Source organism: Miniopterus natalensis, chromosome 2 (genome assembly GCF_054644295.1).
Source record: "Miniopterus natalensis isolate mMinNat1 chromosome 2, mMinNat1.hap1, whole genome shotgun sequence".
Taxonomy (NCBI): domain Eukaryota; kingdom Metazoa; phylum Chordata; class Mammalia; order Chiroptera; family Miniopteridae; genus Miniopterus; species Miniopterus natalensis.
Genome location: NC_142082.1, coordinates 172,877,943 through 173,020,311, shown reverse-complemented (window position 1 = coordinate 173,020,311; position 142,369 = coordinate 172,877,943). Strand labels below are relative to the sequence as shown.

General features: G+C 39.8%; 3 protein-coding genes and 1 long non-coding RNA gene across 5 annotated transcripts; 1 reads left to right on the top strand and 3 right to left on the bottom strand.

The window, feature by feature from the left end:
- Positions 1-5,246: 5,246 nt before the first annotated feature.
- On the bottom strand, positions 5,247-15,349 carry SPIC (Spi-C transcription factor). The gene is made up of 5 exons (XM_087813798.1): positions 15,260-15,349; positions 11,990-12,083; positions 10,955-11,067; positions 8,685-8,796; positions 5,247-5,674 (listed from the first exon to the last, which is right to left on the bottom strand). The coding sequence occupies exons 1-5, from the start codon at positions 15,347-15,349 to the stop codon at positions 5,247-5,249; spliced, it is 837 nt and encodes a 278-aa protein (XP_087669924.1).
- A 17,149-nt stretch (positions 15,350-32,498) lies between these two features.
- Positions 32,499-43,904, bottom strand: LOC107545126 (uncharacterized). Its single transcript, XR_015714080.1, has 2 exons — positions 43,233-43,904; positions 32,499-32,806 (listed from the first exon to the last, which is right to left on the bottom strand). It is a non-coding gene; the product is annotated as an uncharacterized LOC107545126 (long non-coding RNA).
- Positions 43,844-55,232, top strand: ARL1 (ARF like GTPase 1). Its single transcript, XM_016223174.2, has 6 exons — positions 43,844-43,976; positions 46,288-46,425; positions 49,005-49,086; positions 50,439-50,550; positions 53,313-53,491; positions 54,193-55,232. The coding sequence occupies exons 1-6, from the start codon at positions 43,973-43,975 to the stop codon at positions 54,221-54,223; spliced, it is 546 nt and encodes a 181-aa protein (XP_016078660.1). The 5' UTR covers positions 43,844-43,972; the 3' UTR covers positions 54,224-55,232.
- Positions 55,233-57,300: 2,068 nt separating this feature from the next.
- On the bottom strand, positions 57,301-136,941 carry UTP20 (UTP20 small subunit processome component). 2 transcript variants are annotated; one of them, XM_016223172.2, is made up of 62 exons: positions 136,821-136,941; positions 135,811-135,891; positions 132,463-132,529; positions 132,214-132,346; positions 131,570-131,758; positions 128,440-128,521; positions 127,728-127,865; positions 127,123-127,278; positions 126,153-126,299; positions 125,935-126,069; positions 124,704-124,781; positions 122,826-123,004; positions 117,315-117,470; positions 117,127-117,215; positions 115,543-115,648; positions 113,055-113,205; positions 112,137-112,199; positions 111,239-111,397; positions 110,114-110,190; positions 109,345-109,424; positions 108,867-109,107; positions 104,305-104,490; positions 101,193-101,283; positions 99,789-99,874; positions 98,877-99,002; positions 96,706-96,872; positions 94,888-95,096; positions 89,915-90,058; positions 89,127-89,206; positions 87,385-87,602; positions 86,718-86,862; positions 85,432-85,519; positions 84,442-84,585; positions 84,275-84,325; positions 84,015-84,167; positions 82,587-82,742; positions 81,905-82,045; positions 81,327-81,464; positions 80,927-81,066; positions 80,596-80,678; positions 78,147-78,433; positions 77,097-77,236; positions 76,725-76,881; positions 74,221-74,319; positions 73,132-73,299; positions 71,800-71,966; positions 71,012-71,153; positions 70,033-70,149; positions 68,635-68,805; positions 68,270-68,401; positions 67,850-67,960; positions 65,964-66,043; positions 65,477-65,546; positions 65,165-65,347; positions 64,300-64,431; positions 63,717-63,849; positions 61,989-62,176; positions 61,200-61,271; positions 60,158-60,433; positions 59,828-59,954; positions 58,499-58,644; positions 57,301-58,218 (listed from the first exon to the last, which is right to left on the bottom strand). In XM_016223172.2, exons 1-62 carry the CDS (start codon positions 136,863-136,865, stop codon positions 58,063-58,065), a joined length of 8,352 nt encoding a protein of 2,783 aa, XP_016078658.2. In that variant the 5' UTR covers positions 136,866-136,941; the 3' UTR covers positions 57,301-58,062. The 2 variants fall into 2 exon arrangements, with proteins under 2 accessions (XP_016078658.2, XP_016078659.2); XM_016223173.2 differs by having other exon boundaries at positions 113,055-113,151.
- Between the last annotated feature and the right edge of the window lie 5,428 nt (positions 136,942-142,369).

Here is a 142,369-nt window from a genome sequence, read left to right as displayed (position 1 = left end):
TACATAGAGGTACTGGGAAGTCAAAGGGGTGAGCTCTAACAAACATTGGTTATCTTCATCCTTTCAGGTAAAACATCAGTTTTATTCAGGTATTCATCCCTGACTCCTGTCACTCAAGGGATCAGAACCCTTTCTCTCCTCCAGGAATAAATGTTATTTGTTCTGAGCCAGGCACAGCTGTCCCTTTCCCATTTCCAGTAACTGGACTTAGGGCTGAGCATGGAACCCAGTTCCGGTCAATATGAGGAGAGATGTTTTGGGAGTTCTGGGAAGTTTCCTTGTGACTACAATGGAAAGACACTGGAAGAAATGGCCCTTTCTGCCGTTGACCATTGCTGTGTCAAGATGTAGCCTAAAACTGCAGAGGTCCTCTTACTCCCTTCCAATGGTAAGAAAGGGAAACAAGAGTCATCAGGAAATGAAGCGAGAGCAATAATGCATCATGGTTGTAACCCACTCTTCTTCTGGACTTCTCGATCTGTGAAATAGTAAAGTTTCTTATTGGTTAAAGAAGTTTGAGTGAGGGGTTTTTTGTTTGTCTTTTACCTGAAGCCCAGAACAGCCCAACTGATCTCCCTGCTTTTACTAAGAGTTAATGAAAAAACAACAACAAAGTGTTCCAAAAAATATTAGTTTGACTCTAAAACTTGTAAATGGAATATTTCATCACATGGCTTGTTATAATGTAATTGCTTATGTAAAACATGCTTACTATGTAAAATTTTATTTGTTCACCTGCATCTCAAGATGTTTATTATAGGAAAGTCAGTTTGTTCACTTAAGCTGTACATGAACTCACTGGCTTTTGTTGATTAATTCAACACTACAAATCCTGGATGGGCTTGCTTATCAAAGAGAGTCTTGACCAGCTCCTAATCTGTACAGAATAAATCAACCTCTCATAGCAGATCTAAATATCCTTCCAAGATTTGTTCTTGCACAGTTTGCAAATGTATCATATTTGAACCACATCTTCTTCTTTGGCACCAATTACTGACTCAGCAGATCACCATAAAAACAACCATGTGCTTCCATATTCGGATTTCTGGTCACATGGCCACTACTGAAAAAACCTCGATGCTTTAATTTCTTCTACTTTCAGCTCTTTATTAAACTAGTTCAGGGCCTGGATCAGTCAGGGCAGCTCCTAAAAGACAATTCTTGAGGTTGTCTATCTCACACATTCATGGGATGCCTCACCGTCCTTTCTTTCTAATATACACCCAGTGCCCTTAAAATCCATCCTGGCCTAAATTAGAGAAGCAGCCATCCATCAGATGCAAAGTAATTTCTCACCATATTGCAAGGGTAAACAAAGGGTATCTTCAGCTCCAAGTTGAGGGCAGGAAACTTGAAGAAATATGGTTCACTTTAGTCATTAAAAATCTTTCCATTCACTTTCATCAGTCCATAAAAAAAAGAGTAAATTGCTTTAACCTCATTTTTACATTAATATCTTTATTATAAGAATCCACACCATCAAGATACAAAGTCAGATCTCACCTGGATTATATGAGTTGGAGAAAATTATATTAACCAAAGTATCTAAATATAAATTGTGGTTACATGAATGTACAAGAGTCATTCCAGCTCTTTGGGGAACATGTTTTGAACCAGAAAGTGACATTATCCATGTAAGCATGGGAATATTCAGGGTCCATTTTGTACTTTCAACTCTGGAGATTAAAGGTGAAATTCCAGGGCTATGAAAGAATTGGCACTGTCCTTTAAAAATCAATTTGAAAAGTAATAAAAAGAATAAGCTCCTGGTATATCCAGCAACATTGATTAAATTCATAAATGCTATATTGGGAAAGTAAGAGCCAATGCAAAAGAGGACATGCTGTATGATTCCCTTTCTATCATATTCAGGAAGGTGGACATAGGTTGGGAAGGAGAGTGAGAGGACCCTACAGGGACTGGAAGTGTCTCTATTTTAATCTGGGTGATGGCCATTCAGGTGCATACCTCAGTCTGAACAGTCAGGATTAGATGTAATTAATGCTCCACCTTAATGCACTGTATTCACTTTACTGTATATGAGTCCCAAATCAGACAAGAAACTGCTCATCAGTAAGCCACTAAGTAAAGTTGGGTTAACTATTAATAGAATTTGTAAATCTATGATTAAAGTTGATAGAATTGAAGCTTCATGATTGAAGGAGCAATGCCTTCTCCACCTAGCGCTGGACACCCAGGGCATGACATATTCTACCTGGCACAGGGCAGCAGAAAGGCTAGAGAAAGAAAATTCTATTAGCTATTTTTTTAGTTTATGGATTATAATTAATGCTTCCATCCACTTCCTGCAGTTGTTTTTTGCCCTTAGTTTAGTAAAGGTCATGCATTTGAACAGGGTTGCCCGTAGAGTATTTCTTACACAGCGTGGCTGGGAGGAGGAAAGGGAAATATTCTCAACACTTTCTTATGCCTCATGAATGGGAAGAGCTGAGGGAGAAAGGCTCTGGGGCCAGCGAGCAGGGAAGGAGCCTGCGCTTTGGAGGCAGTGCCAACAGGAGGTTCCTGGGAGGAAAGATGAATGCTTCATGCCCGGGCCCAGAGACCCGGTGGGGGGGGCTGCCCATCAGGTGCACTGCAGTGGGATGGAGCTTGCTTCTCAGAGCTCTCACTCCCTGGAGGAGGGTCTGAGCCATTCAGCCAAAGGAAAGTGACAAGAATGGAGGATGGGATACCAGAACTAGGGCACGAGGGGCCATGAGTCAAGGCTAAGAGGCCTCTCTCCCTTGACCTTGGGTGGTGGCCAGGAGCAACACTCTGTTTGAAATAGGGGATCATTTCCCATAATATACAAAGAGGGTTTTAGTCTTTGAACAGCATGAGATGTCTTTATAAGGAAGGACCTGATTGTGAAAATGGGCTTTGGTGGGTGTTTTTAAGTAAAAGGCAGAGCCAAGGTTTCTGCCCAAGAGCAAGCAACTCTGTATAACAGTAAGAAAGAGCTGGAACTGACTGGGGACCTTTGGGAGAATTGTCCAGATGAGCCCCTCAGGCTGGTGTTGGATATAAGAGGGACTATGGGGAGAAAATGTTGATGGAATTTTATTAAGTCATTGACTGAATGATTTGTGATGTAAACCCTCTTCAATTCCTCTTTGCCATCCTGGGTAAAAATTTATGTTCTTTATTCATGTTTTTTAGTGGGAGAGTGAGAGTAATTGTTGAGTCCTGCTTCCATGTTAGCACTAACTGAAACTGTCTTAGTTTATTCAGGTTGCTCTAACAGGATACCACAAACTGCGTGGCTTATAAACAACAGAAATTTAGTCCTCACAGTTCAGGAGGCTGAGAAATCCAAGATCAAGGTGCCAGAGCACTCAGTGTCTGGTGAGGACCCACCTCCTATATCTTCACATGGTGGAAGGGAAAGGAAAGCTCTCGGGGGATCGTTTTTGTTTGTTTGTTTTTTAAATATATCTTTATTGATTTCAGAGAGGCAGGGAGAGGGAGAGAGATAGAAACATCAATAATGAGTCACTGATCGGCTACCTCCTGCACACCCCCTACTGGGGATCAACCCCGAAACCCGAGCACGTGCCCTGACTGGGAATCGAATCGTGATCTCCTGGATCCTAGATCGATGCAATACTGCTGAGCCATGCCCAGCCGGGCTGGGGATCTCTTTTATAAGGACACTAAACCCATTCATGAGGGATCCACTCTCATTACAAAATCACCCCCCAAAGACCCCACCTTCAAATACCATCACACCTGGGGTAAGTTTCAACATGGATTTGGGGGGGGGGGGTACCCATTCAGTCCATAACAGAATCCCAGGTTACATGTGGAGATGGCCAATATCAAGTCAGCCTCCGTTCAGTCACTCTAGATATGCTGTGGGTTTTTTAAATTTCTAAGTTTATTGGAGTAACATTGGTTAATCACATTATATAAATTTCAGCTGGACAACATTGTAATATACCTGTATTCTCAATTGTGTGCTCACCACTCAGGGCCTAGTTTCCTTCAGATACCACATATTTGACCCCCTCTACCCTTTGTCCCGCATCGGATCCCTTCCTAGCTGAGTTTGCTCTGTTCGTTGCCTTTTGTGCGGTAACCCACACCCGGTCTTTCTTAAGCGTCCCCGGGGAAGGGAGGGCACCAGGGGGACACGCAGGCAGAGGAGCGGGAATGCTGCGAACCGGATCGGGCGGCCCGGGCTCTCGGCCTGGGTGAAGTGGCCCGCGTGGCCTGGGAGCTCGCGTGGTTACACGGTGGCACAGGCATGAACCTGCCAAGCAGGTGGCAAGAAGCCAAGTGTTTCTTCCCAGGGCTCCTTATGGAATGTGGGGATTAAACCATAGCTTTCAAGCCAGACTGACTGAATTCTGGTTTCTCTCTAGGATTAGCATTTGCTAGTTTCTATCATTTATTAAAGTCTTTTTCTTTTTCCTTTCAGCTATTCCAGTTTGGTCTCCACTGGGCTAGTTCAAGGGAAAAAGGAGATTGGGTTCCAAGGTTGGGCCAGAGAGATTATGGGACAAGAGCCCCTCCCTGTGGCTGGGTGACAGGAGAGCAAGAAACATTAGCTTTTGGATCTCCCCTATGGAAGGGGGAAATGCAAGGAAATAATTTGTGGGAAGTATTAGCTTTCCTTAAGCTAGGTGGCGCTTTCCTTAGACCACCGTTTCTTTGGCACAGGGTTACAGACCATGAGGTCTGAAGTACAGAGTAAATGTTAAGGTCAGGCTAGCCGCTGAAGGTGGTAAAGCCATTAAATGTATTTTTAGCATGAAATAAACACTATCATCGCACTCAGTTTTGGTTTGGTTGCTAACGCCATCAGATATTAGTGATTTCTTTTGTTTAGTATGGCAGGGAAGTGTTTAAATAAATATATAAATCAAGTAATCTCTACTGGCATTATTAATCTAGAAGTATCGCATCGGCAGATAGTAAGAGCAAGGGCATTTAGTCTATGCTTCAAATGGGATGTGATCATTTTATCATTCACTGGCAGAATATCTCACCAAGTTGCTATAGTTTATATGCTAGTTAATAAAAAATAACAATGAAGTTCTTTTTCCCCTTCAGCAATTGTGATAAGAGAAAAATCCTGAAATTTGTAGGGATTTCTATTTTATTTTATTGAATTTATTGGGGTGACATTGGTTAATAAAATTAGATAGGTTTCAAGTGTACAATTCTATAATACATCATCTGTATATTGCACTGTGGGTTCAGGGATTTCTGATGTTAGGAAATCATAATATGTAAGACTCTATTTAGCAATCAGGGTAGCTGAGCTCATGGTAATTGGCATATGTATAATTACAATTTGCATTCCAGTTACTTAAACTTAGATATCCTTGATCAGGTTGAACATACTGTGAGTAGATGATCTCTTTTTCCAAGAAATAAGACGGAGAGAGTCTTTGGAGAATGGCCTCATTGAATTGGTAAGTGAGTTTCCTCCGGATTTTGGTGATTTCCCCAGTTCTTCCGTAATTCCTCAGTGCCCTGGCCATTTTCTGGTAGGTCATGGTCTTCCGGTTGCCTTTTCTTTTGCCCCAAAGTTGGGCAAGTTTTTCTTTGTTTTTTGATACAAACTGAAAGATGCCTTTGGTTTTATCTACCCACTGAATACAGGACGCCATCTCGGGGTTGCACAGGGATTCATGAAGGTATTCGAACAGTCGGAGCTTCTTCCGGCCTAAAATGGGGGGAAACAATGTCAGACTCCACTGATGGCTGGCACAGCCTTGGGAAGGGTTTGTTGAGTGACTACAGTGTGAAAAGCTGGCTTGGGACCTGTTTTCTTCCTACACACCCCCTTAGGCGTGCATTTAGGACATTACTTGATGGGACTTGAAAGTCAAGATCTGTTTGACTTATTGGAAGTTTCACTGGACCTTTCTTTGTTGGAGAAGTTGTCAGAAATTCTGTACCATCCTTGAATGAAAAAGGGAAGCCTGGAGCCTCTTTACTTGAGTCTCCCATTTGTCATGTGGCCTTTTTCTATAGTTAAAATCTTAGCTAGTATTCTTACGTCAAATGTTAAACTTTCTACAGACCAACAAATCCTGAGCAGAATAGATGGCAAGGTTATTGGTTTTAAAGCGAAGCACCAAAAGCCATTTTCAGAAAGCAAGTCATGTGAAGATCTTTATTCAAATGAGTTGTCAAATGAGGTAAAAAGTATGAATCCATTTTGTAAAATGGGAAAACACCATGCAGAGTGAAATCAATTAACAGAGACTTAGGTAAAAATGTGAACTCTGGATCTGCATAATTTCTTGAAAAATAAAGTATAGAAAATGAAGTGGAAAATGTGAGAATGTCTTCATGACATTTCGGTATTATTTATGAACAATGATAATGGGGTATTTTTCATTGCTGTTACATAAAATGGTACTGCCAGAGCTTATATCTCTTTAGGAGCATAGCCCTTTAGATTTCAGAATTACTAGGCAGGAAACTTTGGGAAGATTTGTTGTGGTTTTTGTTTGTTTGGTTGATTAGATTTCTGTAGACAAACAGAGCAAAAGTGACAGCCCATTTTGTGACTTCTGAATTGGCCTCTAAATGCCATCCCTCACCCGATCTGTCAGGAGCTAAAAAAAAATCCATGGCCAAATTCCATTTCCCCCTTGAGAGAGTAGAATAGTGAATTCCAAAACTGCATTAATCAGCCTCTGGGGAGTAACAGTCTTGCATCAGTCATCATTCATCCAGAAACCTCAAAGGTTTTTACAAAGATTATCTTTTGTGTTGTATTATCTTGAGTTTATGAATTGAGAAATGAAAGGGACTTACCAAAAACAAATCATGAATCAAAGTCACAACCTTAAACAAACTCTCTGCCTCTCATCCAGTGGTCAAGTCAATTATAATGGATCTTCATCTTTTTTAAAAACATGTTTATATTTTTATTTTTTAAAAATAAAAGTATCATATCCTCATGGTGAATGATTAAAACAGAAGCATAAAATGAAAGTAAAAGTTCTAGTCTATCCTGCATATTTCTAGAAAGTGCTTTTCTTTATCATACTATTTTGCACTTTTTTTAGTAAGTGATGTATCATAAATTAAATCATAGAACAATACAGAGATTAGCTATAGGTAGAGGAAATGCCAAACTATTATCAATGTTACTTCTGGGGCATAGCATGGGGGAAGGAGGAACATTTCCATTTATTCTTTACATACTTCTGAATCATTTGAATGTTTAAAAAGTGAGTATTATTACTTTTGAACTATGGAATTAAAAAAGATTAAAACAGAAAAGTAAACGGATTTTAGAGTTTTTTCTGTATCAATATAGAAGGTATGCGTTTATGCCTTTTAATAGCTATGTATGTTCTACTTTATGCCAGCACTTTTTCTCCCAATAATGAATTCCCAGGTTATTATTTCATTCAGTTTCAAATATGTCACTATTTCGGGTCAAAGATGAAGCTCTAAACAGAAAACAGTAAATGACATGCCCCCTAATGGCAAAGATCCACAACAGAAAACATCACTGAAAAGATAAAGGCTTCATACCTTGGACTGAGTTAGTAGTTAGTTATTTATATTAAAAAAAAGGGGGGGTGACAAGCTAAACAGAGGTAGAAGTGTTACTCTCCTTATATTAAATTACTGCCAGAGTCACAAATTTATTTTCTGCATGATTTTTTTATACATTATTCCTCATTGAATTAGAATTATTACTGCACATTTAGAATTTTATAGTTGTAAGATACAGCATACCATTTTTTTAAGTAACAAAGCTAATTTTCCCCCAAAATATTTACTTAAAATAATTTTAAGTAACTATGATCAAATATCATTTTAAAAAATGGCATTGTAAAACTGAGGTGCATCTTATATATCTGTGTACCTTATACACCAAATATGGTAGGTGGGTTCCCATCTTCTTACTCTCACAAACAACATTGCGAGGAACATCCTAATAGATATATATGTATATATGCACACACACAATCTATGGTATTTTGAGAAATTATCCACAGTGCCAGACTATAGCATAATGCTTTACATGGGTTTTCTCATTTAATTTTTACAGCAATCTTACAATGTCTGTACAATTATTATAATTTGTTTTTTGAATAAAGAATGTCTGGTACAGAAGGTTAAGTGATTTGCCCAAGCTCACACAATTAACCCAGAACTCAGACTCAACCACTGTGTTACACAGTCCCTAAGAGTCAAACTTTGCGGCAATTTACACTCCCTTCAATAGTGTGCACGAACGTGTGTGGCTTACCTCTTAGCCATCAGAGCAGAGCCTACTTTTGCCCATCTGCTAGGTGATATTATCATCATCTTAATTTATAAAATCAGGATTTCAAATTTATAAAATATCCAATTATTATGGAACTTTTTTTGCAGAAAACTTAAGATGATTTCTATCCCAAGGACTTCACAACTGGAACAAGATTCTTAAAATAACTTGTGAAAAAGTTCCCCTTCTATACCTAAAATATAATATATACACATTATTTATTTGTTTGAGCCAAGTGGACACTTCACAGCTTCGTAATATCTCTATGAAACTCTGGGAAGGCTTGGAGTGGTTCAGCCTGAGTTAAATTATGCTCAGTCGTGATTAGAGAGTATTTTGCAAACACAGTTCCAAACTGGGGTATGGAACCCCCTTAAAGCTGCTTTGAGGGATACCTGGTTCTCTTACCTACACAGCGAGGGCTGGACCCACGTACCTTTGCCTCCCTTTTGCTGGAGAACAGGAGCTTGCACCAGCAGCTGGTTGTCAGGGGTGTTCTGCAGAGATGGGTGAAAGTTGCCTTCAAAACAGAGGTCCGCGGCACTGCTCTACACAAACAATGCAGCAGGATGTTAAGTGGGACTTTCCGTGTGGCCCCAGTTGGTGGCTAAAGTCAAAAGCTGGGGGCAAAAAGAGTGTTAAACGTCTCCCACATTCTAAACGGCACTGCCCTCGGCTGCAGCCAGATGTGCCCCAGGGCAGAGCAGGGGTCTCTGGGCTTCTGAGGGGTTCCGCGGTCGCCTCCCCCTGAGAAAGCACCTCCCGCCGCGAGAGGTGGTGCACTGGGTGTGCCCCGGTGTGGGAACAGAGTGCAAGCAGGGCAGCCAGAGGTGGCAAGTAGAAATGCTGGGCATCCTGTATTTTACCTGCCCACCCTAAGTGGAAGCAGAAGAGCATTAGCTGGAAGCAACCCCCCCCCTTCAAAGAAATGTCTCGTGGAAAGGCCGAGACTGAACAATTTACAGGGTCAGAAAGGGGCTTTTTACACAGCACGGTTGCAGGTAATGACTGAGAAAAAAGAAAAGTCATTTCCCAGTTCCCCCCCACCACGTTCAGACCGCTTTAATAAGACGGAGACATTAGCACAACGCAAAGAACACATGAAAGGAAAGACAGATGGTGGGGATGCTTCCTTTTGCAGGAGGCTGCTAAAATATAAATTAATTGCTCCCGTACGTGTGGTTAGCTCTGAGCTTGGTGGGGAGGAATAGAGCAGGTTAATACAAAACTGTAGGTGAAGCCAGTGCAGGGGATGTTTGGGCCGCTGCCCTGGGGCTTTTAGCGGCCTAGCATAACTTTTATGCAATTTTCCAGATGGACGAAAGAGAAGCAGCGATGTCAGAACCTTAAAAATGCCTCCTCTTTATAGAAGTCATTCACACCAGTCTGCAGCTAGGTGAGGAGCAATGACACAGGGCAGTTTCCTTCTTTTTATTTATTATTATTATTATTATTATTATTATTTTACAGATGTCTATTTTATTTAAAAAGTTACAAGCAGGTGGACTGCAGGGTGGTCTTACAAAATGACAAGAATGAAACTTATTGGAAAAATTTTACTTTTGCAAATCTTTATAGGTCATTGTTCAATATTTGTCCTTGATATTTGAGATTTTTACCTTTCGTTGATAAAGTTACAGTACATTAGATCCATGAAAATAGGCTACATGATTTTATTTGCAGAGCCCTACTGCAGTGATTTGAACAACTCCTAAACAGGTGCCATAGTAAAGACAAGACATATATTGCATTTAATATTAATTTATTTTCCTAATAAGCAACTTGACATGCAGTCAACCAAAGAAGCTAAAATAACTTTTGGTCTCTTCTTAAAATGTACTGGAGAAACCACCTTTAAATCACTTTCCCCTGATTCCTGTGATCCTACGTGAATTCAAGTGAAATTTGTTGCTGAGGTTAGTGACAGAGAGAGAGGGAGGGAGGGAGGGAGGGAGGGAGGGAGGGAGGAAGGCAGAGGGAGAGAGAGAGGAAATGAGGGTAAAAACTACCCATAGGAAAGAAACACTGTATAAAAAATCCATCTGCAGAAAATTTAAATCCTCATGAATTATTTAATTTCTTTAGATTTCACACAGCTAATAAAGATGAGCCACAATCACTTGGCCTACTTTGAACTGAAGCAGTTTCCTTCCTGACAGCGTTGCTAATCATCACCCTCTTTGACTTTCAAATTCACACCCTGATGGTGGCCAGAGCAAGCATTTTCAGGCAGTGCTGTCTCTTTTTTTCTCCTTTATCTTTATTGTTGAAAGAATTACAGGCGTCCCCCTTTTTCCCCATTAGCTCCTTCTACCCTGCACCCAGCCCCCACCCCAGGCCTTCACCACACTATTGTCTGTGTCCATGGGTTGTGCATATATGCATATAAATTCTTTGGTTAATCTCTCCCCTCCCCACCACACACACCTCCCATTCTCTCTGAAATCAGTCAGTCTTCTCCATGCTTCTATGTCACTGGATCTATTTTGTTCATCAGTTTATTTTGTTCTTTAGATTCCATATATAAGTGAGATCACGTGATGCTTGTCTTTCTCTGCCTGGCTTATTTCGCTTAGCATGGTATTCTCCAGGTCCATCCCTGTAAGCTGGGTTTCAGCTAGCCTAGGCCAAGTGCCAAGGGGCAGGCCGGTGCGAATAGGAAATGCGCCTGTTACTGAGGGGCGGTCTCCTGGTACGTGTACTCACTATTACGGTTCTCCAGTTATAGACAGGTTCCTCTGAAGGCACCAGGCCATAGCAGCTGGGGCTTCCTCTGACATGAGAATAGTGGTTGATGAAAGTCAGGTAGTTTTTGTAATCTAATTTAAAAACAGAAAGAAATTGAAAAAGTTAAAGTGTACATTTGTGTGTGTGTAGGATATGCTTCTATAGGCAATTGCTCCTTTATCACTTTGCATTTCCCTGTGGTGTTTACTGCATTATGCTGATGTTACAGATAATCTTTTACAGATTCCATTTCTCCTACTAGAGTGCATGCTCCTTGCAGGTCGAGATCCCATGATTTCTCTTATCTTGGAACTTCCCTCAGTACCCTGTGTAAACTCAGTTGTTAAAATGCCTGCCTCTCATCTAAACTATACGTCTGCAGTCTATAGGCTAATGGGTAAGAAAAAATAGCACACTTATTTTTCCAAGTAGAATATATTTTGGGTGTGTGGAAGGTCTTTAAGATAAATTAAAGCCCAGCCAGCATGGCTCAGTGGCTGAGGATTGACCTGTGATCCAGGAGATCGCAGATGGATTCCCAATCAGGGCACATGCGGGGGTTTCAGGCTCGATCCCCAGCAGGGGGCGTGCAGGAGGCAGCCGATCAATGACTCTCATCATTGATGTTTCTCTCACTCCCTCTCCCTTCCTTTGTCTGAAATCAATAAAATGTATTTTTTTAAAAAAAGATAAATTAGAATAATCGAAAAGCCCTTTCTAAACAGTAAAAATTACCTGTCTATTAAGTAAATAAAATGTCAACAAGATAAGAGTAATAAATACTTCCATGCCTTAGTATTCCTGTGTGGAATGCCGTTCTCTATTTTCTCTGCATTTTATACGTGAGATTTTAGATTTATTCAGGCTAGGTCGCCCTGGATGCATTTTGCCCTTGTTAGAATTCATTGTAACCGCGCCGGGGACAGATCGTCTCCTCTGTTCTGAGCGCCACTCTTGCGCGTGTGTGTTCCCGACAAGCCGTGCGCTGTGCGGCAGAAAGGGAGGGACTCTTACCTGGGGCGTACTGAAGGTCTCCAGATGAATGTTGCCTCAGCACCTCAAAAGCATCTTCGAACGCTTGACCCAGCTTATCTTGTTCAACACAAGCCTGTGAGAACAACGGCAGAACTCTACAGAGTTGGGAAATTACCAGTTGGACTTAATTTTTCTGACAGGGAGGGGGTTTCTCAACCATGGCACTGCTGACATTTTAGGGTGACTGAGTCCCTGTTGTGGGGGGCTGTCCTGGGCATGGCAGGATGTTTCGCAGCATCCCTGGCCTCCAACCGCTCCGAGGTGCCTGCAGCGCTCCAGAGGCTGTGACAACCAAAAATGTCTCAAAGATATTCAAATATACCCTGAAGGATAAAACCAACCCTGCACGCCCAGCCGGTGTGGCTCAGCGGTTGAGCCTCGACCTGGGATCCAGGCGATCGGGGTTCGATTCCCGGTCAGGGCACAGGCCCGGGTTGCGGGCTCGATTCCTGGTCAGGGGCGTGCAGGAGGCAGCCGATTAATGACTCTCATCATTGATGTTTCTCTCTCTCCCTCCCCCTTCCTCTCTCTGAAATCAATAGACATACTAAAAAAAAAAAAAAAAAAAAAAATCCTGCTTTAGTATTATTTAGAAAGCAGTATTCATTCTGTAGTATAGTATTTAACATTCTTGTAAAATTTTAGCAAGGAATTGTATCTCTGGAGACTGATTTGGAAAAAGGGATCGAGAAATAATCTTGAATCAAACAGAATCGGAATCATTACTTTAAAATGAAATACTCAATTTCAAAAGCATGTCTCTAAACTTAAAGTAGAACCGCTGCGCAAACATTTCATACTCTCATCACTCTGATCCATATATTTTATTTTCAAAATGAAGGATGAATAAAGAGGATTTTTAAATGACAACTTACCATACTTCATTAATAAATTGACAATTCTGAAAAAGATTGAGATTTAAAAAATGAAATTAAATAGTGACTCTACTTAATTTACCTCTGAATTAAAAGATCTTACTCCAAGTATTTCTAAAAATGTGTTATATAAGCCAAAATTACCATCTAAATCTTATTTGATAAGTGAAAGTTTTCCTTCTACAAAATTTTCTACAAACATATTTTTGCTTTACTATCATTACAAAACTTCTTAAATTTAAAAAACTAAGTAGAGTTAATTACCTAAACAGCTTAACTTATAAAAGAATATGGAAATAACTCAGGAATATATTTAAGTATCTCGAAAATTTTTTAAGTATTTCAAAATTCTGAAAATCAAAATCAGTTTTACCTTAGCACAGCTATTGTTTATAGCAGTGATTTTTTAAATTTATTTAACATTTCTGATGTTATATAGCCTTTGGAGAATCTGGTGAAAGATGTGTTTTCTCTTATGAAATGTAGAATTACATTACAAATAAAATATACCTTTTGAGACCCATCCATGGATTTTCTAAAATCCTGAGTTAAGAACGCTGGTCTATAATTTTATATTACTTGCTTTTTTTAACCCTGTAAGTAATTTATATTTTGTTTTAAATAAACAATTATCACACAGATCCACATTAAATGTTTTTTAACTCTATGTTCTATGAAACTACACACACAGAGAAAAATCCACATAATAATAAAGAGCATGTGGTGGATCCAACATTATTTATCATTTCGTTTAGCACACCCAACAACTATTTATACAGGTTCTTAACATTTGTTCTGCAAACACAATGAACTTACTCTAATATTTAACACCGCATAATACAATGAGATGACAGAACCTAATGCTATTATTAGGCATATCCATAACATCAATCTGTCAAACATCTGAATTCTATCCAGCTCTTTGAAATCACTGTATCATGTCAGTTAAGAGAATATGAAAAAAAGGCCATTCTAAAAGGTAACTATGGGAGGTGCTGGACTAACCTTGTTGTGGTCACCATTATCTAATATTTGCTTATGTCAAATTATTATGTTGTATACCTTAAACTTACACAATATCATATGTCAATTATACCTCCATAAAGCTGGGGAAAAACGTATTTTTCAAAAGCCACGTTAATGACTTTCAATTAAATAAACCTCGACTCATAAGTGCCAAAGCAAATACATGAGTTTGTACTTTGAATTAAATGCTTAAATGAAACTACTCTTTTCGACTACAGTACCCCACAAGACTATCACAACTCTCAAAAGTAGCAAAGTCAAAGGGAAGAAGGAAGCTTGAAAACGTATTGATCACTCAACTGCTTAGTATTTCTTGTATCAGAGCAGACAGTCAATAAAAAACACGCATTAGGCCAAAGGAGAGCACTAATAACAGTGTTCACAAGGTATTTTGAAAAGCATACGCTGGACACTTACCAGGAAGACACTGCAACCCTTTACAAAGATGTTCAACTCTTTACAGACTCACTGGCAGAGTTGCATTAAATAGCTGTTTTTAAGGAAGTGCTACAAAAGGGGATTTTTTTTAAAAGATACAGTGTCTTCATAATTTGAATGTCATGATATGGCCAGTAGACACCAGGGGCTATTATTTTGAAGAGGCGTAGACTAGTTTGTATCCTATGGGCCAAAAGCACTAGAACCAAGCCCACGAAACCCCCACCCGGCCTAGGTTGCCGCCCGCAGGCCCTCAGAGCCGCGGGAGGCCGCTGACCTGTGCAGTGCTCGCCCATCCCCTTTCATTCCTATTGCTTCTCCCCGACCCTGTACCTTACATTCCCTTTCATTCCTATTGCTTCTCCCCGACCCTGTACCTTACATTCCCTTTCATTCCTATTGCTTCTCCCCGACCCTGTACCTTACATTCCCTTTCATTCCTATTGCTTCTCCCCGACCCTGTACCTTACATTCCCTTTCATTCCTATTGCTTCTCCCCGATCCTGTACCTTACATTCCCTTTCATTCCTATTGCTTCTCCCCGATCCTGTACCTTACATCCCCTTTCATTCCTATTGCTTCTCCCCGATCCTGTACCTTACATTCCCCTTCATTCCTATTGCTTCTCCCCGACCCTGTACCTTACATTCCCTTTCATTCCTATTGCTTCTCCCCGACCCTGTACCTTACATTCCCTTTCATTCCTATTGCTTCTCCCCGATCCTGTACCTTACATTCCCTTTCATTCCTATTGCTTCTCCCCGACCCTGTACCTTACATTGCCTTTCATTCCTATTGCTTCTCCCCGATCCTGTACCTTACATTGCCTTTCATTCGTATTGCTTCTCCCCGATCCTGTACCTTACATTCCCTTTCATTCCTATTGCTTCTCCCCGATCCTGTACCTTACATTGCCTTTCTGGCTCGGACTGTTAGCAGCATCACTCTGATCTCCCGAACCCGGCTCTTTCTCCTCAAACTTCTTTACTCTTGCTGCCATTCACTGATGGCCTTACTCAGGGATCTTAAAGGCCTAGGCCCTTGCCCTGGCATTCGAGGCTCCTCATTCCAGCCTTAGTTTTCTTGACTATTGTTCATTTAAGAGGAGGAAATGGGATCCATGCGATGGCTCTCCCTCCACACTTAGATGCACTAGGGGCTCCGAAACGGATGGGTGGCGACCTAGTTCTCTTATTTAGCTTGAAGGTTTCTTTGAGATGGCTTTTGGCGGCTCTGATGAAAACTGTGGGGTGCTCCCTCCACCTATAAGGCTTCGTCCCATTCCCAGCCCACCCCTCTGCCCACCTACCCCTTCCATCTTACCCGTTCATCAGAGTCCAATCTAGCGTCCACGTGCGCAGGTGGAAATAACCTTTCCCTCCGAAACGCCAGCCTGCAGCACCCTTAACTAACCGTAACTTTCTGCCACTTTAATAGACATCACATTTAGCCAGGGGGAAAATCACCTAAGAATTTTTTGTAAATCTTGTGGGTGGGAGAGATTTTCTGGTCATTGTTGCAATCTGAAGTCGCCGTTGATATGGGACTATTGTTCTAGGCCAATTACTTTATTGACCTGATCTGTTATGCAAATATAAACCCATCCCCTGTCTGAAATGTAGATGTTGTGTATAATCGCCATTGTTGATGAGATTTTAATCTATACTATGGCCAATATACACCCTTTTCAGGCCATTTTTTTTTTTTTTTTTAATTGAGGATAACTCCTCTTGGGTTTTTAATGTTTTTATTGATTTTTAGAGAGAGAGGAAGGAAGAGGAAGAGAGAGAGAGACAGAAATATCCATAATGAGAGAGTCATTGATCCGCTGCCTCTTGCACACCCCTCACTGGGGATCAAGCCCTCAACCCAGACATGGGCCCTGACCGGGAATCGGATTGGGAATCAAACCACTATCTCCTGGATCATAGGTTGATGCTCAACCGCTGAGCCACACTGGCTGGGCACAACTAAGTACATTTTAACCAGCTTTTTCCCCCTTTCCCTTCCCTTCCCTTCCCTTCCCTTCCCTTCCCTTCCCTTCCCTTCCCTTCCCTTCCCTTCCCTTCCCTTCCCTTCCCTTCCCTTCCCTTCCCTTCCCTTCCCTTCCCTTCCCCTCCCCTCCTCTCCCCCTCTCTCCCCCTTTCTATTATTATCTATCTATCTATCTATCTATCTATCTATCTATCTATCTATCTATCTATCTATCATCTATCTACCTACCATCTATCTTTCTATGTTTGGTGTGTGTTGGAGAAATCAGGGAGATGATCTGGAAAGTAACAAACAATTTATTTAAAACTTTCAGTTTTTTTCACTCTCCCTCTCAGAGGCACACCCGTGCCTTTCCCTTGGACCAGGAGGTGGGTTCATGGGTCTTCATTTTATTAAAATGAAAGCAACCATATGCTTTTATGTGCTTCAATTATCTTACTAAAATAATAAACAACCACAGACAAAGAGAACAGGGATATATAAGAAGGTGATCTAGTAAAGCAGGTAAGGTTCCAAAAAAGGAAGTTTTAAGGAAACAATTTTGCCTTGAACAGTGAAAACACTCATCAATGTTATAAAATAACATTTTTTATTCTATTAAAACTCTAGTATAATTGGAGAAGGGGAGTCCTTGGTTCTTGTCTTCTTGAAGGAAGGATTCCAGTGAAGAGACAAAGTATAGCAAAGTAAGTAAGAATTTATTGGCGGAAGCAAAAATATACTTGGGACAGTGAAGCAGAGAAGGGCACAGAAGTAACAGGAGAGCCTAAGCTGGGCCGCTTTGGCTCACCGAGGGGTCAGAGAGAGAGAAGGCCTCGGAGACGGGTTTAGGCGGTAAGCCCTGGACGAGCTGCCGCTGCCCACTGCTCCCCTGGTTGCAAGTCTTGTGGGGTCCCCTCAGAGGGGAGAAGGAGATGGTGCTGACGCGCTCCTCTGTGGGGGCCGGAGGAGCACACATTGGGAGGTTCATTTTCAGGGGGTTTAAAGGCTGGGCGTTTTGGGGATGTCTTAAGGCCAGATCAACAGAATATTCATCAGCTTTATGCTGATGTACCAAAATGAGGTTTATTCTTAATTTGTCTGTCCTTGGATGAGGTTGGCAAATGGCACTAATTGGATTTTTGTTATCTGTCTCCATGAATAGAGTGATTTAAGCTATCGACCCTCTGGATGGGGAGGAGAAATGCAAACCATTTACTCTTCAGTGGCCTTGGTTTAGGGTAAATAGGATTTACTAGGTGGCTGCAAACTGCTGTTGAACTGTCTGTTTCTCTGTTCCACTTGTCCTGGAATTTTGCTAGCTTCTTACTGTGCTATGACAGTATCTTGGTTTCTTTTAATATATTTTTGTTCTTAACAAAATATATTAAATAGTGTCACCATTAAGTTAAAAATTAAGAACAAGCCCTAGCCAGTCTGGCTCAGTGGTTAGAGTGTCAGCCCAAGGACTGAAGGATCCCGGGTTCTATACCTCGGTGGCAGGCTCAATCCCTGGTCCTGGCAGGTGCCCAAGCAGGGGGCAGCCAATCTCTCTCTCTCTCTCTCTCTCTCTTTCTCTCTCTCTCTCTCTCCCTCCCTTCCACTCTCTTTGTAAAGCAATGGGAAAAATATCTTATGGTGAGGATTACAAAAAAAAAATTTAAGAACAAAAACAGAACTCAGCAAACTTTTTTTTGTAAAGGACCAAGTAACAAATATATGGCTTCTTTTGCATATTCTTTAATGGAATGTTATGTAACCATTACAATGAGGCATTATTTTTAAATCAATGTGGAACTCTAGGACATTATAAAATATAAATGTAATATGCTAGTGTATATTGGATAATTTGATTTATATTTAAAGGAATATATTAAATATTATATGTGCTTATATATGCATGAAATAGCCTGGAAGGATACATAAGAAATTGCTAAAAATGAGTGTCTCCAGGGAAAACTAAAGACTGAGTACCAGAGATGTGAGATTCACTTTCATCATATACTGTTTTACTTCTTGAATTTTTTTAAAAAGAGTTTATTAGTAAAGGAGTGGGACAGAGAGAAGGCTACTCCATAGGCAGAGCGGCCTCCTTGAATTTTTTTTTACTTTTTAAAAAAAGTATGTCTTTATTGATTCCAGAGAGAGGAAGAGAGAGAAGGAGGGAGAGAGAAACATCAACGATGAGAGAGTCATTGATCGGCTGCCTCCTGCACACCCCCTACTGGGGATCGAGCCCAAAACATGGGCATGTGCCCTGACCAGGAATTGAACCAGGATCTCCTGGATCACACATAGATACTCAACTACTGAGCCATGCCAGCCAGGCAGCTTCTTTGAATTTTTAAAAAATCACATATATTACATATTTTAAAAACTATTAAACCTTTTAAAAAATTATGGGCTGACATTTTAACATAAAACATATATTTAAATATACTTTCCTCCTTTGCCTGAAAGAAATTTTTCACAATCAGGTACAAAAGGTACTGTAAGTCTCAACAGAATAAAGAAAGCCTTTTATATTTTCACAAAACTAAAGAAAAACAAAAACCTTCAGTCTGCATTTAAAAACTGGCTGAATGTGAGCTTTGAAAGTTACTTTTTTTTTAAATCTTCACCCAAGGATAAGTTCTTATTCACTTTTAGAGAGAGAGAAATTTGGGTAATGGTTTACCCATTGGTTTGTTTTCTCATCTGTGCTCTACTTAATATTGTATTGGAGGTCTTAACTACTGTAATAAGGCAAGAAAAAGAAATAAAAAGCTTATAGACTGGAAAGGAAGAAGTAAAATTGTCTTTATTTGAAAATGATATGCTTGGCCAGGCATCGCTCAGTGGTTTTGTTGACCTAGGATCCAGGAGGTCACGGTTCGATTCCTGGTCAGGGCACATACCTGGTTTGGAAAGCCAATCTCCGGCCTCCCCGCCCTGCCCCCTCCCCATCAGGGTACAAGTGGGAGGCAACCAATCAATGTGTCTCTGTCACACTAATGTTTTTCTCTCTCTCTTTTCTCTCTTTCTCTTTCCCCCTCCCCCCTCCTTCCCCCCTCTCTAAAATCAATAGGAAAAATATCCTCACTCCTTGGGTGAGGATTTAAAATAATAATAATAACTGCAAATGATTCAAAAATGTAAAGTAAAAAGGTAAAACATATTATTGAAAGCAGAAGTGAAAATGTATATGCCCTGTGTTGGGCAAAGATTTCTAAGACAGAACACAAAACCTAAAAGAACAGGAACTGATAAACTGAACTTCATGAAAATTCAAACCTTGGCTCTTCAAAAGATCCTGTGAAGAAAATTAAAAGCCAAGCCATAAGTCGGAGAATATACATGCAAAACTTATTTCTGATTAAAAAAATTTGTATCTGAAATGTTAAAGAAAACAAAACTCTGGGATTCAATAAAATGATTAAAACACAAGTTTATTGTTAAAAATTCTTTTATTCATTATTTATTTAGTTTTAAGTTTTAAAATATTTTTCAATTACTGTTGACACTTAATATTATAGTAGTTTCAGGTGTACAGCATAGAGGTTAGACATTTATATAACCATAAGGGTGTACCCACCTGGCACCATCCATAGTTATTACAATATTATTGACTAGATTCTCTATGCTGTACTTTACATCTTGTGACTATTTCGTAACTTCACATTTGTATTTCTTAATCCCTTCACCCTTTTCATCCATTCCCCTAACCCCTTTCCCATCTAGCAACCATTAGTTTGTTCTTTGTATCAATGAGCTTGTTTCTGTAAAACAAGTTTAAGACGGGGACCAAATATTTAAACCCCTTATTAAAGAAAATATATAAATGATACACACATGAAAAGATGTTTAACATCATTTGTCACTGGGGAAATACAAATTGAAAAACCACAATGAGCTATATCCACACACTTACTTGAATGGCTATAATTTTTTTTTAAATGGTAATTACCAAGAGCTGGCAAGAATCTGATGCATTTCGAACTCTCATGCATTGCTGGTGGGGATGTAAAACGCAATAACCATTTGGAAAATAGTTTGTTAGTTTCTTATAAAGTTGAACATGTGCCTCCTCTGTGACTCAGCCATTCTGGTCCTAGATATTTGCCCAAGAGATATGAAAACATGTCCACATGAAGACTTACATGAAAATGATCATAGCAGCTTTGTTCATAATAGCTTCGAGTTGGGAGTAACCCAAGTTTCTGTCAACTTGTGAATGAGTAAGCAGATTGCTGTGTAGCCAGCAATCAGGAGACAAAGGAACAAACTACTGATACATACCCTTCAACCTGGATGCATCTGAAAAGCTTTATGCTAAAAAAAAGAATCCAGACACAAGAGACTATGTACCTTATGATTCAATTTATTTGAAATTATAGAACAGGCAAAATTATAGTGTGGGAGACCAGATCACTAGTTGTCTAGGGCTGGGGGCCGGTGAAGAGACTGGCTGCAAAGGAACAACAAGGAAACTTGTTGTTTCTTGATGGAAATGTTCTATTTCGTAATTGTGGTGATGATTACAGCACTGTAGACATTTGTCAAAACTCATCGTGCACTTAAAATTGGTGAATTTAAAAAAAAAAATGTCTTTATTGATTTCAGAAAGAGGAAGGGAGAGGGAGAGAGAGATAGAAACATCAATGATGAGAGAGTCATTGATCGGCTGCCTCCTGCACATTCCTGACTGGGGATCGAGCCCCCAACCCGGGCATGTGCCCTGACTGGGAAATGAACTGCGATCTCCTGAGATCCTAGGTCGATATTCAACCGCTGATCCACGCTGGTTGGACAAAATTGGTGAATTTTACTGTATGTAAATTAACTTCAATAGAGATGATTTTTAAAACCAATAATAATATTGAACAACTTTACGTCCAAAATTAAAATTTTAGATGAAATGGGCAAATACTTTGAAAATGACAACTTACTGAGATGACACACATAGGAAGGCTTCTCCAAACAAGTACACTTGTGAAAAAGAAGCTGAAACTGACCAAGTGTGTTCTACAGCCCAGAAGAGTGTAGATGATGCAATTAGGAACTTGGTATTTCATTGCTGTTTTGTTGTGTGTGTGTTTTAATGTGTTGAAACCATTTTTAACTCCCTGTTTTCTCAGAAATTTTATCAGCGAGTACTTTGTTGTTCTCAGTAAAAGATTCAACTTTATTTGTTCACTTGCAAACACATGTTGTTCAAATTAATTATAAAAGCACCAAAAGGAAAACAATATTAAAAACATACATAACTCAATGTGAAAATAAGCATATACCCAGGATACTGAAAAATTAAGATAGAAAGAACAGTCTCAAAGAATATTTTCTTTCTTTTGTTCTGTCCTTGCCATTCTCAATTTGATTTTGTTAGAAAATCAAATCTTAATATATTTTTACGAACATTTGATAGTGGGTAGGAGAGGAAGGCAAGTGTCTAGATTGAATTTTTGCTTCCCTTCAACAGAAAACTATTAAAGAAATTATACCTCCGCTCATTTTTCTTACACTTAAAAAAGGTGAAGATTTTTAGAAGATGAAGGCAGTAGGATCTAGAGCTAAAATGAATCTGTAGGTTATTGACCTTGCTTTTGTGTACCTGTACTCATCCTTTGAGGCAAACTCATTTACATATTATATTTCTACCTTGATTTCCTCTCAATATCTTTGTTCTTTCTTGTTCTCAATTTAAGAAATCAAGAAAAATGGTCAAGAGTTCAGATTTTTAAGGCCGGAAACAGAATCCTTGGGTTAAAATCCCAGCTCCTCCATTTTCCGAATGCAATTTTTCCCCAGGCCTAATATCAATATCAACACAATGACATCAATGACATTATTATATGACACAGAGGGGTTAAGAACCTTGCCCAAGGTAACAGCATTATCTACTTGGGGAAAAGCCTCACCTTTATGGAAATACTATGCAAAGGCAAATTAATCCTGACACTCCCATCAAAAGCGGGAAAGCAAAATTCAGTTCAACCCACAAGCACTGATTGATGAGCACGTGAAAAATCAGGGCGAGACTTCTGCGCTTTGGGCCTGAGGGTAGCTGTGTATGAGAAACAGACATGAGAAAAGAGTTTTGGGAGCTTAGTTATGCTTAGATGTGGGGTGAGGGTTGGAATGAATCAGGAAAAGCCACAGAGAGCAGGGACACTGGAAGGGCAGCTTTGAAACATGCTCTTCAGAATCGTCTCAAACCAACGCATTCGGCTAACATAGAACATGCTTTTTGCAGTAGTCTTTCTAAAGTGATTTGGCAAAACTATCCTGATGTACCTGCGGTGACCAAAGAGGTTCCCCAGATGTGGGACTTCCAGTTTGAAAACTGAAAAGTTAAACCCGTCCTGGGCATATGGAAGGAACTGGTGGCCACAGAAGTAACAGCTGTAACAGCCCTAGCTAGCATTTGCTGATTACAGCAGCCCCCATCCATATGGGAGGCCTTCCAGGACCCCCAGGGGATTCCCAAAACCATGGGTAGTACTGAACCTTATAGTCATGCTCCATTTAATCAGAGGATACGTTCTGAGAAATGCATCATTAGGCAATTTTGTCTACCGTGTCACTAGGCGATGGAGATTTTCCAGCTCCATTATAATCTTATGAGATCACTGTCATATACGTGGTCCGCCACTGACTGAAAGGTTGTATGAGGCCATGAGTGTGTACATTATGTTTTTGCCTATACACACTTATGATAAAGTAATTTATAAATTAAGCACAGTAAGAGATTAACAACTGGCAATAAAGTAGAATAATTATAATAATATGCTGTAAGAAAAGTTATGTGAATGTGGCCTCGCTGTACTCGCATTTTCCCTTAAAGGAAGCACTTTCCTGCTTCCCTTCGGCGTATCTGAATTGCCTGCATCGCTATTCCTGCGCTTTGGGGCCATTATTAAGTAAAACACGGGTTACTTGAACACAAGCACTAGGTCGATGGGATAACCTAGTCCTAGACAGCTACTAAGTGACCGAGGACGGGGGGATAGCGCGTCCAGTGTAAAAACACTGGATAAAGTGGACAGAGGGCTGGTTCACATCTTGGAAGGGACCAGGTGAGACAGCTTGAGATTTCACCACACGACTCAGAATGACCCGCAACTTAAAACTTACGAATGGTGCCTGGCCGGCGTGGCTCGGTGGCTGAGCGTCTGCCCCTGGACCAAGGAGTCACGCACAGCTCGATTCCCGGTCGGGGCACGTGTCGGGCCGCGGGCTCGATCCCCAGGAGCGGGTGTGCGGGCGGCCGCAGATCAATGGCTCTCCCTCGCCCTTCTTCTTTCTGAAAAACAAACAAACAACCATGAATGGTTTCTTTCTGGGAGTTTCCATTTAGTAGTTTTGAACCACGGTTGCCCGAGGGTAGCTGATACTGGCGAAGGTGAAACCACAGATAAGGGTGACAACTGTGCTTACAATGTGCTGGATGGATGCTGCTCTAAATACTTTCCATTTGTGAGCTCATTTAGCCCACCCAACAACCCCACCCCAGTTTAATACTATCATTAGTTCCATTCTGCAGCAAAGGGAACCTAGACGCCCAGGTTGTCAAGGTCACCATCCAGGAAAGGGTGGGGCCGAACCCAGATGTCGTCCTTGTGGCGCTGGCGTTCTCTGTCATTGCTCTATCCTGCGCAAAAATCAAAAGCGCTGGCTGTTTCGTCAGGTGTCTGAGGATCTTGGGCCCCTAGAAACATTGGAAGGGTCCGACTTGAGAAACAAAGCATCCAAATGTCTCTAGTTAGGTTGATTTGAACACAGAACTGCCGGACTCCCTAGTCTGTGCCTCACCAGGGCAAAATCTCTCTCACTTTGGATAAAGCTCTAGATCTCTTGGACGCTTTGCGCTGGGTCCTTATTTGTTCCCAGGCAACTATAGTTTGAGTGGGAGTCAATCTCAACTCTGCTCAGCTAATATTTTTATTATTTTACAAAATAAGCCATCATTGCCCAGCCGGGCATGGCTCAGTGGTTGAACATTGACCCAGGATCCAGGTGATTGGGGTTCGATTCCCGGTCAGGGCACATGCCCGGGTTGCGGGCTCCATCCCCAGTCTGGGGCGTGCAGGAGGCAGCCGATCAATGACTCTCATCATTGATGTTTCTCTCTCTATCCCTCTCCTTTCCTCTCTCTGAAATCAATAAAGACGTATTTAAAGAAAAAAAGCCATCATTAATTGAGAATGTATGATGTGCCTCGCGTTGACGAGCACCTTGCCCGTATTAAATAATTTCTTCTGCATTTTCTCTGTCAGCCAGAAGCATGCCAATAGAAGAGGAGGCACGTAGTGTCAGCTTTCATTCTCTTTCCAAACGACGGTGGCTGGCTGGATAAAGCAAATCCGGGGGAGGCGAGACGCGGTTCCGCTTCAGCTAGTGCTTCTCCCGGCACACAAGCGATGTTGTCTTCTCGCCGCTGATCCTGCTTTTTGCAGGGTTCTGACCCCTAACCCAGTGTGCCTTTTTATTTTTATATTTAATCCTCTCCTGAGGATATGCTTTAGGTGATTTTTTTTAGAGAGAGAGAAAAACATGATGTGAGGGAGAAACATCTGTCGGTTGCCCCCCCTCTCGTGCGCACCCCAACCTGGGATGTGCCCTGAAGGGGGACAGGGCTGCTGCTGTGGGCACGCGGGGTGATGCCACAACCAACTCAGCCACCCAGCCAGGCCTCTTGTGTCTTTGTTTTTAAATGTCACTCTAACCAACTGAGCTACTCAGCCAGCGCCTAAATGCTTCTTTCGAAAAAAGTTCTATTTTTAAATAGTTTCACACTTCAAAGAGTTGCGAGGACAGTACAGATTCAGCAATTATTATGGATTTGCTTCTCTCTCTCCTGTTAAAATTTATGGCAGAGACTTTAACATAGCCAGGAATTGGGAGGGCCTCACGCTCCATGTCATCACAAGAGCTCTCCAGGAAGAAAGAGCTCCAGGGTTGCAGCAGAGCTCATGGTTGTAAGGGCCCCTCTCTTTACCTCTTTCCCCCTCTCGGAATACTTCCTCCGTCTTTGTGCTGGCAAGACGTGCACATGGCTCATCACATCTGCATGTTGCAGGTTGTAATACATTCTTTTCCAAAAAAAATCCTTTTTGGTGACAGAATACCTGGCAGACTTCTGTTTTGCAAACCATTTGAAAGCAAGTTTCAGACATCATGCTCCTTTTTGTCTAAGTAGCTCAGTGAATATGTCCTAAAAATAAAGATAACAGAAAATATATATTGGTTTCCACTCCCAGTTCCTGACACCAATTTCCTGGAACCCTTGTGGATTCCTAAGTAATAAGAGCACTAGGAGCACCTTTTGCTGTAACAAGGTGACTCTGGGTGGGCTCCTGGATGGAGGCTGGTCACCAGAAGGGCCAAGCCAGGACTCAAGGGGAGAGGGGTTATAAATAGAATTCGTATTTGCTCATGGCTACATGAGGAAGCCTCCATAAAATCCCAAGAGTATGGGGTTCTGTGAGCTCCCAGGCTGGTGAACACATCCACACTGGGAGGGGGATGTACCCCAACTCCAAGGGGACAGAAGCTCCTGCACTCACCGCCCCCAGACCTTACCCTATGTTCCTCCTTATCTGGCTGTTCATCTGTCTCCTTTATCATATCCTTTAATAAACTAATAAATGTGTTGCCCTCAAAAATTAATTGAGCCCGAGGAAGGAGTCACTGAAACTGCCAAGCTATGGCTGTTTGATCAGAAGCACAGGTGATAACCTGAGCTTACAGCTGGTGTCTGAGTGGGTCCATGGTTCTGGAGGGGACAGTCTTGTGGGATTGAGCCCTTAACCTGTGAGATTTGATGATATCTCCAGGTAGATATTGTTGGAATTGAGTTAAAAGGTAGGACACTGAACTGGTATGATTAATTAAGCAGCATGTCCACATAATAATGTGTGAATGATGGCTTGACAATTATGCAAAAGACTAAATATACTATTGATTCTATGTTTACTGATAGTTGACTGTATGCTTACTGATACTCATTCAACAAATATTGACCATGAACTACATGCCTGACTGTTCTGTCAAGTGGCAAACAAAACCAGGTAGAGTACCTGCAGTCATGGAGGTAATGGCCTGGTGGGGAGACTGCCGTTAATCAAATGTACAGAAGCATGAGTGGTGTTATGCTAAGAAGAAGGGAGGGGCCATTGATACTGTTACCAGCCTGGTTATTTATTTATTTTTAAATATATCTTTATTGATTTCAGAGAGAGGAAGGGAGAGAGATAGAAACATCAATGATGAGAGAGAGTCATTGATCAGCTGCCTCCCCCGTGCCCAAGACTAGGGATTGAGCCGGCAACCTGGGCATGTGCCCTGACTGGGAATCGAACCCCGATCAACTGGATCCTAGGTCGATGCTCAACCTCAGAGCCACACCGGCTAGACAACACCCTGGTTATTATTAACAGGAAAGGAGTAAGGGAAAACTAGGTAATATAGGCGTGCCATTTATACAGCTCTGCCAGAAAGCTGCAGTTAACATTCTCCAAGCCTGTTCCCTGCAGATCTCTGGGGGAAGGGACAGGGCAGTAGACACATGCCCAGTAAGGTCTGGGTGACGTGGTGTGATGCTTAACTGTTCGTCACACCTGGGAGCCAGTCAGTGGCCAGAATAGTCGTGGCCACTGCAAGGGCACGAAATCTGAGATACTTAACTCCTGAAAAAAAGGAGTTCGTTCTCTCTCTCTCTCTCTCTCTCTCTCTCTCTCTCTTGCTGCTCACACCGGACTCCTGGTTTGCGGGGCCTCCTGCTCTGTACTCACCCACCTGGCCCACGGCCATGTGGACTCGGCACAAGGGACTAACGGACTTTAGCTAGCCTGATGCTACCTTGGACGCAGCTCCGCCATGGAATGGGAACTCTGGACACTGGCCCTGCTTTTGGCTCTGCTAAAGCCCCAGCTACATATTTTCCAGGATTGGTTTAAGGGACACGGGACTTTGCAATGCGGGACGTAACTCCATAAAAATGAAGTCTTTTACCACAGTTCACCCTCCCGTGGAGGCCTCTGGAAGTTCTTATCCCAGCAGCACCCCAAGCACCCCACTCCCACTAGGAACGGAGGAATTCTGCCCACCCAATTGTCTGGCAACACCATGAGAGGCTGGAACTGAGAAATGAGGGTTGCCGCTAGCTGGGTGATCTCGAGTAACCTGGCTTCTTAGCCTTAGTTTCTTTGTAAAATGAGTGCATCAGCTTAGCTGATCCTGAAGGTCCTTCCAGTTCTAACAGTCTATATTTCTTTGTGAATTCCTCTTTTCCCCTTGCTTGTACGAGCACTTTTAAAAATAAAATTAAAACAACAACAACAAAGAACAAATTCAGTAGAAACCTTGGCTAACAGATAAGGCAATGTGACTTTGCTTCACATAGCTAACTGAAATCAAATTGTGTTAGGCAGCCTCCCTCAGTGTTTTTGCTGAAACATTGGAATAATGCTTACTAATCGTCTTCGGGGGAACTTGGTAAACTATGAGTCAGCAAGTCTCATTGAGTAAGAAAGGCAGGAGGCTTACATGCATTTAGCAAAGACGACCCTCTCTGGGGTAGAATTTGAAAAGCACCTGAAGAAAGCCGAGTGTGGGAGAAATCTCTCCCCTTCCAGCTGCCTGAAATCCCATATCCACACTCATCAGAGAACCTTTGAATGGCAGTGGAAGTGTTTCCTTGGGTACAATACCATTCTTTTTTCCCTAATACCTGAGTGTGGATGTCTCAGGGAAGCTGGAAGTCACTGAAGGATAAGCAAGGGAAAGAGCTCAGAAAGATCTGGAGCTTGAGGGACTTGGCGAGAGAACGCAGACTCGGCCCAGATGCAGAGGGAAGCACACAGTAGGAAGGCCCTGGCTGCCAGCTGGAAGAGGCCACCCAAAACGAAAGATCGGGGACAGTAAGTCTGCTTCACACTGTGGCCACGGGCCAACAATGGTACCTGGCGCGTTTATTACCGAGTAAGTTCACTGCCTCATGCCAAGAACCATAACAACACCGAATCGTAGTTTTACATAATCTAAAAAAAAAGAAACCGTTCAAGCACTTTAAGCAAGAGAAGAAAGGGGTATGATTTCTCCCATCCTCACAATGACTGCAAGAGGTCTTTGCTAGAGTTTCATAATAGCCGTATACCCTAAATAGGTGTCAAAGGACAGAAAAAAATGAGCGCAAATCAATTCATGTGACTTTGATTCCCACGTTGATGCCAGCGAAAAAACCAATACATAGCTGCAAAATAACTTTAAAAAAAAAAAATGACATGACTAAGCAAAACTGTTATTAACAAGTCAGTTCTTCTTTTTGGAAAGGACTCGAAACTTGCTAACATAATAGCAGCACTTTTCTCATGCCCATAGCACCGTTTTCACATCCCACATCTTGCCAGTTTGGTATTTCCTTCCCTATTGCTTAAAAGATTGTCAGATATTTTGAAAGGGGAAAAGAATTCAATTAAAATGCATGTAGACTGTTCTTTAAAAATTCTGCTAGGACAAGGAGAATTTAAAATATCAGAAATAATTAAATATGAGGTTATTTTGAGAGGGCAAAGAACTTAGGTTAATGTTTTATATTTGGGGGAAGGGATGTTCCATTTTTATTAAAAGTAAATTTTGTCATTCAATCAAAGTAATTCATGTTATTTCATATTATTCTTGAGTCATCTCAAACATTATATCTACATATAGCTTGTAAGGAGTTCTAAGAAAAAAGAAAAAAATTTCTCATAATAATGCACATATCTGTTATTACAGAAGCAACTTTCGGGACCCAATGATTTTCAAATCTTTTTCTTTTTTCATTAGTGGAACTAGTTTCTATAATTGGCTCTCACGTGAAATGTCAACATATAAAACTTACAAAAGCTGCCTTGTTGGGAGAGGGGGCTGAGGACCCCAAAGCAATCCCAATTTAACGTTCATTTCAAATAAACCTTTTTGCTTCGCTACTTATTATCAGAGCCAGCAGAGGACCTGGCCCATAGCAGGGACTTGATAAATATTTGTTGAAGGACTGTATCACGCTGCCTCAGTCAATACCAAATAGAGATCATCCCTTATAATATGTATTAGAAAATTTATAAAAAGAATTAAATAATGTAAAAATAGAAACTATTTTTAGTGTTTTATTTTTAATAATAGTAATTGGCCAGGTAATAGTTGGCCTTAAAATACGTTTTAGCCCTGGCGTCTCAGTTGGTTGGAGAGTTGTCCCATACACCAAAAGGTTGCGGGTTCACTTCCAGTCGGGGTACATACCCAGGTTTCGAGTTTAATCCCCGGTCAAGGTAAGTAGGGGAGGCAACCGATGGATGTTTCTCTCACATCAGTGTTTCTCTCTTTCTCTCTCTCCCTCACCCCTCTCTCTCTCCCCCTTCCTCTCTCTCTAAAATCAGTGACCATATCCTTGGGTGAGGATTATATATATATATGTTTTAATACTTGGCAAAGCAATTTGAATTCATTTTCATTTGAGAAGTATGTATATATTTTTTCATTTATTTTTAATTTTTAAAATGTGTTCAATTACAGCTTACATTCAATATTATTTTGTATTAGTTTCAGGTGTACAGCATACAGTTTAGTGGTTAGACAATCATATACTTTACAAATTGTCCCCCCCAATATTTCCAGTACCCACCTGGCACCACACATTGTTATTAAATATTAGACTATATCCCCTATGCTGTACTTTACATCCCAAGGCTGTTTTGTAACTAGCAATCTGTGTGAGAAGTATATTTTGGGTTGAACAGTGTGCATGCCAAAGTGAACTGAGAAGATCAAGTAGCTGCTCTCGACTTTGCCCGGACACCTTCCCCCATCTTCCCATGACTGGCTCCTTCTCAGCTTTCACCCTTTAAGCTTCAGCTAAAATGTCACCTTCTTCCAGGCCTCCCCTGATCCTTCCATCTAAAATAGCCCCTTCTCCCTAGTTGGTTAGCATATTTCCCTACCCCTTTCCTCCATAGGCTTGATTGCACTCTACAGGTATCTTGTCTATGTATATTTCGCCTGTTGAAGGTGACATGTTCTGCCTCCTTTGGGGCAAGGCCCCAGGGCCAAGCACAGCATCTGTCCTATGTTCAGGGCTCAATGAATATTTTTCAGTGAATGGACGGATAAGTAATCAAATGTGTCTCGTGCCCAGCAACTGTATATAGCTGCCTGTGTTGCTTAGAATATAATAGGAGTTTGAATACAGCTGTGCTTGGAATGGCTGCGGGTTCCCCAGCCCTGGGGAGGCAGTCAGGACTTCAGTCAGTTACTACTAGTCCCTTGCTTAACGCCCCAGAACCACTTTCCATCTATGGTACTTCTGTTCATTTTTCTCAGCTCTAAATGACAGCACTAACATTAATTTGATGTCCATTAAGTCCCTTTTCTCCACAAGAAGGGCTCACAGGAGACAAGGGGACTCTTTAGAAGTGCCTCTTTGCGTGTGTTTAGGGAATGAGAGGTAGGGGGTGGGGCAATTCATCTTGAGCCACTGAATATAGTTTCATTAAATGGATTAAGACCCAACTGAGGATATGTAAACTTTAGTTGGAAAGGGTCCACAGGAGGTCTATGTGCATGCAAGGCTCAGAAGCTTCCTAGGAATACTTATTTCAAGGGAATTACTTAGTTACTGGAGAAATAAAGCCAATTTTGAATGTTGCATTGCTGTTTATCACTCAGATTTGAAGAGCTTGCGCCTCATGTCAAAAGCAAGAGCCGGAGAAGTTGTTCTGACAGAAAAGTTTTAATGGGACGCGGTGGGGAAAGGGATGCCCAGCCGTCCTATGCAGTGTGGAGATGGCATGGTGTGACCCTCCCTGTGTGATGACACCACAGGGTCCACCTGCAACTTTCCCCATTACTTGGAAGCTGAGAAGATCTATCTGTGGGATTTGCAAGGGGGCTTAGGGATCTTCCAGTCTCATGTAGAACACAGAGCCTAGGAGACACTGTTTACTACTGTTAATAAATTTCTACCCTCTTACTGTATTTTCTTTTCCCATACTTCCCCAATAAAATATTTTGCTACTGTTAAAAAGAATGAGGTTACATTAAAAAAAAAATTAAAAAAAAAAAAAAAAAGCCCAGCTGGGCGTGGCTCAGCAGTTGAGCATCAACCTAGGATCCAGGAGACCTTGGTTCGATTCCCAGTCAGGGCACATACCCGGGTTGCGGGTTCGATCCCCAGTAGGGGGCGTGCAGGAGGCAGCTGATCAATGACTCTCATCACTGATGTTTCTATCTCTCCCTCTCCTTCCCTCTCTCTGAAATCAATAGATATATTTAAAAAAAAAAATTTTAAAGAATGAGGTAAATATACATGTATTGATATAGAATATTTGCCAAAATATATTGTTGTTAAGTATAAAAAGATGCAGAACAGTGTAAAGATTATACTATTATCTATATTAAAGGAAACTTACATATATATGCATATACATAGAATACATTTAGAAGAATACACAGGGCCATTTATATTGATTAATTCTAAGGTGACTTGGTGCGGAAGTCAGTGTGGGTGAGAGACTTCATTCTTTGCCCTTTTGTATTGTTTGAATTTCTTCTCTATACATATATATTACATGTATATATATAAAATAGATACTTATAATTATGAGCATATTATTTATTATATAAAACTTAAAAAAAAACACGCATTACAAAACATAAAACTGAAATTGAAAATGACTGGTAAGTTAGTCTGAACTTTCTCATATTGAGTCTGAACTATCTATCCCAAATAAGAGGAAAAGAACACATCATTTAGAATATGATGTAGATATTTTCAGTTTTCCTTTATACCTATGCCTTTTTAAATAAGGAATTTCCTTATTATCGGTAGCCTAGTTTCTTTCTCGGATGCAGAGCGCAGCAGCAATCGTGCTTAGGGGGTCTGGTTCTGATGTCAAACAGCTTGGGGGCCAATCTTAGCTCTGCCCTTGGCTAGCTATGCACTTTGGTAAATTACTTAACCCACGTAAGCTTCCATTTCTTTGTCTTTAAAGTGTGGGAGAGTAATAGTATCTACTTTTTAGGGTTGCTTATAAAAATCAAAGGAAGGAAGGCAGTTGAAGTGATTAGCCCCCTGACCGACCGACCCAAAGTAAGCGCTTGATAAATGTTATCGTTAGAAAGTGCACAGGATGAAAATGAAGAGCACACAACAGTGGCGGTTCATGGAATAAAAGTCAGCGTTTGTTTTCCTTTTCAAACAATGCGGACACCCAGTGACAGACAATAAAACACACTTAGAGAAGTTCCATTTGTGTAGGTGCCAATCTCGTGGTTTCTAGTTGCTGGCTGAAGTTGAGGCCTCCCAAGGATGGCAGCCCCCGAGAGCTGAGTGGGTGGGGATTGAATGGCAGGGCTTCCGCCTGTCCGAAAGGGACTCTGCTCCCTGCTCCCTCTGCTTGTCTTTCTCGACGCTCTTGCTAGTTTTCCCAGATGTCACGTCACGTATCAAGGTGGAAAGAACCATGGCCTGAAGGGAGAGAGTAGTTTAAGCTTAACTCTAATGAGCTGGGTGACCTCAGGGCCACAGTGTCCCCACGAGTAAAACAAGTAACCTGGCCCAGATGATTGCCCAGGTTCTTCCAGGTCTAACAATCTATAAAATGCCACGTCTGCTTAGTCCTTTTGGTCGCTACCAGTTCTACATTCTGCATTGCTCCATTCTGATGAACTCTGATTAGGAGGTGACAGAGAGCTTTGCAGAACCTGAACTATTAAAAATAACCTCCCCCGACAATGACTTTATCAGGGGCTAGGGAACTAAAGATTAATAAAAAATTGGTGTTAATGTCTGTTTTCTGAGAATTTTCACTTTATTTTTTTTACTTTATGAGGAGAAGTTTCCGTCAGAGGTGGGAAAACTAAGAATGGAAATCTTTTGGAGTTTAAATAAAACAAGATGACTTAAATTACTAATACCTACTAAGAAAAAGATTCACTGTTTTCATATCTCCTCTTCAAATGGCACAGTACATTTACTTGGTGCACTCATTTAACTTATATTTTTCAGCATTTTGCAGAAATGTTATACCTTATGCATGATAATGATGAAAATACCTTATATTTGTGGAGCTGGCGCTTCACAGTTTACCAAAAGATCTTACCGTTTAACAACTTAAAAACACCTATCAAGAATTTGGTAATATACAATGCAGCTCTTTTCTCTTGTCAAAAATGATACATTGATATTTAGGTTAAAGTTTACTTTATAAAACAAATACTGCAAGTTGGTAAAAAAATTATTTAATGCAAAATAGGTGGTGGTATGTTCTGAAATGCTTCTAACTTTTTTCCCACAATAGTGAATTAGGCAATATTCAAAGCACTTCCTTATTTTAACTTTAAAACTTAAAATAACTTCTCTATATGAATAATAAAGACTCTTTGTTTTTCACCAGGCAGGGAGTTCACTTCATTATTTGATATGCAACATGGTATTTGGTGTAAAGCAAGTTGTTTAACCAGGCTATTGAAATCATGATATAATACCAGGACATATTCTATAGGATTAGTCTTTTATTGGATACTCTGTCAGGTTCTCAGGCATAATAAAATATGAATGTTTCATTTTGGAAAGTGGGACAGAAACAGCAGTAGCAAATTTCATTGTTTCAGAAACTGAAGAGAAAAATTTGAATTTTAATATAAACTCATTTTAGATATTTTAATATCATTAGTTTTTAATAGATCAAATTGTTTAAATTGGACTGCCTCATTTGAGTAGACTGGGGAAATTCCATTTGGCACTCTCCTCCATGTTCTGGAATATGATGACACAGAACAGTAAAACATTTGATTTCTGTATGGAGTAGAAATGCTGAAGTGAATCACTCATTCATTCATTCAACAACAATTTGTTGAGTACTTACTCTATGTGGGATATTATGCTAAGCCTCACAGGAAAGAAAAAGAAGTTTATAACCGGGCACTTGCATACACGCAACGATAACCAATACCTGCTTGTGGGCGATGGGTCAAACTCCAAGCACCAACAATGGAAACTTCAAAGGAAGGAAAAAAGACCAATGAGTAGGACTCTAGATTACTCAGGAAAGGCTTTGCCCAAGAGAAAGAGGCTGAAAAAATGGGTTGATTCATACAGGGGGAAATAAATGGAAAAAGCACCCCAGGGAGGAGAAGCAATATACACAACATTATCACGTAAGACATGTAGAAGTCAAGTCCAGAAGACAATAAATAGATCGTAGAGCACAGAACTTTATAATTATTCAAAGGGTGGTCTTTGGGCCAGTACATTAGCATCCTGGGGGAGCTTGTAGAAATGCAGACTCTAAATCTGACTCCACGTGTTCAAGGTCTTTGGGAGCTTTGTACATACATTAGAATCTGAGGAGCTTTAATCTCAGCCAATCCTTCATTTTCCAGAGGAATCTGAAGCAGGGTGTGGCTGGATGGCTTCCCTGATGATAATGCAAACCTCATTTTACAGACAGTCCTGGAAACAGTGAGTTTTCTCTCCAATTTCACAACGTTTGCCCAAACAGGAGAGAGGCAGTAAGTTGGATCTGATGGTGGAAGTATTTGAATGCCAAGTTAAGCAGCTCAGTCCTCATCCATTCATGAATGGAACAAACATTTACTGAATTCCAATGTGGTAGCATTGGGTGATACAGAAAATGATAAGTTAGGCTCTGCCCTTAAGGAGCTCAGTCTTCTGGGAAAGTAAGGGACTAACAATTATAAATATCTTTGTAGTGAGTTTTAAAGGTTTATAATAGAGAAATTAACATGATTTATTCAGTTAACATTTATTGAATACCTAGTACATGCAAAATGGAGATGTTCTGGGTATCTGGGGGTGGAAAGAAACAGAGAGATGGATCAGTTAAGGGCTACTGTCCAAGACTAAGACATAAAGGTAAAGGAATAGGCTTTGGTCACTCACTGTGAGGTTGATGGAGGACCAAAGAAGCAAGTATGCATTAACCCAGAGGTTACGGTAAGGCAAGGTAGGACTCATATCCTTGAGTGGAGAAATGGGGAAATTCGGAGAGTGAACCAGATTACTGGGGTTTTGTTTGCTTTACTTTTTAGTTACAGGGAGAGAGATATTTGGTTTTAGACATGTAGCTCTTGAGTGAATATCCATAAAGAACTCTCTAGGAAGGAGTTGGAGATTCAGAACTGGAGCTTAAGAGAAAAGCAGGGCTGAAGAAATCATTGATTGGATGTTTTGTCTTCCCAATAACCCATTTCAATCACTGGGAAGTCAACAGGATTGGTTGTGCTGTTCCAAGTCATCTGCTGTTTCAAGTCACTCAGTTTGGAGTAGCGTTACACAGTAGTAAATAATTGAAATATTCCACCCCTTCTAGAATGAGATTTAGAAGGAAATAAAGTAATGAGAGAGAAGCTCTCACTTTGGGTATAATAACTCTGATAGACAGACAAGCCAGTCTTGCCCTTGGGGAAAGGAAGGAGGTGGGGGCAAGGGGTTAGGTTGGTAAAGAGGGCATTCTCTATGAAAGATTGGAGACCATAGCCCATGGGTGACTGTGGCTTATGAAGTTCTCCCTATTGAATGAGGATCTGAGATATAGTCCTGCTTTTCCAGCTCTCAGAACAATGAGGACCATAACAGGAGGAGTCATTAAGACTGTCATTAATGCCAGCCACGTCCACTCTAAGGGTACAAATAATGGTATTAGAAAATATCTATAGTGAGTTGCCCCAACCACAGTGAATTAGCCCAAGTGTTGGCATCTGATTCCAAAGAATTTAGTGTGTGAGTGTGGGGAGAGTGGATGCAAATGGTAGGCATAATTATGAAACAAGAGTGGCTATGAACAATGGCCATAAGCTGATGACTATTGCAGATGGGTGTTACGCACATGGAGGTTCACTGAAACTGGCCTCAATAAAGTATTTTGAAAGTGTGCATTATACTTAGTGTGTTTAGAGTTTTTCATAATGAAAAGTTTTTAAAAAATCTAAATTGTTAATTTTTATTTTATGCAATCCCATACTAATTTTTCAAGATTAAATTTTAAAAATAAACAAATATCATCCATAGGTGGCAGGACCATCCTCAGAGGAAATTAAAACCCTGTTTAAAAATTTAACACCTGAAAACATCCTCCATCTTTAGTATAAGGGAAAGAAAAACCCCCTACACATATCATTTAGAATAAAAGCACTTAATACAGTGTAAAGGAATAATTCTTAAACTTTTTGGGTCACAAACAAATCCTTTGAGAATCTGATGGAAGTTCTGGACTGTTTTTCTGAGGGGGGGATCCACATAAATACAGGTATAAGATTCTGAAAACAATTTCAGTAGGTTTGCAGGCTCCCAGATGTCGATGGGTTTGTATGACGTCAGGTTAAGAACCTTTAGTCTCAAAAAGGACAAAATACTCAGGAATAAGTTTAACCAAAGTGCAAGATCTGTACACCGAATACTATAAAACTTTGTTGAAAAAAATCAAATACGACCTTAATAAATAGAAAGACATCCCCTGCTCATGGATTGAAAGACTTAATATTGTTAAGATGACAACATTCCTCAAATTAATCTACAGAGTCAATGCAATCCGTATCAAAATTCCAACTGCCTCCTTTTTTTCCCCTCTAGAAATGAACAAGCTGATCCTAAAATTCATATGGAAATGCAAGGGACCCAGGATAGACAAAGCAATCTCGAAAAAGAAGAATTAAGTTGGAGAGCTCATGCTTTCTGATTTCAAAACCTACTACAAAGCTACAGGACAGTGTGGTACTAGCATAAGGATAGACACATACATCGTGGATTACAAATGAGGGCCCAGAAATAAATCTGTACATTTATGGTCAACTGATTTTTCACAATGGTGCCAAAACATTTAATAGAGAAAGAATACTTTCAGCAAATAGTGCTGGAACATGCAAAATAATGCATTTGTATTCCTACCTCATACCAGGTACAAAAACCAACTAAAAATGTAAGGGCAAAATCCATGAGACTTGTGAAAGAAAATATAGGTGTGCATCTTCATGAGCTTAAATAGCAATCGCTTCATAGATATGATACCAAAATTACAAGCTACAAAAGAAAAAAATAGATACATTGGACTTCATCAAAATTAAAAACTTTTGTGCATCAAAGGACACTATCAACAAAGTGAAAAGACAACTCACAGAACAGGAAAGAGTATTTGTAAATCATGTATCTGATAAGGGTCTAGTATCCAGAATATATAAAGAGCTTTAAGAATTCAACAATAAAAAGACAAGTAACAATAAAAAATGGGCACAGAATTTGAATAGCCATTTCATCAAAGGAGATATACAAATAGCCAATAAGCACATGAAAAGATGTTCAACATCATTTGGCATCAGGAAAATTCAAATCAAAACCACTCCACACCACAGTGGCTATAATTTAAAAAGTGAATAATGAATGTTGGTAAGGATGTGGAGAAATAAAAACCCTCAAACAATGCCAGTGCAAATGTAAAATTCTGGGAAGCAGTTCCACCAAACAATACAGACACTGTGGAAAACAGTTTGGTAGTTCCTCAAATAGTTAGAGTTACCGTATGACCCAGCAATTCCAATCCTAGGCATATACAAGAGAGAATTGAAAACATATATTCCCACAAGAACTGCTACACAAATGTTCATAGCATCGTTATTCTAATAGCCCCAAAGTGGGCACAACCCAAATGTCCATCAAGTGATGAATGACTTAAAAAATTATATATCCACACATTAGAATATTATTCAGCCATAAAAAAGAATGAAGTTCTGACACATGCTATGTCGGTGAAAATTAAAAACATTATGCTATATAAAATAAACCAAACACAAAGGGGTAAATATTGTGTGATTCCGCTTATATGAAATATCTAGAATAAGCAAATTTATAGTGATGGAAAGTACATTAGAGGTTACCAGAGGCTAGGGGAGGGGAGAGTGGGGTGTTATTGCTTAATGGGCACAGAGTTTCTGTTTGGGGTGATGAGAACGTTTTGGAATTAGATGGTAATGACAGTCACAAACCTTGTGAATATACTGAAAATCACTGAATTGTACACTTAAAAACTGAATTTTCCTATATGTGAATTATATCTCAATTAAAAATCAAACATGGGGGGTGGGGGAGTGGGCGGGGAGAGATTAATCAAAGACCTTATATGTTTATAAGCATAACCCATGGACAAGACATTATTAGTATGGGGAAGGCCTGGGGTGAGGTGGATGCGGGGTGGAGGGGATCAATGGGGAGGAAAAGGGACATCTGTAATACTTTCAACAATAAAGATAAAAAAACAAAACAGAAAAACCTTAGTCTAAAGAGAAATTCTGCTCAGTTGGCAAAGTACATGTTATTGAAAGGAAACGTTTGAAATACAATACTATATATTTTGATTTGTGAAAGTCACACACACCTTGTTATAATTTAAAAATGCTCCTTAGTTTAAAATACAATTATTCACAGTAAGACAAGCCTTTTGAAGCTTATTTTATTACACTTATATATTTATACTTATGTTTAATAGGTTTCTGCTTCATGGAATAAAAATTGAGCAAAAGAATGTAACTTCCACAAGGCAATGGATCACACAGAAATTTTACATTTCTGACTTTGGAAACTGCGGCTAATGCTTTTTTTAAAAATTAAATTAAACTTTAATTTTTCCCATCACCATTTATCCCCTCTATGCTGCAGCTAATTCTTGAGGCATGGGCATGTGTCTGAAAATCAATTTACCAAAAGTATAGGTCATTTGGTAAATGGCTCAATTACAGAAGGCATTATAATCTAGTTACTCCAGACCTTGAAACCAAATGACCAGGGTTGCTGTTCTAGCTCTCTCACTTAGTCAGTTTCTACTTCTTTATCTGCAGTTGAGGTGGTTGGAATGGAGGTTCCGTCTAGCTTTAAAATTCTGAACTTATTTGATCTTATTGTGACTTTGTAGTCAGAGGTGTTTTGCAATTGTTTTACTTGCTTGGACTGCATTCAAACATTCACATTTTAAAATTCAGTAAATTATTATTGAACCATAAAATTTGAAAAGCATCAAATTTTCCACTCAACTTTTAATAAATTGGACCAATTGATCTCATTCTACTAAGTCTGAAGCAATACCACCACCTGGTGGCTCCTTTTCTAATATGACAACTTTTTTTTTTTTTTTAATTAAATAATGTTTTCTTGTTTCTTTGTCCTGTTCTATGTTTTAAAATATTTTATCTTTATTGTTGAAAGTATTATAGATGTCCCCTTTTCCCCCTATTGATCCCCTCCACCCCGTATCCCCCCCTCCTCCCGCCTTCCTCACACTATTGTCTGTGTCCATGGGTTATGCATATATGCATATAAATTTTTAGGTTAATCTCCCCCTTACCTCTGAGATCCCTCAGTCTGTTCCATGCTTCTATGTCTCTGGACCTATTTTGTTCATCAGTTTATTTTGTTCATTACATTCCACATATGAGTAAGATCACATGATACTTGTTTTTCTCTCCTGGCTTATTTCACTTAGCATAATAGTCTCCAGGTCCCACCATGCTGTCTCAAAGGGTAAGGAATCCTTCTTTTATTTTTTCCCCATTGCTTTTCAGAGAGAGTGGGGGAAAGAGGCAGAGAGAAACATTGATGTGAGAGAGAACATTGATTGGTTGCCTCCTGCAACCAATTGGTTACCTGGGACCAAGCCTGCAACCCAGGTAACGTGCCCTTGGCTGGAATCAAATCCGGACCCTTCAGTATGAGGACTGACACTCTAACCACTGAGCCAAAACAGCCAGGACAGGCATCCTTTTTTACAGCTGCATAGTATTCCATGGTGTAAGTGTCCAAGAAGATGTTTGATATGATTTCAATCTTCTTGAATTTGTAGACACTAGTTTTGTGTCCTAACATGTGGTCTATCTTTGGGAATGTCCCATGTGCACTTGAGAAGAATGTATATCCTGCAGCTTTGGGGTAAAATGTTCTGTAATGTCAATGAAATCCATCTGATGTAGTGTGTCATTTAAAGTCACTGCTCTCTTGTTGTTCTTTTGTCTGGAAAACTTATCCAGTAAAGTCAGTAGGGTGTTAATATCCCCTACTATGACTGTATTGCTGTCAATCTCTCCTTTAAAGTACTCCAAAAGTTTTTCTTTTTTCCAACCTGTGTGAGTCTTTTGTTCTGAGGTGGGTCTCTTGTAGACAGCATATATTTGGGTCATGTTTTCTAACCCATTTAGCTACCCTATGTCTTTAATTGGAGAATTTAATCCATTTACATTTAAGCTTATTATTGACAGGTACTTACCTATTGCTATTTTAATTCTTTATGCCTATGTTTCTCTCCCTCTCTCTCTCTCTCTCTCTCCTTATTACAGCAGCCCCTTTAACATTTCTTGCAATGCTGGTTTGGTGGCGATAAACTCCTTTAGCCTTCTTTTGTTTGGGAAGCTCTTTATTTCATCATCTATTTTGAATGATAGCCGTGATGGATAGAGTAGTTATGGTTTCAGATTCTTGCCTTTCATTACTTTGAATACTTCATGCCACTCCCTTCTGGCCTGTTGAGTTTCTGATAAGAAATCAGCAGACAGCCTTATGGGAGCTCCTTTGTAGGTAACAGATTGCTTTTCTCTTGCTGCCTTTAAGATTTTCTCTGTCTTGAATTTTTGGCATTTTAATTATGATGTACCTGTGCATGGGCCTCTTTGGGTTCCTCTTGCTTGGGACTCTGTGCCTCCTGAACTTGTGTGACTTTTCCTTTTACCAGGCTTGGGAAGTTTTCTGCCATTATTTCTTCAAACAAGTTCTCTAACCCTTGCTTTTTTTTCTTCCCCTTCTGGCACTCCTCTGATGTGACTATTGTTGTTTCATGTTGTCCCACAGCTCCCTTAAACTGTCCTCCTGTTTGTTTTTTTTTGGTTCTCTGATTGACTTTTTTCTACCCTGTTTTCTAATTCACTTATCTGATCCTCAGCTTTCCATAATCTGCTGTTTATTCCTTCCAATGTGTTTTTTATTTCTATGTCATTTTTAATGTCCTTCATAGTTTCCATATTTTTATCATGATGTTGAGCATCCTTATGATCAGTATTCTGAACTCTATACCTGATAGATTGTTTATCACCATTTAATTTCTCTTCTTCTGGAGAATTCTCGTGTTCTTTCTTTTGGGGCTTGTTTTTTGTCTCCCCATTTTGGCTGCCTGTTTGGGTTTGTTTCTATGTATTAGGTATATCTGCCAGGATTCCCATTCTTTTGGAGGGTCTCTGGTGCAGGCCAATGTTAGATGCTGTTTGTGACCAGCCTTGAGTACCCCGTTTGAAGTTTTCTGCACTCCACAGCTTGTGGTTTCCTCTGCTGGGTTGGGTGAGCTTGGAAAGGACCAAGATGCCCACCAAGGTCTGCTTTTCCAAGCCCTGGGTCCAGAAGCAGATCAGACAAAGACTCAAAGCACCCAGAGGCTGACTGTTAATCATAGTCTCTTAATGAGCCTCAGGATGCAGACCAAAGCAAGCCATAAACCTCACAGGGTGGTGTGAGAGGTTTTCCAGTTTGTGGGGAAATTGCTTCCCCCCTCCCCCCCACCCGCTAGGCAAAAGCTGCCTAGCTGACAAAGGTCTGCCCTTTGAAAGCTACACTAAATTAAATATTATATTTTCCTAGATTCATACATGCATATTTTTGCCCTCATTAAAATGTATTACTTAACATCAAACAAGTTATCACTGATTGTTATCATGTCCTAGATAATGTATCAGGCAGGCACATAAACTAAAAATAAGAGAAATATGACCAGTGCCCTCACAGAGCTCACTGCACTGGAAACATAAATCTGACATGGATATAAATTTGAAGAAGCAGTGGCCAAGATGTGCCAAGTGGTAGCAGCTAATCTCGGCAAAGAGAGGGGCTGGAGGTGGATGAGACTAGGTGAGAAAAGTCAGTGGACTCATAGCATGCTGTGGTCCAGTAGTTGAACAACCCAATGCTTACCTAGCACAGCCTTAAAATGGTCTAGGTGTTTAGGTGAAGAGTCGCTCAACTCTCCCCTTTTTATACAAAGCAAAACAAAACAAAACCCCCAAACTTTTCCTTACAAGAATAATTTCTGCGCATTTATGATTTGGGAGCAGGGCCGAGAGCAATGGGCAAATCTAGTTCAATGTTTAGGTCTGAAAAATGAAGTAAAAAACAACATAGGCAGCCCATAAACTACTGTTGAATGGATGAAAATCTCTACTATAAATAAATACATAATATGTATAAAGATTATATTCGGAAGGAAACCCAAGAAAGTGTTAATAACGGTGACTTCTAGGTAGAACTGCATGATCAGAGGCCAGGGACAGGTTGTTTTCCGTGTATTTTGATGAATTTCTTTAAAATACTAATATTTTTTGATTTCAGAGCGAGGAAAGGAGAGGGGGAGAGCGAGATAGAAACATCAATGATGAGAGAGTCATTGATCAGCTGCCTAACCCACAACCCCCGCATGTGCCCTGACTGAATTGAACCCCAATTGCCTGGATCCTAGGTCAGGGCTCAGCCGCTGAGCCACACCTGGCCGGGCTCGATTAATTTTTAAGATGCATGCTCAACCTTTTTAAAAAAGCAGAGCGTAGCCAGCTGGCCTGGCTCCCGGGTTGAGCATCTACCTAGGACCCAGGAGATCACAGTTCCGATTCCTGGTCAGGGAATATGCTCAGGTTGCCGCTGGATCCCCAATGCAGGGGTGTGCAGGAGGTAGCCAATCAACGACTCTCTCATCATTGATGTTCCTCTCTCTGAAATCAATAAAGATATATTTAAAAAAAATTAGTCTAGGAGAATCCCTTCCCCCACGCCAAAGCGCCGCTGCCTTCCTCCCACACACTTCACTGTCAAGACCTACATTACTCCCACCCCACGCCCCTGGAGGGAGCAGGTCTCCAACCCAAATCAGCAGGATCTGGACGCCGGTCCTCACTGCCCGTCGCAGGAAGGTGATCAGCTGCACACAGCCAGGCGGCGCCAAGGGGGCAGGGCCTCTAACTGCCACGCCAAAAACCTGCAGTTAGCGGCCGCAGGTGTCAGGTGCTGCGCACGGGTGGCTGAGGGGATCTTCCTATTATTATTACGTAGTCCTATTGCCTTCTCCGAGACAGCACCCAGGCCTAGTCGGGTCGCCCCCGCTGGGCGCTGCAGGGACGACAGCTCCTGCGACGCCGCAGCGCGCGCCCGCGTCCAGTCGCGCTGGTTTGCGAAGCCGACTAGCGTTCACGGTCAGCAGATTCGCCACTTTTTGGTGTCTGAATTTAAAATCAAAATTCAAATGTCCCTGTTTCGGGAGCCCTTCCGGTCCAAGAAAACGGAACCGGAGAGACTCGGCGTCCTTGACTTTTTTCTTTCTTCTGGCTTTCACAGTCCCTACAGCCCAGCGCGCCGCGAACTTGCGTCGAAAGCGGCGACGCGGACACGCAGGCCGCCGCTCAGCGCGCAGTCGCGGTGGCGCTCGTTCCCGCCCCCGCCGGGTGGCCGACGTGGAAGCTGCTGGCTGACTAGGCTTCCAAGGAAACCGCCTCCGAGCAGGAGGCCCAGGCGTGCGGAGGTGGCGGCGCCGCGACTGCAGTAGGAGTAGCTGCCCAGGCCGGGGCCTGTCGCTGACGATCGACGAGGGCGGACAGGCTGTTCATCATGGGTGAGGGGTCTGAGGAGGGCGCTGGGGCGCGCTCGCGGGGGCTGCGGCCGAGGGCTGGGGTCGGGAGGAGAGCGGCGGGCCCGGGACGCCCGGTGGAGCCGGCCTTTCGCGGGGCGAGGCGGGGCGAGGCGAGGCGGGGCGCGGAGGCCGCCCCTCCCCTGTGCGGGTGGACCCCGCCAGGAGCTGCCGCCCCCGCCCGTCTCCCCGGCGTCCCCCGGGGTCGGGGTGGGGGTGCGCGGGGCCGCTCAGCACTGCGCCCCGGGAGTCCGGCCCCGAGGCCTTCCCCGGACCCTGAACTCTTCCCTCGCGTCCTCACACCCGGCTGGACTTGCCGGGCAGAACCGGGCGCTCAAAGCTTGGCAGCGGGTCAGCTCCACGTTCTCGGGTGAAAGAGGACAGCTGACCCCGTTGTGGAAGCGCGATCCCCGGATCCCCCCACCTTGGTCTCTGGGGCGGCATCAGTTTAAAAAATCCAAAGGGAGGCGTTGCTCGAAATGTTATTTCACAGGCAACTCGGCGTTTGTCTGCTTATCTGTAGCTTTTCTTGTAGAGAATTGAGTAAAATGGAGAAGGAGACGGGGAGGGTATGACTGGCTAGCGAATGAAATGTTAATCTCAAATCTTGGAGCGCTGGTTGAGGGAATTACGTTGTCGTCCGGAGCATCAGGTGAAGCCGCCTTCCCCGCTAGAGTCCAAACGGAAGGTACAGAGTCTCGAACTTGTTTCCCACTCTAAGTGAAGACGGAAATTCTTTGGCTTGTTTGATGCCTCCACGGCTTTCCGGGGATTTTACTTCCTGCTCTGGAACATCGCAAGCAATTGCCTGTCTGTTTCCATAACCACCTTCAGTTTTGCTCTTCCGCTTTTTTTTTTTTTTTTTTTTATAACTTGTAAAAGGTAGAAAGAACTTTGTCAAGTCCCACCCCTTCTATTACACTTTCCCAAGGTTCTCTAGCCCGCGTGTTCCTTTTTCCAGACTCGCAGCTCTTAATTGTGCCATTTCTTTGTAAAATAAGCATGTATTGTTGAGCGGCATCACTTATGTTGTCAACTTTTTTTATATTGTTTAATGTAACTTCCATTTATTCTAATGGCTTTTGGTGGGAAAGAGTCAAGCCAAAGTGCTTTATTTTTTTTGCAATCACAGAATAAAAAAATATTTTCAAGCTTCTTTTGTTGTAAAAAGAATAATAAAGACTAAATTTCCATCTTCTTTACTCTTAGGGGATTTTTTACTTAAACACACTTTGTTTAAGTAAAACGAAGGCCCTGCTGAGACAATAATTTTTTTAAATTTTTTCCCAGCTTTACTGACATATGACTGACAAAAATTGTATATATTTCAGGTGTACAGCATATTTTGATATATGTATTGCTTGCAAAGTAATTACCACAGTCAAGCTAATTTACACATCCATCACTTCACATAGTTGTCTTTCTGTGTGTGTCTGTGGAAAGAACCTATGAAGATCTTTCTTAGCAAATTTCAAGTGTACACTACATTATTAACTATAGTCACCATGCTGTATATTAGGTATCCAGAACTATTCATCTTATAGCAAAAGTTTGTACATCCCTCCCTTTCCCCGCCTCCCCCACATCCGGTGACCACAATTCTACTTTGTTTACAAGTGCTTTTATTTTACACTGTACCTTGCATATAAGAAGCTTTCTGGAAGTATTTTGTGCATTGAATGCGGTTTTGTAATATTATTTTAAAAATTCATCTTTAGTGTTGAAATAAAGATGTCCCACTGCCCCATTGACCCCCTCTCTTTGTTATTTTTTTAAATGAGTTTTCTATCGAGAATAGGTTTTATTTTGGGCTTCTGTGTCTCAATTTCTTGTGCTAGTTTACTGATTAATAGAAATCTTAGCAATTGCAGGTAGTTATGATGGTACTGCTGCTGTGCAGCAATAATAATGGTGTTTCCTGTGTAAGGATCTCATTGTCCCACTGTCATTCAGATTTGCCCTTTGATTTTTAGTGATAGTGGGGAGATCATGCTAAGCTGCCCATATTCTCTTGATTAGAAAGTGAGCTCCATGAGGGAAGTGGTCATATTTCTCTTATTTTTTTAGTGTATGTGCTTGCCTGATAACATTATCTAGGACATGACAACAATCAGTAATTACTTGTTTGATGTTGAATAATATATTTTAATAGGGGCAAAAATATGCATGTATGAATCTAGGAAAATAATATAATACTTACTTTGGTGTAGCTTTCAAAGGGCAAGATGAAATGTTTTGTGGACCTGGTTCACAAAATGATATTTAATACCTTTTTTTGCTTTTATTATTTTTTTAGGTGGCTTTTTCTCAAGTATATTTTCGAGTCTGTTTGGAACCCGGGAAATGAGGATTTTAATTTTGGGATTAGATGGAGCAGGAAAAACTACAATTTTGTACAGATTACAGGTTGGAGAGGTCGTTACTACTATTCCTAGTAAGTGTTGGTATGCTATAAGAGTTTTCTGTTTTCCATCTAACATAACTTTATTTTTAATTAATAATTCATATAATAATGTTATTGGTAAGGATTACAAACTAGTATGAGTATATATTATTGATAACACTTTTTTTTTTTTCCCATAAACTGAGAAGCAGTTTGGTATAATGTATGGACCCCTATGTATGGCTGGGTTTTGCTCTTTAGAACTGTTTAAAAAATTTCTTGAGTCCTGGCTGGTGTGGCTCCATTGGTTGGAGTGTTGTCCTGTGCACTGAAAGGTGGCAGGTTTGATTCCTGGTCATACCTGGGTTGTGGGTTGGATCCCCAGTCAGTGTGTTTCAAGAGGCAACCAATGGATGTTTCTGTCTCACGTAGATGTTTCTCTCTCTACCTCCCCCTCCCTTCCTCTCTCTGAGATCAATTTTTAAAAAATTGCTTGAGTTCAGGCACTTAATCTCATTGAGAGCTAGTATCTTTTATTGATAAAATGAAGACAACAAATATCCACTGGCTTTGAGGGGGAAATAAGCGAAGTGTATAAAATCCTTTGTAGACCTCTTTAAAGAATTGTAAGTGGTATTACCTATGAAGTGGTTCCTCCTCCCCACATTGGTTACTATGTATTTTAATTAATATTAGCTTCTCTTAAGTAATTCTATTGATTTATTGTAAAGATCTGAGTTGAAGAGACTGAATGTTGAATTAATCTGGGACCCAAAAATACCAAGAGAAGAAATAGCTCAACTTTAAATCAGTTATTGATACCTTAGAAACACTTTCTCAAGGAGGCCTGTTTGACTAGATAAGAATACTTATCTGTTATTACTTATTACAGTTATATACTTACCTGTTATTTATGCTTTCCTTCATTTGTTGACCTGAATTTACTTAGAGATTAATTCATTTAAACTAAATTTAAATGTTCATAGAGTTTATGCCTTTAAATTATGCCTTTAAAGTTACTCTGTCATTCAAAGTATTTCTATGTTTAGTGTATTTAAATATCCAAATTACAAAAAGAAGGCTAGCTTTTATGGAAGAACTTTTAAAACTCTGTGGCATCTTTTATTTCTTTTGCCACCTTCAATAAATTTCAGTTCACTTGTTTTTTGCTTCTCAAAATTGCCCATCACTGCGTGTCTGTGTCTTGGTCACCTTCCCTGCAGTGCACCCGCCCAGTGGATTGCATTTCAGTGAACACTGATTTACACCACACTCTTGTCCTTTACATGTAAACTATTTCTAATCTTGGTGAAGATAGTGATTACACTCCTACCTAATTCTAAGGGAGACATTATGAACTTACTTTTTAGTGTTTTACTACGGTTTGTTATAGTAATTTTTTAGTTGTAATAGGCATACTTGCCATACGCATATGAATCATTTACCAATATAAACTTAGGTCTAAAATAAAAATTGAGTTACAGCTGTAAGTCAGTTTTACTGTGATTATTTTTAAGCTTGTAAAATTGTAGTAAACTTCGTATATATAACTCCTATTTTTTTTTTTTAAACATCCTCTGCACCTTCCCTTAGATTCCTTTCAAAGAATATAGTGGTATGCTGCCTTAGCTGTGTGGTCAGAGCTCCACCTAAGAAAGATGGCAGGGAAAAGGGATGGGACACCTCTCCTTTGGTCATCCAGCTGTGACCTTATTACAAATGAGTGCTTGAGGAAGTCTGCAGAGGGTCTGTGAGATTGCCAGCCTCAGAGGACCCAGCTTCTAATATATAGCCATTGCTGTGTCCTTCCTCACTGAAGTTTAGAATCTTGGCTTTCTTGGTTTTGTTCCCTGTTTATTTGCTACCTACCAAAAAATTCACATTTTTATAATACATCTACAACTGTCTTTTTAAATATAACTTAATGAATGCTTTTTGTTTTTAATCTTCACCCAAGGACATGCTTAGCGAGAGAGAAAGGGAGGGAGGGAGGGAGTGAAGGAGGGGGAGAGACTGACATACAGACAGACGACAATGTGAGAAACATCGATCAATTGCCGGGAATCGAACTGGCAACCTCTGTGCACTGGGTGACACTTAACCAACTGAGCCACTTTGGCTGGGCTAAACACTTTTGCATGTTAATATTGTGTTATGAGAGGAGTTTAACATAATAGAATTTCCACTGAGCTAAAAATTATATACTTGCAGAGGTTACTGGAGATTCTTATATAATCTGAAGGTGGTGCTGATCTTGCTCTGTATGTGTGTGTAGGAGGGCACAGCATACTGTCTTCTTTTTTTTTTTAATGTTTTTATTGATTTCAGAGAGAGGAAGGGAGAGGGAGAGAGAAAGAGAGAGAAGCATCAATGATGAGAGGATCATTGAGTGACTGCCTCCTGCATGCCTGCAACCTGGGCATGTGCCCTGACTGGGACTCGAACTGTGACCTCCAGGTTCATGGGTCGATGCTCAACCATTGAGCCGCCCCGGCCAGGCCTGTCTTGTCTTAAATGGAACACTATCTCCACCAATAATGTAATTCAACATTTGTTGAAGAAACTCAATTAGATTGGATACTTTGAAGGAATGCATTAGTGTCTATATAAACTACTCATTTATCTTCCAGCCATTGGATTTAATGTTGAGACGGTAACATACAAGAACCTTAAATTCCAAGTCTGGGATTTAGGAGGACAGACCAGTATCAGGTATGGTACAAAGACCAGATTATTTTGTGGTATTTAACATTTTTTGGCTCTTGTAAGGGTAACAGCAATAAACCAAAATTACCTTCTTTTATAATTTAAGTGGACGCTACCTAGTTGTGTGTTTTTTAATGATTTTTATTTTTTAAAAATTTATTGGGGCACATAGGTTAATAGATTATATAGGTTTCAAGTGTACATTTCTATGATACATGACCTGTATATTGCATTGTGTGCCCACCACCCAAAGTCATCATCTTGCATCACCATGTATTTGGCCCCCTTTACCCTTTACTACCCACCCCTTCCCTCTGGTATCCAGTGTACTGTTGTCTTTGTCTATGAGTTAGAGTTTTATATCCCACAAATGAGTGAAATCATATGGTTCTTAGCTTTTCCTGACTGACTTATTTTGCTTAGCATAGTATTCTCAAGGTTTATCCATGTTGTCGCAAATGGCAGTATTTCATCTTTTCTTGTGATTGAGTAGCCACCTAGTTTAAAATGAGGTAAAACTATCTGTTCTCTCAGTTGAATTAAAATATAAGGAAACCAGTTTTTCAACTATCATTTAAATGAAAAATGTTTTCATGAGAACCTCAAAATTTAATTAGTTTTACAGAAAGTAAAATTTAGTTCTTGTCAGCCCCTTCCTCTGTGAGACAGACTATTTTAGATTTCATAAAAATGCCTTTCAGGCCCTCTACTTAGGGCTAATGTGAACATAGATGCCCTCGGGAACTCAGGTTCCTGTCCAGCATTCTGTGCTTGACGTAGCAACTGTAAATGTTTGGTGACTGTCAGTGGTTGCTCACTATGGTACCATCTTAAAAGATTAGTAGTGCATTCCCCAGATGTCCTGCTTACTTTTGTTTTATTTCTTGAGCCACTTTTGAGTCTGTTTCTAACTTTAGCCATTCTACTTCTTAGTGTCTTTAGTGATCAATTTAATGCCTTTTATATAAAGTTATTAAAATTTTTTTAAGAACCCATTCCTCTTAAAGAGTTCCTAGTTAGAGGTTTATGGTTTATAAGATGTAATGATCAGGTCTGCGTACAACTTTTTTGTCAGTACATTTAATGATTTTATAGGTTATATTCTCTCAGCCTAAAGTCTGAACTCCTTGATTTTCTGTTAATGTTTATTAACATTCTTTCCGCCCTCACATTTGAGGGATATAGTATATATCAGTTAGAAACAATACATCATTATGGCATTGATTCTAACATGGGTGGGACCAGATTGGCATGTAACCACTGGCACCAGCATTGCCAGGTCCTAGCGTATAAATTAACATATCAGCTTCATCTTTTTTCAGATAATAATATATTCTCCCTTTCTGAATTTTCTTTAGGCCATACTGGAGATGTTATTATTCAAACACAGATGCAGTCATTTATGTTGTAGACAGTTGTGACCGAGACCGAATTGGCATTTCCAAGTCAGAGTTAGTTGCCATGTTGGAGGTAAGAAAATCTTATTAAAATGTGGGGAAATCATTTACATTTTGTTTGCTGTTTCCATTGTTTATTATTACATGCAGGAATAATTAAAAGGAGAGCAGGGATTTCCCCCCCAAACCTTTATTATCTTTTTCTTTTATGCATATTACTCCCTATTCCAGAAATATTGTTGGGTAGACGGTTGCAGACAAAAAAACATCCAGCCTTGTAACTTTCTTTAAATGAGAATCCTCGATTTTCAGGAAGTTCAAAATTGAATTCTTTCTAAACTGAACTATTCTGTAATTCCTGTGAAATGACTTTTTTAGAAAAATGTATTCCGGGTTGTATAAATTAGCTTATGGAAGCACATGTGGGTATAAATAATAAGAAAGCATGTTCGTGTGTTACAGAATTATTAAAGTTCAGTGAAGTGTGTATTTCTGGCTTTCTGGCACAATTCTGGTCCCTGCTTACCTCTCCCAGCTTTATCATTTTTTACTCTTCCCAGTACCTCAGCCACCTGACCTTTCTGTTCTTTGAACACACCCATCTTCACACCTGACACCTGGCTCAGTGTCTTTCGAAGTTGCTCATCTTGCTTGGAATACTCTGCCCCCACATCTTTGCATGATTACCTTCTTGATGTGTTTGATTTTCCATGTTTCTTCCCAAGAGATTAGTGTGTTATTTTCTAACCCCTTATTCTTTGTACCATTTATCATTCCTTTCTGTTATTTTAAAATATATTTGGTTTACTTATGTATATCTCCTACCCTAAAATGTAAGTTCTTCAAATTTACATTAATATCCCTTGTGTGCGGAACAGTATACAGGACTCAGTTAAGAACTCAATGCGTTGTATTCATTGAGATTTGTAAGATTATTTATTGGTTGGCTGACTGAATTCAAAGGCTGCATTAAATAAAAGTTTTAAAAAAACCTCCATTTGTTAAATAAGCTTTTCAAATATATTAATGATTTAGTTATTAATGAAATTGCCTATGCTTAAGAAAATTCAGTTTCTTTTTCTCACCAAAACTATGATTCTGAATTATGCAATCATTGAATATTTAAATTTAAGTTCTAGGCCACTTGATTACGTAGGTAGATGTATTCTCAGAATACTGTGGACTTCTCACTTCTTAATGACTTGCAAGTTATAAATTGCAAACCTATTAGTTTTAAACTTTGGCTTAATTTTTTTTAAACAACATTGTATCATATTTATCATAAGAGCTTCTTAGGTAAAATTCCATTATAAGGAATGTTAAGGGAATGTTTAATTGCTTTGAGTATAATGGATTTTTAAAACAAAGGTTTATTTAGATGTAATTCACATGGTAAAATGAATTTTTATCATATAAAATATTGCTAAAAGAAATGGATGATTAATGTCAGGTGTGCAGGGTTGTTAGGTTATTTTTGGTATTAGGATTTAACTTGCATAAACTTATGGAGAAAGAACTAAAAATTATTCTTTATGAAGTAACTTTTAATTGATTTAATCAATAAATATTTATTATGTGATATAAAGTACAGGTAAAGTATGAGTCAGAACTATACATCAAAACTTACTGACAGAAAATCAAATTGTTTTACCTTCTTCGTACACAAAAATAAATTCTAAATCGAGTAAAGAATTAAATGTAGAAAATGAATATTTTCTATTGCTTTGTAATTTATTTAGTTTAGTAAATTTGTACATTTAAAATCACATTTACACATCGTTCCATACCCTGCTTTAAAAAAGGAACTGAACATTGAATCATGGATGATTTTAACTATAAGAATATATAAGAAGTATGTTTAAAATTTCTGGACAGAGAGGTCTTTCTAAATCAAAGGATTGGAAGGACTTATAAAAGATAGATTTAATTCTATTAACACATACAAAAATCCCCCAAAGCTCAGATGCTAGATAATATAAATTAAGGTAAAACGGAACCAGGACACTGTTTTACAACCAGGGATTAGTGTTTTTAATCATACTGCTATCTGCCACTCGTTACATAAATGAGAAAAGGCATTAACCCTGCAATTCATAGGATAAAAGTACATTGTTAATAACATTTACGTTTTTCATACCCTAATAATCATATAATAGGATGCTGTGTCTGGAAAAATATATAATTTCCAGTTCTACCAAGGCAGCATTGAAAATAGGCACTGTCATATACACTGTTGGTGGAGTCAAAATTGTTAAAACTGCTGGAAGGCAGTTTATTAATATAAGTAACAAGAGTCTGAAAAAATTTCATACTTTGATTTTATTTTTAAAGAATTATGTTAAAGAAATAGGGATTTACACAAAGATTTCTGTATAATGACTGTCACCTGGGTTTCTCTAATAGTTAAGTGAAAAGAATCTAAAAAGAGTTTAATACTGGAAAACAGTCATAGAGTATATTTAACCTTTTTTTTGAGAAAATTTTGATTGTTTGGAAAATCATCCATGATTTAATGTTTATTTTTTAAAGTAGGGTATGCAACTATGTATAAATGTGGTTTTAAATGTATAAATTTATTTACTAAATAAACTATAAATATCTGAATTACAAAGCAGTAGAAAATACTCAAAAGGTTAACATCAATCACGTTTGGGAGGTAGGATGAGGTATGAAGTTTCTTTTCTTTGTACTTTTCTATAATTTCAAATAATCTATAATGAACATTATTAATTAAAACAAGGGAATATACTTTTAAAATAATTATTTTTTGGAATGTCTTTGTAAACTCAAGGGAGGACTTGATTAAAGGAAATTAAAGTCATACATTTTATTTAGGAAGAAGAGCTGAGAAAAGCCATTTTGGTGGTGTTTGCAAATAAGCAGGACATGGAACAGGCCATGACTCCCTCAGAGATGGCAAATTCACTTGGGTTACCTGCCTTGAAGGACCGAAAGTGGCAAATATTCAAAACTTCAGCAACCAAAGGCACTGGCCTTGATGAGGCAATGGAATGGTAAGCACCATGTTTCCAGAGCCATCTGTGCATGTGTGTGCATGGGCACAGCTGTGTACACACGTGTCACTTCCCTTTTGTCTTAAGAATGAAATTCAAATTAGTGGCTTATCATATTAAGTTCCTCCAGCCTTATCCCCCACTTCCTTAAGTTGCCTTTGCTTTTGTTTCAACATACCTACCTGATTACAGTTAGATAAGCCAGCTTTCTGCCATTTTTCTTTTTGCTACCTCACTACACCCTCCAATTCCTTACCCTTCAGGACTTTAAGGCTTTCCTCTTTTCCAGTCTTTCCTGACATATCTACATGCCCACTGTCTTACCACAGACATAGATGTCTTTGTCATAGATCAGTGATATAGTAGTTATTACACTGTCTTCTAATTGCTTATTAGATTATCAACTCCTTGACGAATGAATCTAGTTAGTACCTCTGAATTATCCACATTTGGCCTGGCTGTAGAGTAGCAGCCTGGAAAGTAGTTTTATTATTATTCATTCAAAGCGTAGACAAAATAAAAGCTAAAAGACCCTCTTTGAAATTGAGTCCATAACCTCATTTTTCTAATATAAACTATCTTAGTCTTCATCATTTAAAGTGCTTTAGAATCCATCTCCAGTATAAAGTTTATAAATGATCATACTCTGTACCTGAAAGTTTGAAGTTAAATTTATGAAACCATTCATTTTCTCTTCACAGGTTAGTTGAAGCATTAAAGAGCAGACAGTAATTCAGTCACTTCTCCTCTGAAATGAAGACCACGCCACATGTCCCTTTGGAAACAGTTAAGTGTGCTTCACACTGCTACATGTTAGAGCTGTGTATGACTATTGGCATATACTGAACTGACTACAACTTTTGTAATAAATATAAAAAATAAGTATTTCGTTGGAAGGGTAACTCATCGTGATTGAACCAACTGACTGGTCTGTGTAATGTAAAATATTCCTTGCTTTCTTGTATTAAGGTATATATTCTATTTGTGTGGAATTCTTATTCAAATATAGTCCTATTAAAGAATGCACTCTTATTGAGGGAAAAAAAAGCCCTATTTTTGAATGAGTGGTTGCAGCTTGTATAAACACTAAAATATATCTTAGCTCAGATTTCTTTCCTCTAAAATGAATTAAGTTTTCCCAAAAATTAGACTCAACAGAGTAGTCTAGGAGCATAGCGTGGGTAATATAGTTTTCATTTGCTTAGTGACCACATTATTTAAGCTGTTTCATTTAAAGGCTTTTCGTTATAGGCATGAAGTTGAAATAATTATTTTGGTGGTTAACTTCACTGACGTATCTGTAATTGTCATTTTATAGTTGTTGAGAACATTTTATGTATAATGAACTAGTCAGTTTGTACAAGAATCCTGTGATGTGGGTAGGACAGGTTGTAACGTAATGTCTTCATTTTATGGATGTGTGGAGTCTTGGCTTGATAGGTTGGCTTGCCCAGCTGCTAGTAAGCTAGGAACAGGGCTCAAAATGAGACTCTAGGGTCAGAAGCTTGTCCCATGAACTATATCATAAATTCCTGAAAATGCCAACTTGGCAACACAGGTGACATAACTCCCTAAATAAAACTATGCTAACTGAAGTGGACTCTGTACAAAATAATGCCTGTAAATTTATTTGTCATACTAGTAAGGGTAGTAAAAACAATCCTAAATGGTTATATTTGATGAATTCACAACACATTAAAGAAAACATTCACATTGAGGAAATAAAGAGCTATTTTAAGAAGCATTGTAAAAGATGTCTTTACTCATTTTATCTACTTGGAATTGGATGTATAAATTTGGTGAAGTCAAAATCTTATTGGTTCTGTAGGGAAAAATTAAGCATTCTTGGTTTTAGAAATTAGGTTTACTGCTAGACTATCAAAAACAAATTATATTCAAAGGAACTTTTCTACCACAGAATTGGTTACAGTGTGACAGAAGTAAGTACAGTCCTCAGTGATTACTAAAATTGGGGAGAATTGTTTCATTGTTTAAGTTGGATAATCAGCATTAGATGCTAAAATATTAGATGCTGGTAAAGTGAGCTTAATACCATTGTGCCCCTCATGTGTCAGAAACAACTAGGGGTTCATTTCCTGTCCCTGACACTGTCCTACCAGATGTTGGCCTCTGGCCTCTTTCCCTTACACTTTCATCATTTTCTCAGCTCGCGAATGTGACTTTCTCCTTTGGCCTGTGGGATTTTCAGTCTTTACTTAATCCCTAGCACCCATTCCTAATTTGGTCTCAGTGTCAAGGTCACTGTGAGAAAAGAAGTATGGGGAAGTGAGGCCCTGATGGGCAGATGCTGTCCAGCACATGGCCCTCACTGTCTTGAATTCTGAGGAGGGTCCATGAAGCTGTAGCCACGGTCAGCACTTGGATGATCCTGATCCCTCAGGTTTGTCAAATAATGAGATGGGGTAAAAGAGCGTACACTTACTTTAACCTGTATGAATTACCATACCACATTAAAGGGCCTCATCCAGCAGGAAACTGTATAGGTATGTATAGGAGTTTGAATGTTGATAAAAATCTAAAAAAACACCAACCCAAGTTCTGGGTAGAACTGGCCACTCCTTCAGGGTTTTTTCCTCTATAAATAAACAAGAGACTTGGACAAATAATATCAAAGGTTTGTTTTAGCTTTAATATTCTGTTTTATAACTGGTTAATAGGTGTGCTATGACATGATTACACTGAAAATTAAGAAATTGAGAATGGTGGAATTCTGTTAGCAGAATACTTGAGATGCACTTTAAATTGTGGAAACATAAGCTCCTGAGGGCAGGAACCTTTACTTACTGTTAGTATCCCTTGCATCTAGTGCACATAGTAGGCACTCAGTAAATACTAATTAAAATAAAGCTGTGCTCAATATCCCTGAGATATTTGTTCTTTCTTATTTTTGCCTTAGTGTTAACTTTTACTTTTTAAAATTTTTATAAAAGCAACATATGCACTTTAATCACTTAGAATTAATGGAAATTGGCCTTCCAAGATGTCCCACATTTATCCTTTGGCACATTACAAACTCCTTGGAAGTGTGAGAACTCCTGATTGAGAAACCAACTACCTCGAAACACAGATGCTGAAGTTATGAATGTTTGAACATTTGATTCCTATGCCATATGCTGTAATATTCTAACCCCATAATTATGAATTGTAAAGAGCATGGGCTTTCTTTCAATCCTGGGTTTGAATCTTGATTGTGCTACCTACAACCTACGTCACCCTTAGGTAAATTATTTAATCTGAGTCTCAGTTTCCTCATCTGTAAATGACCAATTTTAGGAAGCTCTCAGGAATACTATGAGGATTAAACAAAATGTATGCAAAGTGCCTGGCACATAGGATGACCTTCCTCCCCACTCCCTTCCCATGATACTGGGCCCTAAAGAATACTGCTTCCACATTAAGTGTAGTGAGGCAAAGACACCATAGGTTGAACAAGATAATGCCTAATTGTTTTCCAAAGTTCCCTCTGCTCTACTATGCTCTCCAACATTGGTATTGTCAGTTTTATCAATGTGAAGGTTTCAAAGTAGAATGTGCATTTTCCTTATTAATGAGGCTGCATACAGGAGTGAGTAAAAATATTTAACAACTCGACAGAGCTGATGCAGGAGGACCACCTACTAGTCTAGGTATTAATCCTTTAATTTCTGGTGTGGGGGATATGGAGTCTAGGGACTCGAGTCACCAAGGTGGCACCTGGGGGGTCTCAAGGTAGTGAATGTTTACCAACCAGTATATAAGTACTTTAGTATTTAAGTATGTAACATTGGCTAAATGTTACTGTTTGAGGACCATTTATATTTCTTCTGTGCAACGCCACTTTTTTACTGGATTATCTTTGTTGCTTCCTAGGGATTCATTGTAACCCTTCATCAGCACATACCACATCCCAGTTGTCTTTTCCTAAGTAGAAGTTCTTAATTTGAATGAAGCAGAATTTGCCACGTGTTCCTGCTATAGATAGCACTCGGTCTCACTTTTGGTATCTCACAGGAAAAGCCCCTCTCCTTGTTCTCTTAGAGCATCATGGCTATTCTCAGCTTATCTTCTGTATAAAGTTTAGAATCAGCTTGTTAGTAATCAGCTTGAAGAACTCTGGGGATTTTGCTCAGATACGCCTTTAACCAATGGGATCCAGTTTGCGGAGAGCTGGCATCTTATGATACTGAATCTTCCTATCCATGAACATGGTTATATTTCTCAGTGCAGATTTTTCTTAAATGTCTTTTGATGATGTATTACAATTTCCTACAGGCGGGTATTACAAATCACTTGTCTGATTTATTCCTAAGTTCTACATTGTGTATTGCTTTTTAAAAGTGTATCTTAAAATTTCTTTCAACTCTATTGCTAGTATCACATACTTTTTTTAGACAGTGAAGATACAGTAGTATTATAAAATGTTTTAATTTAAAAAATATGAGCATAATTATATTAAACTGTATAATATACAACCTCTGCTGAAGTTTAGCTTAAATAATAAAACCTGCTGCGATTTCTGACTAGCAGATACACTGCAAAGTTCCTGAGATGCTGTCAGCACAGGGAGCACTTTACTCCACCATCGCTAAATCTTTCAGGCTGTGGCTCTTGCGTCTCTTGGCCTTATAGCCGGGACGCAGGAACTCTATCTTTCTTTTCTTTGCTTCACTCTTGTTTTTGTGTTTCTTCAGCTTCTTCTTGGCGGCAATATCAGGATTAGTTACAAACTTGAAAAAAGAACAGAAATTTTCTATTATTTTTAAAGTAAATGTTAAACTAATAAAAATCAAATGCACGTATGGACCATTTTATTCACCTTCAGGCATCATAAATGTTCACACACCCATTAAAGAAAAGCTGGAGCCCCAGCTATAAAGTCCGCACTTCTCAAACACAGCCAGACCTTTCCTCCCTGGGCCAGTGTGACACACGCATGCACTGCCCTGGTTAAAAATAGTTACTGAGCCTAACAAACATGCCGGTTGTATTTTCAAACAGCGAACTTACCTCCAAAGCCTTCCTCTTTTTCCTGAGGTTCCTTTTCTCATGAGCCTGTTTCTGTACAGAGGCAAAGGCTAATGAGAAGCTCTCCAGCCCAACCAGCTTTTTGAGTAATTCTATGATTTCCTGGGATAGATTCTTCAGCAAAGGATCTGTTCAGAGACAGTTTTGTGGAAAAGGGTACATCTGAGTGTATACAAAGTCGACAACATGCGAAACAAACTCCTGCGGCATTATCACGTTTATTACTTCAGCATCAAACACTAACCTGAAACGAGCCCCTACATTTATGAGATGAGAAAACCAGCAGAAGTGCTGGACGCAGCTCCCTGCCACCACCTTCCTCATCCAGGGTTCAACAATGGATCAGAGACCACGAAGCCACTTCCTAGCAGAATCCTGGCTCCGAAGACATTAATCTGAGAGCCAGCCAGCAATGTTTGGGTTGCCTTTACTACCCCGCTCAGCTCTGCAGATGGGGGAAGGTAAGTGTTTCTCCAGGCCACTTACTCAACCACAGGCCACGGAGGCTTACCTCTGCCATAACCTTTGTGTGTGTGTGGATTCAGGACTCCTTTGTGAAGCTGATGGAAAGCTATGCTCTCCTTCCCTCCACCTCTCCCCCAAATGCAAATCACCCACAGGTTCTTGCATCGATTTCAGGAGTGTTCAGTACACCTGTTCACGTTTCTTGAAAATAGGAACTAGGCCTTTTCTCCACTGTTGAACCCCCAGTGCCTGTCACATAGTAGGTGCTCAGTGAATGTTGGCTGATGAGAACCAAGGCAGACCCAACCTTCACCACTGCTTTTCCTCTCAGAGGAAGGAAACTCTCTCAAGGTTGTAGGACCACACAGTCCTGCTTTGACATCTACTTCATTTGTTTTATTTTAAAACTCTTAACATCCACTTTACTTTCTCTCTTTCCAATACCCAATTCCCTCTTTTTCTATAATCAAAATAGACATTTTAGGATCAGTGAGGCTAATAGGAAAAAGTGAAATATTTAAACTAAATACCATTTCATACTTTTGCCTTATACTTCTTGAGAATATAATGACACTTCAGTGTTCATTATTGTTCACAGCACGATGAGGTTTAGAACCACCCCAAATTATAGTTTTTGAATAGTTATGCCTAGGAGTAAAATATCTTTTAGGAAACGTTCACTCTTAGACACGAGAAGGCACTTGGAAGATAGTCAAATATAATACAAACATGCCTATTTGTTTGCTATTAACTGTCTTGATACCTAGCAAGTTTTCTTTCTTAAACTCTGGCAGGGAGGGAGGGCAGAAGGAAGAAGGAAGCATTCAGGGGTGAGGCCGCAGTTACCCTGGTCCGAGTAGGTGCTGTTCAGTTCTCGGAACAAAGGAGCTATGATTTCTGGGAGGTACGGCTTCACCTTGTCTACTCCAAGATCCATTGCCACAGCTCCGAGAAACTTATAGATGCATGTTCTCTGAAAGTACACAGCTCTCATTAGTAGTGTTTCTCTTATACTTGCAGCCATACAAATAATTTAGAAAACAAGGTCCATTTTGGGGCAAATATTATTGCTTCAGTTTTGGGTACAGCAGTTCCTAGGGACTTGGGAGGATCACTACCATCACTAAAATACTTAAAACAAAAACCCCTTTCAGCCACTCTGCACACGTGTCGCACCTTTAAGGGGTTCCTAGGCGAGTAAGCAGCTTCCAGTTTCGCGATCCGAGACACCTTCTGGATCAACCACAGCAGCGTGGCTGGCGCGCCGCGCTCGTCCTTCCCCTCTTCCCTCTCCCCGTCCGCGGGGGCCCCGCGTTCCACTTCCTCTCGGGCCACACCACCTCCTGCGGCTTCTCGTCCTTCCGTGCCTTCTTTTACCTCACCTTGCTTGTCCCCAGAATCAGATTCCAGTAAATATAAGACTTTGGCTACGAACAACAAATTCTTAACAACCTAAAAAAAAAGCGTCGGCATGCCAGCTGAGATCACTCTTCAGCTGCAGCATTCACCTGGTTTCTGGCGCCCCTTCCCTTAACAGATGCTCCATCTGGTCCACAATGACTCACGAGATGTGGTCAGTACCTTGCTCATAGCCATAGGCCACATTTGTGTCCCCTCACCACCTACCAGCCCAACTGCTCTGTCAAAAGAGCAGAAAATAAAAGGCAGCAGCAGACCAACTATTCAAAAGCAATTTACATTTACTGCATATTTATAAATGCCTTCTCTATAATTTTACATAGCATTAAATTTTATATGAAAACACATAAAGATTTTTAGTGACAGAATTATTTATCTGTATTCTCTTAAGATGATTCTTGGACCACATGGTAGCATGAACATTATTTGCTTTCTCTTCAGATTCTAAGAAAAGGAATTCAATATTGTAATTTAATATAAAAACAATCAGTGCCCTTCAAAGCTTCAGTCACAATGTGGAACAGGTAAGACTAAAGATGAAGAGATTTAATGAATAGCCTCCCACTGCACCGTCTTTATGGGGAATTTTATGCAGCCAAGAGTAATCCCAAACGGACTCCAGTCAATTAGATATATGTGCATAACTAAAAATGTACTTGAGTATATGTTTGTATTTCATTTAATTTCCCAAGCATTAAGCTAGAAAAGACAAAGCAAAAAATACCAAATGTGAGCCTATTCCTAGAATGCTGGTAGAATAGGTCCCTTCTATTTAACTGGATAGGATTACGATACTTACCTGCTCTCCTTGAGATTGATCCAAGAATTTGGAATGCAACTGATGGCAAGAGGCTAGGGAGATACTTTTCATCTGTGAAAAGAAAATGGACATTGGCAGACACAATGCAAGGTATTTTTGAGTTCTGAGTAACCACAATAATACGTGAGATACTAGACTTTACTCTGGCCACTTGTGTAGATCTGGAGAGGGAAGGTTCAAGACCAAAAACTGTGAACGGTTCCCTTTTACCTGCCACAAGCATTTAAGCGAAAGGAAATGGGATACTTTCAAGCTCTGGGAAAACAGAGATCATGACCCGAGATTATTAGACGAGAGCTTTGCAACATTCCAGTACTGTTTTTCTTCCCTTCCACCCTCCTCAGTCATCAGTACTTACAGAGTTCCCACTGTGAGGCAGGCATTGTGCTAGGCCCTAGGAAATCATGGTCCCTACCTAACATCTTCGTGAACAGGACCTCATTTAGTTACCAATGAGGTTATGAAGGAGGCAGATGTATTAATCATATTTTCCAGTGTTGATAAATATCATAAGATGAATATATGCTAAATATGCTAAATAAGCAAAGCAAATGTCTGACTAGGCTGAGTCTAAAAATTATCTTGGAAAAACCTTGGCCTTGAGGGTGACCAGTCTCTGGTTCCTATCTTTCCTGTAGATTCACATATGCAACAAGTTGTTGGCTGGAAGAATTTCTCCCAAGGGTCAACCCCAGGACAGTTACATGAACCAGAAGGAACGTCTCACACGGATCACGAGGGAAGAAAGGGGTTTTAGAGAAGCCTTACTTTTTGGTCAAGGTCACATATTAGGAACCTGACTGCTACAGGTTCTGAGAGTTTCCTTTTAGTTTTTTTGGCATTCCGTTTTCTGATAAGCTCCTCAGGTTGGCAAGAGGCAAACAGCAATCCAAAAATCTGGGCTGCAGTGAGCCACACCCAGTTGTGGGGATGTCTCAGGTGAGCGTGCACGTGGCCTAAGGGAACCAAAACACATTGTCAGGAGTCTCACAGCTTTCCAGACTCTGGTGGTAAATAGGACTAACTTAGGCATTTCTTGAGTACCTATTATGTGCTTGGATTTGGGAACTGAACATGGACAGCGCAGTCCCTGCCTCCCAGATGCTCTCAAGTAGCAAGGGAGCAATGAGTTAAGAGACACTGGAAACAACTAGCAAACCAACTCCTAACACGGTCAGAGAGACGAGGGAGGCAAGCCTACAACCAGTCCACAGGAACGTTTCAGACTCGAGGTAAGATGGCATTAACATTCACAATTTCTAAATCTGAATTAATGTGTGTATGTACATACACATACATATAAACATTTGTATATATACATACAAACATTTGTTTCTCAGAACTACTGAAATTGCTGGCTCTAAGTAACTGACTGGAAAGGTACATTTATCGCTGCTTCCTCTGTGCCAGGCACAGGGCTTTTAGACATCACAACAGTTGTGGGAGGCTGGAACTGTCATTTCCATTTACATTACAGATGAGGGGCTCAGTGACATGTCCAGCTGTGACAGGCAGAGCCAAGCCGGGTTCCAGCTCCACCTGGCCCCAAAGCTCATACTCTTAAATATGACCCCTTGAAGGTCATACTCGTAAGCTACACGGCCACTCTCCATATATCGCACCTGGAAAATACAGTGGCACGCTTTGTGGCGTTGGGAAATAGGATGAGAATTCCGGACCAATCATGGCGTATCTGAGCTTTAGTCTCTTGCTGTATTTCGTGAACATGGTTTTATTTTGGTTCCACAGGAACCTTTGTAACAACCTGGTCAGGTCTCAGGGGAGCCATATCAGAGTAGGCCATATAGTAATTTAGTAACTATTATTTCTCATAGGATCATGAGTTCTCTTAAAATAGATGGGTACTTAAAGCATTCATTCCAATGTCTATTTCCTACTGACTAAAAACTGGATATATTAAATTAAAAATTCTGGGTTATTTTCATTTAAAGAGTGATACGTAACAAATATCTCACAGAAATGAAATGGTTTAGTAAATTATGGCATATTTACATGATGGACTACTTATAGCAATTTAAAGGGCCAGCTACCAGTACAGACAGGGTATCAAAGTTTATATGGAATTATGCAACCGCAAAGGAGAACAAAAACAAAAAAACAAAAAAAGACTGAAGGGAAATATATACCAAATTATTATCAAGTAGCAAGGAGGACTCTGGAGAATTTTTTCCATTCTTATATTCCCCCATAATTAACACTTTCTTTTATAAATAAAATGTATTACTTACAAAGTCATAAATATGTTTTTATATATTTTTATATATATATATATGTAAATAAAATACCCCCCCAATGAAAGAAACATTTTCACTGTAATCAATATGAAAGGGCCCTTTAAATCTTCTTCTAGTGGACTTTTCCCAACATTATATACTTTCTGAAATATCCATATTCTAATTTCCTAAATCTGTTTTCAATAATTCTATCACAACCAATGTGTTTATTTTTTGATTTAAATAAAAAGACAATACTTACTCCAGATTTTACTCAAAGTCTGAGAGGGCTTGGTAAACTGAATGATGTTACATTCCTTGATGAGTTTACTTATCAGTGTAAGAAAACTAAACAGAAGGCGATCTGCAGCTTTTTCTTCAGTCTCTTCCACGATCTAAGCACAGGATAGATGCAAATCAATTACGACAACATTTCCAAAGCATCTGATGGACATTTTAATGCCACCATATAAATCTACATCAGCATTTCTCCACCTCAACACTACTGACACCTGGACTGGGTAATACTTTGCTGTGGGAGGCCGGCCTGTGTACTACAGGATGTTTAGCAGCATCCCTGGCTTCTGCCCATTAGATGCCAGCAGGACACTGCTAAATGTTCCCTGGGGGACAAAATCACTCTCTTGAGAACCTTTGACTATCATACACTATGAGAAGAAAACTTACTTTAACCTGCATTTAATAAAGAAGATCCAACTGCACTGAATTCTTGCTTTTATTAATAAAAAAAGCATTTTTGAATATGTTATTTAATCTATTAGCTATACCACCTGAAGCAAAGCTATAAAAATTACCAAAACTCATATTCCCTAGCAAATACTTACATCGTCAAAGTTTTCAGGGTCAATTTCCTTTTCAATCACAGGGAGAACAGTTCCAAGTCTTCTTTCAAAAGTGATGCCTTCACTTTCCGCAAACAAGCCACAGACCAGGGCAGCTAGCTGTTTACTTAAGTTCTATCAAAAACAAACCACCACGAGACAATGTGAACACAACTTGGGAGGCTGTTTCCACAACTACAACATGAAGGTGGGCATGATTCTGTTCTCAACAGTTCTTTATGAAATCAGAAATCCATGGAGAATGGATCACTGGCGACTGACAAGAAGAATGGGGAGAAATCTTCATATCAAGAATAACATTTTTATAAAATGATATTCATCATTAGCCACTGAATAATACATTTTCTCATTTTAAATTTTAAAAAAATCAAAAGAGGTTTCATACCATCCTGCCCCATCCCCATTCTGACTTTAATACTTAAACCAGTATTAAGATAGGATACGTGTATTGTTCATATTCTACAAAGATGGGCCAGTGGGGATAGTGGTAGAGTCAGCAAGTGGACACAATCACTGACAAAAACTACGTTCCATCAACTGAATAGGCAAGACTGGAAACAAGTACTCATCACTGGGGGCTGGTCAAGTAAACTATGACACACCATGCAGTGGAGTAACTGGCTGACATTAACCATACAGTGGGAATGCAGGTGATTTTTATGTTGCTTCTATAACTTGTTACATTTTCTGAAGTTTTACCATAAGAATGTATTATTAACATAATTAAATAAAAATAATAAAGCTATTTGGGAAAAACTAATTCAACAATGTATATGCATTATTCTTTAAAGTATGAACACCAAAGGCCAAGACTTTCCATTGAAATATGACTAAAAGCAACCCTAACCTTCTTTGCTCCAAACCAGGTGGTAACCATATCGAAAAGCCAATCTTTTTTCTCAAGGTTGACTTTGCTGAGTAAGGATTTGATGGTCATGGATGCCATCTTTTTACACAGGGCCGAGTCGTCATTCACCATCATGAGACAGAGAGGAATAAAGAACATCCCACAGTTTTCGTGGAGCAGTCCCTGGAAGAGAGCGGCACTGATGAGCACTCACACTGGAACCTCAGACGCTCCAACAGGGGAGGACCATGGGCTCCCAAGCGCCGAGGGCGACAGACACAGCTGCCAGTTTCTCTTCGTGACATACTGTACCTGAGGGAACGTGTCAAAGAGATAAGCAATCATTTCCAAGGTGGACTCTCTTCCGGTCTCATGTTCATAACTAGGGCAAGGACATCAGAAGGACTTGTTAGTATCTTTTAAATTTACCAACAATTATTTTTAAGAAAACACTGTCTCAAGATGCCAGTCTAGTTCTTAAAAAGTGGAAAAAACTGCACATTCCCCATTTTAATGCTTGTGTGTATCATGCTGCTGTGCGGTTTCACATGAAACTTTGATAGATCTTTACCATCCTCCTCAGTGGACTCTAATGACAATCAGCGGTCAGAATGAAGTGAAAGCGACTCAGAACCGCTCTATGGAGCCTGCACGACGTCTACTAGGTATGCCAGTGACTCACAGATCATCCTCAGAGAATGTGCCGTTATGTTGAGGTTTGTTTTTCAAGTTGGCCGCCATATTTAACGAGAGAAGAAACTACCCCACCGCCTCTGTGTAGCTTATGGCTTACACTTACTTCAGCTGAGCGAGCATGAATTCCAAGTTTGGCCTCAATTTATCACCCAGGGGATAGTCAAGAATATATTTCAGAAAAACCTAGGAACAGAAGTCACACAGATTATTGGGATCCTATTGCTCCAGCACTCCTGTTTCCTACGCTGCTTTCCGGGACAAGTTGGTAGGTTAAAAAGACCTTTCTGAAGAGTGGTCGGTTAGGTGAAGCCGGCCTCCTGAGCTGACAACTGTGCCCCTTCCTCTCTCCCACTTCACTTATCCAGGTCCTGCCCTCCACACCCGATCAAGAGTCAAGTCCTGGCCCACCCCTGGCTTGGCTCTTTAGGGCTCCAAATCTAAGCTCCCACGTTGGAAACTTGTCTCTCTCTGATAGGTGGTGTGGTGGACTGAATATGGATTGTGGTTCAACCCCATATTTCCCCTTGAGTAATAGTAACAATAATGGTGATAATAATATTAATACTGATAATAACTACTGCATTTACTAAATACCTTCTATGTGCCTAACACTGGGTTGTTTCTCGGTTAATTTCCATTACTCCCACAGGAAGGAGGTGACGTTGCCCCATTTTACAGAGGAAGAGAATGAGTTTGGCAGAAGTAAATAACCTGCTCAGGTGGCCATGCCCAGTCTATCTGCATCCCAAGGCTCTGCTTTGAAACTATAGGCTATCCTACCTCTTTTACTAATAATCTGTGAGAACCAGGCTCATCATTAAACTTTCCCGGCCTGTTTTCCCCCAGCCATGAAACAGGGGCACCAGTTCTTTTGAAGGACAGTTACAAACAGAAGTCGTGTGTGTGAAGTGCTGGGCACACAGCTAGTGTCTATTAAACAGCAGCCGGCTCTCCTTGCTAACAGTAGTTACGGAAACTTTTTCTCAAGTCAAGCTGTTTCCTTTCCTCCCGGGCCTCCTTAGCAGCCCAAACCCTCTTTTAACTCGGAGTTCATATTTCCAATTCGGACCCTTCCACCTCCTGGGTTGACAGGCGCTCCCATGATTAGGACAAATGTAGAACACAAATCTGCTCATATCGCTCCCGTCTACTGATTTCAATAGTTTTTGTTATTCTCGGAACTAAGTCCTAAATCTTTAACGAGACCACGAAGTCCCGTCTGACCTGGCTGCCTTCCCCTCCCTTAGCGCCTCCAGCCAGCGAGGCTCTTGCCCACCGCCAGCTTCCCCTCCTCGGGCGCCCGCACCCGCTCCCCCTGGGGGGAAGCCTTCCTCCTCCTCCGCGCTCCTGCCCACCCGCCAGTGCTCAGGAGGCCTGCCTCTGGCTAGGGCAGCTTTCCACCTGACCAAACGCTCTTCCATGATCTTCCACATTTCACTCATTCTAAGCAGCACGCTTTCTCACATTTTAACATAGCTGAAATTGGGATGTGTCTTACAATCGATGGCATCTTGCCCTTGTGTCACAGTTTGTTTTGAGACATATAAATAATGGTGTGTCCTGTGATGAAATATGGCAATGCCTTTTTCCTCCTGACACTTATGACGTATGTAATTAAATAACTATTCATTAAATTTTTGTTTTGTGCCTATTAGCACCTGACACACAGGGACATGCGTTAAGTACTCGAGGGCTAGACCACCTCATGGAAATCCTCACCACAGGCTATCACGCTGCGGAAGGAAAAGGTACATGCCACACATGGTGGGCTGTACTCAAAATGCTCCTCGTAACTGAAAAATGCCCTACGACAAAGCTGAGGCTCCTCTCACACTTGGCATATAATGGGTTCCCGAGTCACAGAATAATAAAGCATCAATATGACACAAAGTCATCTTCGGGATTCAGTCAATGTTGACAGCTCTGTCTCTAAACCAAACGGAGAAGGCAGGGCCTGACCCTTACTATGGGAGTAAATTCTCTACAAACCTGTCTGCACTGGACTCGGACAGGTTCGCTTTGTGCAGAAACGGCCAACTTGGATACTTTCCGCATGACATCATCGATTTCTGGGACCAGCAGCTTTCTTGATAAAATGGCCTAAAATACAGAAAGAAAAGTCATACTCTTCATGTTTCACTGCAGATGGGAATAAGCCGACCTAATGTTAAAGAAGCCATAGGCAGTTTTCAAACACAATGAAAGTACCTCCAAAAGTAAAAAAATGTACACTTAAAAAACATTAAAACAGAGCTCATAAACATTTTAATAACCACCCAAATCATCACTTTTATAAATTACTTAATTTTGAAAGTCTGCTGCTAGTCAAAAGACTGTGTTCCCTGTTATTTTCAATATCTGACATGAGGCTCATACACCGTAAAGTTCAACATTCTGGTGACACTGTACCTTCAGGAGACCAAACGCAGTGGCTTGCCTTGATGTATCATAAATGTCCTCTTCAGCATATGCCAGCAGAACCTGGAGCTGCTTTTCTGTTATCTGGTAAGACTTCACTTTCTTCACAAGTATCGTCACACACTGCAAGTTACAACAGTGAGGTTAACAGCCAGGGCGTCCCACAAATCAGGATCCAGTGAAATCATGAGGACTTAATACAACATCAGTGCTTTTCACACAGGAAACCAACCCTCTGGCCCTCGCAAATTAACCTGGAAAACATTTTGATCAAGATCCCAAAGGCCGACGTGGAAAACTAACTCTGATGTTGCTCCTGGGCCTGGCCTTTCTAAGTGGAAGTGGAAACACCTCACCTTGAAACAGTTCACCACCAGGTGGAAGTTCTGACCCCTGGCAGCCCCGAGTTTTGCATAGTCCTTCAGCAAGAGGAAAAGGTGTTTCGTCAGCTGCTCCGCTTTCGTTTCTATGGAAGGCAGAGGGAACCGCAAGACCCAGATCAGGCACTGCAAAGCACCCGTGATCACCTGCAACCAAACCAAAGCAAAGCAGTCAATGCGTGGGGCAACTACACTGAGTCACCCGGCGCCCAAGGCGGTGCGCTCCCTACACAGTCGTGCTGAAGGGATGATATGCCTGCCCAGCCCACTCTGGAAGTGCAGGAAGACAGGGAAGTGTCCTATTCGCTACTGTAGAACTTACTGCTGCTCTAGGGCCAGTGAGGATGACCCGCAAGCTCACCTGCTGTATTCTTAACTTATATGGTAAACAAGTGCATACATATTATAAATGACCCTTCTATTTCCTAAGATGGTACTTCAATTTCATCATTCTTACTTAGCTTGTATTATGCATACAAGACAATCTAATAAGTATTAGAAATACAAAGAGAAAAAGGATGCCATCCCCTTTATGGAGCAGATAGCTGGCTCAGAAATGAAGCATGGGAAACAATAAACTACAATTTAATACAGTTAACTCCTGTGCAAAAGGTATTAAAAAACTCTGTGCAGGGGCGACTGATTTACAGGAGAATCCCTGAATCTCCAGGCCAAGCCTTCAAGATCGCCTAGGTCGGCTCGTTCACCTAGCTCAGCTCTACCTAACACACTGCCACTGCCCTGGCTGCTGTGACGGCCTTACTGGGTTGGATTAGATGAAGACACAGGAAAAAGCTCCAGTCAGAAGGACTGGGACATAAATCCCAGCTCTGCAGCTTTTACCTATTGGACTACAGATGTTGCTCAACCTCTCAGAACCTTCACCGTAAAACAAACAATCTGAGGAAGTGGGAGGGTGTAGGCTTTGGAGACTGAGGCTCATATCCTCGATATATGATCTGGGGCAAGTCACTTAGTCTAAGGCCTAGTTTTCTCATTCATAAGCAGAAACAATAATAGTAAATGCCCCACAGATTGTTCTGAGGATTAATAGCAGGGAGTACGGCTAGTGACAATGACAATGAGGGGTTGATGATTACTGACACTGGGACACCACCACTCACCCTCACGAAATTGCTGAAAGGACCAAATGAAGTAATTAATGTACCTAGAAGGGATTTTAAAACGGTGAAGAGCTATCCAAATATATAAGATTACTAAGCTGGGGAGCAATTTAATGCAGGGATAGAAGTGGTTCAAGGTGTCATAAATCTCTTTAAAAACTCAACTATTTTGTGATGCACAAGCCTAGAAGTTAAGCTCTAGGTATTCTACACAACCCGGCTGTGAAGGAACAGGTAGGTAGGTGCTCACCTTCACATCCATGGAACCTAGGCAGTCTACGAGGAGAGACACAAACGGATCCAACATTTCCAGAACGTGTTCGCTCGAGGACTTGATCTTGGAAGTCTTCAGACTCAGATGCAGCAGCTAAAAGATTTAAAAAGACATTTTACAGCAGGTGCCCATAAGACCAAATGAGTTAAGTAAAGGTGAAATGACTTTAAGAGACAACCTGAAATGTTAAGATGCTTCTATATGATATATAAAAATCTTGAAAAAAACGGGAAACCTGGGAGAGTCTCAGTAAGTGAAGAGGTGGGAGCTCACTGTGCAGCTGAGATTCTAAGTTCATTTACCAAATGGTTACTCAGCATCTACTCTGATCAAGGCACTGGCTTGGCATGCAGGACGTGGTAATGACCAAGATGGACATGGTCCCTACACTGGCGGATCTCAGCCAGTGAGACAGACTCTAGGAAATAATTAATTGTGAATGCAGGGTTCTGTGGGGATCTGGGCAGAGGAGTGGGCAATGAGGTCCTGGGGCAGGAACAGTGTGGAGATGTTAAGAACAGACAGAAAGCCATGTGTGGCTGGAATGTCAATTGGAATGGTACAATATGAGGCAAGGCTCTCTCCTAGAATAAATGGAAGTCAATGAAGAGTTTTTAAAAGGGATGGAAATGATCAGACTTGTGTTTTTAAAAGCTCACCACCTTGTAAAAAAATTCAAAGTAGTTCAGAGCTGCAAACTCATGGGCAAAGCAACAATGAAACCATAAAAAATATTAAGTCAGAATAATTAATTCTGAGAGAATTATATTAGTAAAGTAAGTACTGAAAGAGATAAACATAAATAGTAAACGAACCAATGCACCTTTAAAAAAACATTCCATAATTTACTTGTGGTAAGGCATTTACAGAAGAAATAGGCAATACTAGATTCAGCAGCACAGTAGAGGCCAGACCCACTGGGGGCAGTGAGTCTCACTTTAGGGCTAATTCTTACCTGAAGCCCAGACTCAATAAATATGTGCATGTTGGTCTTCCTGCTCACAACAGCTTTCTGCCCGCCTCGAACTGGAGTTGGGGGAAGCAGGAGACAGCTCTGGGGTGGCAGACGTGGATCCGGGGCCGGGGCTGCTGGATTTCTGTCAATCACAATGGAGTAAAACATAAATGTTGCATTCCCATAAGCTACTGTGGCCCTGTCTGGGAATGAGAGTTGAGTACTAAATGTGCTGTCTGCTGTGGACAGTTTTTTCCTCCCTTAACCATGAGACACAGAGGACACTCCCTAATTCAGATGAACAGCAAGGGGACACTCCCTTTCTTTGATTTCTGAAAACAAATGCCAAGTAGTCTCTTTTAGAACACAGAAGCAAAATCTAAAGGAAGTTTTCCAATATGGCATTTTTAAATCTTTGAAGATCTAAAACTCTATTCAATCAGAACAAGAGGTATATATTTAAACTCTATCCTAACTTTGATCCAATCAATATCCAAACAAAAATGGTATCTAAGAAATGCCACAAAAACTAGCTGCTTTCACAGCTACTTCATTTATCAGAAAAACATTATTCATCAGAAAAACAATCTCATGTTGAAATGTATCTCTTGAAGGGCCTCAACCCAAACACTATAAAGTAGGGCCATCTTATAAATCACATAAATATTATGCTGCTGTTGTTGTTGTTTTAACTAAAGCAAACTATTAAATTAATCCACTTAAAAGTGAATGGCTTATCAGAAGCAAGCACCTAAATGAGAGTTTTGTTTTGTTTTTTTCAAACTTACTTTTCTTTCTCTGTTAACAGGGGGAGATTTTCACTGACCAAACCATAACTGAGCAACAGAATGGATTCTGCAGTCATTTCCTGATTTACGATTAATCCTGCAATGATTCGGCGTAAGGTCTCATGAACTTTCCGGGCCAGTTTTAAACTCGTGGTATTTTGTAAGATCTGAAGGCAAACACAAATGTCATGCTCAGGTAAACACAGAATTGCATTTGGATTTATTGTAATGGTAGCTCTTAAATATATATATATATGTATATACACACACATATATATTTGCTTTATATGTTTTTTTCTAATTAAAAAACATTCTTAATAAGATTTCAAACAGATATATTGTCAAATTTACCCATCACCTCAACCCCAGAGAAAACCAGGGTCAGCAGTGTGGGTGCCCCCTGGATATCCTGCACCCCCTCTCTGCTCTGTGGGTTAGGCCAGAAGGCACAGAAGATATGATGTGAGACTTGTAGGATGTTGACCATCCAGGTGCATTAAAGCCATTTCCTTGCACAGGACCACATATTACTAACCTGCATTAGCTTGGAGGGATTTGACGAAAATACATGTGCTCTGTTAAGTCTTTTTCATCCTCAAAGCATATCTAACATTCTCAGATCAGGCTAAATGCATTCTAGGAACAACTATGGAGTTAATCCAGCACTTGAACATTTGGAATTATAGTTAACTCATGCCATTAGATAGGGCTGTTAGCTCTAGTTTTAGTACATAAAACTGGTAAAAAGAATAAGTAATGATTACTGCAGTAGGCACAGAGAACTCCATGGAGGGAGGTAATTAGAGTCCCTGCCCAATAGGAGGAAGAAAGAAACAGCAGAAAAATGAGAGCTTTGGATCAGAAAGATCTGGAATTAAATCTTGAGTTTCCTTCTTACCCCTGTTCCTTTCTACCTTTCTGAGCCTGAATTTCTCTCTCTAAGATGGAAGTACCATTGATCTCACAGGTGGTTGTGCAGATTAGAACAGATAATGAAGCACAATGTTGAGAACATAATATATGTTCAACAAATGCCAGTGTTCTTCCTCTTGGCATTCTGGGAGCAGTGGTCTGACTACAAAGGCTATGTTCTTAGCTGCTGACTGGACCCAGCTGTAAATATTCACCTGGTCTATTCTGTCACCTTTCCTCTTGCATCTCAGGGTTTACATCAGGGACTCTTATTCTTGGATTAGAAGGCTCGGCACAGGGCTGCCAGCTAGTGGCCACATGGTATTGGTGTCCTTACACCGGGGAAATCTCGATCAAGGGCAGCAGGTTTGCCCTGTGAGGCTCTTTTTCAAGATCCCTGTACTGCATTCAAGTCCTCACCTCTTTCAGTGGAAGAATAAGTTTTGTAACCTGATCTTTTCCTACAAACTTGCCCAGGATTTCGTAGGAATCGTAACTCTTGCTTCTTCGGGCCTCCATGACTTTGGAGAGGATCTGCTTCACTTCCTTCTCTTCGGCAATGGCACCGAACAACTCGTGGTTAAAAATCTTTAAAAGAAAAAAGCCGAATGGCAGTTACGTACATTCAACGAGATATGCCAATATAAGCAGTCTTTGAAAAGAGCACTGGCACGTCCAAATCAAGGAAAGCAAGTTTACTTTTTTCAGTGGAGTGTAGAGACCAATTACTAAAAAACAAATACAGAAACACCTGAAGATTTATACTAATGGGAAACGAAAGAAGAATACAGTAAGTTTTCAATGGTGTCGATAGGTCTGCAACCTTAAGCGAAATGAAGCATAACAAAACCAATTTTACCACAGGCTGATATAAACATTTCATCAGTGTTATAATGAAATGGCATTACGCAAGGACCTACTCTACTACACAGATTTATACATATAACTATAATATACAGACAAGTCTTAGATATCACCAAAAAGTAGCTTAATTTCTTTTAAACAATTCTCATGACATCTGCAACTTAGTTATAAAAATTAATGCATTTAATTCAAAATGTTAGTGCCTGCAGTTTTAAATAATGAACAAAATGTTGTGTGGCAAATTTAATCTCCTCCTAATCCAACCTGCCTCACCCCCAAATGATCAAATTATTCCATTTTGAAAGCTGCTTGCTATTAATTTTTCACTATTATAAATAAAACTCTGGTAAATATACTTTTATATAAACCCCAGACCACATCTCTGATTCTTCTTTTAACACAGAATTTTGGAAGTGGCTGAAATTTTTGCTCAGTGCCAATTTTCTTCCCAGAAAGGTTGTACCAACTATGACCTGTACCAGCAAGGGCAGTGCGCCCAGCTCACTGCACTGGAGTCTAAGGCACGAGGCAGAACATTAACTTCATTTTCACAGGCTGTGATTCCCTTCTTATTTTGTAAACTGATTTTTTGGTATCCTTTTCCCACTTAAAAAAAGATTTAGAATTCCTTTCTCTAAACCTTACCTCAATCATTATATCTAAACAAGAGTCCAAATCGCCAACTTGCAGCTTGTAGGTCAGGCCATGCAGCAACATGTTAACAGTGAAAGTCAGCACGTGGACCTAAAATGAAATGCGTAAAAAAGTATGACCAGTTAAGAACACCACACTAGAAAAAACAAGACCTAAGAACTGCTGCAAGGAGAGCACTCAGGGTATATATCTGCCATGACTGCAGGGAGAAGCTCTGACAAATGACACATACTTGTATCGCTATCTAAAATCCTTCAACCAAACGGTCACTTTGTACAAAAGATGCTCAGAAACACATGACCATGCTTAGGATTTTTGCGACTAAACCAGCCCACGGACTTATAAAGGCACAAGAGCCTGGAACTTTACAAACCAACCTGTGAATTAAGGAGCTTGCAAATGTTGAATGAATCAAAGCTGGTACATAAAGTCTTATGAAGGAAGCAAATAAGTGTTTGCTCTCAAGAGTAACCATAGCTAACATTCCTGGGAGCCTACATAAGCGAGGCTCGTATTAATACCCCACATGTGCTGAATCACTCAGTCCTCACCCATTCTATCTAAGATGTAGGTGCTGTTATCGGCACTTTTAGAAGAGAAAGCTGAGGCACAGACAGGTAGAATAACTTGCCCCAGGTCATATGGGTAGGAAGTGGTGGAGTCAGGATCTAAAAGCAGACAGGCTGGCACCAGAGCCCCAGCTCCGCCTCACTACGCTGCGCCGCCTCCCAAGCATTCGGATTCTTTTTACTGTTTCCAGCACTGTTAGATTATCAAAGTAAACATCCGATAATGATCACAGGCCAAGGAAACACACTGAGTTATCAATAAACAGATTGGATTTTAAAGGTATAGTTCCATATGTATCTACTTGAGACAGTTCAGCACTTTTACATATTTACAATGTTTGCTGAGGACTTCACACCATTTAAAAACCCTTTCGGGAGGGTGAAGAACGACACTGGGGGACTGCAATTCTGGTAGCATCTACATGACTAACACTATAAACAGAGCCCCAGTGATGAGTGGGATAAAAACACAAAGTCTAATATTCGTATCATGGGAGTTCCAGGAGAGGAGAGAGTACAGTGCAGAAAAAGCATCAGAAGAAATAATAACTGAAAACTCCCAAATTTGGTTGAGAAGCTCAGCAAACCTCAGAGTAAACAAACAAAAAAATCCACACTGACACATCATAATTAAATTTCTGAAAAATAAATACAAAGTCTTCAAAGCAGCCAGAGAAAAATGATGCATTACTTAGAGGTAAACAATTAATAATGGCATTAGGAAGGCCAGAGCAAAGTGGTATAACTTTTTCAAGTGCTGAAAGAACTGTCAATGCAGAGTTTCATATCCAGTGACAATATTCTTCAGGATGGTGGTGAAATGAAGACACTCACAGATGAGGGAAAATGAAGGCAATCTGCTGCCACCACCTTACTCTACAAGATTCTAAAGCAAGTTCTTCAGACTGAAGGGAAATGATACCAGAAAGAAGCTTGGATATTCAGAAATAAAGGAAGAGCAGTGGAAATGATAAATATCTGGACAAAGTAATAGACTACTCTTCTCGAATTCTTTAAAATGCCTGACGATTAAAAGCAAAAACTTTAACACTACCTGGTAATGTTTCCAATACACCGCAATGTAATACATAAACAGATAAGACAAAAAGAGAAGGGTGTAGGGACCTATATGGTATTTACTTTCCACTTGAAGTGGTAAAATACTGACTCTCGGTGGATCATTAAAAGTGAGTGTGTATATGGTAATCCCTTAGAGCAGCCACTAAGAAACTATACAAAGAGAGATGGTCAAAATCAATACTAATATTTTTAGTGTTAGATTTATAAAGTGTAGAACAGAAACATTACCTATGAACAAATTAGGACACGGAAGGTAAAGTAAACTACCAGGAGTCTTGGTTGGACTTGAACAAGCTGCAGAGTTTCTCTAATTTGAGATCACCCAGGGACCTTACTAAAATGCAGCTTTTGTATGTTAGGTGTAGAGCCCTAAATTCTGCATTTCTAGTCAGCTCCCAGGTGCTGCTGATGGCACTTGTCCAGGGTCCACACAGGGGTAGTGAGGAGCAGCCAGCCATGTAACTGCTCAGAGAGGCTCTGTATTCTGCCTGGAGGTTTTATTATTTTTATGACTTATATGTTTCAACTCCTAAACAGATGTCTTTGTTTTCTATTGCTCACATTTGTGGCAATACATTCAATATGCATTCAACAAGAATTTTTTTCAGAACTCAGAGAATGCAGAACTTGATGACAGGTTATGTATCCTTGACTTACAAGGATTTTTACAAAAATCAAATATATAAGCTTTTTAAAATACCGATTAGAAACTTTTGACTATTTTTGACTGCTATCTCAGCGGATCTACTATACTAAAGATAGACCCAAAAAAGCATGACTTACAGTGTTCAAACTGCAAATATGTAAACTCCAACCCAACTTGAAAGAGCACATGACGCAGTTTACCTGATACCCACGGACAAGGGTAGTCTGTAATTCTTTTAAAATATACTGTAGGTAGTGCACACCCAGATCTTCTATTATTTTTGCAAGAGTGCTGCGTGCAATGTCTCTGATTTCTTGTGCTCTATTCTTGAGGAGGGCACATACTTTCAGCAAAATACTAGAAAATGAAAAATTGAAAAATGACTAATCAAACAACAGAAGCAAATAAAAATATAAACATCTTTTTCTATCTTAATTGCCCATAAAACCCAGATTTCCCAATTAGGACTGTAAAGTACAGCAAACTTTTCTTCCCGATAAAAGATTCAGGTTAGGAAGAAAGAGGCAGTTTCTGATTTTCAAGGAACTTTTCCACACTGTCACACAACATACCTTGGCAGGTTAGTTTCCATAACTTCCGGAGGAAGGGACTGCATTAGTTTAACCATGGCAAATGCTAAAGGAACTCGAACCACCTCCTCATCATTCACGACCTTGGATTTTATGAGCTTGTGTTCCTCTTCCCGTTTAGTCTATAAGGAAAAGTGAGGTTAAACTACAATGAAAATAAACAGACAGGGACCTACCAACACTGCAACCTTTCATTTGAAAGATAAGCTCTTTTCATATAGCTTATGTTCATTTCTAAGTGTAGTGCCTTAGAAAACAAACTAAATTATGCAATATGAGAATAACCCTCTAAAAACTGTAAAAATAATAGGAATACAAATGTTTTTTCAAAGGAGCAACCAGAAAAAACATAAAGCCAAGTTTTTACTGATGTGGGTTAAGACTGCTGTGAAATATATAAAAATCATATAAAATTTGTATCAACTGGGACTTTCAAGTGTTTGAGTGACATTGTTGCTACATAAGAAATACAGATCCTCAAATAAGTTTATTTACTAAGATATAAAATGACCAACTCAGTATTTTACACCAGGGGCTGGTCAAAGTGTTTCTGTAGAGGGCCAGACAGTAAATATTTTTGGTTTGGTCTCTGTTGAAACTACTCAACTTTGCTATGGTAATGCAAAAGCAGAATCAGACCATATGTAAAGAAATGAGTGAAACTATGTTCCAATAAAACTTTATTTACAAAAACAGGCTGCAGGCTAGATTCAGCCCATGACCGTAGTTTGCCAACCCATGTTTTATACTGAGTAGGGAGGGCTCTGGCTTCATGAGCATCCACTGCTAAATGTTATCCCTGTTAACCAGGGGCAAGATAACACTATCTACCTCAGAGATAGAAAAGCATACATCTGCCATATGAAAATCATAATGAAGGAGCATTACTGCCTAGCTGCAGCAGGAGATGACCTGAAGATGACGAGAGGAGAAAGGAGGTGAATTGTGAAATGTTGAGATAAAAGAAAAACCAAGCGCGGAAGTCGGTCAGCAATAGTTAGAAGCCTGCCGGGCCCCAGACAGAATAATTACCGTGGATGCCAGGCACTTATGCAGCCTGGGCAGGATATCCCCCGTTACGGCTCCTCGAATATCTTTAATTGTTCTCTCCAGTTCTTCCTGATGCCGAGGAAGGGAGGAGAAGGACGTGGTGACACACTGCGTTTCCTTAGCCGAGGCTCCCTCACCGGCGGGGCCAGCATCCCCTGGTTCTTCGCTGCCATCTGGCAAACCCTGCCATCTGCTTTCCATCTCTTCGTCATCCACTGGCTCTAATTCCATGGCTTCAGGCTCTGGCAATTCAGGCACCTCTGCTGTGTCTGTTTAGTAAATAACAAAAGGTGTCTTAAGTAAGAAAACAACACAGTTGGGTTAAGTAGTCTTTTCTACCAACATCTAATAAAAAATATCTAGTCACCAACTATAGGCAGGCATGGTAAGTGCTAAGGAAACACAGTAAATAAGAGGGTTACAAGGTTATGGTTTGTTCTCTCTCTCACAATTTAGAGTCTAATGAATAGAGACAAGGATACTGACAATTATAAAAGAGTGTGAACTTTGGGAACACAGTGGGAGGTGAGCTGGGGAGGATGGTCTTAGGCAAAAGAAGGCTTCCAAAGTACTGTGGTTGGAGGTTTCCAAAAGCAAAACCCTACAGAGGAGCATGAAAATCATAATGGCAGCATCAGTTCTCATACAAAAATGTCCCTTAATACAGGGTTTGGTTTATTAAAGAAAACTAGGCAGCACGTTATTGTAGTCGAGTCTAGCCTGGCTCTGCCAACCAGCCACGTGACTACAGTCAGTTAACTTCACCCTAGTGGGTTCTGGATTCTTCCCCAGCAAAAAGGAGACAGCCCCCTGCAAGGGTCTTGTGAAGTCTCAATGAGATAAAGTCTATAATGTGCCTAAAATACGTTTCTGACACTTCACTGACTTTCAAAACATGGTAACTATTAGTCTTTGTTTTGTTTACTGGCCATATAGCTTTGGGAAAGTTACTTTACATTTCTGAACCTTAATTTCTCTTATCAAATATATTGGGTAACTAATAACTAAGGTTCTTATGAGGACAAATGGCATAATGTCTATAAAATCCCAGCACACAGTAGGTGCTCAAAAAATGCTTTAAACTTCAGTCTTAAGCAAATTAAGTATTTAAAATTTTTAATGTTTCTATTTATGCAAAATTGCAAAATGCAGATTCAACTAGCTAAATATAAACTATTAAAGGGCTGTAGCACATGAACTGTTTTAAAACACAAGTGATTCCTACACATTCAAACCAGTGTTTTCTATTCATTAGTGTGGTTCTAGATTGATTTTACCTCGAATGAAAGAATTAGAAAGTTTTGAGTAAGAATACTGGAGGAATGAAAACAGGGCTAGAATATTTCAGTCTTTAGCGAAAACGATTAGGATGGATACCTTGGCCTACTTGAGCGTTCATTCTTTCCTTTATTTTCCTGTGTTGCCTCATTCTGGTTTTAAAGCAAAGACTTTAATTCTTTATCATCGACTATGATGTTGCCTTAGGTTTTTTAAAAGGCGTTTTTTAATAGCTCAAAGAAATTTCTATTTATCCCTTCCTTGAAAATCGCTTTTATATGCACAGATATTGAATTTAATCAAATGTTTCCCTTGTGCCTATTCAGATGATAAATTAATTTTGCATGCTAATGTGTTAAATTCCATTAACCAGTTATACCAACTTCATGAGTTAGTGGGGGCATCCTCTTTTTCAGCTGGTGAAATAGCTGGTGTTAAGGTTGAAATTATCCATTTCTCGAATATCTATAGAACTTGCCTATAAAACAGTATGAGGCTGGCCCTTTCACCATGAGGTTTTTAACTACAGACTTAACTTCTTTAGTGGTTAGAGATCTATCCAGATTTTCTATTTCTTCTAAAGTCAGTTTTTGAATTTTATTTTTCTTAAATTTTGTACATTTCAGCCAAGTACTCAAATTTATAAGTACCAAGATCATAATATTATTTTACCTTTTCATTTAATTGTGACCTTTAAAGTTCCTAATATTGTTTATTATGCCTTCTAGTTTCACTAATCAACCTTGTCAGAGGTTTGTCGATTTATCATCTTGTTAAATACCTATTTTAAGTTTAATGATCCTTCCTTACTGTATCTACTTTATATTTCATTAATTGTTGCTCTAATTTTCAACTCTTTTATTATACTTTCTTTGCATTCATTGCTTAATGCTTTTTCCAAATGTGAACGCAGTAATATTGGATTTCTATGTAAATAATCTACAGCTCAGATTTTTTCACCTAATTTAGACTGGTCTTCTCTATTGTTAAATAAGTCCAAGTATTCATTTTAACTTCCTCCTGACTCATTCACTGGTCACTGCTACAAGAGCAAAAAAAGGGAATAAGTTGAATTTTGTCATCTTTAATTAATTATCATGAGTTACCCAGAAACAGGATGAAACTCTAGTTGAAGAAAGTTTTAAAAACTTACTTTCTTCATTCTGAATTTTTCTCATTTGTTCTTCAAGAGTTTTGTGGTCAAAGTGGAACGCTTCTAACACTATTACTAGCAAGCTGTTAAAAAAAGGTACACAGAAATATTTGTTTAACAATATCATTTGATGATTAAAAGGAGAGGTAATTTAAAGATATATAAACATTAAAATTTTTACCAGTTTTAGGTATTTTTGACTTTAACAAACATCAGCATAACCTCACTAATACAATGTAAATGTAAAATTAGATTACGGAAAAGACAATTTCAGAAAATAACCCAAAATTTACATTTTAAAAATAAAACAAAAATAAAAGTTTGACTATACCTGACACCCAACTTTTGATTGATCTGTCCTGTCTGTAAAGCATGAATGAAATGTTTCAAGTAATATAAATATGCTGACCAAGCGAGATGTCTGCAAATAGCTCCAATAAGCTCAGTGGCAGCAATGGTTATGTTTTCATGCTGTAAAACAGATCAAGAGCATCAACATAAAGCAAGCATTTGCAAATAAAATACCGAGCAACTGTGGTACAGTAAAAAGCCACCACTTACTACGTGCCATGCATAATTCTAAGTGCTTTAGAACTATTCTAAGCCTCTAATTATGGTGACATCATCAATATGGATGCCACGAAATTCCGATGCCATTCCCCCATCTACATTTTGGAAAGTGTGTCATAGTATGGACAGAGGTTTACTGGTTTCCAGACCTACTGCCCTACCTTGAGCATTTTCTCATCAAAAACTGGACTCATGGCATAAGGCATGATGTAATTCTGAAGAGATTTAGAAGATAGCACGATCTTGCCTTCCATTAGATGTTTTGCCAGTTTCTTCAAGGCTCTTGCTCTCCTGTGGATCTATTAGTTAGATAAAATATGGATTAGTTACTGAATAACCTCACCTAAAACCAGCTCCCTTTTAGTATCATATTCCTTTCCATGAAAAGATTAAGGAGTGAAACACAGTCTAAGTGTTACATGAGCAAACAAACACCTGCGCCTTGGCTTGCTTCTTAGAGATATAATCCATAGCATTTGTTTAACAATGGATCCAAAAGCATTTAAACTTCTCTAAAAATGGCAGAGAAAGGTAACACTATTACTATGGTTTGTGATACCACCAAGGAAACCAGACTCCAGGAAATGATCATGTCCTACACATATTTGACTGATATCAAGGAACGAGAAGTTGTCAACTTTCTGGAAAATTAAAATATATCTTTGTAAAAGAGACAGAATCGGTTGAAATACTTATTTTATAAGCGGGGGGCGGGGGGTTAAGCAGAAATGTCTCCTACCTGAATATGCTTCATATTTTCAAAGAAGTCCATTTCCGGATCATGGCAATCAGTAAGCTGTACCAAATCTTTAAATTCTGGTTGATTTGGGAAGGTTTGAATTAAACAGGAAAGCAATGTGGTATAATCCTGTTGAATACTCTGCAAATATCAAGTTGAGAAAAAAAATTTATTTTAAAAAGAATATGCTTCCTAGATAATACAAAGAAACATAAAAAAGCTATTAAATGTTTTTAAAAAGTAAAACATGCCCACTGTAAAAACAAAAATCAGAAATAAATGCCCAGCCAGCGCGTAGCTCAGAGGTTGAGCACCGACCAATAATCCAGGAGATCAAGGTTCGATTCCCAGTCAGGGCACATGCCCAGGTTGCAGGCTCCATCCCCAGGAGAACGCGTGCAGGAGGCAGCCAATCAATGACTCTCTCATCATTGATGTTTCCCTCTCTCTCTCTCCCTTCCTCTCTCTGAAATCAATAAAGATACATTTGAAAAACACACACAAATGATCGCTTTTTTCCATTCCCACTCCCAGTGTTTGGTAAATATTTACACAATCAAGTATTTTAATTAAATGTACTACGCCTGGCTGCTTTTTTGAGCAGAAGCAGGGAAAAACAAAAACCTAACAACACACCAGATGGTAGTGCTTAAAGGGTAAGTGACACTGCAAACCCCAATACCTCTGTCTGGCTCTTCAATCCTTTCCTCAGTTTCTCCAGGAGTGAACGGTGAATGACTTCTCTGTAATCTTTCTCCGTGACGTTCAACGCAGCCAGTTTTTTGATGATGCTCATCAAGCACATGCTGGCATTGTCACTTAAAGACATGTCTCCTAACTGGAAACAGGAAAAACACCCAAATTATGCTGTGTAATAACTGTAATATGGAATATTATTGCCATTGAAAAAGTTTCCACAACGTTGCCACTGCTCGGTGTGCAACTCCCTACTAAGAAATGTCCCACAGACACTTCATACCTAAGGAAGAAACAAACGTAGGCTTGTGAGCGAGAGAGTGAATGACTTTGAAATATGCTTACTGAGAAGCGTCACTCAATTTCATAAAATACCATGACACAGGCTTCCTAGTTTTACTTCTCAAAGCCAACAGAATACAGCGTTCAGTAAAGCCGTTCTCAATGTCCAGTATTGGGTGGTCGCTGAAAAGGACAGAGCTGGCTGGTCAGAATTCTGGCCAGTCGCACTAGAGTTCTTGGCTTGAGAATGCAGGTAGTGAGCAAAGAGAGAGTATTTCCAACTCAGGCAACCAGGCAGTAATTTAGAATTCCTTGTGAAGAAAACAAAAAAAGGATCCCTGCACTCCCAAAACGAAACAGAAAAGGAAAAAAGAGAAGACACACAAACAAAAATAAAATTTCTTGTGTTGAAATTTGACATGATGTACAAAAAAGGAGCCCCACATGGAGAGATTACTTTTTCATATATCACATAATCCTTACTATCAGACGAATAATTATAAAACACCATAAAGAGATTACTGATGCCATCACATGGTTAACTATTAATTAAGGGCTTCATTTCCCTCATTTCTGGGTCTTAATACAGTTCAGCAACATGGTACTTAATATAGCCCACTCTCCTCTTATTCCTACCATATCAATATAAGGGCAAACTGTCAAATAATAGTTACATAACTTTGAAAAACTGAGATATAACTGACATACCATAAAATTTACCCCTTTAAAGTATACAATTCAGTGGTTTTTAGAATATTCACAAGGTGGTAAAACCATCATCACTATCTAACTTCAGAACACTTTCATCACCCCCCAAAGAAACCCTGTACCAGTAAGAAGTCATGCCCCATTCCTCCCTCCCTGGTAACCCCTAATTTACTTTCTGTCTCTATGGATTTCTCTATTTTTAATATACCACTTTCTGACTTCCATATATATATTTTATTCAAAATCTCAGTCTTTCAAATCATGAGAATAATATGGTCTTTGCCAAACAAAATATTCCACACAAAAAAATTTATACTAAAAAACCCCTGTCCTCCTCAAAACACAAATTAAGAAATTAGTTCATGTAATTGTATTATTAAAACAATAAAAAAATAATTCACAAAGTTTTGCTATAAAAACCTACCTCCAGATTATAGAAACAATTATGCATGACTGGAATTAGGTAGTTAGTGTCCACGGTTTGCATCTCTTTAATATGAGAGGTGATGGTCTGGAACGCTGAGAAGCGAGCATCAAAGTTGATGTCATCAAGATGTCTTTGATCAAAGGCATTAAGCTACAAGAAATGCCATTGAAACCACATAAGTGAAGGTATATACATCTTAAATAAACAAAAATGGTAACACTTTTGAAGGAAAAGAGAAATAAGATTTCCTTTCTTACCTTGACAACATCAGTAATATATTTTAGCCCACTCTCAAAATCAGAAAGAGTCTAAAAGGAATGAAAACAGTAGATTAGTGAATCAAACCTTAGCTTTTCTGCCCACTTCCGTCAATTCCCTGCTCCCACTCACAGGGGTGATTCGGGGTAAAATGAGTATTACAGACCTGGAAAATTGTACAGAGCAATTGTCTGGACAGCTTGTTCTTAATAACCGAGAAGAGTTTTGCTAGAGGCTTGAGGAAGCTTGTGGGCTCCAGACAATGTTTTAACAGGTTTTGTACTGTCACTAGAATATCGACCTCTGTATCCTTAAGAAGAAATTGTAAGAGAAATTATATTTCAGGAATTTATAAAACTGGTCAACTTGGCTTCAACACATTGCAGCACAGAAAGCAAATAATTATAAATAAGAAGTAAAACCAGTCATTGGAAAAGTTATTCCATAGTCTTTTAAAGGTTCTTAGCATTTTAACATAAAACCCACAATAATGTCCAGTAACAGTTTCTTCCTTTAATTCTAATAGAAAATATGAAACAAGCTTTCCTCTATTGTCAAGTCAAAAAAGAGCCAAGAGAAATGAGCTTGCTGAAGAAGGACACAGGCCTCTGGCTGCCTGCAGGTGTGTTCTCTAAATTACTGCAGACAGTAGATGCTCAGTATAACTACTAAGGCCTCAAAATGAGTCTGAGCCACAGGAGGACTCTTGTAATCAACACTGAACTAGGGGTTGAAAATCATATTAGAAACTTTTAGCTATGTCTGAATATTAATACAGTCTGACTTTTCATTAGTTCTGCCACTGTGATCCATATTTAAGATTAACAGTGTACTTCTTGGTTTCCAGATTTGTTATTGATCAAAGTCAAACAGGAAAAAAAAAAAAAAATCCTGCACTGGATGAGAAGCTAAACAAAGGGAAAAAGGGGCTAGCACTTCTGTTGTGGTAGATGTCTCCATGTTCCTGCCTGCCCCCATTCCGAAATCTGTCCCAATTTTTCTCTTCGATTTTCAATTTTCTATTTCTGTATAAAGTCTTTTCACAAATACTTTCAGACAAATGTATCATAGATTCTAACCAATAAAATTATTGTTTACAAATAACCCTAATAAAGTGTCACTTCAAAGACAACATCAGTGTCCTGTGCATTTATACCTGAGGGACGTTGCCACGGTGGAGGAAGGGAAGCAGAAGTGTGATGAGTAGAGAGCTCTGTTCTTTGTCTTTCAGAAACTTGCTGATCCTAGAGAAGGGGAAAAAACCAAAACTGGTAGGTAAGGAAAATATATAAGTTAAGAATATTTCTCTAAGGAGTTAAACTTTTTATAGAAAAACATCAGTGATGAAAGACACAGGTGACTTTTAAGCCTGTGCCTGTACAAAGTTTACTCCGTTACTTAGCAGTGCCCACAGTTAGTTCTCTGCAGCTTCAGGCTCATGGCTGCTATTCTAGTTCTTTTGTAACACTGGGTTGTGTAGGTGGGCTAGAGTAAACTCCAATGCTATAATCTGGCAATTAGTAATTTCATATTTTACAAGGAAATAACACTTTTAAGTGCAAGACTTTAAGACTGCATAAAGTAGTTCAACTTAACTCCCACATAGCTCTACAATGTGGGATTTATTAGCTCCATTTTCACAGAGAAAACCGAGACTCAGAGAAGCTGACATCATCTAGCTGGGAAGTGGCAGAGCAGGTCATTCAAGCACTGGTTTTTCTGATGCCTAATCTGTCATCATCTTTCCACTACCACATGGCCTGTGATAAAATTTAATGACTGCATTTAGTGTGGTTCCCACTCTGCATGATTTAGAAATACAGTAGTATAAATGAAATATTTAAAAGAAGTTCCTGAAAATTCTAATATATCATTTTTTGTTATTGCTGAAAGTAACAAAAAAATAAATATATTTTCAACAACTAAGTCCTGAAACAAAGCTTAAGATAGAATCATTTTTTGTACTCAGGTTTACCAACCTTGCTTTTTATAGAAATCACAATTATATACAAACTAGTTCTCTTGTCAAAGAGAATCTTTAAAAACCCTGTGAGAGCTTCTTGACTCTTAACAAAATACACTGTTCTTTTAAATTAATTATCAAACTAAAAAAAAAAAAAAAAATCAGAACTATCTCATGTAACTCATAATTTTAATTGAACAAAACATGCAAGGGCAAAACAAGCAAATCTATTAGTCTGCTTTAGAATTTTGAAGTCTGTTGTCTTTGTTTAAATGAAAGCAGATGCCATACAAAGTTTCAAATGAATTCTCCAGCAGAGAAACAGAATTTTACATTAACTTAAAAATAAAAAGCATTCAAAAATACTGAAAATCTTTTTAGCTTATTACTTAAACATTAAAACAACTGAAAAGCTACCTATAACTTTAAAAAATGGAAACCGTGGTGGTAATGTATCTTCAGGGATGTGCATCACTTACTTGGAAAGGATGCCAAGCTCCTTACTGACTTGTGCCCTGTTCTTCTTCTTTCGTACCTTTTCTGTACTGATCGTGGTTTTGCTGAGATACTGGAGAATTGCAGGTACATGAGGTAGAATTAATCGTCCTCCCACTGTGATAGACTCTGAAATAGGCGGTGACAGGTGTTTTGGTTTTAATTAACTACTTGCTTACAGGGTAACTGTACAGTATCTTCATAATGACAGACAAGGAAAGCACCCAATTACCATGAAAGTTTAATGAATTTCAACTCTGAAGATTAAAAAACTTTCTTCTTAGACAAAACATCTATATCGTTAGGTAAATGAAAAATTTATATGAGATCCCCTCAGGCTTTAGTTAAGCCATTTTTGCTGGTAGTAAAGGAACTGTTAGGACAACACGGTAGGAAGAATTCAGAGACATGACAGTGGAAATCACTTGATAATTTCCTGGAGGATGTTGAGCTTTCTGGAGTGTAAGTCACCTGAATTTCTACCACTGCAAAGAAAACTCAGTTTATATAAATTGGTATTAATTTCTAGAGGAAAAAAACTTTTACTAGCATAAGTTATTAAGAGTCCAATTCTATTCACTCTTCCCTTTCTGAGGGAACAAATGCTACCTCTAAGTTCTAAGAATCACTTGCCTTCTGCAGCACACGTACCGTCTGCACTTTCTGTGTATACGCATCCAGTCACGGGCAAGCTTGAGACTGTCTCTGTGGGCTCAAAATCTGGAAGGGTGAGAAGGTCGTCAACAATGTCCATCACAATGCTGGCCGTGGCTTCAGAGAGGTTCTTTGCTGAGAGAATCGCAAAAACATTGGCCAGGATGTCACATTCTGGGTGCCCAGGTTTCTGTTTAGCCAGAAAGGGGAAGTATCTGTAAGAAAAAAATATTGAAATAGTCATCTTATTTCTCAGTTTATTTCTAAAAACATCTTCCACATGAATTCTCATATTGAGTTTAACAAATACGTGTGTGTATGAACCTTAACAAGATACTCTAAAGGGAAATTAAATCTAAAATTTGATGAACAATTTTAGGAACCCCAGAAACATAATATTTATGTCCTTTATGAACATTTCTCATCTAATCCTCATACCATCTCTGTGAGATAGTATCATTATCTTTACATTACAGATGAAGAAACAGACTTGTCCAAAGCCATTGAGCTAATAAGCGGTAGAGCTGAGATTTGAACCACAAATCTCCAAAGTCTAAGCCCTTTCTAAAATAAATGTACTGAAGACATGCTATTTTTCAATTATAAGCCTTCTAGAGTGTGAATGTCTATAGACTCACATAAACATATTGTACTACAACACGAGAATTAGAGGAAACAAGCACTTGCTGTGTCTGGATATGTATTGTTCAGAGATTGGGGTCATTTGTCGGGGGAGGTGGGCGAGTCCACCCCCAACACTGAGAGTCACAAATGACGAGAGCATCGTGGCCCACGGAAACACACCAGCTGGACAGAGGGCACAAAGCCGTTCCACAGAGGGCAAATCAACACTTGTCTCATGGTCAGAGATGCAATCCTAACCACTAATCGGAAGGTAAAACTGAAAAAAGTCATCACTACTGGGAAAAAGCTCAGGAACGAAGTCCTAAGAGATTACACTCACATATCTTTGTGCAATACTGGGCACAGTATGGACAGGCACCAAGGAAGATACTGTATATATTATTAATGAGATAGGTACTGTTATTATTTCCATTTTACAGGTGGCAACACTGAGGCTCAAGAACACACAGTGGTGCTTGGACTTGAAGCTAGGTGTGTGTGGCTTCAGAGACGACTCTTACCACCATGTTGTAGGTTGTCTTAAAATTTTTTCAAGCAGAAAAGGTGAGAGGACTGCTTTCAACTGCAAGGTCCTAGCAAGAGCCCATCCGATCCAGTGCCACTTCTAAGTGCATTTCTTGAACAACAACATGGGCACGCTCTGTGCTTAAGTGTATGGCACAGTCAGAATTTGATATAATACTCTATGATTTTAACTTACATTAAATTGCAAAATATTATTTTACCTATTTTTTCCTTTTTTAAATTATAAACAATGCAAACTCTCAAAGGCATATCATGAAAAGTCTCCCTCCCCCACTGTGGCCCACATAAACCTCCACATGCTACAGTAACTAATGGTTTCTCCTGTGTCCTAGACATTTTCTATTTCATTTTCTAGTTGTAGGCAGACACAAGCGTTTTTCTGAACCACATTACACACATTGTTCAGCAACTGTGGATCTTGAACTATGGATCTTGAGTTTCAGCTGCCTTACTCTCTATAACTATAACTACAGTAAGTAGGTTCACTGCATGGAAGGCCGTAAGTCATATTATTAGTGCCCTTGACTACTTTATCTGCTTTTTTTGGAAAGGGGGAAATGAGGCTGTACCTTGCATTTCTGCTCCAGACACTAATTAGTTTCAGCAGAGGAGTAGGAGAATATGGACTCTCAGATCCGAGCCTGCTGATCTAGGAACAAAATAAAAACAGAACACAAAATAAAAACATAGACAGAATTGTAGGAAAAACAACTAAAAAGCAGAACAGGCACAGAAACCGCACCAGAGGATAAAAGAGCCAAGGCACAGAGATTAGCAAAGGACAGACTGAGGAAAGTCCTAATCCAATAACACCCACACAGGAAAAATGGTGGAGATGGCGCCTGGAAATTGAGACACCTGACAGGAATCAGGTAGTTTAGGTTTGAATAGGTCAGAGATGACAGAGCTCAAGCAGCTAGAAATCTTTCCTAAAATCAAGGCTCTTCTACAGTCTTCTTAGCTATAACTAACCTTAGTCATTACCAAGTGGTTATTACAACCAGAGAAATCAAACAAGGAAATGTGTAACAAAAATATCTGTGTATTTTCCCTCATGCTTGTCAAAATCCAGACACATCCTGTGAGGTGCTACAAGAGTTATGTTGCATTTGCATAAAAGACACAAACCTATTCAAATTAGCCTTAACAAATGCCATGGTATTGCCAGAACTAGCTCTTGAGCTTTAGGTGGTAGTAGAGGCAAAGAAAGTGTTCTAAAACTTCCAGAAATAAAGGAAGGCTCAATGTAAAAGAAAAGACCAGGACAGGCATTCATGTCTGGGTGTAGACTATGCTGGTCGGTAATAACAAAGGAAGAGTCAAGATATCCAGGTGGAATGTAGAAATGAAGGGTCACCTGGGGCCACACTGCACCATGAAATACAGCATCAATTTCTTCTGTTCTGAACTGATAGGACTCCCAATCCAAAAAGATATCAGTTACCATTTTGATTCCAAGACGTCTTAAATTTTTCAGTGGGTTGATAAACCTCAGCTGTATCTGTAAAACAAAGACCTCCTATTAAAAAATTACACACATCATTTTAATCCTTGACTTCTCAGGGAGGTGCTCTTGAATCAAACTGGAAATCTTGTTATTAAGTCTGTTGACTTTGGCTGATTCACACGGGAATGTCAACTGAGCAACGCATATTGGTTTTCTCACTGGACAAGATGGGGAAGCAGAGACCTGAAAAATCAAACGGTGAGAGGTGCTCCATTATCACTGCCCAGTAAAATTGCAAAGAGAGTGCTTAGGGGGAAAAAAATCACAACTGGAACAGCTGTTTTGTGTTCTACATTGCTTCACCTTTCTATTCAAGTACAGTAATGGTCTCAAGTAAAATCCTGATTTCTGATCAACAGAAGTATTTGAATCGGAAAGAGCACATTTTCAATTCAAGTGACTAGGAATAAGTACACCATAAATTTGCTGCGCAAGTTCAGGAATCATGGTACTTCCCATATCCAGCAAATTTCTACCATGTACTTGTGGTTATCTCATTATACGAGTTACAGAGACAGAGGAAATGACAGGCAGGGATAACACTGTGACAGTTACAAGCCATTCTGTTCTGCTTCAGTTCTACTGGCAGTATTTCATTATCAGCTGTACCACGTTTGGGAAAAGATAAAAACTGTTACTGTTACAGTGCTTGAAAAAACATGCATCATGACCCTCTGAGCAAATGAGCAACTGATCTTAGGAAACGTGGTATCAAACTGGCACACCCTCCCTTTGCCCAATCCCATCACCAAGCTCCCTCTCTGTGGGGCAGGAGCTGCGTGTTCTGTTCACCTCTGTAACTACAGCTCCAGCTGCCCAGTCTACTCATTAACTGCTGGATAAACTGGAGGAAAATCCTGCAAGTGAGCAATTGCAGACTTTAGTTCCTAGAGGAATACATGACTGAGTTTATGTAAATTTCCAAGTTACTCCATTGTTTAAATGTACAGAAAAAATAAAACCAAACCAAAGCAACCCTCACAATACACATTTGAGTGTCAGTCAACACCTTGGAGGATCTGAAAGATACAAAAAAGTAAATTTAACTTAGCTCAAACACACAAAGGTAGAACTTTAACTTACTTAAGCAATATTACTGTGCAATAATTCATTATAGCACCTCAAAGAATTCTTTGGGTTAAATGCCTACCTGTCAAGAAGCTTAGCACCTCTCTAACTAATGAACTGTGAAATTGCACAAATGATCCTCTGGGTTACTGATTGTTGATGCAGGGACAAGGCTATATTACTGATTAACTTCTAAGTTAACCAAAGAGTTGGAGGACTTACTGAGGGTTTATAAAAACCTTTAACCGTTCAGAATTTAATATATCCATGTAGTGATAGTCGCTGTCACTCACTGTAAGGCATAAAAGAAAACTCTTACATAATGCTACCTATATCCCCAAACTCCCGTAACATGAAGAATTTTCCAAGGCCTCTTTTTAACCCTCACCTGAGGTAAGTTTTTTTTCATTTTAGAGAGGAAGGGAGAGGGACATCGATGTGAGAACACTGATTGGCTGCCTCCCGTATGCTCCCCGACAGAGATCAAACCCCAGACCCTGCAGTGCACAGGACGACATTCCAACCACTGAGCCACACAGGCCAGGGCTCCAAGGCCTCTTTCAAGCTTTCACTCTTGGGCCCCAGCACAGTCTATTTCTAAAACACTAAACTGAGCTTATCATTCAACCTACTTCAAACCTCTCAGGTTTCCCACTACACTTGGAAGCAAATCCAGCTCCTCCTCACGGCCCGAGGCCCTACCTGCCTGCTGGGCTCATTACATGATTCTTCCTCCTCAAGACTCACTCTGCTCCTTGTGCTCCAGCCACCTTGTCCTGTCTGCTCTTAGGAAGTGTCAAGACTGTTCTACTTCAGGGACTTGATGCTACAAGTCATTATCTTTGCCCAAAATGTTCTTCCCATAGACGGGTAGGTGCAAGCTCAGATACTGCCTCCTGGGTGAGGAGCCTGACCACCCTAAAGCAGCAGCCCCCAGGTGCGGTTACTCCCTGTCACATTCTCTCCTCTTTTAAATTCTTCACATCTTTATGTCTCTCCACATGCTCACGCTTTCCTCTACTTTCCTGAATATATGGAGTGGATTTTTTTGTTTTGTGTATGTATGTGTATTTTTATGGCATGATTTAATAAGTCATAGTAGAAATCTGATATAATATTAGCCCAGTTTTACAAACATGTATTTTTATATGCATTTACATGAAGCTGGGGAGAAAAATAATAAAAAAGTTAATAGATTATTTCTTGTCAGTGAATACAGGAGAAATTTATATTTTCTTTATGGTTTTCTGTATATTCTGAATATAATAAAATATACATTATTCACATACTTTAAAATGTGGATCTTAACTATCACTTTTCATTTGCAATTTGACCCTGTTTAAACTGTTAAATTTAAGTTTTCCAAAATGGAACATTAAATATTTAAGCTTCTCTAGGTTAGTGTACTTTTGTTGTTTTTAATTTGTTTTTATTGCTGGAAGTATTACAGGTGTCCCTGTCCCGCGCCCCGCAGGCCTTGACCACACTCACGCTGCCTGTGGGCGTGCCTGCGTGTGTGAGGAAGTGTGTCTCTAAGAGCCATTTTAAGTCCTTACCTAACCTCCACTGGGGGCATCTGCTTCTACTGACTGGGTTTGGTCCTCACCATGAGTAAAATTTTCCTCCTTTTGGGATGCCTGGTAAAACTTGCCTGAGTGTCAGACACTGTGAATATTATTTTCATTCAAATCATTTGAATGTTTCTGGGTTTTACTCTGGGATGCGGTTCACTTACTTGGGAAAAAGGATGATTTTTTTTTAAGCTTTACTAGGTGGTGTCAAAGCAGCCTTTACCCCAGGGCTAACCTGGGTCCACTACTAAGGCAGGCCCCTGCTGAGGACTCTTCCTGATGCCCCAGGTACCACAAGGTCTCTGTTCTGGTTACTGGGCTCCCAGCCCTGTGTTAGTCTGGGGACTGTTTGCCTGCTCCTTTCTGGTGGTTTTTCCACTTCTAGGGGAATTGGGCAACAGGAGCCAGATTTAACTCCCCCTCTCAGACACTAGACAATGGAACAGAATATATGAAACAGTAATTGTCAGACACTGGGCAGCAGGCAGCAGATGACAGTAGCCCCGACAGAGAAGAAACAGATGAGCTGAGCCCTACACATTCTCCACCATCCTGCCTGGAGAGTTTTAGGCATCAGTGTGAGAGGGAAGATCCCAGGCAGAGTCCAGTCATCCTTCCAAGATGAGAAGACAGGGCCATGAGGCTTGAGGGCGTGGGCCAAGACAGCTAGAATTCACAGGGAAGAGGGTACCAGAAAGGAGAGCTACACAAAGAATGACTTTCAGAAATCCGTACATGGGTTTCATTTTATTTTCCTCTCAGAACTCACCACCAACTGACATTATTCTAATTATTTGTGCATTTATCACCTTTCTCCCCCAATACTGAGCCCTTACCTTTCCCATTTCCCACCTAGATCAATGCCTGGTAGATAGCATGTGTGAGATAGTATTTACTGAGTAAAGGGACCAATGCTTTGTTCACAGCTCCATCCTCAGTGCTTAGAGCAGCGCCTCACACAGAGTAGGGGCTTGATTAATATTTGTTGAAGGAGCCCGGCTGGGCATGGCTCAGAGGTTGGGCACTGACCAAGGATCCAGGAGATCTCGGTTCGATTCCCAGTAAGGGCACATGCCCGGGTTGCAGGCTCGATCCCCGGTAGGTGAGTGCGGGAGGCAGCCGATCAATGACTCTCTCATCATTGATGTTTCTCTCTCTCTCTCCCTCTCCCTTCCTCTCTCTGAAATCAATAAAGATATATTAAATATATACATATATATTTGTTGAAGGAATGAAATGTAAGAATGAGGAAAACAAAACAGTGACTACCGCGATGGAAGGTGTGTTCTAAATCTCTGGATCTTGGTAATCAGAGAACATTATTTCATTATTCTATTTATGCATAGCACCCAAAAGCAGCATAAATTCTGGCTGTCAATTTTCAGTTATCATTACCATATCTGAGAGGCAGTTCACCAGGCATATCCATAAAACTAAATAAACTTTAGCCAAATTAAAGCTGTGCCTTTTTATCATGAACTGAGAATCAACAGCAGAAACTGGAATCTGGATCTTCACATCCCATTTTTTCCAAGAAGCCTTTAGCCCATAAAGACATTACGTTTCCCTGAACAGAAGAGTATATTTATGTCCATCCACCCACTTCAACAGAATATACTACTGTCTTGAATACAATTTAGAAAATATTTACTGAGCAGCACCTCATGAAGCCTCTTTCTTGGCAGCTGGCTAGCTGGCTAGTCTTACCTGACCTAGCTTCTTATCTTTATTCAAAACACTGCACTTGCAGCAGTGAAGCATTTACTTTTAAAAGAGCTCTTTGTCACAAGGATGATTCTCACAGTATTCTATTCATCCTGCAGCTGTTCTAGATAAATGAGCATTGGTAGATGTCCTGTGTCTCTAGGCTCTCGAAATTAAAATCTAAGACACATCAGCTCAACTCTGCCCCACTTTGGTTTCTGAGATGCATATAAAACTCACTCACTCTCTAATATTTCACCTCCTTTTAAAATATACACTAGATATAATTTGCATTTTATGGCTATACATAAATACTTATAACAATGAAGATCCCTATTATATGGAAAACTGTTTTAAAGACACTTTGCATAAGGAAGATTTAACCTGGAAGGATGTGAGGTATTCAGGTCCCAACCAATTTCCCAAATAAAACAGACTCTTATTGGCCCCCCCAGAAAGCATGTACAGAGAGTCCCTCACCTTTTCTCGTTGGTCAAGGATATGTGACACAGTCGCTGTCATGCAGAGCAGTATCTGCAAGATCTTTGGTAAGTAGGGACTGATCAGATGACTGATGTTCTTCAATACTATTTCAAGGCTATTTAAGACACCATGCTGGCGACCTACAGGGAGAACTTTAGACAAATCCAAATCTTCTACTGCCTGAATGACTGCAGAATGGCATTCGCCTAGGGAAAGAGGAACAGAAATGTCGTGTAAAAGGAAATGTTAGTTATTATTTATAATTCCAGCTTCCTTTCAATCTCCCTCAGCAATACAGTATTTTCTATTGTTATAATAACTTACAGATGATAATATACTTTCCTCGTTGATTTTTCTCCTTCTGATCCTTACCAAATATTCAGTGAGCTGGGTATGGTAGGTTTTACTAGTATTATCACTTTATAGTTGAGGAAACTTGGAGGTAAAAGTGAGTAAGAAACTTGTGACAGAACTAAGTCTCTAAGCCCAATTCTCCCACTTATACTATTTCTCAAAACGTGAGTTACTAGTAGTCTTTTATTCCATCTAGAAACTCTCTAAGCATTCGTCTCACTCTCAGCTTTCACTGACTATGCTGACTTCAGCAGTTTCACAGAAAATGACTTGCTACATTATAAGCTCCTTGAAGGCTGAGAAGCAAAGGTTTTATTTCTCTTATAACCTCTGGGAAATAAATAAAACAATACTCCTATAATGTACTTAAAAGACTTGAATTTTTATTGCTTGAGCTTTGTTTCTAACCAAATGGTATGAGATCACTGCTCGGTGATTCACATACCTAAGTGAGACTATCATTTATAGCTACCCTCTTACAACTGAGGCTATTACACTGAATAAAAACTCATATTCATTAGAGCCAACTTTCAGAACAGGGCAATATTAGACTGAGCAAAAACCCTTTTAACTGCTGGATCCATTTTCATAGAAAAAATACAGAACTAAGGCCACAGATTACCCTACAAATAAATACGTTTGTCTAAAGCACAGCAATTATGGAACTGGATGAGGGGTTTTGTGGTCAGAAAGATCTGGGCTGGAATCCTAAACATTTTCTAGCTGAGTGGTCATGGACAAAATACTTATTTCTCCAAGCCTCAGTTTCTACATTTGTAAAACAGGGACAAAAAGTACTGGTACCTCATGTGGTTGTTTTAAGGTTCAACTGAATTGTCCGTAAAGGGGCCCATCGTAACATCTGGCATAAAGTAAGCACTCAATAAATGTTAGCCATTGTTGTTGTTATTAATTACTAACGTGACATACCAGAGACCACACCAGAGCATTACAGCTCACTGAATACACTCATCATATCCACTTCGTTTAGACTAAGAGGTTGAGAGTAGAGATTATAAACACTGAGATTTCTATTTTCAACAGAGTTTTGGGTCACAGGAGGCATCCAACAAATCATTACTCAGCAGATGAATGACAGTGAATGAGTAATCCCAAAACAATTAAGATTAATTCTGTAACATGCTTGAAGTTCCTAAGGAGAAGCCTATTCGTTGTACATAGGTAAGTACCATTCTCAAATGGCCTAAATGCACAGCAGCAACAACTAAAATACACGTTTTTTAATCAGGGGCTTATTAACATATGGGTGCTGATCAGTTCTGAGCTCCACCTAATTCAATCCAAGTTTAAAATGAATTGCATTTCTGCAAAAAAGACCACCACCGAGACTGGGAGAGGCAGTCCCCTCAGAAAGATGCGGAAGAGTGGGAAACCCAGCCTGAGACATCAGAAGTCTACAGCAGACAACACGAATCAGAGTGTCAGGTAGTCGACAGCTACCATTCCTGAAGTGCTTCACAGGTTCAAACAGCAGGTCTAAGAATATCTGGATCTCCTCCGGTTGGGTCCCGGCGAGGAACCTCAGGACAATGGACATGCGGGTGCCTGAAGCAGACTTCCCCTGAGTTTTATTCCCAGTCTTATTCTTCATCCGCCCATATAAAATCCTAAAAAGTCAAAAGAACATTATTTTGTTTGCCCATTAACCATAAAACACAATACTAGTTGTTTCATTTTCCTGAAAAGGGTGGCATAGCAACTCAACAGATTTAAATGGCTTTATACTATAAAACAAGGAAGAATGAAATAAAAATTGGATATTTAACACAGAAATTTAAATTAAAAAAAAAACAAGCTAAGGGAAGCAGGAAGAAGGAAATAACAAAGAAGAAAAAAGCACATTAAAATAGGCAAGCCAAAGGTAAGTGTGATGAAAGAATGAAAACAAGTATATAGATTAAAAGGAAATAAAATGAAAAGACAACTTAAGTAAAATAAGGAAACTAGAAAGACTTCAATTAAATGGGTCATTTTCTGGAGAGGGCAGGAATCACAAGTATAAATAAGCAAACAGAACTTAAGAAGAAAATCTAAATAGGCCAGTAATCATGAGTAAACATGGAACTCATATAGTTTTACAGATGAATTTTTAAACATTCAAGGAAAAGCAATTTCCATGCCATAAGGTTTCATAGAAGAGAGAAAGCAGGAAACGGTCGGTCCTCTTCCTTTTATGAAGGTGGTATAACTGTGATGTTGAGAAGGGTTAAGGAACAAAAATAAAACTATGTACTAGTCTTCCTGTGAACATAAAACACAACATTTCTAAATACAGTATCCAGTGCTGCATTACAATAAGCCAAATGAGAATTATCCCAGAAACTCAAGAAAGAAGCATTAGTAATATCTATTGGATTAATATGGGTCAATGGCTCATAGGAAAAAGTTAGTACACACTTAATAGGCATTCTAATAAAATTCAACATCCATTCTTGATGGAATAATAAGTAACCTAGTAATGAAAGCTACTTCCTTAGCATGGTAAAACTTTCTGACGTAATGTCTTAGTAATATTATAAAAAAAGTTTTAACCTTGTGGACCTCTGGACAGTGTCTCAGGGACAGCCCTTGTCAAGATGGAACAGACCACACTTTAAAAGTGGCTATTCTAGAAGCACTACTGTTAAGTCCCGGAGCAAGACAAGGACAACCTCCACCACCACCACAGTTCATTCTTCTAGGCCATGCAGATAATATGTACATTAAGAAAAAAAGAGGTTTTATATCATAAAATAAAACACAAAATTAATTTCACCAATATTTACTAACGGCCACAGAGTTCCCCTTCTAGCTAGGGAGATAAACAATAAGAGGCTATGCTGAATGACTGAGGATTATGAAGAAAAATATAGAGAGGGAAGGACTAGAGAGCGATAAGGGGAAGGTGTGATCTTATATAAAGAACTCAGGGAAGGCATCTCTGAGAACATGACCTGTGAGATGAGGCTGAGTGAAGAGGAGCTAACTGTCATGTTTTCCAAGCAGAAAGATGGCAAGTCCAAACACTCTGAAGTGGGCTCCGAGGGGGCGGTAAATGGAAGAGATGTGGTTAGAGAGGCCGTCTGGGTTAGGCCATTCCAGGCCCCTAAAGGGTAGTAACAACTTCCTACTTAATTCTCAGTAAAACAGTACCTCAAAGGGTTTTTAAATGGAGACTAACAATCTGAATGATGACTGTTATTTACTGTTATTTTTTTCAGCAAGGAAATCCAATGAAAACTATTAAAACCAGTAATGAAGTTTTGTGATGAAGAAGATTGTTAAATGATTAACACAAAGTCAAAAGCTTTTAAAGCTCATATTTAGTTACATACCAAATAAAGGAATTATTTTTATTATTTCTCAACAGTAAAACTTTGAGCAATGTTGAATTTAATTTTATCATTATTAAAATAACACCATGGCAAGATATTTCCTCATATTTAGGGGTAAAATAGTCTAAAGTCTCTAGAGCAATTTGACTACCTCAAAAGATCCAATTAAAAAATAATCAAAAGAAAATACAAAATGAAACATTCCATTACAACTACTGAAAGAATCATAATACTACTAATACAGTTGTTTCTATGATCAACTATTAAAAAAAATCAGAATTTAAACAGTGCAAATACCTCATCAGGATAGGAAACAGATCTGCTCGGTGGGCTGTTTTCACTACTGCGTTATCTTCTGAAATGCTAAAATGTACTATCTCTTCCTTAAAGCTTCTGTCCTCAAGCAATCTATGCAAGTTTTCCCTTTAAAAACAGAATACAGCACAAATCACCACTTAATAATCAACAGCACTTTTTAAAAAATACAATATTGTAGAGTACTATGTGTAACTAAAAGTAGATACTAAAGAACAATCTATAAAAGTAGTTGAATACATAAAGGAAAATCTTCACAAAATGACAGGTTTTCAAATTTTAGAAGATAAAAGGGATTGTAAAGTATTAGACTTTGTCAATAATTCAGCTGTTTCAAAGAGCATAATACAAAAGCTTTCTTCAGTTTAAAAAAAAAAAAGTTTTGATTTTAGAGAGGGAGGGAGAGGGCAAGAGACACAAACATCTATGGGCTGCCTCCTGCATGCCCCCACAGGGGAATGAGCCCGCAGCCCAGGCATGTGACTGGGAATCGAACCAGCAACCTCTCGGTGCATGGAATGTCACTCAACCAACTGAGCCACACCAGCCAGGCCTTTCTTCAGGTCAAAGACCTGTTCTGAGGCCTCTTTTCAGTTTTTAGAGTGATTATTATGATTTGCTAAGTAATCACCAAAGTTTGAAGACACTATATAAGCAAGGAAAAATGATATAATCTTCTCAACACATACTTTTCTATTAATATTCTCTTTCCTACCTTATCATGTCTATGGAGAAGCACTCTTAACAAATATACTCCCAGTTTTCATTTCTTTTCTACAATAGCATTGAGGGACATTCCTAAGGCCTTAGCAAAATAATTTTAGAAGAGGCTTTCAGGTAGGAAGATAAAAATCAACCAAAGAAAGAGCATTTGTTTAGCTTCAAATAACTTACCTGTAAGGGAGGACATGCGGATGTTTATACGTCATTATGCAATCCAGGGTTATTTTTTGCACCGTCTGATCCTGGTGTAGCAACAACTAAGGATGATATTTCATAGAATAAATCAATGAAGTCACATATATGCATACTGTGGGCTTCTTAGAATCTAAATTATTATTATTATTTTTTATGGATTTCAGAGAGAGGAGGAAGAGGGAGAGAGAGAGAGAAGCATCAAGGATGAGAGAGTCATTGATCGGCTTCCTCCTGCACGCCCCCTGCTGGGGATCGAGTCTGACACGTGGACAAGTGCCCTGACCAGGAACTGAACCGTGACCACCTGGTTCATGGGTCGATGCTCAACCACTGAGCCATGCCGGCTTGGCTAGAATCTAAATTTTTAGGTGTGATTTAACACTAATTCCCGACAAAAGCCTAGCATTTTCCTGGGGTTAAAGAAGAACGAAGAGAATATGAGCAAACAACAAAAAGAAAACAAAACTCTGACATCTGCACCCCGCAGGCCAGACCTTTGGGTCCATCAGTCTCTCAGCCAAGGCCAATTCTCTACACAGTCAGGATTTACACCAAATGAGCTGGGCCTGTGCTGAGCAAAAGCTCTTTATAAAACCGTGAAGGTAACAGCCATCAGTGTAGCGCCAGAAAAGACCTGCTCTGAGGCCCCTCTGATCCGGCAGCTTGGAACTTTGCTTCCTGGACAGCTGAGACTTAGGCTCTGGCTCTATGAATAAGTTATATCCGAATTATGGGCAGTAGTGGATAAATTCTGCTAAAATGTCAAAATAAAACGTTTCATCTAAAAACCACCCAAATGGAAAAAGAAAATTTTGTTTCCCAGATGGCTGAGAATGACAACCAATTCTTACTCTGCTTCTGACATTAAATTTTTTCTTCAACCTTTCCTGGAATTCAGGGTTATATATTATGAGTGTAATAGACTATTGTGCCAACTACCTGCTTCCATTCAATGTAACAGATCCTGAAATTCTAGCACCTCCTCAGGCTAACTTACCAAGAGGTGAAAAGTAGCCAAGTGCTGTTGGCACAACCCCCACTCCCTTCTAAAAGCTACTTCCCATGATATAATTAAGCTTTGATATACTCAGTGTTAATCCAACCCATCAATGTTTGGTCACCCAAAATGCCTTTAAAATCAACTGAATTAGTACTGTCTAAAACTGTTTCTCAAGCTACTGAAAATGTCTATTAGTTTAAATGTGTATATATATATATATATATATATATATATATATATATATATATATATATGTATGTATACTTAAATGGAGACAGGGCTCTATTCAACAATTATTGAAAACCTAAAATTTATTTTGGCAAAAATAGGTACAGAATAGTTCACAAAAAATTGCAGAGGCAAGACTTTATTTTACTTACCTGAAGATAGAGCTCATATAATTTGGATTCCAGATATAAAGCCCGTGGATTCGAAAACTTAGAGAAAACTTGCAAATGAGCAATTAACTGCCTAAAATAAAAAGGAGAGGGTACTATAAAATTAAAGAACAGAGATTATTTTCTTAAGATGATAATACTCACCAATTTTAGTCTTTCTGACAGTTATTCCAAAAACCTTGACTACAGTTTCGCTGCTAATTGCACAAATATTAATTATTTGCATTTAGAAAATTATTCTCCAGAAATTCCAAATCTCAGGCAGGCCTTCCCCTGAAATCCAGGTTCCCAGGGCAGAAAATCATTCAGGATGTGCTCAGAATGGCTTAAATTAAGCCAAAAGTAGAAAGAAAGAAACCAAATAGTAATACATTCCAAAGTTGTGCACAGATGAATTGTGGAATGATTCCTAGTTTAGTTTCCATGCAGTAAACAGGAAAGTGGTTAAAATATAGTCTTCCTCAATGTGCTATTACACAAATACTAGTGTCAGGCCACAGAGGTCCAGGTTTAGGTAACTGTGGCTCTTCCTGACCAAGGAGAGGAAGAAAGGGCAATGCTCTGTGGCTGAAGTTAAATTTGAAGATGGGACTGCCTCAGGGTAAATTACATCAGCTATAAAACAGACTGCACCTACTAAACTTTCTAATCCACAGATGCTATGGGCTTTAAAAATACTTGAGAAACTGTTTTCTCTCTGTACATAATTTATAAGATGTATTAAAACTTTTTAAAATGCCATGAATAAAGAAACTGTTATGATTTGGACGGATTTCATTTGCCCGTTTCAGGGAGAGGTGAAGGGGCAGAAACCAAGCTGCATATGATCCTGTCACTGAGCCCCCTGACTCTGGAGCAAGATAGTTAACGCACACCTCAGATTCTAAGTTTCCTCATCTGGACAAGGACAAGACCTCCTGGGTTTTTTGTGAGGATTAAATGAAAGAACACTGAGTTCTGGGGCTTCCGCTCCTAAGAATTTAGTAGACAATGCACTTCTCTGTTCCTGGACAAAAGAAAGCAAAACTGTCAAAGTTCTACATTAACCCAGAGAAAGCAAGCTGGCCACCGCGATCCCTTTGGATAAGGTAGAGAACTGGGGTAAGGGTTGCCCTGCTGTTGAGATTTGGCTCACATGTCTATGATGGTTGGTCTGACAGGTCAGGGTACCCACGTAAGTAATGAAACACCAATCCAGGTGCTGCGATGACAGTCTATTTCAGACTCAAGACGACAGCATCGAGTCCTGCCTGAGCTTCCAGCACGCCGCCCTGCCCTGCACATCCTGGGCTTGCTGGCTCCACAGCCACGTGAGCCAATTCCTTAAAACGAATCTCTTATACATACATATATACGTCTCCGTTTCTCTAAAGAGCCCTGACTGATGCAATGTCCTTGGGATTACCTGTCATTGACTGCTTGTAGTTTAACAAACAGACTTAAAAAATTTTTCTTTTGACACATCCACTCCTCCCCCAAGATTTACTAAAGACAACAGGAGCTACTCTGCACGTCCTCGTTAAATACCTGCCAGTGAGGAGTGTGTTCCATAAAGGATTATAAACTTGGACTATGAATATGCTGAGATGGCACCGAGAACATGATTATCAATTTACTCACATTTTTAATCATGATGTACATTAGCAATAGCCTAAGTGTCGCTACATGGAACAGAAAAATTAATTAAGACATGGAGCTTATCCTTGAAGAGCTTCTGATGTTCATAAAGATGTATAAAAAGTTAGGAGCAACCCCATGGTGGAGGTAATAAATGGTTGTTATGAAAGTTTCAAGGAGGGTAAGGTAACTTGCAGTTTAAAAGGCAAGAAAAGCCCCAGTAAGGGAACTGTGTCTTGAAGCATGAACAGAATTTCATTTGGCAGAAACGAGGCAGGGACAGTAGAAAGAGGGAAGGTGCAGGGTGAGACAGGAAGAGGTCTGGCTGTATAAATAACTTATTTATTCACCAAACAAATAGGACTAATCTTTTGCTGGCTATTATGCTGAAGGATATGAAGAAGAAAGCAGCAATATGTCTTAGAAAGAACGTGGGAAGAGACCACTCAGAGCCGTGAGAAGGGAGGAGCAGAGAAGAAACTACAGTTGCATGAAGCTTGGCTTTGACCTTTCTTCCCTGGTGCTTTATGCACTATTGCAATTAGCTGGCAAGCTTTTCCCTGTTCTAGCTGCTGGCAAGCTTTTGTCTTTCAGCTTCAAAGGTGCCTTCTACTTTGTAAAAGTTTCTTTTCCCTTTTGTGGTAGAATTAAGTCATTTTTTACTGTGCTCCCGTAACTCCTTTAAAAATATTTCCTCTGTAAAAATATTTTACCAGGCCTTAGACTTTGCTTCCTGCATTGCAGAGGCTACATACCATCCATCTGTGCAGCCCAGCAATTAGCAAAGACACTCAATACAGTTGCTGAACGCATGAACTAATACATGGCTTGTGGGAAAAATTCAACAGACAGACACAGACTGAGATCCAAAGTGTTAAAATGACGCAGTAGCACCAAATCCAGTAGATCTCTGACACTCCAATTCAGAGGGTATTCAAGTAGCTGAAGTAACTTCCACAAGCACGTTCACTTCTTATTTTTCTAAGGTTGTAACAATTTAGGTAAATGAGTTACCCACAGAATAAGAGAGAGAATATAACAGCATGAAAAAAAAGTAACCAGAAGGAAACAGTCAAAAGGTAAAGCAAAAGTGCTGACGTGCTTATTTATAAGGGGCAGATGTTCCATTACGCCTTTCCCTAGCACACAAACACAAGGCCCTGGCACTATGAAAAGTGAACGACAGAGGTCAGAGAGCACTGAACAGCTCTGGGCCCCAGTGATCTCATGCATAAAAAAGGCTATGATTAGATGATCCCAACTCTAACATTCTGTGGCTAAACAACCAAAAAACTTGGACAGTTTTCTTTGGGCTGTAAAAAACCCAAAACAAAAAAACCAGGGAGATACAGCACATATGTAAATAGTTATCTGAGCAGGTCACCTGTCCAAGGCCATTTCTCATCTAGGCCTAAGAGACCTCCACCATTTCTCTGAGAACCGTGGACGAGTGATACAGCAGTAATGCTGAACTTACTTGGTTGCAGCTCTTCTTGTTGTTTTCTTCTGTAAGGGTTCATCTTGGGGCATCACCTCTTCCTCTAAATCTTCATCGTCTCCAGCAGCAGGTTCTTCTTCCATTTCCTCCACCACCACCCCTTTGCATTTTCTTCTCAGATCCTGGGTTGGAGCAACCTGCAGATCTGCTGGGTAATACTCGTTGCTGCAGTGGCAAGAGTGATACATGCAGATGAAGCTGAAATGTCCTAATTCTGTTTGTGACAGAAGTATGTCCACGGTTCACAGAATCACACACATATGGAAGACACATCAGAGGCATCTTAGTCCAGCCTCTTCTACATTAATCTGTTGTAGTCAGGCCCTCGGAAGGACCCTACTTAACAAGTCAATCACTAACTGTGGAAGACAGCCCATTCCACTGTTAAAAATATTTGAAATGTCTACTTTGGACTGAGCTAAAATCAGCCTCCCTGTCTCTGAAAACACAACTGGGGCAGACAGGTAAAGGGGTGAGTTACAGTAAATACAGGGGTGCGCAAAAGTAGGTTTACAGTTGTGAGCACATGAAACAAAGTCCACACTTGTGCTATTATTTATTAATTATTGTATTACTTATTTGTATCACAACTATAAACCTATATTTACCCACTGCTGTATTGAAAGTATAGCATTAAGACCATGTTGGTCACTTTAAACCAGATATATTCTACTTCCTATAGATAGGGCTATAACAAAATTTAGCCCTCCAGGTATGTGGTCTGATAAGAGAGATGGCCTTATCAACTGCATTGCTTCTGGGGGCAGTTGCTGGAGACGGCAATAAAAATTAGTAAGTCTTTGTCTCCTCTAAACTAAGCTTATGCAGCTGATGTTCACATTTGTTCTTAATTCCATCCTTTAATTCTGGCCCATTGTTGCAGGTAACTAATATTATCTTGAAGGCTGTTGCTGTAATTCACTTCATTTGTTTTGTGTCACTGTAGCTCACTCATCCAACAATTATTATTTCCTTGTCTGTTCTGTGCATGGCACTAAGCCACAGATGTGAGGGAACTGATCAGACATGTAAAGTCCTCACTCAAAAATATACTGATAAAAGAGCATGTTTTAGGAATTACTTTACCAACACAGCTGGAGGAAATGCCAGGTTAATACACTAAACTACAACTGGAGGGCTGAGATGCTACCATATTCAACTTTGTGCTCTCACCTAGCAATTAGTAAATTAAAAAAATAGATGAAAAAATGAAATGAGCAAAGTTGTTCTGTCAGTTACCAATGGTATCACTAATGTAATAGCATCCATACTACACTCTTAACATTCAATTAACCACATGACATATCTTTAACCTTTATCTCCTTGCACAGTATGCTCACTCACTCACTTACTAAATTTAAGATAATTGACACAAAGCACGAGAGTGTCTACACAGCAAGCACGCATTCGTTAAGTGTCACCATCACCTCTGGGATGTTTTTGTAGTTAGTCATTTGTTCCTACTTGATTCTTGATATGATTCTTCTCATAGAATGTTTATAAGGACTCACAAGTGGCTCTAATATCAAATTATTTGACACAGATTTTAGAAAGGTAAATGTTTAGCCAAAAGTCAGGGTATTAAAGGTGACATTTGGGGTTTCCATTAGTATGGATCATCTATGAAAGTATTAGTTATAGATCATCAGTGTAACTAGTCTTAAACATTTTTTAAAGTTGTGTATCTTTCATTTCTAAGTAGTCTTAAACTCAGAGACCCACTTCCTGTTACAGGCTCCTTTCTCCACTCCCACCCCCCAGCATTAGAGGAAGGTCTTTATCCTTAGGCTAAGGGGTAATCTATTTCTTTCTTGAGGGAAAAAGTTAAAAAATTAACATGGTAGGAATTCATATCCTACTAACACCATTAATATCAGCTTGTACATGCACAGCCCTTTGCAACTTGCAAATAACTGATAAACATCATTTTGTATAATCTTCAAAACAAGGCAAGAAAGCTAAATAGCACTATTTTCATTCTATAAATAAAGACTAAAAAGTTATGTGAAAAAGAAAATCATTACTCTTCTACCATCCCATCTACTGCATGCCCGCATCTCTGCTTGTAACCTTTGCCAGAATGAATTATTCATGCAAACCTTTTCACTTATGCAAGGGATCCTATCTCCTCTTAACTATTCAAGGACATGGCTAGTTAGCAATTGTATCCCCTGTTGCATTATGAATTTTCCCCTCCCTTCTGGATCTTTTGCAGCAGCATTACATACATACACGCTGCTTAAATCTTTTTTTTTTTTAATAATTTTTATTTTTGTTTAAAGTATTACAGAACAGCAACCCAACAGTTGCTCCTGCAACTCCCTCCACCTATATCTGCTTCTTTTTTTTTTTTTTAAAAAAAAAGAACTGTTCATACTTGTTATTTCCATTTTTGTTCCCATTGTCTCTTAGACCCGTTTAATCAGGCTTTCATCCCTACCAGGTTAACCCAACTCATGTTAAGGTCACTTCCAAAGCCAACAGTCAATTATGATCCTCCATCTGACTGTCTCAGACATATTTGATTCTTCCTTGAAATCCTTTCTTCAAGAAATACTAAGTGGTATTGGTTCTTCTTTTATCACTCTTTCCAGGCCTCCTTTGCTGGTTCCTTATTTCCTAACCTCTAAATATGGCTATCAGTCCTTGGAAATCTTTTCTCTACAGTTACATGCTCAGATGTGATTTAATTCCCTGCCCATAATTTAAAACACACACACACACACATCTATCTACTGATGAGTCTCAAATTTATTATCTTTAGACCGAACCTTTTCCTAAACTTTAAATTCCAAATTCAAGTGCCTACTTAACATCTCTACTCAGATTTCTACTCAGTATCCCAAACTTGGCGTATCTAAAAATGAACTCTTGATCTTCCCCACAAATCTGCAAACTTCTGCATTTCTCCCAATCTTAGTAAATGGTAACTGTCTTCTTCCCATTGCTAGGGCCAAACCCTCAGAGACATCCTTGATTCTTCCTCTTCCCTCCTTCCTGCACCTCCCCTCAACCCTCCCCACCATGACACATCTGATCTGTTGGCAAATCCCAGAGGCTAATGTACTTGCAATTCTTCCGAAACATATCTTATTGAAATGAAATCCTTCAAAAACTATCCAGAGTTCAACTACTTCTCATATCTGTACTGCGTAACCTTGGTGAAGTCACCCTCCATCTACTCTTCCCCAGGTTTCTGCCATCTCCTCCTAACTCTCTACTCTCACCACTGCCATCCTACAGTCTACTCTCAACACAGCAGCCAAAAGACTCCTCAAGAAAACTTAAGTCATGTCATCCTTCTGTTTAAATCTTCCAGTGTCTTCCCATTTCACTGACAATAAAAACTAAAGTCCTTACGATCACTTAAAGGTCCCACACAACTTGGTGTCCTGCTAACTTTCTGCCCTCACCTCCAACTAGCTTCTTCTGGGATCACTGCTGTGGCCACTCAGACTTCCTTGCTCCTCCCTGAACAGGCCTGGCATGCTGTGCTTCGCAGCATGCTTAACTTAACCCCCCAGCATTTTCCCATGTAACGAAATAATATTGAAAAGTACACATGCACTGACTAATTAGTACTGTTCTGTACACCACATTACTCGTCTTCAGTTTTAAAGCAATCTGACTCTCACAGTTTATCTAATCAAAACAGAGCAATGCTCCGGAATGTTATTTTTTTTGAGTACATTCTTCAACATCATGGGAAACATCCAAGAGGTTCTAAAGAGTGTGGCTGGGGTGTGTTACTGAAAAATACTTTTAAGCCTCAGGCAGACAATAAAACAATGAACAAATGGGGAGAGAAACAGCAAGCTCTTTGTACTGAGCTAACTCAATGTGGCTTTTTTTTTAGTCCTCACCTGAGGACATGCTTAGAGAGAGGAAGGGAGAGAGGGAGAAACACTGATGTGAGAGAGAAGCATCGACCGGCTGCCCTCCACACATGCTCCGACCGGGGATCAGGTCGAAGCCCAGGTATGTGTCCTGACTGGGAATCGAACCAGCGACCTTTCATTGCAGGGGCGATGCTCAACCAACCGAGCCACCCTGGTGGGCTCAAGAAGGCCTTTTTTATTTTGTAATCTGGAACTCTTTATTAACACCATCTGTGGGCCAGTTACATTCATGTAAAGTTGACCCAGCCAGCGTGGCTCGGTGGTTGAGTGACCTATGACCCAGGAGGTCACAGTTCAATTCCTTGGCTGGGGCACATGTCCAGGTTGTGGGCTCCATCCCCAGTGGGAGTGTGTGGGAGGCAGTCAATCAATGAGTCTCTCTCATCACTGATGTTTCTATCTCTTCCTCTCTCTGCAATAAAAAAAATAAAATAAAATAAAAAAATCATGTAAAGTTAAGTGGTGAACCAAACTAGTTAAGTTGCTAGCAGACAGAGCCAGTGCTTTACAGATGTGTCAATGATTTGCAAATATGATGGATGTAAAAAGAACTTGGCCAATTTGGGAGCTTAACAGTGTGTACCTTCTCTTCCAGGTCCTGAGGACACTCTACCAGGAACATACTCCAAGAAGAGAGCTTACCTGATGAATCTCAGGAAAAGTGGGGAAAGCTCCCTGGACCGTGGCTCTACCCTCTCTGGGAATTTTGCCAGAGCTCGCCACAGCAGGAATCGGAAATTGGTGTGGTCTAGTCTTTCCCGACAGCTGGTTTTCAATGTTAACTGCTCAAGATAAAGCGCCCCAACATCCCCTTCTTGAGTCTGCTCCCAGCTTTCATCTCCAATGGGCTTCTCATTGCTTACATCATTTTGCAGCTCTTTCTCTGAAAGAAAAAAACATCAGAACCACCAGAGAAATGTTAACAGTTGCCCTTTGTGTTTCCTCATGTAAGGGCATTCCTTCGTCTAGTAACATAAGGAATCAATGAACCATATCCAAAGGTTATTGAAGGTAACACATTTCTAATTTCTGTTCCCCAACTTCATGTGTAACTAAGCAGCAGAAATGAAAGTTAAGCAACCACTTTCTTCGCAGTCCCACCTGATGCCTCCTTACGTACCAGCATGTGTAGCTGCTCTTTCTAGATGTTCATAGTAGACGCTCCAAAATCTCTTATTTTCCATTTCATGTGCATGAGAGCTAAGAAAAAAGATCACAAAACAAAAGATGTGATATGATCCTTATTTTGAGATATCTCATAAGGAAACAAAAAAAGAGTGAAAAGAAGAATATAACTAAAATGTTTATTAAATCATCCCAAATGTGGGGTCATAAGCAACTTTTGTATTTTTCTATATTCTTCAAAATGCCTGCATGGACCACAAATTATTTTTATAGTCATAAAGTACTAAACAGTATTTTTAAAAACCTAAGTGGATACCCATAAGAAGACTATTTTTAAAGGCACCATAATGGGCATGGGGTATGGTGCATTAAAGGAAGGAGAAGCCTCTATCTAGAAAAAGTCCTTATTTTTAAATTATAGTTTGGCTCAGTGATTCAGTATCTATAAATAAAGTTATGCAATTATTATACAATACTTTGTTACTGAAAAACTTCACTACGGATGTATCACATAAAGTAAAAAAAAAGTCCTCCAAAGTTATTTCAATGTACAAAGAAACATACATGTTATATATGAACTGTTGAAAAACGGCATCAGAGAAAATATTCGTGTTTTTTCTTCACCTTGTCCCACAAAGGATTTATGGGAGCTATAAATATTGTGCACACCCATTCATTTGAATCACACCTAGGAGTATAATACTGGCCCCATCACTCTGCAGTAGTTAAAACGTAAGGGCTTCATCCATTTAACCCACACTTACCTTATGAGTTCTATCACAGGATCCCAGAGAGCACTGAAGTTAACATACAACATGCCTAATAAGTAACGAAGCGGCACCTGCAATTACAGACTCGTTCAGTATGTGGGTAATGAGCTCCAAGAGAATGGCACCGAGATGCTAATATCCCAACTCACACATCGGGAGATTTGGAAAGAAACTTGTGCTTTACAAAAAAGTTGTAGGTACCAATCCAAATAATTTTCCAACTGTCCCCAAAATGTCACTTGCTATTTAACACAGAAGAATCTCTAAAGTAAACCTCGTATTCAAACACACTCCGGATATTCATGCTGAAAGGGTCTATTTAAATGAACAGATCTGACTCATGACTGAATACCCTAACGAACACTGCCAGCACCATTACCTCATAAGACAAAACATGAACTGTAATCAGTACAGCACAGATGGCAGAGAACCCAGGGAAGTCTGCTGGGAATGGCAGCTGTGGCTTCTCAAGCAGATGTCTGAATTCTCAAAATCGTGCACTAAGGGAGTTCCATTCAGAGGGTCGAGTTTTCTCAGTTACCTTTCGCACTGACAGTCATTACTAGCATCCCCACGTGCTAGGGAGGCATCATGTAGAATGGCAGATCTACTATTATTTGGGGGTGGGTGTTTGTAACTGTTGTAGCAACGGAGCATAATATATAAAGCAGGTTAAGAACACAACTGCTTTGACTGAAAAGGGAATGAACGCCTCCACTTGGCTTTCCTCCCAAAGGGATCCATGATGTATCTGCAAGGGTCATGGACAGAGAATCCCTGATACAAAAGGTAGAAGGCTGACTTCGTACAGCAATGAACATATCTGGAGAAAAAAATCAGGCTTTAAACTTGACGTGAGTCCTCCTGTTGTCACTTACTACATACCTTCACACACAACACACACCTTTAGGAGAAAGGGGATAGAAAATTATTTCCCCTGTTGAAACGGCTGACAGAGCTATCTAACTCAAAGCATCTAAGAAAGCTGAGGATTTATCCAGTTTTAAAAATTCTGTTTTGGGTGACTACTTGGTATGTTTTTCTTTTAAGAGCCAGCAAAACAGATCTAAAAGCATAAATAGAATTAAAAAAAAAAAAAAAAAGGGCAGTGTTTTATACCTCCTGCAACAACCCCTCCGGGACTGTGGTCTGCACCACATCGTGTCTCAATTTTCTCAAATGGAGAAGCTTCTCTCTGTAATCATTCACAGTCGCTGGGATGAGTTCTGCTTGGCGTAATACAGCAAAGGCAGACTGCCGCTCCGAGAGCCCATCATCCTGAGCAGTGAGGGAAACCAAGGAGGCATGTCAGTGTTGTGATTTTCCAAAAAACCCTTAAATGTGACCAAAGGTCTAAAAAATAAAAACTGGAATATGTTAATGTTTTAAGTAAAATAAGCAACACTTTTGGGAGGAGGTAGTAGTGATCCCCTTTTCCTCACACAATTTACTTTCTAGTAGATAATTCAGGCTTAGGATCTAGCATAGAAATGATAAGGAGACACCAGGAAAGTAATTCTCAAAATGATTCAAACTGATTGGTAACATTTGTTGAAATAAAGAAAAGGCATATATATTTTCACTATACAAGTCTACCTCTAGTAGAAGTAATTTCTACCTCAAGAAGTAATAATCTGCATTATGGAAATATTTCCCTATATAAAACTACTTGTGAAAGGGTGTTCACTGCAGTGCTCCTGGAAATTCTGAAAAACTGTGAGCAACCCACTCAAGTCTCCATTGACAGGGAACTGGTTAAACAGGATACGTTAAACAGTGGGCTGCTTTCAAATCTCAAAAGAAATGAGGCAGGATGAGAGGTACTGATGTGGAAAAACCTTCATAACACAATTAGTTTAAATTACATGTGTGTATACAAAAGCCTGAAATAATAGTTACCAATTAACTGTGGAGGTTCGCTGGTGGCCTTGTTGGCTTGGGGGGAATAAGAATTACAAAAAATATATATATCGAGCTACGTTTTTAAAAAGTTATCCAAATCGAACAGTTAAAATACCTCCATTAGTTCCGGAAGTCGAACCTCAAAGTGGTTTAGGATCCTTATTGTCAAAAGCCGAATCTGGGGGAAGGAATAGGCATGTTTCAAAGTCAAGAGTTTAAACATAAGAAGAAACTAAGCAGCCGGTGAGATCTAAGTTTTATAGAACTATGAAAAATATACCAGTTGTCAGAGTAATACAAATCTATTCTACTCTTCTTTCATGGTCAACACCAACCACACCTCAAACAGTACCTGGAACACTTACTGACCAGACTAGACGGAAGGGAAGGTTGCACATAAAACGATAGTTTCTTTGAACCATGACACTACAGGCATCTCCGGAAATAAGTGCAAAGAATCTTATTAGGTTTACAATTCCATTGACATTAGTGATTTTTATCTCTGAATAATGCATTCAGGTAGTTCTACACACCTGAATGAGCAGCAGAATCACCCAGAGGGCTTTAAGAAACTTTATTCCTATAGAATCACAACAGTGGGGTGTAGGGACCCAGAACTGATTTTTTTCAAGCTCCCCAACTGGACCTGCTGCAATGTTTGTAGGTGTTTAGGAATTGCTGCTTTAAACATAAATCACCCCACAGCAGCAGTTTCTGATTAGGGAGCTGTGGTGACCACTGGCAATATATACAAACAAAAATATAGCGACGGAGACCAGCCGGGAGTGATTCAATGGTTGAGCATTGACCAGGGATCCAGGAGATCATGGTTTGATTCCCGTTCAGGGCACATGCCCAGGTTGTGGGCTCGATCCCCAGTCGGGGGCATGCACGAGGCAGCCGATCAATAACTCTCTCATCATTGATGTTTCTATCTCTCTCTTTCCCTCTCCCTTCCTCTCTCTCAAATCAATAAAGATATATTTTTTTAAAAAAGTACAGAGACGGAGAACACACCACACAACAGTATTACCTTGGATATACCCGTTGAAATGTTTGCTCGTAACTTGGGAAATAATTCCATTAGAGCTTCTTCAGAAAGTGGCCCTTTGCAGCCACATAAGGATAATCTGTGATAATAGAGATCAGCCAACAGCAACACAGATGGTTCCAAAGGAAACATTCTGCAACAAGATATTTATTAGACCCAAACTGTCCCACACACCCCAGAGCATTTAGACTAAAACAGAAACCATGGAAAATTGTCACTGATGAAGGCAATGTAAAAGGGAACACGTAAAAGTTTTACATGGACATTTAGCATCATTTTGGAGGTGAATCTGAAGCCTGGTGACAGTGAGTGCCGTGCTCAAGGACACACAGCTATTTGGAGGCAGAGGCAGGATTAGAATATGCTGTTGGACTAAAATCTAATGCTGTCTTTTCAATCTATATAGTTGTCAATAACAATGACACTGAGCTTAAGGGAAGTAGTACAAAGGAGGGGCCCAGCACACAGGCTCTGGGGTAGGGCAGTCCCATCACCCACCAGCAATACAGGCCTGGGTAAGCCGCTCAAGCTCTATGGACCCTCCGTCTTCAACAAACACTGAGTGTCTATTATGTCCTGGGGACTTTTCTAGACACTTGATATAGCAGTAAACAAAAGACAAACTCCCTCTCTTCCCAGAGTTTGCATTCTAATAAAGGAAGGCAACCAGTAAGTAAATGAACTAATAAATAATCAGTATGACAGTGATGAGTGTGGTGGAGAAAAGTAAATCAGGGAGAGGAGGCCAGACTGAGAGCCTAGGTTGCAGGGCTGGAGGGAAGAGGGCGAAGGGGGTGAGGAGTGCATTTGACATGGCAAGTGACAAACGGCAAATGTAAAGAGATCCTAAATGATTTCTCTTATCCCCCCTCAGTCTCTTCTCAGCACAGCAGCCAGGGTGATCCTTTTTAGGCCTAAGTCACCCCCCCTGCCCCAGATCCTCCTATGTCTCCTTTCACTCAGAATAAAGGCCAAGGCCCTACAACAGCCAAAGCTCATACACTGCCTACCACCCCCACCTCTAGGTGCTCTTGTCCTGCTACCCACTCCTTGCTCTGTTCAGCCATAAGAGTTCCTTGCTGCTCCAGCCAGCCCCCTCCCCACACCCCGTCCCTGGGTCTGGAAGAGAGAGTGCCTCTAAGCCCTGACACCCTTGTAGCTTCCTCATTTGCTGATTTGGGCTTCTGCTCAGATGTCTCCTTCCTGGTGAGCCTTCCCTACTTAAAACTGCCATTGTCCCCAACCTCCAGACTCCCCCTGTCCCGACTCTGCTTTAATTTTCTCACCACCATTTAACACGCTATTTATTTTACTTATTTACTTTGTTTATTGTCTGTTCTTATTAGTGTGTTAGTTCCACAAAGGCAGGAAATTTTGTGATTCATTCACTATGTCTCTCAGTACCCAGAACAGGGCCTGGTACATGAGAAAAGCAAATGAATATTTATGGAAAGAAGAATATTAAGAAATCATGTTTTTACTGATGGGCGGATAAAAAAGCTGTGGGCCATTTACACCATGGAATACTGCGCAGCTGTAAAGGAGGATCTTGTACTCTTTGGGGCAGTATGGAAGGACCTGGAGAAAATCATGCTAAGTGAAATAAGCCAGGCAGAGAAAGACAAACGTCACATGATCTCACTTATATGTGGAATCTAAAGAACATAATAAACTGATGAACAGAACAGATTCAGTGACATGGAGGCATGGATCAGACTGAAGAATGTCAGAGGGAAGGAGGGGAGTGGGGGGGAGAGATTAGTCAAAGAACTTATACACATATATGCACAACCCAAGGACAGGGACAAAGGTGTGGAGAGTGACTGGGAAGGGGGTGGAAGGGTTGGAGGGACCAATGGGGGGAAGAAGGGAGCTCTGTGATACTCTGAATAAGAAAGAAACCCTATTTTCGAGAGGACGGGGATGAGCCATCCTGGGCTCCCGCCCTCACCTGGCTCTCAGGAGGCCCGTCCTTGAGAAAGGGTGCTAAGCGGAGCAGTGAGTGGCGAATGGCCCCAGCTACTGCCCAAACAGGGAGCTGGCTCAAGTAAATTTAAGAGCGCTGGACTATTCTGGTGTGCAGACTATTCTGGTGAAGGCACAGGAATGCCTTCTGAGATGCTGCCCGCATCAAGCTGAGAGAGCATGAAAGGAGCAGGAACGTGCGTGGTGGAGCCACTGAGCAAGGCACAAAAGGGAGCACTGCGGTGTTGTGGCTGGGATACTCAGCATGAAGCACCCCTCACTAATTCTGCAACACTAACTCACACACAGCAAAACACCCCTGTGCCAGGACGAATCTGTATCTAGAGGCTGTCAAGAACTCTACCTCTTTTAATTGGAGGATTTAAATTGATTATAAATCTGCTACATGAATACAGTTCAGGTACGAAACATCCAAGATTTCACAAACACAGACGCTTTCACAGTTCAGTCGTTATTAAGGTAAACAGAGAATGTGTTTACTCACAATACTAAATTCTTCACACGTTCCACGGGAACCAGATGAAGAAGCTCAGAAGATTCTTCCAAACTCAGCAGAGTATTTACAGCTTGACAAAGAACAAACAAGTTTCCTAAATGCAGAAAAACAGAAGAAACCACAGGACTTATTTCTTTGAGAAAAGTCACTACCAGACATCTCATTTATCTGACACTTGCTATTTATACAATCTTCTTCAGTTAAATTTGAGCCTTCTAAAGAGTTGTCTGTAAAATGTCAGAAGTTAACAGAAGGAACTAAAAAGAGAAGGCTCCAGGTCATATTTTAACTTTCTTAAGAGAAAAATATATTCAGAATTAGAGAATAAAAATGCATATTCCACTAACTGAGGTGAGGAGGAAGGTCAATGGTCCCACCGACTGGCACTGCCAAAATTAGAAGTTATGAGGAGAGCAGACTTGGACTTTTCAAAGGCTAAGATTATCTTCATAGAAAACTCCTGTTGACTTTATGTCTCCAATTTATAAGGAGTTGCATATTCAATGGCTTAATTAATATTAATTATACATTCATTTAATCCTAGACCAGACGCTGGCAAGCTATGGCCAGTAAGTCAAATCTTGTCCTTTTCATATGGCTGGCAAGATAAGAATTTTTCTTTAATTTTATCTTTGTTTAAAACAAAAACAAACTAACAGAATATACCACCAATCTGAATGTGGCCCACAAAACCTAAAATATTTACTAACTAGACCTTTACATAAACATTTTCCCAAGCCCTAGACTGTAGAAGAGTGCTGCCCAACAGAACTTTGCCCAATGGTAGGAATGTTCTTAATTGGGCCAATAAGCAGCCACAGTCCAATATGGTAGCCAGTAGTTCACGTGTGGCTGACCACTTGAAATGTGGTGAGTCTACCCTATTCTCTAATATATCTGCTTAGTATCTAACACAGGATCTAGCATATTAATAGCTGAATGAATGACTACTGTTAGAAAAAACACACTGTGCTAGAATAAAACAAAATACCTATTTTAAATAGTTGCTCTCAGGCTAGTGAGGGGAGACGTACAAGAGCATACAAGAGGAAATGGTATTTTGGGCAGAGTGGACAAATTCTGCCTAGAAGAGTCATGAGGCCTTCCTAGGTGTTGTGCCTGAGCTGAGTTTTGAAAGATAAATGAGAGCTGATCTAATGGCAAAGACCTAGAGAGAACTCCAGGAAGAAGAAGCACATGTCCAAGGGCAGCCAGAGGCTGGAAAAGGAAGTGTGTCGCTCAGTATCAGCAAATGCCTAGAGCATAAGATGTATATCAGGGCAGACTGGGCGTGGGAGACAGGGAACAATACACAGGCTGGAGCTTGGGGGGCGGGGGTGTCCTTATTTCTCTGACCTTCAGATTCAGCTTATGTTTACACCACCCTGATCTGTTCACCAGGTTAGGAAGTACAAGTGCAACACCTCCCTCTTGCTCTGTTTCCAGTATTTTTCACACAAGAGGTTATGCCAGAACAAAACGCAGTGCTATTCTCTCCTGTTCTGTGGGTTTACAATGGCTTTGGGAGTGTCAGAAGAGAAAGACAGAGAACAAACGGGAATTGTTACTGACCTTTTCCAAAGCTCCCTCTGTCAACAGTCATGAAGAGTGACTCTATGCAGCATGTGACCAACGGGATCACCTTCTCTTTCTCAAGAGGTCTGTCCAAGAAGTGGGGAGAAAGAGGGAAAAGTTCACACTGGCTTTTCCCTGGAACAGCAGGGATGGCTAAAAAAGGTAAAACAGGTTCATTTTCTCACCTAATGTGAGGCAACACGACGAGGGCTGCCCAGGAACAGGAGAGGAAAGTAGCACCGTTATTTGGGGGTAACTGGATTATAGATAAAAGATGGTCCAATACCGAAATCTGTTCCTTTCCTCCCTTGGATCTGGCCTTCCTCTGCCTTACATAGGATCTGAAAGAAGATAAACAAATGTTTAAAGCAGAGCAGAATGCAATCACTCTTGCCTTAAGAAGTTTGAAATAGAATTGGGCTCCTTTTCGTTGTGGAGCATTTGGGGAGAGGAGGGAACTGGTGGTGATGGGTGAATATTAACAAGTAAACACATGTGTATCACTTACTGAATTTTCAGTGAGAGGCTTTTTTTCAACCCTATTGGTTCTACTTTCTTCTATCTTATTTTGCTTCATAACTTAAAGGGTTTTTTAGTTTTAAGTATTTCCGAATTTTGTACTGATGGACGTATTTTTAAGAACTGGAGAGGTAAGTTTATTGGAATAAACTGACTTCCACCACCCTCTTTCCTTTAGACACAATTTTACTACAGTAAGTCCCGCCTGGCCCCCCCATCTGTGGTTTCACTAGAAAATTCCATAAACAAACAATTCATCCGTTTTTGTGTGTGTGTGTTTTTAATTAATTTGTTTTAAATAGCATGCTGTTCTCTCAGGAGGATGACGAAATCTCCCACTATCCCACTCAGTACCACCCAGGGCGTGAGTCATCCCTTCGTCCAGCTTCTCCACACTGCAGATGCTACCTGCCCACTAGTTCCTTAGAAGTTGTCTTGGTCATCAGATAAACTGTCAAGACATCACAGTGCTTGTGTTCAGTGACCCTTATTTTACTTAATAATGGCCCCAGAGCACAAAGTTGGTGACGCTGGCAACTCCGCTATGTCAAAGAGAAGCTGCCAAGTGTTTCCTTTCGAGGAAAATGTGAATACTGTACAATAAGATATTTGGAGAGAGGGAGACCACATTCACAAAACTTTTATCACAGTATATTCTTATAACTGTTCTATTTTATTATCGGTTATTGTTATTAATCTCTCACTGTGCCTAATTTATAAATTAAGCTGTATCATAGATATGTACGTAAAGAAAAACACATAGTATGTATAGGGTCCGGTACTATCCGAGGTTTCATGCATCCACTGGGGGTCTGGAACGTATCCTCCTCAGATAAGGGCGACCACTGAACTTCACAAAAGCAGAACAATGTTGCAAAGTTATCACAGTGAATCTGACAAATGTCACTAAAATGGTTATGATTTAGAACTTTCTCAGCTGCTTTAATTTGATAAATGGTCAGTGATGTCTTCTGATGTGACAGTTTTAAGTATCTGTTACTTTGGCATTATTCTTGTTAGCCTCTTTTTATTTTTGCCAATGAAATGTAACTCAGTCTTCTTTAAGACCAAAATCTAATCAAAAGAAAAATCATACAAACATGTAAAGTGATGTTTTTATAATTTATCCATGTCCGGTATGCATAGCTTGTTACACAACAGAAGCAGAATGTCAGGTTTTTATTTCTTTTTATCATTAAAATCAACCAAAAAGTTGCATTCCCTTTTGTTTCACACTCAATCAGGATATTGAATGTTGGGAAATTCTGACAGTTAATTTCACTGGCAATTTCTAAAAATCACTACATCTTGATATACAGTCTTTCTAGTACTAACCGTGACTGAACAATCTGCAAAAACCTTACAAATGAGATATCAAGATGCTTTAAAAAAGTACGTCTTTAGCCCGGCTGGTGTGGCACAGCAGTTGAACGTCAACCTATGAACCAGGAGGTCACCGATTGACTCCCGATCAGGGCACATGCCCAGGTTTTGGACTTGATCCCCAGGAGGGGGAGTACAGGAGGCAGCTAATCAATGGCTCTTATCATTAATGTTTCTATCTCTCCTTCCCTCTCCCATCCTCTCTCTGAAATCAATAAAGATATATTAAAACAACAAGTACATCTTTAGTTGTCACATATTCCCTTGCTTCGTCACACCTCCAATGAGCTCCTGCAGTGAAATCTGCACCCCTTACCTCATTCTGTAAGGTCCTAAGGGATCGGGGCGTGGCCCCTCTCTCTCCCTTCCTCATTCCGCTCTCCTCCTGGCCAGTGCTCCTTATCCACACAGCTTGCTTTTTGTTCCCCACACATGCTGGGCTTAGTCCTGTCCCAGAGCCTTCCAGCAACTCTTCCTGCTGCCTAGAAGGCCTCCTTCCTGGCCAGGCTGGCTCCTCCAATCATTACAGTGGACCATGCTACTTCTCCATGCCCTCTCCGTCCCAGCACCCTGCTTTATTTTCCTCTTTATCACTATGTAAAATTATCTTGTTTGTTTCCCTGCCTCACACGCTCCCCTCACCCCAAGAATGTTGTCTTCTTCTCAAAGGAAGAAGCCTTTTTTTCTTTCATTGTTATGCCCAGAGCAGTGCCCGACACAGTAAGTATCTGTCAAGTGGCAGAATAAATTTACCTTCTGAAGAGTCTTTTCAAATCTATCATCTCCTTTTATTCTCACAACACATCTGTGAGGAGTGGATGAGGTGTGTCTAAGAATATTCTCAAAGGTGACTGGCCAGTCACATATATCCTGTTTCTGTGGAGGTGGCAGGAGGTTTCCTCAGAGGAATGAACACAGAAGCTGTGGTGCTCGCCTTACATTAGGTACCATGCCTCCATTAACTTTTTCATGCTTCACATGTCACATTCTAAGAAGGGTCTGAGATGGCTGGGACGGCGGTGTGAGAAGGCCTGATCTGCAGCCCCAGTCGCACCCTTGGCTTCACCTCACGGAAGCCAACGACGCAGCTCACTCCCACTGCCCAGAACCCATAGTCCTGGCCACTTGCAAGGAATCTGCCTGGTGGGGATTGGCTTGGTGTTGCAAAATCAAGAGAAAATTCCAAGGGAATAATTATACAGGGGTTACTGATTACCCACTCCTCAGGAATCAGAGCTCGGCCAAGTGAAAAACCAACAGGATCCCGTTGGTGTGTTTTGAAAGAGAAGCTATTCTTAAGGTCGGCATACGGGCAATATGTGAAGATAGGTTCCTTCAGAATCAAAGGTGATCAGACTCAAAACCTAACTCTGCTGTGTGACTGTGGGGACAGTGACACCCACCTCAAGGGATGCTGCAATGCTTCAAAGCACAAACTCAAGGAATGCAGCAACAGGTCTGACTAATCCAAAAAAAAGGATTATTCCTATGTATAAACACATAAGGGACTGGTTTCCTAATCTGTAATTTCCAGAACACACCCACTCTAACTATTTGAAAGATGATAAGCAGAATTCTCTCACATACTTATATAAACTCTGTTTTCAAGTTCCAAAGAGTATGTATAGTTTTTAATAGAATTAAGAAAGTAATCCATGGCCTCTAACAATTTAAATGCAAAGCTATATAATCTAAATGTTAATAGTCACTTCTTTCTTCCTCTTGCCAGCCTCATGATGTAAACAAAGTTAACAGTTTTATGTATCCTTAAGGAGATGTCAATTCTACCCTAAATGATATATAAATTTAATGTCATTCCAAACAAAATCCCATCAGGATTTTTTTCTTTTTTGTAGACACAGACAAGTTTTTTCCCTAAAATTTATATAAAAGGCGCAAGAACGGGAATAGATGAAACAATTTTGAAAAAGAATAAAATAGAATATTTCTTCAAGATTTTAAGTCTTATTTTAGAGCTATAGTAACAAAACAGTGTGGTATTAGACTAGGATAGACACATAAGTCAATGGGATAAAACAGAGAATCTAGAAATAGATACACACATTTATGCCCAACTGATTTTTGACAGAGGTGCAAAAGCAGTTCTGTGAGGAAGAAAAGCAATGGACAGCTATAGGCAAAAAAAGAAACTTGGCCAAAATCTCATACCTTATAAAAATTCACTCAAAATGGATCATGGACTTAAATGTAAAATATAAAACTATAAAACTTTTAGAAAAATAGGAGGAAATATTTGGGACCTACAGCTAGGCAAAGAGTTCTTAGACTTGACATAAAAGAAAAAGTTGATAAGCTGGGCCTCATCAAAATTTAGTACTTTGCTCTGTGAAAAAATCTTTAAGTGAAGAAAGACAAGCCCATACTGGGAGAAAATACTTGCAAACCACGTATCTGACAAAAGGACTTGGTACCTAGAAAATATGAGGCACTCAAAACTCAACAGTAAAGAAACAAACTAGAGTTAGAAAATGGGTCAAGGAAACAAACAGATATTTCAGTAAGAATGTGTGGATGACACGTAATCACACGAAAAGATGCTCAATATCATTGGTCATCATGGAATTGCAAATTAAAACTACAATGAGGTATCACTATATCCTATTAGGCTGGTAAAAATAAAAACAGCGAAACTGTCCAGGGTTGGTGAGGACGCAGAGCAGCCAGGTCCCTCACACAGCGGCTGGGAGAGGGAAGTGGCACAGCCTTTGAGAAAACTAAACAGGCACTTACCACATAACCCAAGTTCACTTTTGGGCCTTTATCTCAGAGAAATAAAATGTTCAGGAATGTTCATAACAGCTTTATTCATAACAGCCAAACACTAGGCATGACCCAAACGTCTTAAACAAGTGAATGATTAAATAATACTCAGCAATAAGCTCGTAGAGACGTCTGACATAAAAAGGAATGGATTACTGCTACACACAACGTGAATGGGTTTCAAGCGAATTATGTTGAGTGAAAAAGCCAATCACAAAAGGTGTACTGTACAATTCCATTTATATAATATTCTTAAAATGATAAAATTATAAAAATGGAGAATAGATTAGTGGTTCCCAGGGGATAGAGATGGAGTGGGGAGCAAGCAGTAGGCTGAGTGTGGCTATTAAAAGGTAGCACAAAAGGTCATTGTAGTGATGGAACAACTCTGTATTTTGACTCTGGTGGTAGTTAAGAATATACACGTGATAAAACTGCATAGAACTTTATATCCATTTACATACACATGCAGAGATAAATGCATGTAAAACTGGTAACTCTGAATAAGGTGGGTGCAAAGACAAGTCTTTGATGTCAAGTCTAAGAACTCTGCCTAGCAGTTCCAAATACTATGTACATGGAATTGTACATTGTACCAAGTCAATTTTCTAGCTGTGATATTGCAGTGAACTTATGTAAGATGTTACCACCAGGGAAAACTGGGTGAAGGTTTACGGAACCTCTCTGTATTATTTCTTGCAACTGCACATGAATGTACTTTAAAACAAAAGGTTAAAAAAATTTAAGAGTCATGTCTTCCTTTCACTTACCATCCTCCTGACATTAACAAGTTAACCTGTTTGTGAATCTTCCATGTGTTTTCCTATGCTCACATATACTTTTTATTTTAACTTTACAAAATGGGATATTTCACATACTATTCTACAACTTGCTTTCTTCACATAACAATATATCATGGACATCTTTACAGCTAATACATACAGGTCTTCACTTTCACAGGATGGTTAATGCATTGTTTTTAACGATATAGAGAATAAAGATGTAGAACTCACCCCACTGTCTGTTGAGAGAAAACCAGAGGGTACTTCTCAATTGCCATTGAGCCAGCAGTGGGAGGTGGAGCTTTGTTCAGAATGAGCTTGGCCAAAATGGCCAGAGCTTCATCTTTGACTGCAGCATCATCAATCAAGAAGCAATTCTCAATATATAAGAGAAAGCTGGGTAGAAAAAGCTAAAAATAAGAAAGAAAAATCACACTTATTAACAGATATAAATTTCAGAACACTTAAGGAAAAGAAGATTCTAATGCTTCCACAGAGAAAAAAAAAAAGATCATAACCAAGGAATCATGATGGGATCAGATCTCTCCCCAGGAACAATGGAAGCTAGAAGACAATGAAGCAATGACTGGAAAACAGGCAAAATGACAATGTAGAATTCTATATTCAGCCCACTAGCACTATAGTGTTAGGAGAGAATAAAGATATTTTCAGATGTACTAAAATCTCAAAATTTTACTTCCATTAACCTCTGAAGGAACCTCTGAAGAATGTTCATCAAAATAAGAGAGTAAACACAAGAAAGACGTGGGACCCAGGAAACAAAAGAAAAGCAAAGGATGTTCTAGCCTGACATTTGTGCAGTGGGCTGAGAAAGCAACCCAGTCAGACTAGAACTGCTCCAGGAGGAATGTCCCCAGAAAAGGGTGGGGAGGGGGGATTGAGCTGCTGAATTATCTGACGGTTTGCCATGTGAAAAGCACTCTACAATGCTGTTGGAAAACAGGATGACTCAACAGCTATTCAAAGAAAACAATTTTTAGTTTTTAAAGACTGAAGCAATTTCAGGAAAAATGAGAAGGTATACAGGGAAGGAATATAATTATAAAATACTCTTGCTTTTAATAAGGACTATGTATACAGTGAATATGAGTTCAGCTAAATTTGTGATGTAACTCCATTAAGACGAGAAGTGTAAAAGAACCATAATCCACCTACCACAGGAGGAAGTCTGCAGATGAGGGCCAAAGCTAATGCAGGGAGGAAAAGCAGCAAACTCAGATGGCTTAAAAATATAAACACCACAAGAAAACAGCTAACGCCTTTAGATGGTTTGTTCCTGATGAGTAAGACGGGAGTGGAAATCAAGTGACTGCCTCTTAGCCCTATTTGACTTTAAACTGTAAACACCACAGAGTGCTCTGATAAATATAACACTTTAAAAAAAGCCCAAAAGGAACAGGGAAGAAAAAAAAAGATGCTTAAAAAAAAAAATAAGCCAGATATAGGGCCCTCACTGGGTAGGAAAGAACAGGACTAGGATGTGTACAAAGAAGTTTTTGGGTTTTTTTTTTTTGAGATAAATGATAATATATATTATTAAAGACTAAGAGAAAATGAGAGAACAGATACAGAAATAGGTTTCCATGAAGTATACTGAAGGATTACCAGTTACAAGGAGTCGCAAATGTTTGATGGGAATGAGGGGAAAGGCATAAAATAGACCTAGGATTTAATGAGAAAGATTTCTACCTAATTCCATCAGGTATCTATTTTGTAGCAATGAAATCAATTCACAACATTCCTCCCATGTAAAATGTGTGAGAAACTATTGTCTATGCTTCAAATTCACATAGAAGTTCCTGAACCTGGGTTTTTTTGTTTGTTTGTTTTTTACCACATGGTTCTATAACTTCCAAAAGGATTATTGAAAAACAAGCTGGTTCCAGAATCTTACCTAATATTGAATGTCAACTGTAATTTAAAAAATTGGAATATAATTGCTTTAAAAAATACATATGAACAAAACATCCAATATTTATTCTTGTTCCTCTAAAAAAAGCAAACAAAATCACAGGGTTTTAACTTTGATTATTTTACCATGACAGATTAAAAACACAACAAATCAAAACTTAGTATTATTTTGCTCACCTGCTCAAAGTGCTTCATAGCAAACATGACTTCGGAAAAATTCAAAATTAAACGTCTTTCAAATTGGCTCTCAAAAGTCTGTGGACCACAAGTAAAAAATATTAAAGTAAGTACACAGGGAGTACTTTCCCCATTCCTGAAGAAACAAAAACAAAAAAAATCCCAAACCTTCAAGTCCTCTACTTGCAAGCTGAAAGTAGTGGTGTGCTTGATACAAGTTAATACAGTCACCGGAGATGAAAAGAACTTGACTGCTGAGTCTCCCCTGTGCAGAAGGACACACCCAGGTGGGAGACACAGGCACTGAGGCCCCCTTGGGAAAGCAGCTAGTATAAATCTGTCCCCAAGCTAAGCCTCCTCCACAGGAACTTACACAGATGTGACGGGCACAGCGTTTCTAGCGTCACACAGGGCTCTGCCAGAGCTGCTCAATTCTCTCCAGCTCCAGGGAATGACGCAGGAGCCAGGAGCAAGATTTTACACCTTCCTCTATCCTTTCTACTGCGCACTACATGAAGGGCCTACTAGGAAGAGCCTGACTTATTTTCAATCCCACTTCCCTCTAATCCATCTTCTAAACTCACTCAAACGCAAATTTCATCAAATCATTTTCCTGTTTAAAATTTTCCCAGGGATTTCTAACACTTGCAGGGAACCGTTCAACCTAACTTCTCAAAGCGAAGCAGACCCTGCAGGCCTGATACACATCACGCTCCCTCATGGGCCCACATGCCTCGACTGCACACATTTTTGAACACAGCTTTGCTGTTTCCTCTCCTAGAGTTTTCAACCCCTTCTCTGACTGGAAGACTGTTATTTAACCTTCAAGGATTATCCCAAATACAAGTCCTTTGAAAAGCCATCTCTGTCACTCAACCCCCCAAAAAATTAACACTATGTTTCTATATGACATCAATAGATTAGTTCCACAAATTATAACTACTTACTCTCAGGGCCCCACTTCCCTATCAAAAATCACGGGCACTGTAGTGTCCACCGTGAAATCTAGTCCATATCCTACAATGTAGGCTATACATACTTGAATATTTGCTGAACAGATTTAGCTTTTACTCACACAGTTTTCCTTATTATAGCATACAATTCAAAAATTAATAAGATGGTAAGTTCCCCGAAGGCAGAACCTTTGCCATGATTCATTTATACACCCCCAGGAGGCTTATGCAATGCTACACATATTATTAACTACTCAATATTTGCTGAAGTAAATTACTTTTTCTATGATTTCTTTGATGAGGGTCTCTGGCAAGGCAACATTTTCACCAAGGATCAAAGCAGAAATTACATCCAAGAGGGTCTCCCGGCAAGATGTGGAAAGATGGTCTATTTGCAATGTTTGAGATAATACCTATAAGTAAAAGAAAAAACGACGTGTACTTAGCAACCAGCTTTTAATGAACAAACTTCAAGCAAATTAAGTTGGGAAGTTACCTTACAAACATCAACAGGCTTGGTTATCTTTGATCCATTTCCATGTTTCACAAGTATCAGATATGTTTCTAACAACCTTTTAATCTGTTCAGAACTTTCACCACAGTTAGTTTGGGTTACTTTTGTATGTAGATCCAGGAGTGATTCCTGCAAACAAAGAATTTCATTTTTTTAAATATGTTTTATTGATTTTAGAGAGAAGAAGGGAGAGGGAGAGAGATAGATGGAAACATCAATGATGAGAGTCACTGATGGGCTGCCTCCTGCACATCCCCTGCTGGGGATCAAGCCTGCAACCTGGGCATGTGCCCTGACTAGGAATTGAACCTCAATCTCCTGGATCCTAGGTCGATGCTCAACCCCTGAGCCACACTGGCTCAGCAACAAAGAATTTAATTTGAAAGAAAATATTTAACAGAGAGAATAACTATAAAATACCCAACTCATCTATTAACCTGACAATAAAAATACTGTGTGAAGCAGTTCAAAATTTTCACATACTTTTGCTTTGAAAGAAAAAGACACATTTACTGGGCGTCACTAAGGATAATAACGGTTAACATTTTTGAGTGCACTGTTGTTAAGTTCTTTATAAGCATTTCCTTACAATCAGCATGGCAACCATGAAGGAGGAAATATTATTACCCCATTTATCAGATGAAAAGAGAGGGGAATAGAGGCTTAAATAACTTTCACAAGTCATACTAGTAATAAGAGACAAAGCCAAGATTCAAACACAGGCAGCCTGGCTGCAAAGCTTGCTCTCTGAACCACTATGCTCTGCTGTATCTCAAAGTATCAAATCAATAAAAACAGTACAGGGGGTTGAGGGAAGGAAAATCCTAGTAAGTGTGGAAGAGTGTAAGGACAATTATAATACACAATCTCCAGGAGTGGTCTGCTAAACGATCCAGAACAATCAACTCTTTGACTCCTTATTACATACAAATCTTGAAAAATTAGAACTCACTTGCAAACATTCAAAAAATATACCAAAATGCTCCTTATAGATGTAGAACGCAGTGGATTTGGCCATGTTCTTTAGTGTTTCTCCAACTAAAATCCATGGTAGTTGAGTTTCTGTTTCAGTAACTGGTCCTAGCTTTTGCAAAATTAGCTTCACTGCCTGTGGGAATTCAAGGGTCATTAAAATGAACAAGTAAACCCTTAGTTTTAAGTATTACACTGTGATTCCCCACTCTAATTGTATGAGCTACCTTAAAATTGAATCTAGGAATAATGAAGGATATGGCAGCTCTGATGGTTACCTGTCTTAAAAGGAATTTCCAAACTAGATGGGAATTTTACATCCAGCTGCCCCCTCCACATCCATCTTTGCTCATTAATCAATTGATGCTACCTTCTAGGATTCAGGATGAAGAGAGCAATGATCTTGTAAGTAAAAATACCTACTGATCCAGAGCCCACATTACGTAAACACTGCTATCAAAGCCTTAACATTCCCCATATGCTATTCATTCTCAGCAACCTCTTGTCCATTATTTCAGTAAATCTTTTCTGCTTTCTTTTTAATCCCTTTCACACTAACTGAAAGTTTTTCTCCAGGTTATTTACCTTCCCTGTACAGGAGTGAAACATATTTCTCACTCCTTTGCACATTTCAAAGAGCAACTGTCCAACTCCTTCTACCTTTTCTGGATGTTCATCAAGATCAAGAAACATTAAATTGAAAAGTTCGTTTTTATCAGAAACCTAAAACACAAAATGTAAAAGGAAAATTGTTTTTAAAACATAAACATATCCAAATGAAGAAATCTTACTTGCTAATCTACAGATTCATATTTAAGTATAATTAGGACAAAATTCTAAAAGGAACAGACGCTTGTAATGATCTCAAACTACTCTAATAGTATGCTAACACTTGTAATGTACACGAGAGAGTAATTCCTTGGTATAAGGAATGTACCAAGAAAAACTACATAAGGAAACATTCTATCTTTTATAGAAAGTCATATATTTTATGAATATAAGAGTCATTTAATACTAATGTGGTTTTATTACAAAACACTCCAATAAAACTTTACTATGGAAACCAACACAAATGACACTATGCAATCAGTTCCTTCCAAGAAATCATTATAAAAATTCCTGTTAATCTCACTGTTCATGTATTTATTGGCTTGAATTAGGGGGTACTTTTACACACACACACACACACACACACACACACACACACACACACACACACACTATAAAAGACATCAGCTTTTGTTCATCAGATTTTTGAGGATTAATGGGCAATAAACATATAAAATACCAAACTAACCTTTCTCATCAAAAAAGTAAAGCTTTCAGCAGCAAAATTTCTTATATGTAGTTTTTTATGAGCCAGGAGTGTACTATACATCCTATGAAGGAGAAAATAAGACATGTTTAATAATTATAATTTTAATAAGGATGCACTACACATCACCTGTATGTCCAGCTAACACTGTACTAGGTATGCAAGGAATATGCAACAGGTATAAAACAAGTTTAAAATCTCATTTCATTACTAAGACACCCACATGCCGGGACAGAAGACTGAAGGTCACAGAAGTTAAGTAGCAAGAATTGGTGGTGCTGGACTTAAAGGAGTTGAAACTTGTAGTGAGCCCTGAACAATAAGAATTCAGGTGAATACCAAAGTGCATATCACTAGGGATAAAAGCGAGATCAAATACAGAGCACGCAGAAATGATCACGGTCAAAAGATAACAAGGAGGTGGCTGGTCGGGGGAAGGCAGTTGCAGATAAAGCTGCCTGGTAAACAGGTAGCTCCGAACACCAAGCAGAGGAGTTTGGACTCTAGCTTTCATCTATGTAAGCACTTCCTCTGTGTTACTTCATCTAATAGCACAACTCTGTACGGTAGGGAATATTACTATCCCCATTCTACAGATAATGAAATTGAGGCTGAAAGCCTAATCAACCTGCTCAAGGGCAGAGAGCCATGTAGCTATAAGTAATTATTTGTACAATCACTGTTTAAATTGGTCTCCCTAACGAAAGGAGAGCATGGAATATATCTTCCCATCTTTGCCATATCCCTATTACCTAACAGTTCCTTGCTCATAGCAGGTACTAATAATGAATGGAAAAGAAATGAATATTTTCAGAAAGATTAATTTGGCAGCAATGTATGGGATTAAATAAAAGAAGGAGAGGCTGGCGGTCCAACTAGGAAGCAGCACAAGCCACACAAGCTTGGCAGAGTAAGGCCATGGAAGAGGGTGGTGACAGAGGGGAATGCCAAAGGGTGGACCCAAGAAACATTTCCAGAGTCCCTGCAATGGAACCAAGGACCTAACAGTGTCAACAAGGCCCTCTGGGATCTGGCCCCCTACCTACCATGACCCTGATATCACCTAATTATTCTCCCTTATACAAGATGCTCAACCACCCAGGCTTCCTTGCCAATCCCTATGCAAGCCAGGTACGTGCCCAAGATATTCTCTCCCTGCTAAAATATAAATTTCGAAAGATGAGGATTTTTATGTTTTATTTGTGACAGTATCTCAAGAGCCTGACACACAGACAGTGTTCAATTCACTGAATTGATTGAGTGCATGAATAACAGAATTAAGAGGCTCTGGAGTCCTTGAAGACACTGGTCAGAGACGTCCCTGAGGCACCACGTCTCACTGATGGGGAGAATGGTGGCATCACTATTAGAAACTGGACAACCAAACAGGGCCTGGCACTGAGTACATATTACGAAACACATGAATGAATGAAGCACTGGCTTGAATGGGAATGTACTGACTTTGGTTTCCGTAATACTCAATCGAAAATATCCAGGTTGTTGAAAATGTCATACTAAAAGCAAATAAATTTAGACCCAGAGAGCCTGACTTAGGAGATATAAAATTAGCAGAACTCAAGGAACCAAATAAATAATATATCCAAGAGCTCGTTGGTTTTTAATGAAGTAACCTTGGTTTCTAATACATTTGATCAAAAGCTTCAGAGAGAACTAGTGAAGGCTGGAAAAATCTTTCTTTCTCATTCTTTGTTCAAAGGACAGTAAGGCCAAGGGGGGGTGACACAAAAACAAAATCTACAGTCTTATCCCATACTCACACCTATGTGGTGGGGGAGGAGAAGAATTAATCTATGTATTCATGTGGCAATGAAAGTATATAGAAATAATCAGGACACCAAATGGAAAATTCCATCAAGTCCCAGATGGAAATAGATTACGAACAATCTTTCCCTTATTTTAAACAAACAGCTATTAAGAAATTCATTCTCTTTCTGTTCACATTTGCTAACAAGTTCTGAGTGTCTCTTTTGACTTACTAAGTATGATAGGCATTGAGGAAGTGTAGATATTTAAGATGATGTGGGGGTTTTTATTGTATTTTATTTATTTATTTATTTATTTCAGAGAGAGGAAGGGAGAAGGATAGGAACATCAGTGATGAGAGTCACTGATCGGCTGCCTCTAGCATACCCCTTGCTGAGGACTGAGCCCAAAACCTGGGCATGTGCCCTGAATGGGAATCGAACTGCAATCTCCTGGATCCTAGGTCGATGCTCAACCACTGCGCCATGCTGGCCAGGCATAAGACAATGTTCTGGAAGAGTTTACAGGTTTGAGAGGATACCATTACATTATGAACAAATAATTATTAACAGAAGTCCTATAATGTAAGTGGTATGGAATGCCAAAGGGGTTGAATACAAAGCTTCTACTTCTGGCTAAGGCGTCCGGGAATATCAATGGAGGTTATGGAATCCAAGCCAGGCTTTAATAGGGAGGTGGATATGATTTCAATAGTTGGATATGAGAAGATCAGGTCAACGCAGACTGGAGAAGTGGACTGTGAACCACTTTGGCTGGAGAACCAACTTTATATAAGGAATTAACCAGAGACTGGGCTAGAAAAATAGTTTGGAGTCAGACAGAAGCCAGGGAAAAGGCAATTAAGGAACATACTAGAGTCAGGTAACCATGTCAGCAGATACACATGATAGGTTTTAGTCATGTTTTAACTAAATACAAGTAAAGAGTCGGAAATTTTCTCCCGGTTGTCAGTATTAATAAAAACTGCCCTGCCCTTGACCAAAACATAAAAACTTACAAAACTTAAATGCTAAAAATTCTCATTATTGCAGAGGATCACTCTATTTTGAGCCCTCAAGCACACAGTTGTTTTCACAGAGACAGTCTTGAACACTGAACACGCAAACATTGCTTTTGTTCTCAGAACTAATGCGCATGGGAAACAGGACTGACTGCAAACAGGCTTGAGAAATCCTTTGCAGATGATGGGAAAGTTCCTAAACTGGATTGTGGAGATGGTTGTATAACTTTATTAACTTACCTCAACAGCACTGAATTGTCAATAAAATGTAATAGAAATTAAAAGAAGAAAAAACATAAACCCGCATATTAGAGAGAAAAGGATCACCTGTATATACTGGGCATGTCCTTCACCATGAGCCTCCACAGGTACTTGTAAAGATATGACAGCGAAGTGAAAGCCCATTCTAACAACTCCGTGTCCTGAGTCTCCAGGATTGAGGTGATAGTTAGAAAAAAATCCTGAAAATGTGGGTAGAAGTCTGTCTGCAGATCTCGTGCCAACTGTACAACCAAACTGGATTAAAAATAAGAAAAAGTAATGTCTGTGAGACATATAGACCAAAAAACAAATACTGAAAGTCTATTTCATAAATGATAGCTGATCCCTATGATGACAGGATTAATTAAACCTTCTGAATCAAGTCTCGAATGTTTAAAGTTTTTCACATTTTAAGAGTTCAGCAAAGAAATCAGGCCAGAGAAAGAAGGTGCATTTCATCCAAATTATGGTCAATCATTCCTATTTTATCAAAGAAAAATGGGGCTCTCTTAAAAGTATAAAACAAAAGCAAAAAAGTATATACCTAAGATTCTGCTTTATGGCCATGCACTGAGATTCAGACTAACAGAAAAGGTAAATTCTTATTTTTAAATTACAAACATCAGATCTAAGGCATATGTACTATAAAACACAACCATTCAGAAAATTCAGACAAATGTCTCTGACCTTTCTCTCAACATGCTACTTACTCCAAAAGGGGTTGATAAGCAAAACTGTTCCTGATTTGCAGATGAGTCTTCAAACTCTGAACTATCTCGTTTTGATGATAGACCAGCTGATTGAATGATTGACATCTGTCAATAACTTCTTTGTAAAATTTCCCTGGATGAAAGGAAAAAAAAAAATGTTCTGCTTTTCCATCATACCACTATTTGGTTGTTTTGAACATATAAAGTGCAAATGACAGACGAATAAAATAGAAACAAAATAGAAAATACCAAAGTGTTCCGTAAGGTTCAGTTCTCTCCATTTCAGCAGACCCTCGAAAAAGTAGGTTTCAACCTCCTGTCAAGATTAAAACAGTCCATTAATCAGGCAATTCAAAGACAAACTGTAATCAGAGTAAATAAGAATAGTGATATACTAATATCTTAAGACAATGATGATAGTCAAGAGTTAAAAAAACAACAACTTTTACTGTAGTGGAGGAGAGAACATAAAACAGCCTAAATACCCAACACAGGAAAATGACTGGAATAACTTGTGGTCTATACATACCAAGGTATATTATGGGGCAATTAAAAAGATCTATTGTATACTGAACAGGAAGGATGTTGATGATATACCCCCCAAAGTGATAAAAGTCACAGTCAAGTGTATAGCAGGATCCAATTTTTCGTTTTTAAAAAAGACCTCTCCCAATGTTCACACATATTTGTATGAGAAAAAAGCATGGAGGAATACACTTCTACCAAATTGCCAGTATCCGTTTCCTTGGCAACAGGAGTGGAGGGTTGAGATAATGCATTTGTCTAAGTTCATCACTACATTCTTTATATATTACTCTGTACTCTGAAAGGTAAAACCAACACATTATTACCATACATGTGTATATACATGTGTATGTATATGTACACATATATAAACAAATATGATATGCTTTTCCATCACACCACTATTTGGTTGTTTTGAACATATAAAATGCAAATGACAGACGAATAAAATGGAAACAAAATAGAAAATACCAAAGTGTTCCATAAGGTTATGGATAAATATATGTGTGTGTATATATATATATATATATATATATATATATACATACACATATATACGTACACAGAGAAAGACAGCGAGACAGTGACGAGACAGACAGAGAGAGAGAGAAAGCTTAAGCACATACACAAACAGCATGCCAGGTCCTCCTCAATCTCAAAAAAAGGTAAATCTTTACAGTGTGCTTTGGAAATCTTTAAAAAATAAAAATGAAATAAAATCAATAGTTACAGAGAATAGAAAGGAAGAAAAAGAATCCAATTAAATTGTGTTCAGTATCTCTTAAGGCAGAAGGGAAATACATCTAACAGTTTAAAACCTAAATGTTGAAGGCATTCCTAGCCTAGCACTGTGACTGGCACATGTTAACCATTCGTGATAACTGTGTCCCTGTCCCTTTGCAATGTGACTCACAGCCCCTACCCCAAGAGACACAGTCTATTTCCTCACCCCCTGAATCTGGCCTGGCCTAATGACTTATTTTGACCAATAACATGTAATGGAAATGATCCTGCGACTGCCAGAACTAGTCTTTAAGAGACTTTGAAGTTTCTGTTTCTCTTGGAAAGGTTCTGCCATCATGAAAAGAAGCCTAGTTTAGCTTATTGGAGAACAAGTAGCTACAAGGAAAACCTAGACCAACAAGTCCCAGTCAATGGCCAGACATCTGATTGAGGCCATTCTTGACCATCCAACCCAGGATCCTGTTCTAGGCCCTCTTCTCTGCTCATTGAACACTCAATCCTTTAGTACTTTCAACCTCTCCTGTGGCTTAAACTATTAACCATATGCTGAATGTTGAATCTGTAATTCTACCTCTGAAGTCACCAGATTCATACATCCAAGTATTTTTTGGATACCATCATTTGGATGGCCACCGGTATATCAAACTGAACAAGCCCCAAACAAAACCAATCCCATGCTCCTCTTCCTATAAATCTATCTTGATGAATAACATCCTCAACCACCTAATTGTTGAAACCAAAAAAGTTAACCCCATTTCCTTCCTCCCTGCATATCCAGCAGGTCACAAGCCCTATCGATTCTACTTATCTAATATCTCTGGAATCCTTCCCTCTTTCCATTTGACTGCTGCTGCCATAATCATTTACTTAAATAAGTACCAAATCCTCACAACTGGTTACCCCAACTCCAGTCCTCCTCTTCCTCCACACTAAAGCCAGAGAGATCTAAAGCTTAAATGTCACGTCACTTACTCCCCTGCCTTACAATCCTCGAATGATATCCCATAGCTTCAGGATAAAATCCAAACTTAGCTTGACATATGAAGTTCTTTACGATCCTTGACTATCCCTTCTGCTTTCTCTCACTAGGCACTCCCATCCCCCATTCCAGTCACCATCAGCACACACACACACACACACACACACACACACACACACACACCCCTACATACAGTGATAACCACAATGAACTGCTTTGTAGTTTCCTGAACAAGATATGCATTCTCTAGCCTCTATCTTTTATATAGCTTCTTCCTCAGCCTAAACAGCCTTTTCTGTCCTCTTTGCCATGCTAAAACCTATAGTGGTACCTCGGTTTTCTAATGTAATCTGTTCCAGAGACCATTCGAGTTCTGAAACGTTTGAAAACCGAGGGATGAACAGCCGACAGCTAGACCTCAGGCTCTTGCACTCAGCGGAAGCAGTGTGGTGTGTTCAACTTTGGAGGCGGGTTCAAAAACTGAAGCATTTACTTCTGGGTTTAGGGAGTTCCTAAACCAAAATGTTCGTCAATGGAGACGTTCAAAAACCAAGATACCACTGTAGGCACAACAAGACTAAATTCAGGTATCATTTTAACTACATTATCGTTTTTGACACCCCACCCTACACCCCCAAATAGTTTAGGTTAGGCTCCCTTGACTGTGAGTTCCCAAAGCATTATGTGATTACCTAGATAAGATCATTTAACACGCTGAATTCACCCATTGGAGACAAGGCATTCAAAGAAGAGTGAGCAGAATCCAACCAGAGCGAAGCGACGAATAGTTAAGGACTATGAATCCCCAAACTGAATGCACACATACAGGACTTTAAAAGGCTAGCAGAGAAATACTTACTTGAAGCAACAAAAGGCAAGATTTTTGAGTAGAGGTGTGACCGAGCTAGAGCATGGTTACAAGTGGAAAAAATTATGTGGTTTTAGCCCCTTTCTTTTTATAAAAGAGGAAACTAAGCCCCAGGAAAGTGACTTGCTCAAAACCTCTAAAATTGTAGCCTTAGAATATGGAAGAGGCTGGAATCACAGAAGCCACCTGAGTATCAGCTCACTGTCTAATACGGCATCACCCAATAGAACTTTCTGCAACGATGGAAATGTTTTATATCTGCACTTGTCCAATATGATAGCAACTAGCCACATATGACTACTGAGCACTTGAATTTTAATTTAATTTAAATCTAATTTGTCAGGTGGCTATTGTATTAGACAGGTATCACGCACTTCATGTTCATAAAGGAATGGCTTGAAAAGCAATCCACTTCTAAGAGGAAAGACTGAAACACTGACTATGAATACTTGGAAGCCTGGCTCGTATAACATTCTCTTACCTCATCGTAGCTTGCAGTTCTATCGATCCGGTGAATAATATCGATATTCACATTCCCCAATCGTTCGGCAAATGTAAGAAACTGCGGGGGAGGGGAGGAGCATATTTAAGATACATCATCATTTAATACTTATCACATCTTGAGTATCGGTTTGAATGCTGTACAATAATTACATGTGGACAATTTCCTCTTGAAAGTAGAAATGTTAAGGCTTCCATAAACCTCCTCATGCACCATCATTACATAATAACGGTATGCTTCGCTTGCAACTTGACTTTATTTTCAATCATAAAATGTATAATTGAGTTTGGGCACTAAAAGTAGGTGTCACTGATAAATCAAAAGTGTAAAAACAAATGGAAAGACACGGAGCTTTAAACAAACGCACTGCGCTACTATGCAAAGATAATAGCTATGGATATGTTTGCACAAGTTCTTTCAGTTATGTCATTTCAAATAAAACTTCCAGGCCAGACTGTGGGGGACCTAAGGGAAAGCTGGCGGTGCAGCCTCGCTAGATCTACCGTCGGGTTTCACGCCCCTCTAACAGCCCAGGGGCCTGGCTAAGTCGCTGCAATCACAGTGTTTCTAAACATGAACAAACCTAAGGTTGCACCAGAACGAAGGAACTCTCAAGGGACGAACGGAGAAAGCGGTGTAGGAGCCAAAGGCTGGAAATCACTCGTATTCTCCCACCTGCCCGCCCCCTAGTCTGGCCTTTAAAGATAAAACAGCAGGGGAGAGAACAGCTCCAAAGAATCAGTCTGTCGGAGGGAACTGAACTCCGGGCTGAAGGGGACTCCCGGGCACTCCAGACTCCACACGCTACGGGCGACATCTGCTTCCAGCCTTCCTCCCCACCCCCATGTTTACGACACCCGGAGAGTGCCCCTTTCTAGCCAGAGCCTCCGGGCGAGTGACTCATGCTCGGCCCAGAACACGGCAGCCCCCACGGCCACGGCTGAGAGACGCCGGGACTCCCGGCTCCCGGCCCAGGCTCCCTCGCTCACCCGGTGTGTGTTCTCGGTCTTGTGGGACACGGGCTTTGTCTTCATGACTGCGGAGGGCAGCGGCCCACGAGGGCCCGGGGAAGGGTGGAAGGGGTGCGACGGAACGTGATGAGCGGAAACTGGCGGACACACTGGCGCTCTCGGATTCCCCGCTGTCCAAGTTCTTTCTCACGTGCGGCCCGTGCGCCTGGAGGCCGCCATGTTGGAGACGGGGAGGAGCCGGGGAGGGTCACGTGGGAGGAAGAAGGGGACGGCGCAGGCGCGGCCTGGGGGCGGGGCCGGGGAGCCGGGAGGCGGAGGCGCCTGCTGGCGGGTATGTGGGCCAAGTTTTTTTACTGTTTAGTTAAAGTCTATAAGGAAAATGTGTGTGGGTTTTTTTTTGTTGTTTTTGTTTTTGCTTTTAAAATTTTATTAATTTGTTTTTGTTGTTGAAAGTATTGCAGATGTCCCTTTTCCCCCCTCATTGATCCCCTGCACCCCGCATCCACCCGCTCCCAGGCCTTCCCCATACCAATGTCTGTGTCCATGGGTTATGCATATAAGCGTATAAGTTCTTTGGTTAATCTCTCCCCACCCGCTCCCCCACCCCCACCTTCCCTCTGAGATCCCTCAGTCTGTTCCATGCTTCTGTCTCTGGATCTATTTTGTTCATCAGTTTATTTTGTTTATTATATTCTACCTATGAGTGAGACCATGTGGTATTTGTCTTTCTCTAACTGGCTTATTTCACTTAGCATCATACTCTCCAGGTCCCTCCATGCTCTGCCAAAGAGTAAGAGACCCTTCTTTTTTACAGCTGCGTAGTATTCCAGGGTGTGAATGTCCCACAGCTTTTTTATCCACTCATTGTTTGTTGTTTTGTTGATTTGTTGATGGAGCCATTCTGACAGGTGTGGTTTTAATTTGCATCTCTCTGATGATTAGTGACTTTGAGCATTTTTTCATATGTCTCTTGGAAAATGTGTGTTTTTATTGTAAAAGAAAACGTTTGTCATTATTATAAGCTAACACTCACCACCACTTACCTAATGTGATAAAGATTTATTCAAGATTCTCAGGGTTTGCAAACAGAAAATACAAGTGGGCAATACCCAGAGTGTCCTGAAAAAGAAAGAAAAGCCAGGGGTTCTTATAGTGCCAAGTACATTCTTGAGAAGAATCAGTCCTGTGTCCTTAGCCTCTGGATTGATGAGAGATGGTGAACCTGTAGCTGATCCCTGGTCTGGATGATTGTCCTCGGCTGGCCTGGATCTGCGACCATTCTTTCCTGAGTCCTTGGGGGGGGGGGCGGGGGGCAATCAGAGGGTTATCTGGAGGTTTGTTGTATATGCAGACATTGATGCAGCCTTTCCTCGTATCTTCAACTACTTGATTTTAGTAATTGAGCGCTTGACAATAGTGACTCCATTTTACTTCTTCACTCTATTTCTCAAGCACACTGTGAGTGCTACATGAATATAAAGGAGGTACCTATTTTTAAGCCCCTTTGGCATGTGAAGAAAGCAAGGTAAGTGGCAGTCCTGCGGAGGTCACTCAGCTTCCAAGTCTGATATTCTTAACCACTATGCTCTAAATAAAATAGAGTTTTAAAGAAAAATCTTATTTCATGCACAACCATTAACATTTTGGTGTTTTCCCCACTACTCTAATGTCATGTTGTTAAAAATAATTGTACAAACAGCCCTGTGTATGTGTGTGTGTGTATACTATATATATTTCTTTCACTTATTCATTCAACAGATGCTTTTAAGAGTCTACTGTGGGCCATGCACTCTTCTATGAGCTGAAAACATAGACAATAATAATATGAATAATAGTAATAATTCTCTTTGGAAATATTTAGTCTGAGGTGTTTACATCTTAGGTAGCCAAGGAGAGATGTTAAGTAGACAACTGAATACATTCCTGCTTAGAGCTCCCTGTGGAGATCAGGCAAGTGGTGTGAATTAAATACCTTACTTGCACTTTCCTGAAAGTGTGAAGTACTTAAAACCATGGAAATGGAGATCACTTAGGGAGAGAGCGATGAAAAGACAAAGGAGAGGAGAAGACCTAAGTGTAACCGTGGAGTGCTCCAACCATTAGCAGTGGCCAAGAAGGTGACTGGGAAAGAGCCAGTGAGAAATGGACCAGTGAGAAATGGCACCAGAACAGAGCCAGAGGCCAACTGTCCTGAGGATAGAGAAGTAGCTGCTGGATCCAGCAAGGTGAAGGTGACTTTAGCAAATGCAGTCCAGTGTGGAGGCAAGGAAGCGAAATATGCATGGATTGAGGAGGGAATCAGGTGAAGTAACATAGACATAACACTTTATATTGTTGTTAGCATTACAGCATCAAGATTTCCTGTGTAATCCCAGGGTTGTTGTAAATATTTTTAATGGCTCCATAGCATTCATGGATTTTGTTTTTTAATAATAAATATAGAAGTATCCAATGTTTGGCTAGCTTGCAGTAGACTAATTGGCTTTTTATCTTTTCCCATTCTTTAGGTGGTTCTTCTCTTTTTATGTCACAGATCCTTTAAAGAAGTCTTAGAAAGCCGTAGAGCTTCTCAGAAAAATGCAGATAAGCTCATTCATGTTAAAACAGATAGGTGATTTCAGAAATTAGAAGTCTGAAGTTACCTGAAGGTAAGAGCCCCCACTCTAAGCAATGGTCCCAACCTATTGCCAAAATCACTCCCAGATAATTGTGTTCTTTTCCTTCTCTGTTATTTATTTTTGGTAATAGAGTTAACTGGACAATAAAGAGTGGAGAGAAAAGTATAAATCAAGGACACTAAAAGGACTGACACAAGTTACGTATTACATTTTTACTCATCTGATTTTGATACATTGACAATACTGGTTGAACAACTTAGCAATAAAACATGGTGGTTAAAAGCATGGATGTTGGAACCATATTGCCTGGGTTTGAACCCCAGCTCTACCATTTATGAGTGGTGTGACCTTGGAGAAGTTACTTATCTCTCTGAGCATCATTTCCTTATATGTGAAATGGAGCTAACAAAAGTACCTACCTCAAAGGGAATTGTTTTGCAGAGTAAATAAACTAACAGATGAAAGGTGCTTAGAATGGTGCCAGGTGCCATAACTGCACAACCTTTGACAAGTTACTTAACCTTCTGAGACCCAACTCTCTGATCTATTGATGGAGGCGATGATAATACCAGTCTTTGAAGGTATTGTGTTGGCACATGGAGCATGGAATAAATGTCTGCTGAGTGGGTAAATAAGTGACCATTTATTCTCTGCTATCTGGCTACCTGAGGTTCTTTAAGGGCAGAAACTATGCACGTTTTCAACTTGGTATCACCAGTGCATCCCTTGAACCCAAGAGTTGTTTATAAATGTTTGTCAAGTTAACAAACTGTACAGTACTTTAACCCTGACAAACTCAAGAGTAACATAACTCCTGCATTGGATGTGGGCTGTGCCACATGCTTTTTAAGGTCTCTCCCAAAGCTAAGTTCCTGAGATTCTGTGGAATTGCCAAAGCAGCTGTGGAAAGCACCACTGTTAGAACGTCTTGTCCCCAGCTTTTGCCCTCTGTGCTACGTCCTTGAATACCCCACTCCAGCCTTCTCCTTTTTCCGCTAGGGTCCTGCCTGCCCTATCCATTCCAGCCAGAAAACTTACAATTCCTTGATTTCTTCTCTATTAAGCTCGATCAGGAACTCATGGAAGTTTTGCTTTTTAATATTTGTTTCGTTAGTGCCTAGCACACTGTAGTTTCAAACCCAGGGGACTCTACAAGCACATGAGGAGTTTACCCAGCTAGATATGACATCTAAACCGAGACCAGGAAGATGAATAGAAGTTACCCAGGCAAGGGAAGAGCATGGACACAAACAGTGTTATCTAGGTAGAAGGAAGAGTGTAAGGGGAGGTTCCAAATGGTTGAGTACAAATTTGGTCATTTTTAGTTCCCCATACAAAGCCACACCCTGTCCAGTTATCACTGGGCTTCAGTGTCACCCTTAGCATCTTTCAGCTAGTAAAAAGGAGAACATAAGGGACAGAGTGAAACTGAGAGGTGGAGAGAGCCTAGGTTTCCCTATCTGCAAGAGTGAGTACAAGAGTAACACAAGGCTGCTGAAAGATATTTTTCATGATGGTCAAGAAGGGGACAGCTCTGCCTGGGGCATGGTCTTGTCTAGAAAGGGCTCAAGGAGTGCAATATAGCAAACCATACGTGAAGCTGACCCAGAACAAGGGCCCAAGGAAGTGAGATCTCAAACCAACAGGGGGAATGAAGCAAAAGAGAAGAGAGAGTGGACCAAGGAGGATATTTCAGTCACTCTTAATCATGGCAATAAGGTAAGCTGATCCCAAGATCGTTTCTTTCTTGAGAGAACCACATACACAGTTGTATGTAGAGCAGGAGGCAGCAGGAGCATGGAGTTTGGATTCAGAAGAACCGGCTGGGTCCCAGCTCTCCAGTTTTCCATGTATTGGTTGATAACTGGATGGGTGACTTCATCTCTAAGCCACAGTTCTGTCATTTTAAAAATAGGCATAATAACCAACTCTGCCTTTTCACTTACTGGGTGATAAGGAGAGCCTTTGAGATCAAGTAGATCAAAGTCTCTTGTAACCTGTACAAAGCTATATAAACATTAATAATAATTATTATTATTGTGTTTTTTTCCATTATGAGACCACTTTTTAGCACTGGGACTGCTGAGCTTCTAGTCCCCTTTTCCTTATTTAAATCCCAGGCATCAGAGACGTTAGACTAGAAATTGCAAATTAGTGGGCCTCACAAGCCCAGAGTGGCCCCCAGATATGTTTTATTTACCAACCAATATTCTTGAAATATTTAAATTTGTTAAAAATCTGGAGATTTCAGGTGAAAATTCATATTTCCAGCTTCTCTGAAAAATGAAGAGCCACCACACTGGGCCCACATTCAGAAAAATGATTGGCTGGAGTTGAATAGTGGTGGCCCCTTTGCCTCTGTCCACACCACTCCTTGCTGCCCTACCCCTGGCCTGAGCATTGATTTAAAGTCTCCACCTGGCCCTGTAGGGATTTCAGTTTGTAATCCCTGAATTAGACATTTCCTCAAGCACAACGCTATTCTTCCTTTTTTTAAAATTGATTGGCATGACACTGGTTAATAACATTATATAAGTTTTAAGAGTAGAGTTCTACTCTACTGTATATTGCATCATCTGTATATTGCATTGTGTGATGTTCACCACCCAAAGTTTGTTCTTCCTCCATCACCATATATTTGACCACCTACCCACCCCCCTTCCCCTCTGGTAACGGCCATACTATTGTCTGTGTCTGTGAGTTTGTTTTGTTTTGTTTGTTGCTTTCTGTTTTATATCCCACATATGAGTGAAATCATATGGTTCTTGACTTTTTCCATCTGACTTATTTCACTTCACATGATATCCTCAAGATCCATCCATGGCTACCTTAATTAGGATCTAGAAAGGTAACACCCTGCTTTTGAATCATCTGGGCTACAAGAGTAAGTAAGACGAGAATCTCATTAACGTTAGAAACAAGGTCATTTGGATCTGTGGGATTCACAGT

Coding starts and splice junctions, on each gene's coding strand:
- SPIC (XM_087813798.1), bottom strand. CDS start 15,349: ATGGCAGCAAGAGTAAAGAAGTTTGAGGAGAAAGAGCCGGGTTCGGGA. Junction 11,068..11,989: donor AGACCTTCAGTACGCCCCAG/GTAAGAGTCCCT, acceptor TTTTTAAATTAG/ATTACAAAAACTACCTGACT. Junction 8,797..10,954: donor ATAACTGGAGAACCGTAATA/GTGAGTACACGT, acceptor TTGTTTGTGTAG/AGCAGTGCCGCGGACCTCTG.
- ARL1 (XM_016223174.2), top strand. Junction 49,087..50,438: donor GGAGGACAGACCAGTATCAG/GTATGGTACAAA, acceptor AATTTTCTTTAG/GCCATACTGGAGATGTTATT. Junction 50,551..53,312: donor AGTTAGTTGCCATGTTGGAG/GTAAGAAAATCT, acceptor CATTTTATTTAG/GAAGAAGAGCTGAGAAAAGC.
- UTP20 (XM_016223172.2), bottom strand. CDS start 136,865: ATGAAGACAAAGCCCGTGTCCCACAAGACCGAGAACACACACCGG. Junction 66,044..67,849: donor TCCGAGTCCAGTGCAGACAG/GTTTGTAGAGAA, acceptor TTCTGTTCCTAG/GTTTTTCTGAAATATATTCT. Junction 65,348..65,476: donor TCTTTGACACGTTCCCTCAG/GTACAGTATGTC, acceptor GCTCTCTTCCAG/GGACTGCTCCACGAAAACTG.